Source organism: Ovis canadensis, chromosome 5 (assembly GCF_042477335.2).
Source record: "Ovis canadensis isolate MfBH-ARS-UI-01 breed Bighorn chromosome 5, ARS-UI_OviCan_v2, whole genome shotgun sequence".
Classification (NCBI taxonomy): domain Eukaryota; kingdom Metazoa; phylum Chordata; class Mammalia; order Artiodactyla; family Bovidae; genus Ovis; species Ovis canadensis.
The window spans coordinates 75,471,619-75,615,797 of record NC_091249.1 but is presented as its reverse complement, the minus strand read 5'-3'; the positions used below and the strand labels follow the sequence as shown (position 1 = coordinate 75,615,797).

Sequence of the window (144,179 nt, the reverse complement as noted above, 5' to 3'; positions counted from 1 at the left end):
CTGGTGGGCTGCAGTCCATGGGGTTGCTCAGAGTCGGACACAACTGAGCGACTTCCCTTTCACTTTTCACTTTCATGCATTGGAGAAGGAAATGGCAACCCACTCCAGTGTTCTTGCCTGGAGAATCCCAGGGACGGGGGATCCTGGTGGGCTGCCGTCTCTGGGGTCACACAGAGTCGGACATGACTGAAGCGACTTAGCAGCAGCAGCAGCAGGAATAAAACTACCATTTGACCCAGCAATCCCATTACTGGGCATATATCCTGAGGAAACCATAATTCAAAAAGACACATGTACTCCAGCATTCATCACATCACTGTTTACAATTGCTAGGACATGGAAGCAACCTAGATGTCCATCAACAGATGAATAGATAAAGAAATTGTGGTACATATGCACAATGGAATATTACTCAGCCATAAAAAAGAATGCATTTGAATCCGTTCTAATGAGATGGATGAACCTAGATTCTATTATGCAGAGTGAAGTAAGTCAGAAAGAGAAAGACAAATACCATATATTAACACAAATATATATATGGAATCTAGAAAGATGGTACTCATGATCCTGTTTGTGGGGCAGCAAAGGAGATGCAGACATAAAGGACAGATTTATGATCACAGTGGAGGAGAGGGTGTGATGATATGAGAGAGCAGTATCGAAATATATACATTACTATATGTAACATAGGACTTCCCTGGTGGCTCAGACAGTAAAGTGTCTGTCTACATTGTGGGAGACCTGGGTTCGATCCCTGGGTCGGGAAGATCCTCTGGAGAAGGAAATGGCAATCCACACCGTACTATTACCTGGAAAATCCCATGAACAGAGGAGCCTGGTAGGCTACAGTCCACGGGGTCACAAAGAGTCGGACACGACTGAGCAACTTCACTTCACTTCACATATGTAACATAGACAGCCAGTGGGAATTTGCTCTATGATGCAGGGAACCCAGTCAGTGTTCGGTGACAACCTAGTGGGGTAGGATGGGGAGAGAGGTAGGAGGGAGGTTTAAGAGGGAGGAGACATATGTATACCTATGGTGGAGTCACGTTGATGTATGGCAGAAGCCATCACAATATTGTAAAGTAATTATCTCTCCATTAAAAATTAAAATAAATTAATAAAAAGACTTTGTGCTTCTACTACAGGGGGCATGGATTGATCCCTGACCAGGGAATAAGATCCTGCAGGCCACAGGATGCTTAAAAAAAAAAAAAAAAAAAAGATGGTGTGTGTGTGTGTGTGTGTGTGTGTGTGTATTTGTGGAGGAAGAGAATGGTAAAGAAAATGAGGCAAGATATAAACCAAAAGTGAATCTGGATAAAGGTTTTCTGGAATGTTCCTGTATTATTCTTTCAACTTTCATCAAGTAAGTTTAAAATTATAACAAGATATAAAATTATAGAGGATAATGGTATCTGAGACCTGCCTGAATTCGCATATTTCCACTCTGAGGCCAGGGGACAACGTGATCTTGGGCAGCTTCCTGTCCCTCTTCGGTCCTAGGGCTCTACTTTGTAGGGGTGAAACTGGACACCAGATGTCTTTGTGAGACAGATCAGCTCTGACTTTCTGGTAACTTAAGGCTCTGGGTTTGCAGAATCACAGGATTACTCAGGAGACCCACTGGGTGACTGATGGGTGTTGGGTCCCTCTATTTTAACCTTCTTAAAGTGCCTGGGGCATGGAGTTTGCTTTCTGCTGAGGAGGCAGAGAGGAGAGGTGGCAGTTTTGCAATGGTTGCCGTTCTCCAAAATTTAAAGGAACAGAAAACTTTTAAATATGGAAAACAGGAAATGAAAAGCAAGTGGCCAGGCCTCTACAATCTCATTCACCTAATGTTGGAACCTATTTGACAGAGATAGGCTGTCTGAACAGAAGGGAATCCCCACTTTCTGTACTACTGGGGAAATTGAGACTCAGAGGTGGGGCATGACTTACTCAACATTTCATAGATGCCCCTGAGTGGCAGGGTCAGGATTAGAAACTATGTGTTGTGAATTTCAGACTAACCCAATGTTGGTGTTTATTTTTATTTATTTGTTTTTGGCCTTAGTTCCCCAACTAGTGATTGAACCTGCGCCCTTAGCAGTGAAAGCGCAGCATCCTAACCACTGAATCACCAGGGAATTACCCCAATATTGGTGTTTAATATATGTTGTTTTTTTCTAATTATGGAAGAAATATAAAACACTTGACAATATGGAAATGACTGAGGAGCCATAGCTAATGGATTTGCTTGCTGGCTTTCCTACTTTAAGAATCTCCAGATTTCAGTTGGGGCATTCCTCTCTGCTTTTGGGCCCCACACCTGGACCTTCCTTCATCCAGAAGCCTGGGCAGGGCAGGGCTGGACTCCATTCCTCTGCAGGGTGTTAGTGGCTTCCAGCTGACAGTCAGTAAAACACCCAGGCCCTGAACCTTCCCTTATGGTTCCTTCTCATCTTCCCATGCAATGCTGGGCTGGAGCTAGCCCACTGACTGGGTGCTATATATGCCACTCACAGAGCCAGGCTTTGGGGGGTTCAGGAAGATAAACCATCTGTGCAATGTTCTACCTGAAACTTCACAATACATGCTTCATTGCTTTAACTTCAGCTTTGGCCAAATTGCTTGGGTAGCCAGGTCTGCCTCCAGAGTTCATCAGAAGAAGGGGGTCATTCTGTTCATGGGGAAAGGAGGTACCCTGCTTTTCTTTTTCCTCACTCCCAGAACCCTGTTTATGCACATCTCCAGTGGACCTCTAAGTTCTGTTCTGGAGTCATCCCCGGATGAGGCTCACTGTGCCCTTGACAGTCAAGGTGAGAATGCCTGAGGGCAGATCCTTTTGTTTTACAAAACAAAACAAAGATAGTGATGAACCTAATGTTTATCAAGCTGTTTTGTTGCGCTAGGCACAGTAGGTGCTTGAAAGGCACCACTTCTTAATGCTCACCAAGGTGCTTCTTTTAATGCTCACCAAGGCAAGAATACACGGAAGAACTGTACAAAAAAGATCTTCACGACCCAGATAATCATGATGATGTGATCACTAATCTAGAGCCAGACATCTTGGAATGTGAAGTCAAGTGAGCCTTAGAAAGCATCACTACGAACAAAGCTAGTGGAGGTGATGGAATTCCAGTTGAGCTATTTCAAATCCTGAAAGATGATGCTGTGAAAGTGCTGCACTCAATATGCCAGCAAGTTTGGAAAACTCAGCAGTGGCCACAGGACTGGAAAAAGTCAGTTTTCATTCCAATCCCAAAGAAAGGCAATGCAAAAGAATGCTCAAACTACCACACATTTGCACTCATCTCACACTCTAGTCAAGTAATGCTCAAAATTCTCCAAGCCAGGCTTCAACAATACGTGAACCATGAACTCCCTGATGTTCAAGCTGGTTTTAGAAAAGGCAGAGGAACCAGAGATCAAATTGCCAACATCCGCTGGATCATGGAAAAAGCAAGAGAATTCCAGAAAAACATCTATTTCCGCTTTATTGACTATGCCAAAGCCTTTGACTGTGTGGATCACAATAAACTGTGGAAAATTCTGAAAGAGATGGGAATATCAGACCACCTAACCTGCCTCTTGAGAAACCTGTATGCAGGTCAGGAAGCAACAGTTAGAACTGGACATGGAACAATAGACTGGTTCCAAATAGGAAAAGGAGTACGTCAAGGCTGTATACTGTCACCCTGCTTATTTAACTTATATGCAGAGTACATCATGAGAAACACTGGACTGGAAGAAACACAAGCTGGAATTCAAGATTGCCAGGAGAAATATCAATAACCTCAGATATGCAGATGACACGACCCTTATGGCAGAAAGTGAAGAGGAGCTAAAAAGCCTCTTGATGAAAGTGAAAGAGGAGAGTGAAAAAATTGGCTTAAAGCTCAGCATTCAGAAAACGAAGATCATGGCATCTGGTCCCATCACTTCATGGGAAACAGTGGAAACAGTGTCAGACTTTGTTTTTTTGGGCTCCAAAATCACTGCAGATGGCGATTGCAGCCATGAAATTAAAAGACGCTTACTCCTTGGAAGAAAAGTTATGACCAACCTAGATAGCATATTCAAAAGTAGAGACATTACTTTGCCAACTAGGTCCCTCTAGTCAAGGCTATGGTTTTTCCTGTGGTCATGTATGGATGTGAGAGTTGGACTGTGAAGAAGGCTGAGCGCTGAAGAATTGATGCGTTTGAACTGTGGTGTTGGAGAAGACTCTTGAGGGTCCCTTGGACTGCAAAGATATCCAACCAGTCCATTCTGAAGGAGATCAACCCTGGGATTTCTTTGGAAGGAATGATGCTAAAGCTGAAGCTCCAGTACTTTGGCCACCTCATGCGAAGAGTTGACTCGTTGGAAAAGACTCTGATGCTGGGAGAGATTGAGGGCAGGAGGAGAAGGGGACGACCCAGGATGAGATGGCTGGATGGCATCACGGACTCGATGGATGTGAGTCTGAGTGAACTCCGGGAGATGGTGATGGTCAGGGAGGCCTGGCGTGCTGCGATTCATGGGGTCGCAAAGAGTCGGACATGACTGAGCGACTGAACTGAACTTAAGGTGCTGTGACGGAGAAGGCAATGGCGCCCCACTCCAGTACTCTTGCCTGGAAAATCCCATGGGCGGAGGAGTCTGGTGGGCTGCAGTCCATGGGATCACTAGGAGTCGGACACAACTGAGCGACTTCACTTTCACTTTTCATTTTCATGCATTGGAGAAGGAAATGGCAACCTACTCCAGTGTTCTTGCCTGGAGAATCCCAGGGACGGAGGAGCCTGGTGGGCTGCCGTCTATGGGGTCGCACAGAGTCGGACACGACCAAAGCGACTTAGCAGCAGCAGCGGCAGCAAGGTGCTGAGTATACAGTTTCTTTTCTCAGGTTTATTCTTGTGAAAAAACTGGCTAGAGATTTTCGATTACACACAACTGAAAAGAGTAGTAGAGATGAGCTCAGAGATCCAAATTCCAGGTCTGGCTATGTTCCTTTTGGGCCTGGCTATCTTTCAGTCCCCAGACTGTCTCTGTCACCATGCCTGGCACTGGGCAAAGGCTCCGCCCCTCCTCCATTCCCAGTGCCCCGCACTCACGCTGCTGGCAGTGCTGTGAGGCCACCTGAGGGAGCTGAGATGAGAGGCAGGGCCACTGGGTTGCACAACTCCAGGGGCATTTCATTATCTTCCCTGTGAACGCTATTTCCTGGAGTTGTGCAATGCAGGGCCTGTAAGAAAGCAGTAGGGACCAGCCCAAGGCACATCGACTAGGAGAACCAGCACTTGAACCCAGAGCCAGGGCCTTTCCCGGCAGTCAGGGTGGCACTGTGTGTGCGTTCTGGGGAGCAGGGAGGGTTAAGTCTTGTCTGGACGTCTGCCCTAGAGGCAGGCCTCGGAGGCTTGGTGTCCACTCCAGCCATTCCTTGGGGGTGGTGGGGGCTTCCCTGCAGGAAGCCTCCTCTCCCTGGCCCCAGAGCACAGCTGGGAGGCAGAGGTGCCCCTGTGCAACCTGACTGGGAACCTGTCTCACTTCGTCCTGGGCAGCTCTTCCAGAAGACCCGCAGACAGCAGGAAGTAGTCAGGCCTCCTCCAGAGCCCGGCCCTGGCCTGGTACCCATCCTTTCACTTACTGCAGTGAACACAGGGCAGAGCACATCTCTTCTCTCTCACGAAACCTTCCAGGGTCTCCCATCGCTTGCAGGACGGAGGGGTTTAGACACTTCTGCCTGCTATAACTGGTTTCTACTTATCCAGCTGCATCTTAGGCCACGATTTCCTGTGTGCTCCATCAACCCCATGCCACTTACAGCCATCGCCAGCACGCTGAACTCTCCTGTCTCCTGCCTTATCTGTTTGTTCTCTGCTCCCTAAATGACTTTCTCCTCTCTGATCTCTTATTCTTACCCTGCTGAAATCTTACCCATCCTTAGAGACTCAGGCCAAATGTTTCTTCTTTAAGAAGTGTTATCTTCGAATCAGAATTAACATCTTCATACATCTTAGTGTTTATTACTACATGTGCCCCTTCGCCACAGAGAGAAAAGTGACCCAGACACGGGGGCAGCCACCCTCAGAGGCTTAATCCAGTCTCGAGGTGTAGGGGTATGCTGAAGCTTCTCTCTCCAAACCTCCTTTGAGCTCCAAGTTTTCAAATGGCTGGGGAACTCTGCTGAGCTCCCTGGTCATCAGAAATCCTCATTTTTATGGCAGCAAGCAGGGGGAAGATCTGGTGGTTAGAAGCCCTACCTGGATCGCCCAAATTGACCACAGTGATGGATACGTCTGTGGGCACAGTCCTGCGCCAGCTTATTCCCTGGGGGAGGTATTTGCACAAGAAGACAGGGAAGGGCCCCGTCCCATCCAATTCCTCACCCTGCAGCCATCCGATGGCCCATTCCATTCTCAGAGCCCTTGTAATTTGCTCTCATTAACCAAGCTTTGTTCTAGGGGGCAGTGGTAAAGAACCCCAGGCGTCCACTGCAGGCCCGGTCATGTCCCCACCACCCTCCCCTTCCTGCCCTGGGAGGGGAAGTCTGGAGTGAAGGCCATGCTTGGCTCCTTCCCACGCCACCCTCTCTACAGGGAGTCAGGGACTCAGGAGAGCCGGCACCATGGCAGGCGGAAGTGGGAGAGTCTGTTATCAGAAGAGGGGTCTGGGAAGACCAAAATCTCTGCGCTAGGGGCAGGGATTGAGATAGGCTCTACCTTGCTGGGTGACCTTGGGTAAGGCCTTTTCTGTCTCTGAGCCTTGCTGTTCCCTTCTGGGATATGAGGCACGCTCAGGCTCTGCACCTGAGTCAGTGTCAGGTCCAAGCATCAAGAAGTCAGGAGCCTTTCCCTTTGGTTCAACCATGCCCAGCCCCAGAGACGTTGTACTTCTAGCACCCGAATCCCAGCTGCTTGATGCCCCAACCCGCTGCCATCTCCTCCAAGCCTCCATCCATCACCTCCCCTTTACATTCCACTCTCCAGACCTTGCAAGACAGTGACACACCACCATGGCGCTGAGCCACTCCCTGGTTGTGGGACCTCAGCTGAGCCTCTCAAGGCACTCAGATTCCCTGGGTGTGAGTGCAAATAACATCATTATGTGCTGCCTAGGGTGACTGTGAGTGTTCAAAGAGGTGATTCAGACAAAGTGCTCTGCATGGTGCCAGGCACATGCTAAATTCTCAATAACTAGAAATCATTCTTGTGATTATCACTATTAGTATTTTAGAAGCTAAGCTGAGCCAGGGCTCTGGTTAGACAACACCCTCTCTTAGCTTGACTTTCTGTTTTAACGTATTACCATTCTCTTTTCCTCTCTCCTTTTTCCCTCACATCTGATTATCTAGAAAAACTGTCCAAGTTGTCCTTTTCTTTTTTGTCAATGAAAAGACACAGTTCTGCTTCTTCTTTCCTTTAACAAACATCCAAATATTTGTATCCCAGGTGCTGCAGTCATCAAAGCAAAAAAGACCAAGAAGGTCCCTGACCTAGTGAATAATCAAATACGTTCATATGTAACCATAACCTGGATGTGCTCTCTGGATGGCAGGCAGAGGCAGGAGAGAGCTCAGATATCTCATACCGAGGTCCTGTGTAGATGTGGTCTGGCCCACGAGGTAGGGTGCATTTCACAGCAGGACAAAAGCAGATACTGCAGCATCCCCACTCCAAGCACGCTCACGTGCCTGTAAGTGTCGAGTGTGGGGGTGGAGGAGGGCGGTGCTCTGTAGACTGCCGCAGTGAACCTGATCTGCTAAGAGACTGTGATGAGTCACCAGGCCTCTCCGATTTGTTTCGCTTGTGTATGCAAGAAAACCGAATTCCTTTGGTCCCAGGAAGACCATGTGCCTTCACTTGTTTGGCAAAGATTCCTTGAGTGCCTACTCCATGCTCTGTATGGGAGGAAGATGAATCCACAGGTTCTACTCTCAACAGGCTCATCATAACAAGTTAGGATTTATTGAGCTGCTACTATGTTTCAGGCATTTTAGCCATTTTAAGCCATTTTATTGTCATAAGACTCTGATGACAAAAGTTATTACTGTCCCCTATTTTATAAGCATGGAAATTGAGGCACAGAAAGGTTGATTGACTTGTCCAATGCTCCCAAGAGTTGGCGGCAACCACTCCACCATTTTCATGGAGTGGCCTAAGGAGCCCTGAGGGCTCCAGAGACCTTTGTACATAGTCCAAAAGGTCAAAATAACTTTTTTCTTTTTATTACTAAGAACTTGCCTGCCTTTCTAACTCTCATTTTCTCTTGAGAGCACAGTGGAATTTTCCAGAAGTTACATTACTTACGGTATCACAGCAAGCAGCAGGAAGAACCCCAGTATCTTCCGCAGAGATTTGCAAAAGTGTAGAATGATGCCACTCTCCTCCTTACTTTTTTATTTAGAAAGTATTTTTCATAAGGATACTTTCTATGAATATGCAATGAGTTCATTGTTATTTTTAAAATAGTGAGTGGGAGTGAAAGTCGCTCAGATGTGTTCGACTCTTTGCGAACCCATGAACTATACAGTCCATGGAATTCTCCAGGCCAGAATACTGGAGTGGGTAGCCTTTCCCTGCTCCAGGGGATCTTCCCAACCCAGGGATTGAACCCAGGTCTCCCGCATTGCAGGTGGATTCTTTACCAGCTAAGTTACCCCGTAAAGTTTTAGAATATTCTTCTCAGTTTGAATTTCTAATAAACTGAGAGGGTAAAGGGGTACAGAGACCAAAAAAAGCTTGAGAGCTGCTGTGCAACACGAAGCAGAAATGCTCCCCAATCGCTATAACTCAGGAATAACACCCCAAGAGAGGCCTACTGGTGGTGTGGTCCTGGTGTTGTTGCCAATGTCATTAGTGTTATTAAGAGAAAGATCCCTGGATCATGCTCCATGGAGTGGCCTATGTGGGAACCAGCTCCATCACAAATCAATGCTGTGATTCAGAGTGTCTGCCCTTGTGGCTTGCAATACGGGAGTCAGATTTAAATCCCTTCATGTGTTTCTCTTCCTATAGCTTTCTCAGGACTTTGGCTTGCCTCTTGTTTTTTGGCTGCACTGGGCCTTCATTGCTGTGCGTAGGCTTTCTCTAGTGGCAGTGTGCGGGCTTCTCATTGCAGCGGCTTCTCTTGTGGAGCGTGGGCTCTAGGGCACGCTGGCTTCAGTAGTTACAATGCGTGGGCTCCGAAGAGAGGACTCAGTAGTTGTGGCACACAGGCTCAGCTGTCCTGCAGCATGTGGGATCTTCCCGGACCAGGGATTGAACCAGTGTCCCCTGCACTGGCAGGCAGATTCTTAATCACTGGACCACCAGGGAAGTCCTGGCTTGTTTCTCTTGAACAGCCATCCCTCCAGGGTCTAAGTGACCTCCCTACTCTTTGTGATGCCCCCCACCTGAACCCTGCAAAATAAATTTTGTTTCTTACACAGCCTATATATTCTATACAAGATGCTCACCAATATTCCCACTGAATTTGGTGACCTTCCACCTAGTTACTTTCACTTGATATGATGACAAATGAAAACTGAATAATAAAAATGCAGATAACAATAATATCAGGAATTCAGTAGATATTAAGGGCATGGAAACAAATGCGAAACCATGGCAGATCTGAAGAAAATTCTGTGAAAACTTTCATGAAATCTGTGCCAGTGTTCCCGGTAGGGGAATTTGGTCTTCTAGAGGACAATCTTGATATTATCTTTTAGACTATTCTCGTCATCTGGAACTCTGTAGGAAGCTTCTTGGAAGAACTCCAAAGGACATATATTTGAGAATTTCATCCCAGGAATAATAAGTTATGATCTGACACAAACATGATTCTAACTTGCAGTGTTTCTATAAAGGTTTATTCAAAGATGAGAGCTAAGTTTTTCAGCCACACTGGTTAAATGACTACACTGGAACAGGGTGTGTTAAGTCTCTCTATAGACACACAACAGAGCTTTCTATATCATGCCTGGCAACTCAGCTTCATTCAGTTCTGCTCTGAACTTTGTGACCCATTCAGAGGCTTGCCTGAGAGCCGATCTTGTTTTGGAAGCTCATGGTGGCATGGCGTCAAAAGGAATGTGCTTCAGATCTGACCTGAAAAAACAGCTCAGACTGCAGGTTTTGGCTCCTGAATCAGGATAGTCCTGTGTGATCCTGGCTGAACTGTTAAGACATTCTAGAGCTTCAGCTCTTCAGCTGTTGAATGGAAAAAAAGAAATCTATCCTTCTTAGCCTGACATCTTTATTCTGAGATCAAATGAGGTAAAACATTTTAAAAAACAGAAAGCACTTGTCTCTCTCCTGAAGGCTTTGCACGTGCTGTTCTTACCTAGAACCAGCTCCAACCCTGTCCGGTGGCTGGTCTGAAGCTATGGCTCTCTCTGCTCCAGCTGCACTGATCTGCCCTGTCCTGCCCGTCTGTCTCAGGACCTTCGTGCCTGCCATGCCGTTTGCATGGAACACTCTTTCCTCAGGTACTGCACAGCTGCCTCCCTGACTTCAGCTGCCTCCCTCTCTGCCCAAATGTCACCTTATCAGAAAGACCCTTTCTGGACACAATATACAAAGTAACCTCCGAATCCCAGGAGCCCTCCATGTTCTTCAGAGCATGTGTGCAGTTCACCTGTTGATTATCTGAGCCTTGGTGGCTCAGTAGCAAAGAATCTGCCTGGCCAACGTAGGTTTCCCTAGGTCAGGAAGATCCCCTGGAGGAGGAAATGGCAACCAGCTCCAGTATTCTTGCTGGGACAGTTTCACAGACTGAGGAGACTGGCGGGCTACAAAATGTCAGTTCCATGAGAACAGGAGTTTTGCTTTGTTCTGCTATAATCCTAAAGATTAGAATATAGCATCCATGCCCTCCTCCATCAAGAAGAAGAAGAAGAAAGTCAGGAGACAGCCATATCAGGAGAGGAGACAGGGTGGGCTGGGCAGAAGAGATTTCAGCTGGGCAGACCTACAGAACAAAGAGGAGGCCCCATGTTCCCTCCTGCTCTGACTCCCACCCCTTGGCTTAGATGTATTAGAGCAAATCCTTAGTGTAATTATGGGCATTTGAATTGTTTACTCCTTGTTAACCACCCTCTTTGCTCACTTAATTGGTTCAAAGCCTGTGGCATGAGTAACTAACTGTGCAGCAATTTGGCATGTGGTGAGAAGGCAGCGGCAGTGTGACTGCACAGCGAGGGCTCACTTGCAGTAACCAGGCTCTAGGTGCAATCCTCACACAGAAACAGAGCTCAGATGGGGCCACAGCACTTCTGATGTCCTGGCAAACACACCGGGTGGGACTTGCTCAACCTCTGCATCCTCATGCCAGGCTTCTCCACGGGGGCCTGATTGGTCGCATAGATTCCATGCTCTCTGAGCACCCTACCCATGTGGGCAGAGTAATTCACACCCCTGCTTCAGGAGGAGTAAAATCCAGGCTGGTCTGGCTTCGGCTTGCCTGGCCACCTCACAAGTCTCTCCTCTTCACCTAACTTCTACTTGCTCTCCTGCAGTGGTCCTGCCTCAGGCCCTTTGCACTGGCTGTTTTCCCATATCCTCACATGGCTGCCTCTTCTTTTCTGTGGATCAGCTTATACGGATGACTGGATGGACTGCATGACATCAGGTAAGTCCTAGTCTTGGTCTGAATCTCCACTTCCTCATCTGATAAATGGGTAGATGGATTCAAGATCTACGTTCCTCTCTAAAACACATGTCTGAGCACTATGGTAGTCATCTAATGAGGCCATAAAAATTTTTGGAGGCATTATAGGGCACTGGATCCTAGGGGCTAGGTAGATAGTGGTAAAAAAAAAGAAGATAGAAATCCTGCCCTAAAGGGCTGTACATGCTAGTGGAAGGAGATTGACAGGCAATCCCTGTGGTTCAGCTGGTAAAGAATCAGCCTCCAATGTGGGAGACCTGGCTTCAATCCCTGGTATCCACTCCAGTATTCTGGCCTTGAGAATTCCGTGTCCATGGGGTTGCAAAGAGTTGGACACGACCAAACAATAAACATAGAAACAGATAAATAAGCTAATCTCATTTACTATATAATTTCACTTACTAAGAAGTTCAGCAAGTGCTGTGACGATAAAAATAAATGAATCAAATAGAGAATAAGTGACAGCAGGCAGGTTTTGGTTAAAGGAGTCAAGGAGGGCCTCTTTGAGATAGTGACTTGTGAGTTGAGACCTAGACAATAGTGAGGTGGGGCAATCATTCCAAGAAGAAGCAGTAATTGTGGGGACCCAAAGAAAGGAAAGAGGGGTCATTTTCTAGAAACAGAAAGAGAGGGAAGATGACCAGTGGGCAAAAGACAGAGAATGAAGGTTTTGTCTAGGGGCCATGGTACCTTTGCACATTTCATGTTAGGGGCCATGGGATGTCCAGGGAGGGTTTTAGGAGAACAGTGATTTACATCTTAGAGCAAATCATTCTGGCTGTTCCTCTGAGAACAGACTACAGCGAGACAAGAGTGGAGGCAGGGGAGTAGCTATCCTGGGAATAAAAGGCAACACCAGTATCTGGGTCAAAGGCAGAGAAGCTGGTCAAATTCGGGGCATGTTTTGGAGGTAGAGCTGGGAGCACTCACTGATGGATTGGACGTGCTCATGAGAGAGGGAGAGGCATGTGGGAAACCACTGATGCACGCCTGATCAATAATGAACATGGCTCTGTGTTCCCTCCAGGAGGCTAGTTTGCCAAAGAGCTCAGCATCGGGGCTGAGGCACATCTGCAATGATGACAGAGTGATCTTTGTATTTCCCATCTGTCATTGTCCCAGTGGGCAGCAACCATGCGGGTTTTGTTGCTTTACCCCTGATGCCTAGGACAATGCCAGGCACAGAATGGCACTTATAATAGTTACAAATAGTCCCTGGAGCTTGTACCTCCCCAGGGACTTCACAGGGAGACCGAGCCAAGAAGGCCTTTCTGGGCTCACCAGCCACACACAACCTCATGGTCCTACTGGTCCCTTGATGAACAAATCTCGGCAGGTGAGGCAACCTTGCTATGTCCTCACTGCCAAACCCAGATCACCCAGATCCTGCTTCCGGTCCCACGCTCCCAATTCTGATGCAGTCTGCCTACTCTCCCAGCTCAAAAGCATGCCCATCGCTTAAAATTTACCAGTAGTCTCGACCCCCAACTCCTTCTTCACCTGTGGGTCACACACACACTCATAGAGGCCTTTGAGAGACTCAAGAGTCTGCTTCATACCAAGGGTGGAATTTCAACTATATGGGGGAAATGTTAGAGGCTGGGGTTCTTTGGAGATGGGGTGGCCTGTATTAATCCATGCTTCTTTTGCCTGAGGAGCACCCCACTTTGTCTACCACTGGGGCTGGTACAGGAAAAAGAGATGCCTTTTTCTGAGGGTCCCCCCAAGCTACCTGCATACTGGGAGAGGGCTGCCCCAGAAGCTTCCCAGGAAAGAAACTCCAACCCTACCTTTCTTGGCTCAGCCTGACTCTGCAGGCTTCGCCCTGTTCCAGGGCTAATAAGAAAGACTGCCCCAAGGCACTGGGGCTTTGTATTAAATTTTTAATAGCCACAGTGGGTTTGATCCTACACTCCTGGGAGAATTAGTCACTGCAAGTTCAAGTGAGGAATTTATGGACAGGCCTTAACAATCTGTTTCTAATTTGGGGATGGAAATTCTTTGATTCAAGAATCCCAGGAGGCGATATGGTATAGTCGAGGAGGCCTAGGTTCCAACTGTTCAACAAATTTTTAAAAATCTTTGTGCCTGGCTCTATGCTACTCTAAACTCCTGCTGTGACTCTGAAGCTGTGTGACCTTGGGCAAGTTCCTCCTCAACTCTGGGCCTTAGCCTCCTGACTTGCACATGATAGAGTGGGACTCTTTCCAACTCTGACGCCCTGCATCTGGATCTGTGAAGGACAAATGACATCTCCAGCCGCAGCTGCTCCCTGGGAGGCCTCCCTTATGGAAAGTTGGCTTTGGAGGCAGAGCAACTGCTGGATGCCCAAGCATGCCCTGCCCTGAACCCCTGCTTGCCCTCCTGCTGTTTGGGAAGGCACTGAAAGGGTTAAAGTTGGCTCAGTCAGGCAGGGAGAGACTCACTCAATCCCCTCCCTCTTCAGGTCCACTCCCCTTTTTGTTCTCAGGGATTTTCTCAGCTTGCTGGGGTTAGGTAAGCCTGCTTGCTGGGCCCGGAGCCATGCCCCTCTGCCTCTCTGCTGTGAGAGTTCTGAACTGCTGAACTGTAGCAACTTGCCCTTGCTCTTCCCCCAGGCAAGAAATCTGAAGCTGCGGCAAGGGGTGGAGAAATCTTGGAACCTGAGACAGTGATTCTAGCTGCAGCCAGAAGTGGCTCTGAAGATTATGGAGTCCAACTAACTCCTTTTAAGATGGGGAAACTGAGACCCAGAGAGGGGACTTTTCTAGGTCCAGAGAGTCAGTCAGTTCAGTTCAGTCGCTCAGTCGTGTCCAACTCTTTTCGACCCCAAGGACTGCAGCATGCCAGGTCTCCCTGTCTATCACCAATTCCCAGAGCTTACTCAAATTCATGTCCAATGAGTCAATGATGCCATCCAACCATCTCAACCTCTGTCATCCCCTTCTCCTCCTGCCTCAATCTTTCCTAGCATCGGGGTCTTTTCAAATGAGTCAGTTCTTCACATCAGGTGGCCAGAGTACTGGAGTTTCAGCTTCTGCATCAGTCCTTTCAATGAATATTCAGGACTGATCTCCTTCAGGATGGACTGGTTTGATCTCCTTGCAGTCCAAGGGACTCTCAAGAGTCTTCTCCAACACCACAGTTCAAAAGCCTCAATTCCTCTGCGCACAGCTTTCTTTATTGTCCAACTCTCACATCCATACATGACTACTGGAAAAGCCATAGCGTTGACTAGATGGACCTTTGTTGGCAAGATAATCTCTCTGCTTTCGAATATGCTGTCTAGGTTGGTTGTAACTTTTCTCCCAAGAAACATAGACTCAAATGCAGCATTCCGGATTCCCAAGCCGAAACTTTCCTCCTGAGCTGATTTCTGGAGTTTGGTGACAGTCTTTGGGCTTGAAGCTGTCACGGATAGGTCATGCTGGGGGGGGGGGACATGCAGAAGGAAGACAGGAAGCACGGTCTCAGATGTCCTGCAAGCAAGAAGAAGGGCCTCTGTTAACGCTTCTTCAAACTGCCTTCTTCTTTTTCCTCTTCCTTTTAAAAATTCATTTGGCTGTGCCGGGTCTTAGTAGTGGCATATGGGACCTTTAGTTGTACCCTGTGGGCTTTTAGGGCATGAGGGATCTAGTTCATTGACTAGGGATTGAACCCGGGCCTCCTGCATTGGGAGTGAGAAGACTTAACCACTGGGCCACCAGGGCAGTCCTGGAGCTGCCTTCTTGACATTAATCCCTGCACTTACCAAGGACTCCAAATATCTACCCCTCCAATCCTCAGATTGCAGTAGGCAGGTCTGTTTTTACTGGGAAGCCAGTTTGGATAGAGGTTCCTTTGTTTATGGCCCAGTTTTGTAAATAGACCCCTACCTCAAGCCCCAGCTTCTCTTTTTATTAGTTGTGGGATCCTGGGCATGTTGTTTCACTCTTCTGACCCTGAGTTACCTGTCTGGAAAATGGTGGTGCTAATAGTCCTTTCTTCACTGTGCTGATGAGAGATGAACAAGATGATGCAGGGTGGGGCATAAAGTAAGTGCTGGAGAAATCACAGTGGTTACCATCACTCCTCAGCTCCCTCTTCTTCCTCTTCAGTAGAATGGACCTATTTCTTCTGGTCCTGCCCTCCCCACAGGAATGTGAAACTCTAATAAGACAATGGAGATAAAGGAGCTTTATAAGAACGATAGGAGGAGAGTCTTTCCTGGTGGTCCAGTGGCTAAGACTCTTGTTCCCAATGCAGGGGGCCCAGGTTCAACCCCTGGTCAGGGAATTACATCCCACATGCCACAACTAAAAGGTTTTTCATGCTGCAATGAAGACCCAGCACAACCAAATACATAAATATATTTTTTTTAAAAAAGAATGATATGGAACCAGTGGTCTTTCTTGCTGATCCCACTGGCATGTTTGTTCCATGACTCTGTGGCTCTGGACAATCCCTGGTTGACTAGTTTTTCGTCTGCTCAGGATGTGGTGTAGGGGAAATACCAGGAATTCAGATGCACTGGGATGCATTCTAACCACCCATGAGCTAAATGGCTCTCCTAGATGGTTACAACTCACTGTAAAATGAGACCAGAATCCCTGCTGTTCCAAATTCATAGGTCTATGGTAAAACTGCAAAGCGCTATGCCTGCTTTGTATCCATCCCCCGCTTCCTCTGGTTCCATATCTCATTTTCATGACGGGGTCCAGTCCACCTAATCTTCAGTTTTAATCAGAGCTTTGTGGGGGCGGCTGACTGAACCTAACACTCTAGAGTTGGGGCTGAGAATTTGGCCTTGCCAATCAGCCCTGAATTCCCTGTGGTCACCACGACTGGTTCGAGGATGGGTCTGTGACCCAGTCATAGCCAACCAATTTTCATCCTGGAACTTTGACTTGTAGTAACAGGGAGAAATGACTCATTCTCTTTTCTGCCAGACAAGAGTGGGGAGAAATAAGAGCTTGGAGCTCTCAGACACTATCAGGTGAAGAGAACTCAGCTGATTATTAAGCAAACGCAAAGGAAAACAGACAGTGGAGAAAAAAGTGGAGAAGGGCAGTCTTTTGGCAATGCTGTTTGTGAATTTGGCCCAGGCTTACCACTCACCTAGAGCCAGACATCCTGGAATGTGAAGTCAAGTGGGCCTTAGGAAGTATCACTAAGAACAAAGAACAAAGCTAGTGGTGGTGATGCAATTCCAGCTGAGCTATATCAAATCCTGAAAGATGATGCTGTGAAAGTGCTGCACTCAATATGCCAGCAAATTTGGAAAACTCAGCAGTGGCCACAAGATTGGAAGAGGTCAGTTTTCATTCCAATCCCAAAGAAAGGCAATGCCAAACAATGCTCAAACTACCACACAATTGCACTCATCTCACACGCTAGTAGAGTGATGCTTAAAATTCTCCAAGCCAGCCTTCAGCAATACATGAACCATGAAATTCCAGATGTTCAAGCTGGATTTAGAAAAGACAGAGGAACCAGAGATCAAATTGCCAACATCCGCTGGATCATCGAAAAAGCAAGAGAGTTCCAGAAAAACGTCTATTTCTGCTTTATTGACTATGCCAAAGCCTTTGACTGTGTGGATCACAATAAACTGTGGAAAATTCTGAAAGAGATGGGAATGCCAGACCACCTGATCTGCCTCTTGAGAAACTTATATGCAGGTCAGGAAGCAACAGTTAGAACTGGACATGGAACAATAGACTGGTTCCAAATAGGAAAAGGAGTACGTCAAGGCTGTACATTGTCACCCTGCTTATTTAACTTATATGCAGAGTACATCGTGAGAAACGCTGGGCTGGAGGAAGCACAGGCTGGAATCAAGATTGCCAGGAGAAATATCAATAACCTCAGATATGCAGATGACACCACCCTTATGGCAGAAAGTGAAGAGGAGCTAAAGAGCCTTTTGATGAAAGTGAAAGAGGAGAGTGAAAAAGTTGGCTTAAAGCTCAACATTCAGAAAACGAAGATCATAGCATTTGGTCCCATCACTTCATGGGAAATAGATGAGGAAACAGTGGAAACAGTGTTAGACTTTATTTTTGGGGGCTCCAAAATCACTGCAGATGGTGATTACAGCCATGAAATTAAAAGACGCTTACTCCTTGGAAGGAAAGTTATGACCAACCTAGATAGCATATTCAAAAGCAGAGACATTACTTTGTTAACAAAGGTCCATCTAGTCAAGGCTATGGTTTTTCCAGTGGTCATGTTTGGATGTGCGAGTTGAACTTAAAAGAAACCTGAGCATCGAAGAATTGATGCTTTTGAACTGTGGTGTTGGAGAAGACTCTTGAGAGTCCTTTGGACTACAAGGAGATCCAACCAGTCCACCCTAAAGGAGATCAGTCCTGGGTGTTCACTGGAAGGACTGATGTTGAAGCTGAAATTCCAATACTTTGGCCACCTGATGCGAAGAGCTGACTCATTTGAAGAGACCCTGATGCTGGGAAAGATTGAGGGCAGGAGGAGAGGGGGATGACAGAGGATGAGGTGGCTGAATGGCATCACCGACTCAATGGACATGGGTTTGTGTGGACTCCAGGGGTTGGTGGTGGACAGGGAGGCCTGGCGTGCTGTGGTTCATGGGGTCGCAATGAGTCGGACATGACTAAGCAACTGAGCTGAACTGAACTGAACTACCTAAAGTCAAGCTATTCCTGGACTTCTCAGGAATATGAGTCAATTAATTTCTTTTATTAGTTTCCTTCTTTCTTCCCATTAATTTTTCTATCCATTTATTTATTTCTCCTTAAGTCAATCTAATTTTAGTTTCTCCCATTTGTAATCAAAGTTTCCTAATTGAGACTAAATAAAGAATGATGATAGTTATTAGGATAAACAGTGTTAGCTGCTGACCTGATATCTATTTTTCCCTCTTTATCACTAACAGAACCCTGAATGGAGGATGGAAATAGGAGAGATGGCATAGTAAGTCCCAAGAGAGATGTGACATTTCATCTAAGCTAATCATGCCACCCATGTTTCATATTTTTCAGAATCGTTTGTACTGACAACAGTCATGTAACCCAGTTCTAGACCATGAAACAAGGAGAAATCTGAGAAAGCAAACACATGGGAAAACAGACATAGCCAGCATCATTCTGTCTCTTTCTTTCTGCCTTGAAAGAGGACGTAATGACTGGAATTGCAGCATCCACATTGTGGCCGTGAAGCAGAGACCAAAAAAAAGCTGCAGTGACACCAGTCCTAACATCACTGAGTCACTAAGGGCAACAGCTGTCTTCCTGTCTTTCTCTTGTAATAAAGACAAACACCCATTTGTTTAGGATAACATTAATTGAATTTTCTGTTATTTGCAGCTCAAAGCATTCTTTAGGGATGAATCATCTTAGTCATGAAGAACTCGAGTAGCTACCCAGCAATATTACTGGCCCTTAATTCAGACAGGAATCCTAGAATAAAACAAGGACTTCCCTGGTGGCACAGTGGATAAGAATCTGCCTCCAGTGCAGGGGACATGGGTTCAATCCTTGGCCGGGGAAGATCCCACATGCTGCAGAGCAACTAAGCCCATACATCACAACTACTGAGCCTGAGTGCCACAACTACTGAAGCTCGGGTGACCTAGAGCCCACACGCTGCAACAAGAGAAGCCCCTGCTCCCTGCAACTAGAGGAAGCCTTCACAAAAGCAATGAAGACCAAAAATAAATAAATGTTTTAAAAAAGAGTAAAACAAATAACACTTGTTGAGAAGCAGCTATTGCGAAGAAGTGTGTAAAGTGCCTTCATTGCATACAACTTTATGTCTAGTTGCCATAACCTCACAAAGCAGATACTATTACTCATCCCATTTTATAGATCAGAGTGATCAAAAGATCTTTTTAGGCTCCCATGGCTAATAAGTGCTGGAAAAAAGGCTTCTGAGTAGTCATGGTAGTATGAATTCTACCATGTATTTTATTCATGGGAGAGACCCTTGCTTAGTAAATATATGTACTCATTGTCTACACAATGTAGATATGCAGTTATCTAACAGATTCACTATTATAAATAGAGCAAAAATAAGTGATAGTTGACACTCTGCCAGTGAACAAAGAAAAAATACGGGAAAAAAAAGCCCAGCTCTTGCAGTGCAGGGGCCAATAGCCTAACATACCTTCACAGCCCTTAAGGACATTCCTGCGTTAACACTCAATTCAATCATTAATGTTTTATAATGGCCCTGAGTCATCAAACAAAGATGAAGTCACGCTTAGCCTCTTGTTTAGGAAGGCAGGGAAGCAGTAATACATCTAGGGAAGGTTCCCACCTGAAACGCTTAACAGAAGGTTTTAGAACATTAATCAGCAATACCTTTCCCCTCACCCTTCCCCAGCTCTCTCTGGAAAAATCAACTCACAGAATGCTTCCACCCCCAGGGGCCCAGAGGCCAAGGTAGTAGAGGACTGCATTTTTCATCACCGTTTTCCCAAGATGTTCCCTTCCCAAGCCTATAAATGTCAACCAGCAGGTTTCTAGCATGGGGGATCTTAATTATCATCCCTGGGAAATACCAGTGGGCACTCAGAGCCGAGAACATAGCAACAGCGTGAAGACTTGAAGAGCAGGACTTGGCTGGGACCTCTGTTCACAGCCTGAGTTGAGATCAGGGGAAGTTGGACAAGTGGGAGAAGGATCCGAGAGAGGCAATTAAATTGATTCAATGTCAGGATGGACAGGAGTCACTGAGCAAAGGGCTTGAAGGCAAAAATGACACAATGATGGACTTCCCTGGTGGTCTAATGGTCAAGACTCTCTGCATCCACTGCTGCACAGCCACACACACTCACACACGTGCGCACACACACACACACGTACACACACACGCACACACACACGCACCCCAAAAGAATCAAGCAAAAAAACCACTGCACCATGCTGAGACTACATGTGGCCTCTGATGTCTGTACATCCAACATGCTCTTTTAACAGATAGGAAAACTGAGGCTCAGAAAGGCAAAGGGATTTACTCACGGTCACACAGCAAGGTAACAACAGAGCTCAGAGCTTTGTTTCCTGACTTTTGACCAGGGCAGAAGGGGGCACTGAACAAAAGTTCGAGGGTGGGAGAGGTTAGCTGGCACTTGTGTCCTGTGCTATGAAATATACCTGGCTGAAGTTTCTCTCACATCCTGGGCCCCCTCTTTGGGACTTCTGGAGCTTCTCAGACAGTGGGACCAGGTGGGGGGCCCCTCTGAGATATGAATTCAACAAATATATATTAAGTATGTATTATATTCTCACAACAATGATGAAAGTAGGAAGCAGTGTCAGTACTCAAGAGGCTGTCAAACAGTGGTTGAGACTACAGGTTCAGGAATCGTAAGGCAGGAGCAGAGCTGGGGCTCTCTTGTTTGCTGCCCCAAGACAGGTTACAGAGGGAAAGACAGACAGGTAGACCCACACAACAGAGCCTCACAGGCATAGGCAACGTGACTTATGTGTTCAAACACAGACGTAGACACTGAACACACAGACACACAACCACACAGATGGATGCACAGACAGGTGTGCCCACAGACACACGCACAGCTGTCACGTGTAGACACATGCACACGTGTGTACACACACACACACACACACACAGAGCCTTCTCATTTCCCCCATGAGCAAATGGCAGCATCGGCAACTCTGCGAATTGCAACTACGTATTTTCCTGGAAAAACAGACTTCTTTAATGCTGCCTGACCCCACCCCGCCACCCCCGCCACTCCCCTTGCTGCCAGGGGTTTCTGAGTAGAGGCCAGAAACCAGGATGTGAGAGCACTTCCTGCCTGATTCACTCCTCTTGGCCCCAGAACTTCCTCTTCCCTGCTCAGAGCAGCTTCCCAGGACTCTCAGCTCCTCGACCTCTGCCCTTGACTCATCCTGCGTTAGCACAGTTCACAGGCCTGTGATTCACACAAGTCAAGGCACAACCGAGGTGGAGATGGGGTGATTTGGGTGGGAAGTGGGGGTCATTATTAGGTAAGGGCCCAGGAGGAGGTAGGGGTGTGGGCTGTGTGTCTTGAAGGGAGTATAAGGAATATGTACCAATATCTCCCGGTGGAGAGAGCTGGCTAGTGAGGGTAGAGGGGGGACCTAGTGGTAGCCCCGGGATTATCTTCAGTTAGGATAATCCTCATGCTGGAGCTACGGGGCCCCACCCTGACCCATCCTGCCCATCCCCCAGCAGCATTCTCCCTTGAGGCCAAGTCTATGGAGTCAAGGAGACAGCTCACCCCAAGCCTGTGACCTCCCCCATCACTTCGCTCTGCATCAGACCTCTGCCAATTGGCTTTCTCCAAGGGCTGGCAGTGCATCCTGAGGGCTGTCGAAGAGGGAGCAAATGGTGCTGTTTGCTGGGCAGGCGTTAGGGTGGTGTGGGTGGAGTTTTGGCTGAGAGGTGTCAGTACCTTCCTTGTGGAAAAGGAACAGGTGTGAAGGGAAGGCAGGTGGGCTATAGTCACGGGGCCTGGCATTTGGACCCTTCCTTGTCACCCCACGCTATTAAGGGTAAACCTGAAATTGGTCACTCCTGGTTCAAGGAGGTCTCCCAGAAGGGGTACACCAGGTTGAATTTCTATTCTAAAGCAAGAAGCATGAAGCTGAATGTCAGAGAACCTGGGTTCTGGCCAAGTTCTGCCTAAGAGTTCTGCTAAATAGGATTGTAGTCTCTGGGGTCAGAAACTCTGGGAGTTTCTAGCTGGGTGACCCCCAGTCAAGATCCCCTCTGTGAACCTCAGTTTCCTCCTTTGTTACATGAAACCATTAATTGTCTCTATCTCATGATGATTATGGAGAGGGAAATAGCAGCCCACTCCAGCATCCTTGCCTGGAGAATCCCCACGGACAGATGGGCTATAGTCCATGGGGTCGCAGAGACTCGGACACAATTGAGCGACTCACACACACACACACACACACACACACACACACGATGATTAATTAGCATGATCATCTGTGACCCTCGTAAGTCCCCTGCTTTCTCTCAGTTCTCTTTCAGGAAAGGGGGAGGGCTTGGTGATGCTAAATTCAATGATCTTTTTCAAAATTATTTTTTATTTTTAAAATCTTTTGGCCATGCCACACAGTATGTGGGATTTTAGTGCCCTGACTAGGGTTCGAATCTGCACCCCCTGCACTAAGAGTCTTAACCACTGGACCACCAGGGAAGTCCCTCAGTGATCTTTAAAGTTCCTTCACATGCTCTTAGTTAAGAATTAGGTCCCAGGGATTTGCCTCTCAGTGACCTGAATGCCCCACCAACAGAGCACAGCAAGCACACAGGACATTCTCCAGCACGAGCTCTCTGCTCTAACTGGTGGTTTGAACCTGCAGATCCTTGTCAAAGGGCTTGGGGAGGAAAGTGGTTCTCAGCAAAGCATACTTCCCACCCCAGGGCCTTTGCATATGCTTGTCCCTTGCTGGGAACACTCATCACCTTTCATCTCTTACCAGTTAACTTCCACTAAAGTTTCAAGTCTTATATCAAATATCACATTGTCAGAAAAGTTCAGACCCTCCTTTACAGGCCCTTCTTGTTCCTTGTATCTATTCCTACCTATAGTCATACATCTTTGTAGATGACGTTGGAAGTCACCTCCTCCAAGAGACCTTCCTTTCAATCCCATCAAGGTTCAGTGCCCTCCTGCTGTACTCCCAAAGCACCCAGCACCTTGCATTTCACCTTTCATCTTGGAATTCTTTGTATTTCCTCTGTGAGGGGTGGATAAAATGATGGAGGCACCAGATCAAGACAGGCTCCCCTGCTGCCTGTGCCCGTGGTGCTTCTTACTATCCTTTCACAAAATGCACTGCACCTGTCCAGCTTGTCATGACTTATTCGATGTCTGTCTTCTCTCTCCAGAGCAGGAACTTCCTGAGGCAGGAACCCACTTGCCTTCTGCACAGCTGTACCCCTAGCATATAGGACAGTGCTTAGCACATTGAAAGAATTATGAGCCTACATGTCAACCTTTTCCACTCTGTGCGCACACACACACACACACACTTTTATTCTCCATGTCTATGATAGTGCAGAGGTAAAATTCTCAATGGGCACTTGTTGAATGAATGAATACATGACTGATCTTTATAGGAGTTGAAGCTCTGGGAGGCCAGGGATCTCACCTTCAGTGATGTTGTTTTCCGTCTCCTTGTGAAAATGGGATCAAGCAAGATCCCCGGAGAAATGCCCCTGTTGTAGGACCAGATCTCCTGGCTTCCACTTCACACAGGCACAGCAAGGCCACCATGTCCTCACTTCTCAACTGTTTATGATCTGCCCCTTTCTCCCGTCCAGCCCCAACCTTTCTTTCCAGTCTTAATTTCCACAATCTCCCCTCAACCTTAGGTCTCAGTCATGGCTTCCCAAGTGGTGCTAATGGTAAAGAATCCACCTGCCAATGCAGGAGACATAAGATCCCTTGGAGAAGGAAAAGGCCACCACTCCAATATTCTTGTCTGGAGTATCCCATGGACAGAGGAGCCTGCTGTTACAGTTCAGAGGGTCGCAAATAGTCAGACACAACTGAAACAACTTAGCATGCATGCATGTGACTTACTATGCAAAGCACAGGGCCGTTCCCATAGTTTCCTGAAGCCCCCTGGTGTTCTCCATTGTCCCATAGCTACTGTGGAGAGGCTCACAGAAGAAGAGATGCACAAGCTCACTGGCAGAGAGGAAACTTCATCTAGAAAGTGATATTTGACCCTGGCCTTGAAGGGTAACCCTCTAGCCAGGCTGAGACTGTGAGGGGGTGGAGTAGAAAAGAGCAAAGGGAGAAAAGGCATTTCAGGCAGAGAGAATGGTCAGCAAAAGCTCAAGGCAGAACCGACTGAAATTCTTGGCAATGTGGCCACCCTGCTAAGAACACTGGGGTTTAGCATTATGGGGGTAGCAGAAGGATTGGCAGAGGCTGGAAGAAAACTTGAATCTGGTATCATTTTAGAGAAAATGAGTAGTCATATCACGAGCAGCAGAGATACTAAGATGTGATCTTTCCTTTTAAAGAGACCGTTGTGTGACTGAGCGTGGAACCATGCCTTTCTTGGTCCTCAGTTTCCTGATCTTCCAGATGAATGTTTTGGATGAGAAGAACCTTCCATCTCTTTCCAGCTCTGAAGTCCTATGACTGAAACTGAAGTCTTTTCTTGGCTTCTCATTCCTGTTCTGGGCCAGGACTGGGGACCAGATATGAGATCAGTCTTGCAGATTTCAAGACAAATGAGGGCTCTGTCTGTGCAGCTGGTATACACTTTCCGTGCCTGGGGCTTTGCTCTTATGCTGTGTGTGGCCGGCTGTCACCACGTCCATGGTGCCACCAGCTCCTCCTGGCCTTTACTCCTCTGAGCTCCTGGAGTGTTCTCGGAGTCTGGCCAGGGGGAAGGTAGCACAGCGGGTCAGGAAGGCTAGGTGGGCGAGAGGGATCCTACCGAGGGCTGGCAGGGCACTGCGGACCCCCTGACGGTCCCTGGCTCAGTAGTCAGGCTTCCTATACCCACTTTCTTTTTTTTTTTTTTCAGCTAATGGATTTTGGAATGAGTCAGACCTGGCTTTGAATTCTCTCCTTGCCACTTACTAGCTGTAGGCATTTGACCTAGTTTAGTTATATGTTTACTAGTTATTTCATTTGACCGTTAGCTCAATTTTCTTGTTGATGCATTCATGTATGCATTCTTCAATAAATGCTTTTTATTTAAAAATTTTTACTGGAGTATAATTGCTCTGTAATGTTGTGTTACATTATACATTAATGTTCTGCTGAGCAATGAACTGACTCAGGATTATGTATATGTATATGTATATGTATACGTATATGTATGTATCCCCTCCCTCTTGAGCCTCCCTCCCATTACCACCCCCATCCCACCCATCTAGGTCATCACAGAGCACCAAGCTGAGCTCCCACTAGCTGTCTATTTGACACATGGTAGTATATATATGTCAAACCTAATCTCCCAGTTCATCCCACCTCCCCATCCCCACTGTGCCCACATGTCTGTTTTCTGCATCTGTGTCTTTGTTACTGCCCTGGAACTGGGTTAATCTGTACTATTTTTCTAGGTTCCACAGATATGCATTAATATACAATATTTGTTTTTCTGACTTACTTTACTCTCTATGACAAACTCTAGTCCATCCGCATCTCTACAAATGACCCAGTTGTACTGAATGCCTACTATGACACACTCAGTGCAAGGGGTGCGGTGGTCAACAAGCTGGCTCTTACTGCCCTCATGACAGAGTGTGGCAGGAGTGTTCCCCCGCATGTCCAACACAATGGCCACTAACCATTCATGGCTATAGAGCACTGGAAACTTGGTTAGACTAGGAAACTGAAGACTGAGGAAATGAACCTTTTTTATTTTATTTACTTTTTATTGATTTAAATTTAAAAGCACATATTTGGTTCACTTTTAAGTATGCTTGATATAACTCAGAAATGTGAAGCTATTTTTTCAAATGTAAACCTTATGAAATCTAAACACAGGTCAAATCTTGCTTATGAAAATTTAGCATTTGAATCAAGATGTTCTGGACATGTACAAGAACACATTGGCTTTTAAAGTGTTAGTAAGAAAAAAAAAGAATAGAAAAATATCTCACTAGTAAAATTGATTTCAAGTTGGATAGAATACCATTTTTGAAATATTGAGTTATCTAAAAATGTTACCAAAATGAATTTCACCTGCTTCTTTTAACTTTTTTTAATGTGACTCCTGGAAGCTTTACATCACATATGTGGATACATGGTATTTCTATTGGACAGTGCTCTGTCAGCCAATTAAGCAATGCAACATAAACTCAAAAGATTGTTCAGTTCAATTCAGTTGCTCACTTGTGTCTGACTGTTTGCAACCCCATGGACTTCAGACTGTGAGCATTAAATGAGGATTTATCTAAAGTGCTGAGTTCAGGATAAGTATTCAGTCAATATTAGCTAATTCTGAATGTCAGACATTGGGCTGTCCCCCATGTCACCCCTTTCCGTCATCTTGACATTGGTGCCTTCTTGGGGCCAAGACCTCGTTCCCCTGGTTGAGGGTGACTTTTTTCCCCAGGAGTCTCTTGGGCCTTTCCCGCAAATAGGGTCTTCCCTATCCCACCTCTCAGTCTTTCAGACACTCCAAGGGGTAGCTGCTATAGCAAGGCTCCACTTGATGCCATCTCTGCCTTCTCCTCCCCAGGAGGGCACACTCTCTGCCCTACCTGAAAATCTGACCCATTCTCCAGAAATTTCTAAGTCACTTTTGGATTTCACAGGTTGATAATATTTCCCAGAATTTTGTGGGCCCAATACAGGATTGCTTTTCTTCTCTCTTCCTCTCTCTCTCTTTGGCTAAATAAAGTCTTTAAAAATTACTGTCTTCTATCACCTTATTTCACAAAAGAAAGAACACGTCTATAAAAATGGGACTCCTTGGGGAGGGAGGTGGGAGGGGGGGTTCATGTTTGGGAACGCATGTACACCCATGATGGATTCATGTCAATGTATCGCAAAACCAATACAGTATTGTAAAGTAAAATAAAGTAAAAATAAAAATTAAAAAAAATTTTTTTAAATAAATAAAAATAAAAATGGGACTCTTTTGGGTAGAATTTGGGAAATCCCATGGATAGAGGAGCCTGGTGGGCTAAAATCCGTGGGGCCGCTAAGAGTCTGACGTGACTGAGCGTGCACACACGTGCACATGACAGGCTAATTTCAGAATGTATATGCAAATACCAGGAACACAGAAAAGCCAAAGCGATCTTGAAAAAGACGAGCAGAGTTGAAGAACTCATGCTTCTCCATTTCAACACTTAACTTCGAAGTCATAGTAATCAAGACAGTGTGGTACTGGCATAAGGATAGACATATAGGTCAATGGAAAAAAAAATCAAAAGCTCAGAGATAAACCCTTACATTTATGGGCAATTGATCTTGATAAGGGCACCGAAACAACTCAACATGGACATAATAGCCTTTTCAACAAACAGTTCTGGGATAACTAGATACACAAATGCAAAATAATTAATTTGGACCCCTATATAGTATCATATACAAAACAGCTCAATATAGACTGTAGACATAAAGGGCTGCAAAATCAGAAAATATCAGTGAGAATCTCTGCAACTCTGGATTAGGCAATAATTTTCTAGAGATAATACCTGAAGCATAAGCAATACAAGAAAAAAATTTATCAGCTGGAGATCAAAATTTAAAAACTTGTGTGTTTTAAATGATGCCATCAAACAAGTGAAAGGACAACCCATATAATTGGAAAAAATGCTTATACATTGTATTTATTATAAGGGATTTTATCCAGCATATATAAAGAACTCTTACAACTCAACAACATAAAGACAAATAATCTAATTCTAAACTGGGTAAAGGATTTGAATACACAAAGAGATACACAAATTGTCAATAAGCACATGAAAAGATGCTCAACATTAGTCATTAGGGAAATTAATCCCTTAGTCATTAGGGAAATGCAAATCAAAACTCCAGCACAATACAATTTCATACCTACTGGGATAGCTGTAATCAAGAAGGCAAATAATAACAAGTGTTGGCAAGGATGTAGAGAAATTGGAAACCTTATACATTGGTGGCGGGAATGCACAAAATGGCCACTCTGGGAAACAGTTTGGCAGTTTTTCAAAATGCTAAGGATAGAGTTACCATATGACACAGCCTTTCCACCCAGGAGAAATGAAAACATATGTCAAAAAACCCCCAAAAACCAAAAACCCACCTCAAACATATATGTTCCTAGCAGCGTTATTCCTAACAGCTAAAAAAGTAGAAAAGTCCAGGTGTCCGTCAACTGATAGAGGGATAAACAAAGTGGGGGATACCTGCATGTGGAATCTGATTTAGCCACAGAAGGGAGTGAAGTACATGCTACCACAGGAATGAACCTCAAAACCATTATGCTCAGTGAAAAGAAGCCAGGAACAGAACACATCTAGTATGATTTTATTTATTTGAAATGTCTGGATTAGGCAAATCTACAGAGGCCGAAAGTAGATTAGAGGTTAACAGGGGCTGAAGGGGAGGGACGGGGATTGGGGAGTGACCACTAATGAGTATGAAATTTGGGGGCAGGGGTGATAAAAAAAGTTCTAAAATTCTCCTAGGGCGAACATTGCCTAACTATGTAATAAATCAAAAGCCATTTACCTGTACACTTTAAATAGGTGAATGTTATGGCATGTAAATGGTATCTTATTAAGGCCAGAAACTATAAAAGTGGGCCCCAGGACAGACTGCATGCGGGTAAAGAGAGCAGCGCTCTGTGTCCTGAAGGCCTCTGCGTGTCTCAGCTCTGCTGCTTTTTGGTTGTGGGATGGGACCGCAAACAAAATAGTCAGCTGTGCTAAGTCTCGGCTGTCTCAGCTCTATGGGGGGTGCAGGGAGGTGGGGTGGGAACGGTGCGGGGGTCGGGGTTGTGAGGATTAAACAAGAACAGCTGTGTTAAGTGTCCAGAACATAGCCAGGGCTCAACAAACACCAGGCAGTTTTGTTCTTACGTTTCCATCTCATTCAAGTACCGTCCTTTAAAGGAAGTAAAGGGAATTTTGTGAAAATCAGTGAGATTGTTCCAGTAAGCCTGTCTGTCCTTCTTTTTCTCACTTTGTAAAAACCAAACTAATGACAGCCTCCTTACCAGCCAGCATCACCCCTGCCAACCCTCACAGCAGCAGGGTACTGCCCACCCACACTGCATGCCTCTCTCTGAGAAGGAGACTGCCTAGACTGGAAGATCTCTAGGGATCACTCACTCCAGTCCTTTCCAAACATATTTTACAAGTGGGATCAGTCTTCACATGAAACTAAAATAATAATAACCATGATAGCAGCTAACAATTATTGAACCTTTACCATAAGCCACTCCCATCTAAAGCATCTCATGTGCATTATCTCCTTCAATGACCCCTGAGGTCCTCAAGGCCTGTTAGTAAGCAGCAGAGCCTTCAGCTCAAGCCTGTTAGTTTAATAGAAGACACCTGTGCTCTGAATCCTGGGGCAGCTAAAAAGGGCCTGATCACAAGCGTCTGCATCTTAGATCCTAGACAGGTTACTTAACAGCTCAGAGCCTCAGTTTCCTTATCTCTAAGAAACATATGTGCTCATGATAAAATACTAAGCAGGGTAATTACACTAAGCGCTTTGCACACATTAGCACATGTAATCCACCCAGCATCGTGGGAGGGCTCAGTGTTCGTTTCCATTATTACTACACACCACCTCCTCATGAAGAAGCCCAGAGGGTGAAGTGGATTCAAGAAGGGCTATTCTGGTTAAAAAGAACAGGGACACCACTTCTTTCGGTCTTATCTTCGGTTGCCCCTTCCCCCAAGGCAACCTTAAGAACCCCTCTTTAGGACTCTAGGGCTCCTTGAAGTATAGTTTGAAACTATGCTTCTCAGCATATCCTCACTCACTGCACAGATGAGAAAACTGAGGCTCAGAGAGGGTAGGATACTGATTCAAGGTCACATAGTCACTTAGGGGCAGAAATGGGACTATAACCCTGGATTCCTGGCTCCCAACCGGGTTGTTGCTGAGGCAACTGGGGTCCCCAGGTCTCCCTGCTGCCTTAGAGGAGGTTGTGTGGCTGCCAGAACTCCCAGGTTGGGCTCCCTGCCCTCCTTCAGTCTCAAAGATAATCCTTTAAAGAATTAAGTGCAGTAATTATGTGGCTGAGACAGAGGTTTTGTTACTTTTTGGTAACCAGTCTTGCAGAGTCTCATTTACTGCCAGTTGAGTGCTCAGAGAGAAACCCCCTTGCTTTCCCCATCTCCATCAGAATTTCCTCCCCACCGCTTTCCCTTCAATTCACAGCAACACCCTGGATGGGCAACCCTCCACAGCACCTCCTCTCATGGCGCTTCCAGTTAGCACAGCAGACGGGCACCGAACAAGCAAAAAGCAGAGCAAAACCCTGAAGGGAAATAGTCTCTAGTTACCTTCCAGTGTGCGGTTCTCTTGCTCAGAGTGGAGCAAGGAGTTGAGTCTGGGAGGAAGCACAGCCTGGCTGTTGCTCTTCCTTCTGCCTGGAACGTTCCTCTCTGATCTTGTGGCTGGCTTCTTCTCACTCTGGGTCCCGTCCCGGGTCATGTGTTCAGAGTGGCCTTCCCTGGCCACCCCACCAGAGCGGGGCCAAGCTACTCTGACCCTTCTGCTTTCTTTAGAACACACAGCTCACTCCAATCATCCAACTGATTGATTTACTAATGCTTTTATTCTCTGCCTCCTCCCCTCCAGTGCAAAGTCCAGCAGGCAGGAAGCGTGTCTGTCTCGCTCACTTACTGCAGGCCCAGCACATGGAGCAGTGACTGGCATGTGGTAGGGGCTCCATCTGAGTGTGTGTGTTTTCTTAGTCATGCCATTCTTTGTGACCCCATGGACTGTAGCCCACCAGATTCCTGCGTCCATAGAATTTTTCAGGCAAGAATTCTGGAGTAGGTTGCCATTTCCTACTCCAGGGGCTCCATACTATTTGTTAAATGAATAAGAGGAGGAAGGAATTGGAGAGCAAAGTGCAAAGAAGAGAGAGTTAAGAAAGAATTCCAGTTCCATGTCTGTCACTAACTTGCATGGGACCTTGGGCAAGTTTCTTAGCCTCTTTGGCTCACTATGTTGTCTTCAGTTGCAAAATTACAGAACTGGAGTTAGCACGGGCTGCATGCTCACATCTCCCTATAACGCTTTTCACACTGAAGTGTAATTTTCTTTTGAGACAGCCATCTTAGCCACTAAGCGCTATGTTCTTAGGGACAGAAACCAAGTTTTAGTCTCCAATCAAACCTTGCACAGGGCGCTGAACATACAAGGGCGCTAATAGTGTTGGATGAGTGAATGGATAGATGGATGGATGGATGGGTGGGTGGATGGATGGATGGAAGGCTCTCAGAAGTCCCTTCCAGGAGTAGAGACTTAGGGTTCTAGGGTTCTTGTAAGCAGGGGCAATTAAAAGAGGAAGTAGGTATCCCGGTCTCTGCCTCCTTTGGTGTTTCAGCTTGGATATGCTCCTTTGTCTTTCCAAATCCATTTGGAGGGGTTCAGGCTGTTCCTGCTTCCCCAACCCCTAAGGCAGAGAACCATCTGCTCCATCAGAGGTAAGACCATGGAAGAAGTGGGACTTCTTGGTGGTCCAATGACTCAGACTCCAAGATCCCAATGCAGGGGCCCCAGGTTCAATCCCCGGTCAGGGAACTAGATCCTACATGCTGCAACTAAAGATCCTGTGTGTCACAACTAAGACGCAGAGCAGCCAAAGAAAAGACCATGGAAAGGGTGGTATAAAGGTGGCATATGACACAATCCTTAATGAAGGAGTTCAAGACAGCAAATTATCCAAACAGCACAGTGTGTAAAGTTGATCGGGCAACAATCCAGTGGACTGAGGGCAGCTAGAGCACAGTCTGGTGTGCTTTTTCTGCAAAGAGCTGGATGGTAAATATTTTAGGCTTTATGAGCCATACTCTCTCTGTTTTAGCTCCTCAACTCTGCAGCCACAGATGATTCCTAAATGAGTGAGCATGGCTGTATTCCAAGAAATCCAGGTATGGACACTGAAATTTGAATTTCATCTAATTATCATGTAACACAATGTATTATGCTTGATTTAATTTTTTCTAGCTATTTGAAAATCTCACAGCCATCCTTAGCTTGCAAGCAGTACAAAAACAGGTGATGGGTTGGACTGGCCCCTGACCTAGAAAGGACAGGACAGTGTTAGGGAGCTTCTCTGGGAGGCTTTCTACAGGAGTGACAGAGCGGCCAGGGAAGGATTTGGATAGGAGAGCAGCAGAGGTTCGGGTCTGAGGTGAGTAGGCAGGGCACCAGCTCAAATGCCAGCAGAGGTCAGGAAGACGCAGGGCATGAGTGAGGCCAGCCAGGAGGGGCTGGGGGAACTCACACACCCATGTCCTATCTGTCAAGACCTGCAGCATCTAAGCTCCAGTCCTTTATTGCCAACATGCCCATTTTTCAGATATCCAAAGTTTCAAGAGAAGTCTGGATTATCCTGAAAGGAAATATGGAAAAACAAACAAATAAACAACATAGAGTAGGTCAAACAGAACCTGAGAAGGGGCGATTGTGGCTTATGGACCATTAGCTTGCTATTCTGGGCTTTGGATGATCATTCAAAATGGAGTGAGAGGAAAACTTCTGAACTTGGGAGCATGCTCCAAGGATAGATGGACACTGGGAAGAGGGGACTGATACCCACTGGATAAACAAGGCCTATGTTCCCAAATAGCCCATTTCCCTAAAATATTTTGGAGGAAATCATTGTTAAAGTCTAAGCATATTTGGTTAGATTGCAGAACTTAAATCTTTTCCTTTTTTTTAATTAAAATTTTTTCTTAAATTGGCATTACATATAACAAAGTTCACTGATCTTATTAAGTACAGTTCAAAGGGTTAATTTTGTTGGTTCCTAAGCTTCATGTACGTGAAGTCATACAGAAAATGCTACTTGGGGTCTGGCTTGCTTCCCTTGACCTTGTCTGAGATCATTCATGTCACTATGGGTAGCAGTGGTCTGCTATTTTCTGTGCTCACATACTATTGCTCCATTTACTGATTTTACAGTTAATGGGCATTTTGTTTGTTTCCAGTTTATGGATTCTATGAATGGCATCACTATCACCATTTCTGTATGTGTCTTTTTGTGGACATAAGCACTCAATTCCCTGGGCTGTGGACTTGCTGGCAGTCTGGAAGGATGTGCTTGCTGTGAGTGGTTTCAGATTCTGCCTCCAGGTCCTCAGGGGCCCAAGCCCTCTCTCCTTGGCAGTTAGATGCCCCCACTGGAACATTTGAGAACACTGGTATGAGGTGGGGGGGAGGCAAGAACATGGTATGAAGAACCAGAAGTCAGCGGTCAACACATGGTACAGCATCAGTACCATGATACGGATCAGTGATCACACAGTATCAGTATCACTTTGTACCTTCACTCAGAAAAACAAGCTGAGTTGTCTGAGGTCAAGTAGATTTTAAGGGGAGACCCTGGGTTTAAATCCAGATTCATCCAGCTCCAGAGTCATGCCACTAATTGCTCTGCCCTAAAACCTGGGAGTGGGCACATACATTTCCACTCACCCAGCATCCATTCCTTTCTTTTTGCTAACAGCATCCCGGTTGTGTTTTGGAGAGGCATCCAGGGGCTATCTGATGCAGTCTTAGCGGGCTGTCACTCTGGCGATCCTCAGCCCTGGGCCAAGGTGTAGAATGAGGGGATTCGGGTAACAAAGGGCCCCAGGGTGAAAATTTTAAGGATGCACTCACTGTCTATTGTTGTGTTAGCTGCTCAGTCATATCTGACTCTTGGTGACCCCATGGACTGTAGCCCTCCAGGCTCCTCTGTCCATGGAATTCTCCAGGCAAGGATACTGGTGTGGGTTGCCATTTCCATCTCCAGGAGATTCTCCTGGCCCAGGGATAGAACCAGGGTCTCCTGCATTGCAGGCATATTCTTTACTGTCTAAGCCCTCACTCTCAAGGCATACAAGTGTGGGGTCAGCCTCTCCCTCATCTCAGTTCTACAGGGGACCCAAGCTTAGCCAGCCCAGCCCCCGGAAGCAATCTGGATCTTGAGATTGCTCACAGAGATAAGGGGCACCCTTCCAGTGGTGATGGTCGGAGTTGATCACCCATCCACTCCTGGCTCTTGTCTTTTAGGAGCTCTAGCTGTGAACTCTATACTCTCATTCTGTGTCACTCATAACTGTGCATTAATTTCCCCTTCTGTGTAAGTTATGCAAAGTTGGTTTCTGTGGCTTTTAAGGAAGACACTGTGTGCTCTGGAGCATATTGCCTGATGCTTCAAAGTTTCATTTACTCCATCTGGAAAATGGGGATTCAATGCTTAGCACTCCAGCTGGAAAACATGGCAAGTCCCTGGATAAGGGATACCTCTAGGCATTGCTTCCCAGCCTTGGCTCCATGTTGGCACCACGCACAGAGACTTAACAGCCTGATGCCTAGGCTTGCAGACATTCACAGTCTCTGGGGTGGGCTCACATAACAATATTTTGTAAAGTTCCACAGGTGATTCCAGGGAGTTATGAGGGCGAGAACAATTGCTCTAAACAATGTGGGATTTCTGTGGGTAATTAGCAGCTCCACTGCTCTTGCATCGCCCCCGTGGCTCCACACCTGGGACTTCAGCGTTGCATCAGCATGGCCCTCATCTGGGCAGCAGGCAGATGGGAGGAGAAGCTAGAATCTCTTATCTCTACTAGGCCTCTCTTATCCCTAGGTTTTCAAGGATCCCAGCAGCAGCCTGGTGAAAGCCAGAGGGCTTAGTTTAAAATCCTCAGGCAATTGGAGAGGCTTGTGTCTCAGAGTTGCTGAGGAGTCTGCAGTCTTAGAGCTTAAGGCCGTGGAGAGGTCACGGTGGCCATTTCCTTGCAGGAGGCACTGGCAGGGCCCCTGGAATAGGCAGCAGGAGACCTGGGTTCAGGTCTCAATTCTGCCAATGGGACATCAACCAGTGAGCTGGGGCAAACATCAACAGCTGCAAAATGAACAGATATTTATTGAAGAATCACTGTATGCAAGGTATCATGCTGGTGTCCTCAACCGGGGCATGTTAAAGGACTCTGAATTAGAAGACAAAACTGGGACCCCAGAATCTGTACTTGTCAGTGGGCACCCAAGTGATTCTGGTATTGTGGGCCCTTGGATACTGACCCTGAGGCTGAGTGATAGTTGAGCCTCATAGCAGAAGGTGCCGTGTCAGGGAGGAGTAGAATGTTTTGGATGATGAGACAAAGTGAGTAAAGTGAGACACCGGCCTCAAGCCGTCTCCTAACATCAGGCCTTCAGTAACTCAACAGCTACTTGATGGAGTAGACCTACTGCTGTGTATAATATACATCCCAGCTCCTATGTCTTTTCCTCCACCAGCCAGTCTTGCATTGTCCTCTTTGCATATCTAGGACCAAGAACTCCTTTAGATTTGCTTATTTCCACAATCTTCTGACACTTACCTGTAGCTTTATGCAGTTTCCCCTCTCATCTACTATTTAAGGCAGTTCTTATAATTTCCTGGTTAACACGGCAGACTGGACTGATCATCTGTTTCTCAGTACAAAACTCTCATGGATATATGGTCAGTAAGAGTAAGTAAGTAAAAGGGCCCAAATCCAAACTTAGGCATCAGACCTATATCCAATGACCCTAGACTAAGATTATGTCTGTCTCTCTGCTTACTCACCCATTTGTCCCTCATGCATCCATCCAGCCAGCCATATGTCCATCCAACCACACATTGCTAACTTATTCTCGTCTGCTTATTTCTGCCATCTATTTAATATGCTTATCTATCTCTGTTTGGGCTTTCCTGGTGGCTCAGTGGTAAAGAATCCACCTGCCAATGCAGGAGACATGGGTTTGATCCTGCCCTGGGGCAGGAAGATCCTCTAAGGAAGGAAATGGCAGCCCACTCCAATATTCTTGCTTGGGAAATCCCATGGACAGAGGAGTCTGGCAGGCTACAGTCAATGGGGTTGCAAAGAGTCAAACACAGCTTCTTACCTACTGAACAACAATTTCTGTTTATCCATTTAACACAATTGATGTCTATAACAAGTTGCTTATTGCAAATATCTATCGAGCCTGCTATATATCTCACTCCCCCTACTTGCATCTCCGGCTTCCACTCTCCACATACCTCATCTTCCCTCTGAATGCTTTCTCCACTCACCTTTTTGCAGGACCCTTAGTTTGTGTGACCACAGTCTCCACTTGCCTGTCTCCTAAGCCACACTCTCCCCTGATCGCTTGTGACCTGACCCCTTGTCCTTCCATGACTGCCCTGACCTGGTTCCATCCCTCCCCAGGCTAGACTCCAGGGAAATATTGACTGACTCACTGACTAGACCCCCAGCTGGGCTGTTTGCAACTCCAGGGCAAGGACCACGTCTCTTCCAGGGTTCCACCCTTCTCAGTTTCCAGTCTAGGGCTAGGCACACGCTGCGCATTTTGTTCATACTGGCTGGCTGGAATTTGCAATCCTTGGGAGTTGGAAGGGTCTTTTCAACTATTTTTCATTTGACAAATCTTGCATGATTTGTCTTGCTAGATGCTCTTGCTAGGCCTAGAGATTAATGAGTACAACCTTCTGTGCAGATAGGGAGAGGGAAGCCCTGGGAATGACCAGGCCTCTGTCAAGGTCCCACAGCTGAGGCAGAACCTTGAGCACAGTGAAGAGAACGTCACTACTCTGGACCGTGATGGCTCCTGGGCTCCCCCCAGAGCCAGATGGCGTGTGCTTGAAGGTGTCCACAGAGGAGGTATTGGGAAACCTGGGCTGCTTCACCAAGTCACACCAATCAGTCCCCAACGAGAGCCACAGGGAGATGCCTTCCGTGTGGCAGGAGAGCCTGAGTCAGCTTCACCTGCACAGATGACATCAGGGTGACCGGGGGCTGGCAAGGGAGAGGAGTGGCCCTGAGGGCTCTAAGGGAAGGAAAGCAGGAGACCCTGGCTGGCTCTCAGGGTATCACACCCCTGAGACAGGATATCTGAGCAATGGAGTCCACGGCCAAGTACCGAGGACCCTCTAATTAGGCTGGACTTTTCCTCACTGTTGGAAATATCTGCTCTCCCTGCCCCTGCCCTATGCTAAAATCAGACTCATAAGATATGACGTTAGAGTTTATCTGGCTCTGAGGTTCTCAAACTTGAGAGAGCCCCAGAATGAGCTCCAAGCCCGGGTAGCTCCATGAAAAGACCCCAAGACACACCAGAGTGGAAAAGTTGCAGCAGGACACACAATATACTGCTTTAACAACCCACCCCACCCCCTGAATCTTCCCTGGTGGCTCAGACGTTAAAGCATCTGCCTCCAATGCCAGAGACCCAGGTTCGATCCCTGGGTCAGGAAGATCCCCTGGAGAAGAAAATGGTAACCCACTCCAGTACTCTTGCCTGGAGAATCCCATGGACAGAGAAGCCTGGTAGGCTACAGTCCACGAGGTCGCAAAGAGTTGGACACGACCGTGCGGCTTCACTTTCTCACTTCACTTACCCCCTGAAAGCAAGCAAAAACCCCCAATGCTATATATCTCCTCCTGGTATATTTATGTGTGAATGTAAGAAGGGTTACACACCTAAATAATTACATTGTTTGCCTTTGAAGAAGGTATTGCTGGTGGTGGCAAAGAAGCCTTTAGCCTTAAATGTAGTTCTTTATTATTTGAGAAGGAAAATATACCATGTAAATGCAACACTTAAAAAAATTTCTCCAATTTTTTTTTCACCCATTTTATCTGGTTGGAAGCCTGAGAATCTGCGTTTTTGCAAAGTTTCTGTGCTTCTGTGCAGGTGATCCATGAACTGCACTTTGAGAAAAGCTGGCCTAGTCCCATCATTGTACAGATAAGTTGAGAGTCAGAGGGTCAGGACACTACCTAAGAGCACACAGCCTGATAGTGACTGGGTTGGGACTTGAGCCCAGGAGCTTTTACTCCACGGTGCTCTCTTGTGCACGATGATGTGAGAAGGAAACTCAGGAGAAGAGTGGAGACTGGGGCTAGGGCATGGGTGTCCACAGGCAGAGTGTGAGCAACCGGGGCTCAGTGTACACTGGGGACTGGGTCCACTGGCGGCCTCTGTGCTGGAGAGGGACACAGGGATGGTGGGGAGGGGAGGAGGAGGCAAGAGGGGGAACTATTACTCATCTTTATCATTTCTTCTCGAGCCAGCCTGGTCTCAGGTCCCTCTTCCTCTCTGGATTTCCCTGCCTTGTGCAGCTCACTGCTGAGGCCCTGCTGTTTCCAGCAGGTGCAGTGGCTCCCGTTTTGGACAGCCTTGTGACTAGGTAACCTTGGGCACTTGGTTCCCTTTCTTGACTGCATCACCTTCATCTTTCATTTATACAGTGGACTGGGCTTCCCTGGTGGCTCAGTGCTAAAGAACCCACCTGCAATGCAGGAGACGCAGGTTCAACCCCTGGGGTCAGGAAGATGCCCTGAAGAAGGAAATGACAACCCACCTCAGTATTCTTGCCTGGAAAGTTCCATGGCCAAAGGAGCCTGGCAGGGTACAGTCCATGGGGTCACAAAGAGTTGGACATAACTGAGTGACTAAGCAACAACAAACATACAGAGGCTCCCAAACCTGATTTGGCACCCTCTTAGAGATTCACTTAAAAATCCGGAAAGCTGGGCTTCCCTGGTGGCTCAGTGGTGGAGAGTCCGCCTGCCAGCGCAGGAGACATAGGTTCCATCCCTGATCCAGGAGGATCCCACACGATGCAGAGCAACTGAGCTATGGGCAACAACTATTGAGCCTGTGCTCTAGAGCCCAGGAACTGCAGCCACTGAAGCCCACATGGCCTAGAGCCATGCTCAACAACAAGAGAAGCCACTGAGCTGAAATGAGAGGCCTACACACCCCTACTAGAGAGCAGCCCCCATTTGCCAGAACTAGACAAAACCTTCTAGCACTGAAGACCCAGCACAGCCAAAAATAAATGAATAAATTAATTGTAAAAAAATACAGACTGCTGGGCCCCTCTGTAACGGGGAGGGGGCTGAAACGTGTTTGTCTTTTTTCTTTTAAAACTTTTTATTTTATATTGGGGTATAACTGATTAATAATGCTATGTTAGTTTCAGGTGTGCAGAAGAGCATCTCCATACATATGCATGTATCCATTCTCCCCCAAACTCCCCTCCCATCCAGGCTGTCACAGAACATTGAGCAGAGTTCCCTGTGCTATACAGTAGGTCCTTGTTTGTTATCCATTTTATATATGACAGTGTATACTTATCGATCTCAATGGAACTTGCATGTTTTAACAACCTCATCCCTCTGTCCCTCCAGGATCCCTACAAAGTCTTCAGTTAGAAAACCGCTGTGGTACTAGTCATTTACCCTGAGCAACACCTCCAGCCCTGGGTCTCAGGTGGTCTGAGGTCTGGCCTGTGAGGAGGGCTGTGGGCACTGAGGAATCCAGAGCAGCAGGCAGGCCTGCTCCCCAGGAGACCTCTCCTCTAGCCACCCCTTGTCTAGTGGTCTGGATTTCCTCCCTCAGGGCCGGCCTCTTCCTCTCCTGGGCAGAATGTCTGGAATGTGGGGCTGGTTGGGCTGCCGGAGCTGCCTCTGGAATCCAGGCATTGGAAAGCAGACTCTTGCCTCTGAAGGCCTCTGCCCTGCCAGCCTGGAGGTGACTCTGCAGGACCCAAGCATCTGAGAAAGCGAGGAAGGGGCGGGCATTAGGGCCCTGAGCACATCCGGAGATCTCCCTGGGCCTCAGTTCTTCTGTCTGTGTGCTAGATGAAGATGTATAACACAGTTAATGTGTGTTCAGTCACTTCAGTTGTGTCCAATTCCTTGTGACCTCCATGGACTATAGCTCACCAGCCTCCTCTGTCCATGGAATTCTCCAGGCAAGAATACTGGAGTACGGTGCCATTTCCTCCTCCAGGGGATCTTCCTGAGCCAGAGACTGAACCCACATCTCCTGTGTCTCCTGCATTGCAGGCAGATTCCTTACTGCAGAACCACCAGGGAAGCTCCTTTATTTGTAACCATGTCCTACCTCTACACGTATGGCGTCTTGGCACTTGCCATCTATCTGCTGTAGGAAGGAAGAGGTCCCCCGTCAGGGCTCCAAGAGTGGGCTCTTGTCTAACAGTCGGAAATGAATTGTCTGAGGAGACACGTGCTGACAAAGCAAGAGATTTTATTGGGAAAGGGCACCCGGGTGGAGAGCAGTAGGGTAAAGGAACCCAGGAGAACTGCTCTGCCGCATGGCTCACAGTCTCAGGTTTTATGGTAATGGGATTAGTTTCCGGGTGCTCTTTGGCCAGTCATTCTAATTCAGAGTCTTTCCTGGTGGCGCACGCATGGCTCAGCCAAGATGGATGCTAGCGAGAGGGATTCTGGGAGGTGGACGGACACGCGGTGTCTCCTTTTGACCTTTCCCTAACTCTTCCGGTTGGTGGTGGCTTATTAGTTCCGTATGCCTTACCAGGATCTCCTGTCATAAAACAGCTCATGCAAATGGTTACTAAAGGGCCTGGCCAGGGTGGGCGGTTTCAATCAGTGTGCTTCCCCTGACATATCCATTCTCTGCACCTATCACATTTCATTAGCACCATATGAAGAGCTATTGGAACTTCATAGATGAATTAGACACCACTGATCCGGAAAACCACCACTTTTTGCCCCAGGCACACTGCTTAGAGCATTTTTTTTTTTTTTGATGTGGACAATTTTTAAAAAGTCTATATTGAATTTTTACACTATTGCTTCTGTTTTAAGTTTTGTTTTTTTGGCCTCAAGGCATGTGGGATCTTAGTTCCCCAACGAGGGATCAAATTGGCAACGCCAAGGCTGGAAGGCAAAGTCCTAACCACTGGACCACCAGGGAAGTCCCTGCTTGGAGGTTTGCTGATTCACTATCTTATTTAATCCTGACAACCCCTGCAAGATAAGAACCCCATTCAGCCACTTCTATTTTCACCACCATTTGGCAGATGAAGAAACTACTTCCCAGAGAGATTAAGTAACTTCTCCAATGCCATACAGCTGCAAGATGGCAGAGCTGGGTTTGAATCCAAATGTCTAACCTTAAGTCCAAACCTCCCCTTGTGCCCCAACTCCTTGGTAAATGCAGCAAGGGGGAGAGGGACCACACAGTGCTATCCTGCCCAGATCTCACTGTCAGACCAGCACAGAGCAATCTGCACTCGGCAAGGGCACAGAAGCCCTGGCAGTTCATGGGGAGGTGCAGAGGGAGAGGCCAAGAGACCTTCCTGAGCGGGCAACCGGGTGATGGACCTGGTAGGTGTGGGCAGGACGGCAGTCTCCAGCAGCAACCAGTGGAGGGTGATGGGCTGGAGCTGGCTGATCTGCAGGCCATCTGCACCTCATCTATGAGGCCCAGTGTAAAAGGATAATGTGGGGGGCCTTATTTAAAAGTTACTTGGATGTGTAAGACAGAGAGAGCAGAGCATTGGATCGAGAGTGGGGCCTTGCTAGATGCAGGTGGCATGGCCATGGATCCAAATCCTGTGATGAGACTGGAGCATAACCAAGGGCCGAGGCTAACAGCACAGGTTTTAGATCTAGATAAACTCGGTTCAAATCCTATCTCTGCCATTTAAGAGTATGATGACCTTGAACAAGTCACTTAAAAGTAAATCCCAGTTCCTTCATCTGCAAAATGAAAATGGTAATAGTAGTACCTTATCAGGAGGATCTCTTTCAGGATCAAACGAGATGATGCTTAGCCTAATACTTCGTAAATTGGAACAAATATCAGTTATTTATAGATTCATCATAATTGTTGTTGTTACTATACAAAAGGCAGAAAAGTGGTTCTTGGTTGTGGAGAAGGGGACATGGGAGGGATACTGATCCTCGGGGGTGGGGGCAGGTAAGGGTGGGTATGACATCAGAGGTTCTGTTTCATGTCCATTTTAGAGCGACTCACCACCTCCCAGCTTCCTGTTGGGGTGACCTAACCAAAGCCTTGGACCAGCCAGCCGGGCTCTGGGAACTCTGTGCCAGCCCCACCCCCCAGCACCAGCCTGGGGCAGGCTGACGCAGGGCTGGATTGGGCAGGTGAGCTCATTCTCTCCAGCCTGACCAACCAAGCCGGACACTGCTCCTGGCAGGAGCTGTCAGAACTGCCAGCTGGGGGTCAGGATGAGCTGGAGGGCCTGGTGGTGCCCAGATGCCCATGGCCAGCATGTCTGCTGAGTGTTTGATTACATTCCCGGGCACCCCAGGCAATGCCAGGGCTAGTGGTTCCCACTCCTGCTGGGTCCCGTCTGTCAGCCGCGGAGCTGACATCCCCCACCACGGCCCCCACAGCCCACCTGCCTTCCACCTTCTGCTTCTTCCCCTGGGCTGCAGCCCTCATGGAGCCAGGTGGCCTCATCCCCCGATGACTTCATCCTCCTTAAAGGCACCATGTCCCTTCCTTTGACAGTCAAGCCTCTGGAGCCCTTTCTGTCCACAGGTCCACAAACTGGACTCCAGGGTCCCCGCTCTGTACCCACTCCCATGCGGCTCTTTGTGACCCTCCCCAGGAAGAGCACAATACGACAGAAGAGAGGCCAGCCCCAGAGACGACAGCTTGCATCGCATGTTCACTGACCGTGTTGTCTCAGTGTAACCAGTCCATCAGCCAACTGTCTCCATGAGCTGAATCTTTTCTCCAGACCAGTCCTCCACGGTGGACTACACTCATCCCATACACTCTGGGTATGCAGCTCACATGCAGCAGTAATGCAGCAGTTCCTCCATTAGGGTGACAGACCAGTTCCATTTCCCTGAAAGCCCTGCATCCCTGGAAGCCCCTCAGTCCCATGCCAAGCAGATGCTTGTCAGCCAATCCTGCACTTGCATCTGTGATGTCCTGGCTCTCACGACTTGTGCCTCTGATTTCCCCTGAATTAACCTAAGATTTCAGCCTGCCCCAGGAGGAATTAGAGGGGTTCAGCCTGTTATGAAAATACAATTATCTGTGCTTCTAGACTCTATGGACACCCTGAAATCTGCCATGTGGTTAGAATTTTCATCACTGCTCAAGGCCCTCATTTATACTCCCTACCCCATGGGGAATGTGAACAGATTGCTCTAGAAAGGAAAACCTAGGAAGGAGAGGGGAAGCACTCACCCAGACCACAGTGGGGAGTCCAGCTTTCTCCAGGCAAACAGAAGAGTGGGCAGGGATGGTGTGCTAGGTCTTTCTTTAGAAGCTTACAGCATCCTATGTCAAGAATATTAGAGCTTTAGAATCTCAGAGCTGGATCTTAAAGATCAGAGTTCAACACCTGCTTCAGTGAAACAGGGAAACTGAGGTCCAGGCAGGGGATTCAGAATCAGATGTAATTCTTTTAATGCCTATGACATGGCTGACATTGCTGGGAAACACTGATGCCAGGGCCTGTTCCCAGGGAGTCAGAGCAACAATTCAGTGGGTGGGCAGTGGTTGGACACTAGTATTTGTAGCTCCCCAAGTGATGCCAGTGTGCAGCAGCCCCAGTTGAGAACTCCTGGGTTAGACACAGACCCCTGGGGTTTCCCAGGTGGTTCCATGGGTACCCAGTTAGGACCTGGGACCAGCAGGGAGGAAGATCAGGGCCTGGGGCAAGAGTGGAGGGGGAACTGGAGAGGAGGGGACAGATGTCAGTAGCGATCTGCGGTTCTCAGTTCATCCCATTCCTCATCTCCTCTTACCCCCAGGCTGCAGACATCCCTTTGCTGGACAGGCTGGAGGCCAGTCTTGGCCAGGATGGGGAGCCCAAAGGCAGATAGTCGCACATGACTAGTCAAAGGATTCGTGGGGCTGCCCAGCCACCTTCCTCGGGTTAATGCCTAATCGGCCCAGACTCGGAGACTTGGGTGGCAATCAGCCAAGTGGATAATTGCCCAGGTTAGCCTTTCCATTGGTGTTGATCACAGGAGTCCTCTCGTGCTGTAAACCCCTAAGGCTTTCAGGCAGCCTGTAGGAGGGACGCCTGGGAGACTCCTCCCTAGACGTCTCAGGCAACACGTGGCAGCCACTTGCTTGACACCTGTGGTCATCCCCAGTGCTGGTGACAGATTCCTGAGGGCATGGTCCACAGGGACTGCAGTCATTCCATGAATGGATATCTCCCGAGAGCTGGGATACAGCCAAGAGTCTCTTTACTCCTCCATAAACAAGATCAGAACCTGGGGACTTCCCTGCTGGCCCAGTGGTTAAGAATCCACCTGCCAATTCGGGGGACACAGATTCGATCCCTGGTCAGGGAACTAGATCCCACATGCCCGTATACAACAAAGCCTGTGCAACACAGCTGCTGAAGCCTGTGCACCCTAGAGCTCATGCTCCTCAGCGAGAGAAGACCCTGCTGGCCGCAACTAGAGAACGCCCACCGACAGCAATGAAGATCCAGTGCAGCCAAAAATAAATAAATAAATATATTTTAAAAAGACCAGAATCTTCATGGTTCCACTTAAACTCAGGGTCCCCTAAACCAGAGCCTGAACATCTAGAAAACCTAGTCCTAGCCAGAGAACCAGGTGTTAGCATTTGTCACTTGGCAGAAGAAATATATCTTTTCTGAGTGGCCTCAGCAGTTTTGAGTCCATTTAACAGATGAGGAAACAGAGGAAATTGATGTCATCTGCCTTAGGCCACATGGTTTTGATAAGCGTAAGAATAAGGATAAATAGAATGCTTATTTATTAACCAGGTTCAAGGGCTACTGCTCAGCTAGACATCAGGTAGAACTGCTAAGAATCAGAACTGACTGCTGGGAAAGGTGGTGAGTTCCCCATAATTAGAGGTATGCAAGCAAAGACTTATTTATTTGTCAGGGAAGCTGCAGAAGGGTTGCAAGTCCAGGGAGAGAGGATGGTAGGGGTACTGAACAGGATGATCTCGGAGCCATTTTCAGCTCTACGGGGCAAATCACTATATCCCCAGTGCCTGGTACAGTGCCTGGAAAAGAGATCCAGGCACTGTGCTGTGCATTTTACACACATCTCTGTCCCATGATTCTGCACAACCTTACAAAGCAGGGATTTCTGTTACCCCCATTTCACGGCTGGGGAAGCCAGAGATCAGACAGGTTAAGTCACTCTGGGAGAAAATCCCAGCTAATAACCATAAGAAGAATTTCCTTTTTGGGGGGACTTAGTCTGCTAAGTGCCTTCCCTCAACCTTTATATCATTTAATTCTCATAACAATCTTGTAAGGTAGGAGTTATTGTCCACCCAAAAGGAAACTGAGGCTCAGAGTAGTAACCCCCCTAAGGTTACTGAGCTAGTAGGTGGCAGTGCCAGGGTTCTGAACCAGACCTCAGGTTGAGGGGTGCTTGTGCTTGTTCACCTCAGATCTGCAGAGTGGGGAGGAGAAAGGAGAGAATTCTGGCCGGAGAGCTTAGCAACTTGGGCCCTTTCTCAAGGCCTCGAGGTCTCTGTGCGTCCTCAGACAAGTACGACCTGACCGGGGCCTCAGTTTATCCCTCTGTAAAACAGAGAAGGCAGGTGGAGATGGGCCGCACTTCTCAGCAACTCTCCAGTCATCATTTTCCATGACTTGATTCCCCACCGTGAGTTCTGGGCCACAACCCAGTTGGCTCCCTCCCTCCCTCCCTCCTGCTCCGTGAGACAGAGCTGGCAGGAGGGGGATGATCCGCCTCAATTCTCCCACCTCCTTTTCCCTCCTCCTCCTCCTGGGCTGGGACACACCTACTCCAACTTTCTCAGCAGCCTCTTTGAGTGTGCGCCTTCCTGCTCTGAGACTCCGCGCCTCCCTCCGGAGCTTGTCAGCCCGGTGCTCTTGAAAGGGACTCCTGCCCAGCGGCCCACTCTGGGGCACCCTCCCCCACCCAAAGGGCCCAGGTAAGAACTGCTGGAGGGTGGGAAGTCAGGGGGCTGGGGTTGCGAAGCTTATCCATTCTGGTCCCCAGTAGGGGCTCCTGAAAGGTGCAACAGAACCTGGGAGATGGCTGGAGCAGGCACAGCAGGGGTAAGACACCTGGGCCCTGCCTGAGGCCAGGTACACCTAGGTACACTGAATGAAGCCAGCCCAAGCCTAGCGCTGGGGATGGGGCCGGAATGGACAAGGTTAGGGCTTTGATCTCCTGGAGGAGCAAGGTCATATTTGTATGTGTGGAAAGTTGGACTCCTTTTCTTGGAAGAATGAAATTCCCTGCTCAGGCTTTCTGGGGATGCACCTTCAAGGGGATGGGGAGATAAGCTTCTCTTTGATTTGAGGAGGAAGAGCTGGGGCCAGGGAACCAAGAGATGCTAAGTCCTCATGTGTGTCCAAGGCGGGGGGCACAGGATCCCTACACAGACAGAGTCACCTGGTGAGGGGGCGGGAGGCAAGCCTAAGGGAGAGTTAGACATCTGGCTGGCCCTGACTCATGTGGGACTCTTTAGAGGCACCCAGATTAGAACCTCAACTCTCCTGGCTGGGGGAGGGCTGTGAAAGGCAGCGAGCCTCAGAGGCCAAGGGCAGCACTGGGGTGGGTGGGGGGAGCGGGAGCAGCTCTTAGGGGAAGCAGGATTCTGATGTGTATCTGTGGAGGACGGATGAAGTGGGACGCTGAACAGGGCCGGAGTTCAGCCCTCCTCTTGGGAGGGAGCGGGAGTAGCCCTCGCTTGGCGGGGAAGCAGCAGCCATGCAGAGGTATGCTGAGGGCTCAGAGAGCCCAGGCTGTCTCTGTCCCCAGGCGCACAGCACTCAGGAGCAAGGCCGGGGTTTAGGGCACCAGGAAGGTAGAGGAGCAGGCTCAGGTTGCAGTATTTTCAATCCTTCAGCTTCTTCTATGGATGGGTGGGTGGGGGGCGCTGAGCCTGGGCAGGTGGGCAGTGCCCTCCATGCAGAAATGAGCATCAGTGACTACCACAGCTGACACCTTCTGGATGCTTCCTGTGTTCAGGGATGGGGCTGACTACATACGGTCATTTAAAAATGTCACGTTTTCAAAGCAGTCAGGGGAAAGGAGAATTTCATTTGTGTGCTTGTAAGTCACGGGCAGTGTGACTTGAAACTGTTCCATACAGTTCTGGGCCTATTTCCCTACGCAGTAGGGTTATTGTTAAGATCCATTCCTTTTTAATTAGCTTTAAAACATTAGAGTATAGTTGCTTTACAATGCGGTGTTAATTTCTGCCGTACAGCACAGTAAATCAGCCATACATATACATATATCCATTCTCTTCTAGACTCCATTCCCACATAGGTCATTACAGAGCATCCCGTGTAAGATACACTCTTAATCTCACTCCCACAAGGCTGCTGGGTAGGCAGAGCAAGAATGATTGCATTTTGCAGGTGAGGAAGCTTTGGAACTCAGCATCCCCCAGGGCAGGAAGAGGCAAGCTCGGGTTTCCCCCAGGGCTCTCCACGGAGCACAGATTATACCCCTGGCAGGCAAGGACTGAGCCCATGAGCTGGCTAGGGCGGTGGAAAAAACAGCGAGGCAGTGTCTGCTACAAGCTCCCTGGGCCTCAGTTTCCTCATCTGTAAAATGGGGAGGACCTGGAGGGAATCAAGTTCTCCCTAGAACTTGTTTCCATGCTCGGTGGCCTCTTAAGGATGCAGGGAACCAGACCTAGAAGAGCATTGGCACACTCCAGATCACACGTGTCAGCTGCCCCTGTGTTTTCCACTGGGAGGGGTGGCCAGGGTCCCCTGCACCAGGCCTCTGTGAGCTGGGCCACCTTGGTGCACTGCTCGAACACTCTTCCCCAGGTGCCACTGAACTCACCTCAGCCTGATAGTTTTCCTGCCCCAGGACAGGCCGAGGCACTGGCACTGCTGCTGGGGCCGGGTAGGAGAAGAAAGAACGTAGGGCAGCCTTAGAGGAAACCAGCATGTGTCGGGGGTAATGGGGTTGGCATAGTCAGGGATGTTCCTGTGCCCGCTGGGTGGACCCTGCCTTTTTGGTTCCTTTCAGTAACATGTGGGCCAAGTTTCTGAACTTTCTTGTGCTTCCTGGGCCCCAGAACAGGCTGAGCTAACTCAGAAACTCCATGCTACTGTTTCTATGACTAACGGTACTGATGCTTACATTCACAATAGGGGTTTTCAGACAGGTCTATAAAAAAGGGTATGGGTCCAAGACTTATAGGATGAACTTATGGTTGCCAGGAGGGAAGGATGGGTGGAAGGAATACTTAGGGAGTTTGAGATGGACATGTACACATGGCTATTTAAAATAGATAACAAGCAAGGACCTACTGTATTGGTCAAGGAACTCTGCTTAGTGTTATGTGGCAGCCTGGATGGGAGGGAAGTTTGGTGGAAAATGAATACACGTATATGTATAGCTGAATCCCTTTGCTGTCAACCTGAAATTATCACATTGTTAATTGACTATATCAGCCATACATATACAAATAAAAAGTTTAAATTTAAAAAAAAGGAAGATGAGTGTTGGTCCAAATCCTAGATATTATTGGTTGTATGACCTGGGCCTCAACTTCTTCAAACCTCAGTTTCCTCATCTGAAAAAATGGGGCAAATAACAATCCTTTTCTCAGAGACTGATGTGAACATTAAATGAGATAATGCATGTTGTGCCCAGGGCATGATCATTAATTAATTAACTGGCTCCTCTCCACTTCCTCTGGGGTAGAGATCATCTCAGGGCACCCTGAAATATTCCTCCCTAAGACAGATCTCAATTGTAATTATTAGTTATTTGTGTATATTTTATATGATACAGTCTCTCCTACTAAGTGTTGCTCACAGCTCCAGAATCCGTGTCTAGCACAGCACCTGGTGCATAAAAGCTCAGTGCATGTCTATTAAGAGAATGAATGAATCTTCACAGATAAGGACTGACACTCAGAGGGACTAAGCATTAGTCCAACCCACCATAGAGAAGAGTGAAAGGGTCCCTAGGGATCACTGAATCAGACACGGAGGCCTCCCTAGAGAAGACTGATAACTTGGCTTGGGGTCACACAGCAAGTGAGTGGGGAAGGCAGGGCCATGCCCCAGATCGTCTCACCTTCTTCTGCCTCTCTCTGCCTAGCCCAGATCAGGAGAGAGTCCTGCTTGCTATGTGAGTGGTCAGCCTCAGAGGCCAAGGAATTGCCCCCATACCCCTGGAAGCAATTTGGGATGAAGAACAAGGTGGATCCCTAAACTGTAAGATGCCTTTCAGGGGACAAGGGACATACACATCATCAATCAGACCCCTCCTCCAACCCCCACCAACACATACACACACACGTACACACCTGCACACCATCCCCTCACTATTGCCAGAGAGTCAGTAAGAATCTGCACCTGTACAAGTGGAGGGCTCAGGAGTTCCCTCAAGTCTCCTTTAAGAATTATTGGGTCCATTTTAAGGAAATCCCCAAAAGAGGGGATAAATGCATACATATAGCTGATTTACTTTGCTGTATAGTGGAAACTAACACAACATTGTAAATGAACTATACTCCAATAAAAATTTCAAAACAGAATTATTGGTTCCATTTTACAATGGAAATTTGTAAATTGGTTCCATTTCACTTGCCTAAAGTCAGTAGCCAGCTTTCGATGGGTCCTGGGCCTAAGCGCAGCCCTGAACGTTGAATGCTGAAGAGAGAACTCTCAATGTACTGAGCCCCTTGAACCACCAGGTTAGACCATGTCACCTGTATCTTCTCTTCTAGTCTGCATGACCTCCCTGCAGGCCTGTGACTGTGATCCTGAACCACTTCTTCTTGCTGTTGCTATTAGTTTCCAGCGTGGACATGAATAGAGACTCAGAAAAGCTAAGCCACTTCCTTTCAGTAGCACAGCTTCTGTTTTCTCAACAGATCCTTAGTTCAACAGACACTTAGTGCTTATGATGTATCAGGCCTCCAGAGACTCACAGCTGGCGGAGGCAGGTCTGTAAGTGGATGGTTTAATACCTTGAGGTAGGTGGTAAAATAGAGGCAAATTCAAGCAGGCAGAGGGGCCCGAGGAGCCATACACAGTTAGCCTAGTACGGAGTTAGTGGAGGAAGGCTTCTAGGAGTAGCTGGGACTGAATATCAGTTTTGAAGACTAAATAAGGCTTAAATAAAGAAAAAAAGTGGGAAAGGCAATTCAGAAAGAGAAAGTAGCACTCGCAAAAGCATAGCAGTTAAAGAAAACAGCATGAGTGTGCAGGCAACTGTCAGCTGGGTAGGGAATATTTGGGGATGTGCTCCGAAAGGCAAGACGGGGCCACATCACTTAAGGCCACGTATGTCAGGCCAAGGAGTGTGTCTTTACATATATATATAAATATGATGATGGTCCACCATTACCCACTGGCTGACAAACTACCTCCTGAAAGAGGCGATGCCTCAAGCAGTTTCCAGTTTGGGGCCTGCAGAAGAGAGAAATGTCTCCTCTGCCTGCCCCACCCCACTCCTGAGTCCTTCTCCATTCCTGAGACTGGTGGGGGCCCCTGCAAGTTGACCTGGGATGGCAGGTAAACGACAACTGCCCATTCCCTGGCCGGGGGGCAGGGAACAGCTACGGAGAATTCTCCTGTTCCCAGTTCCCGTTCAGTTCCAGCACCCACAGCACTTGGCCTCGGTGCCAGTTGAGCAGGATTGCACATGCCAGTTGTGGGGTAACGTCAGCATGTATGTGCGTGTTGGCCCGTGTGTGCTCACATGTCCCAGGTGAGAGCTGCTGTTTGTGCCTGAAGCACCCCCTTCTCTCTGGGTCCTCCCAGCAAATGCAAGGCTAGATGGCACAAAACACATCACTGGGATACTTAAACACTCAGCCTTGGGAAGTAGCAGAGCTTGATGCCAGTATGGCGCCATGGTTGGCACACCAGCTCTGGAGCCAGGGCACTCGAGTTCTGGTCCTGGCTTTGCTGCTTTCCAGCTCTGTGACCTTGAACCCATCATTTCATGTTTCTGAGGGGTTTAGGGTGGATAAAGCTATCCACCTCACAGAGTTGCTGTGAGTTGATCCATACAAAGCTCTTAAGATCTTAGCATAGCAGTCAGCGCATACTAAGAGCTCACTAAACGTTAGCTACTATTACAGATTTGGGGGCTCCTGCTGTCTTGGAACTGACTTAGAGAATCAGAGCACTGTGGAACATTCAAATTCTAGAATCTCAAACTCTGAGAAGCATATAATTAGAAGAACTCTATTGGATTTTTTATGCAAATCTCTACTCTATGTAAAGATTGCTTCTACAGTGTCTCTGATGGATGGTCAGCCTGATTTTTTTTTTTTCCTTTTCGCAAACATTCTAAAAGAAGATACATCAATTGTAAGTTATAGCTTAATGAATTTTTACCAAGTGAATGCAAACAGTGGCTAACCAGGATCCAGAGCAAAAAGCAGACACCACCCTGTCCCCACTAGAGCCCTCCAGATACTCCTTGTCAGTCACTGCCCCCCACCCTAAGCATAGCTATCATCCAGTCAGACAGGCTGTTCTCAAAAATATTCTTGAGGGCTTGTGTACCATTGTTAGGAGGACTCTAATTATTAGAGAGATTCCATGAGCTATTTGGAAGTTACTAAATGAAGTTTTACACTTAAATTATTTTGTTTTTACTGTCATATTTCAGTGGAAGCATTGTTTAGAGCTGAACATCCCAAACGGCTAGGGCTGTCTTTTAAAAATATGGATTTCTCAGCTGCATCCTGAGTCCACATCATCCGAATGTGTGGTCTGGGGGTGAAGCCAGGGGATCTGTATTTTTACAAGCTCCAAGGGAACTCCAGCTGGGTTTGGGAACCATTGGACTAGCAGTTCAGAGTTTGGTCTCAACTCAGACCGTTTCTTCCAATCCATGCCCCATACTTAATGGACACTGATCTTGGATAAGGCACTTGGACTTTCTGATCTTTGAGCTTTTTCATTTGTAAAATATGCACGAAGTGATAGTACTACTTCCTTGGGTTATTGAAGGACTCTGAGGGACAGTGCTCACTAACTGATTGCTCACGGATACTGACAGATGCTTAGCATTGCTATTACTTGGAAGAATCCATCTGTGGTGTAGCCAAGGGAGTGTTGGATTTTTCATCTGAAGCCTCGTGTTTAAGTCCTGGCCGGGCAGCTTGCTAGCTCTTGCTAGCTTTGGACAAGTCTTTTGATCCCTATCTTAGGGCCTCAACTTCCCCATCTATAAAATGGAAATATTTCTTGCTCTATATGTAGGGTCTTTGAGAGGATACAAGAAGAACATGGTCCAGAAACCTGCTCTGAGGACAGAAAAATGCTGCATGAAGCAAGCCCTAATGAACTGTGAACTCAGCTGAACCTGGGAACCCAGTACAAAATGGGCTGTCATTGTCCTTGCGGTTCTAGGGAGGGCGGGCCATGCGGAGGTGGGGATAGGGAAATGCTGAGGCATTGGTTTTCCACAGCCCTCGTATGCTCTGGCATGGTGCCCAAGCTCTCAGGTTCTGAGAACTGTCTCCTTCCTCGTTCCTGGGAAAGGAAGAGTCCACGATCCCACAGTCATGAAATCCCATGTAATCTGCCATAGTCAGAAGTCACCTGGAGTTCCCTTTTATTAGTTAAATGACTCTTCTTTTATTAAAAGTCTTCTTTGAGCTCCTTTACTAGTACTTTTGGAAAACCTTTAAATTAAGTATAATAAGAAAACAGAAAAAGGCATGGATCACAAGTGTGCAGCTCAGTGAACTTTCCAGAAACTAACCAGCTTCCAGATAAAGAAAGAGAACATTACTACCAATTCCAGAAACCTTCTTTGCACCCAGTCCAGTTGCTAACTAGCCCCCTTCTCCCGCCCATGGTAACTTTATATTAATGTAATCCATAGACGAGTTTTGGCTATTTGAAAGCTTTATACAGGTGGACTAGTGCAATATGTACTCTTTTGTATATGGCTGTTTTCACCCCACATTACGTGAGGGGGATTCATCCGTGTTGTTACCTAGAACAATACTTTCATTTTCTCTGCTGTATAGTATTCTGCTGTATGACCAAGCCGCAACTTACCTATCCATCTGCTCTTGGTGGTCGTTCAGGCTGTTTCCAGCAGAGGGTTATTATAAATAATGCTGCTCTGAACATTCTCGTGTGAACATACATACACGATACTGCTGTGCAAATGCCGAAGGTGGAAATTGTTGGGCCATGTGTATGCCTGTGTGGATGGAATCCACTGATTGTTAAGTTCAGTTTTATTCAACGCAAGGAGAACATGGTTCATGGGGCTGTGTCTCTATCAGGGAGATAGACCTGTTTGCAAGAATTAAAAACAGTTGTCTCTGGGGTTTGAGATGCTAATGAGTGCAGAGATTTGCACTCAGAGACTTTTAGGTGAAAGGCACAGGAAACAGATCTGTTGTTTCCCCCTCCTGTTTGCTCTTGTTCACTCTTCTATTTGACCTTAGAGATAATCTTGCTCCTGCTTTGCCTGGGAGCCAGTGGTCCCCACTAATGGGGGAGAAGCCCTCTGAGTTCCACAGCCCAACGAAATCAGACTTCTTAAGGATGAGGCTGTGATTTTTATTACGCTGACATTTGAGAAGCACTTGTCTAGCCTAAAAGTCACCAAGACTTTGGTCTTTTCCTAACTTCCCTACCCACCTCTTCACTGGGGCTAGAAGAGGCCCACAGATGGGATACTAACAACACGGGATCTTAAAGAACGCGATTATCATGGTCAATGGATCCCAAACACCAGTCACACAAAAAACCACCCCAGGAACTTGTTAAACATCTATTCCCGAGCCCCATCCGTAAGAATTTTGATTCAGTAGATCTGGGGTGGGGCTTGAAATATGTATTTGTAACCCCTACACCCATCCCCTTAGGGAATTCCCAAAATATAATCCCTGGTTTAATTCAATGGCCAGCCCTGTCTGGTGAGAACACAACTGACCCAGTGGTCCTGTTGAGTTTCGGGTCCACAGATTGCTGGGTAGAGAACACTTACCAGGGAGTCGGGGTGGACAGAGCCCCGGGGCTTGAGCTGGAGTCCCTGGCAGAGGCTCATTTGCATCTCATTAGTAAGCACCTTGATGCTACCACATCATCTCTAGCTCCTCTGTTGCCCCTAGCTCTACAGTCAGGTTCAGCCAGCTCCATGCAGGACCGCAAAGAGCAGAGGGAGCTGCCTGCCTTGCTCTACTGCTAGAGCACCGCTCCTCACCTGCCGAGGCCTGCCTACACTCTGCTCTGTCCTGAGCTGCTCTGCTCAGAGGGGATTGGACTTGGACAGACAAACAGCTGGGCTGGGCACAGCCAGAAGGAAAGTGATTGAACTGGAGATGAAGCTTTTGCTGAGAATCTGTGTGCTGGTGGGAGAGGTCCCATGGTTACAAGATCCTTGATGTGGGGGAGGGATCATATAACTCTCCCTCTCAATCACTCTTTCCAGCCCACAGGCCCTGGGAGGCAGGCCAGGGAACTGTTAGACGCACTAGAGATCTGAGTTTTAATCCTCCTTGGCTAGCTGTGTGAACTTGGAGCTTAGGTAACCTCTCTGAGTCTCATTTATCCCTTCTGCAAAATGAGCATAATTATAGGGTTGCTATAAACCAGCTTAAAAGTGATAATGCATGCCAAGGGCCTGGCCTATAGTAAACAGTCAGTAAATGTCAGCTGTGATCAGGGCCTGTGTATTTCCTATTCCCTAAACCTCACCTTCTTTAGAGCATCATTTGCCAACAGCTCAGGGGAGAGTTCCCTCATAGCTTAGTTGGTAAAGAATCCGCCCGCAATGCAGGAGACCTTGGTTCGACTCCTGGGTCGGTAAGATCCCCTGGTGAAAGGATAGGCTACCCACTCCAGTATTCTTGGGCTTCCCTTGTGGTTCAGTTGGTAAAGAATCTGCCCGCAATGCAGGAGACCTGGATTCAATCCCTGGGTTGGGAAGATCCCCTAGAGAAGGGAAAGGCTACCCACTCCAGTATTCTGGCTTGGAGAATTTCATATAGCCCATAGGGTCGTAAAGAGTCAGACACGACTGAGCAACTTTCACTTTCACAGGGGAGGGTTACCCAGGAAGGCAGGAGAACAGGCACTAGTCCCAGTTCCCAGATGGATAAGCGGAGACCCCATGAAATGAGGCGGTTTGCTCAGAGGGTCTCTGGTTTGGTCCCCTCCCAGGCCCTCTGATACATTACCAAGGTCCCTCAGCACCAAAGGAGTGGAGCTCCCATCCCTAAATAATTTCATCACTGCCCTACTGCCTGAGGGCTCCTCTGCAAGGCACTGGGACCGTAGTGTGAGGCACTTCATCTTAACTGCAATGTCACTGCAGCGGGATTATCTTCTCCAGTTTATGTATGAAGGGACAGAGGCTCGGTCAGGGTTAAAGATTTGCTCAAGGTCATACAGCTAGCAATGGGTTGAGCACGACTCAAACAGCAGGTTGCCTGACGGGAGCCTCTCCCCTGCCAAGAAGACCAGGCAGGCAGTGGCCATGGGCGGCAGATGGCCTTTGGTACAAGGAACAAAGAAGCTTAGGGACCTCCCTGGTGGTCCTGTGGTTAAGAATCAGCCTGCCAGTGCAGGTGATATGGGTTTGATCCCTGGTCCAGGAAGACCCCACCTGTCTCAGGGCAACGAAGCTCTCAAGCTACAACTACTAAAGCCTGTGCATTCTAGAGCCCAGGCTCTGCAACAAGAGAAGCCACTGCAACAAGAAGCCAGAAACTACAGAGTAGCCCCAATCTGCCGCAACTTGAGAAAGCCTGCTCGCAGCAACGAAGACCCAGTGCAGCCAAAATAAAGTAAACAAATAAAATGAAAAAAAAAAAGAGAGAGAGAAAGGGAAGCTTCAGTCTCAGCAGCTTCAAAGAGCCAGGATGAGGAACAGAATTCACTTCACCGGGGGCCACAAGGCCTGCTAACTCTGGAGAAGGCAGTTTGTTGTATTTGGATAGACAGGGGAACCATACTGAATGGTTTCGTTTGACAAATCACATGAGATGGGGCCCAGAGAGTCACCCCAACACACCAGAGAGATCAGGTAGGTTGTGACGTGTCCACAACACTCTCTGCCTTGTGTTCCTACAGCCTATCTTCTTCTGCCCACCTCATACCCTGTCTTCTACCCCCTCACACTCTAAATAAGATCACATCTCTGACCTCTCTGTACCCACTGTGGGGAAAAGGGTGACAAGAACAGAAATTATTTTTATTATTCAAATGCTGCTCAAGCTGTTGTGTGAGCTTTCCTACAAATTGTTGCAAGGAAACGGGAGATGTCACAGAGACTCACAGTGTGTGTATATGTATGTGTGTGTATCTGTTTGTGTTTAACAGTACTCCCGGAAGGGGCTCCTGGAACATGGACAGGTATCTGTATACATACAGAGAATATTCCACACATACTTTTGAACACCAAAGGTAACAGTAATAACATTACTATAACTATTCCAATAACTATAGTAATAATAATGAATAATAGTAATAGATAACATTATTTACTACGTGCTAAATGCTTTGCATGCATAAACTAACTAAATTCTCCATGGAGGTAACTGTTGCTAGCCCCATTTCACAAATGGGGAAACTGAGGCTTGGATAGAGGAAGTCAGGCCTCCAGACAAGCAGAGGCAGGAGAGGCTTCCTTGTTGGTCCGGTGGTTAAGACTCTGCACTTCCATTGCATGGGGCAAGGGTTCAATCCCTGGTTAGGGAACTAAGATCTTGCGTACCCTGCAGTGCAGCTAAATTTTTTTAGTTAAGGAAGAAAAAAGAAATAGAAAGCAGAGGCAATACAGGAGGCAGGTGTGTCCCCAGTGGCTGGCTCCTTTCTCTGCACTCTCCTGATTGGAACGAATACTTTGTGGGTTCCTGAGGAGCCCCAGGTTGGGAAAGGAGTTGGGGTGTGGGGAGCAACTTGGCCAGCGTGCAAAGTGCTCAAGATGAGGAGATTGGGTTCTGGTTCCAGGTGTGCCGCCAAAGTCCAATGCAACTGAGTACAGCGCACTGTGGACTTCCCTTCTCCAGGCAGAGCTCTCCCATCTCTACAAAACGGAGATTAGACTCCTAGCAGTTCCCACACTGCGCCCTAGCGGGGCTTGGGAACCTCACAGAGACGCCTGAGAAGGTGAATGTGGGAGCCAGTGGGGGTGGGCTCAGGGCAGCAGGCGGGTCTCAGTCCACTTTCCATAACGATAATGACAGTTTTAAAAAATAGCAGCTAATATTTATTCAGCGGTTGTTAGGTGTAACATTGTGTTAACTGTTTAATATGAAATCACCTAGTCAAGCCTTGAGAACAAATATCTGAGGTGCATTCAGTTAGAATGTCTCTTTTAAAGATGAGAGCAGAGGCTCAAAGGTTCAGTGTGTGATCCAAGGTCCCTGCTGTTGGAACTTGATGCCTATATGTTTGAAAATGCATCCATAGCTTCTGGAAAGACAAAGGGTTTCACTAGACCCAAGAGTTGCAAGACGCACAGAGGCGTAAAGACCCCCCTACCCCAGGTGAGGCCCATGTGGTGGGGACACTCTGGCCTCTACAATCTGTTCTACCCTCTGGAGGGAGCTTTGCAGTCCTCCAGGGATGTCTGTCTCCTGACTTCAGGACACAACCTTCCAGCCTCACAGAGAGCCACCCCAAACCCTAACCTTCAGGACAGCCTCTTTCTCTCCACACGGGGGCCTCCTGGTCTCTGCCTGGCAGGAGGCTGCCCCACCAAGAGAAGAGACTCCACAGGCCTTCCCACGGAGCTGAGTTTGTGCCTGAGGGATCCCAAGGCATAAACACAGAACTTAGAGGAGGTGCTCTGTTGCTCCTCTTTGTCTCCAGAACGACTGATAAACAGGTTCAACGTCATTCTGAGGTAGAACTGGTTTTGGTAACTTATGAATCCTTCTGGACAGAGAATCCAGAAAAAGTGGGATAGGATTTGTCTTCCTCTCAAGCCCTCTGATCCCTGGATGCCCTCTGGTTTAGGGAGTTTTCAGCTCCAAATGCAAAGCTCATGCACCCATACAGGCAGTCCCAAAAGAAAGAGATTCCTTGTTTTCTTTGGAGCTCAGGGAGTTTTGGGGGCTCTGAACTCTCCAGCCAAGGTAGGGGGAGCCTCACCGGTCAAGCAGGCCCAGTGCGTGGACAGGAGGCCATCCCGGAGTCTATTTTCCTTACAGTTTGGAAAGAGACCTGGGTTCAGGTATGTGTCTCTTCTGATAGAAAACTACCTTGAAGATAAACGGTAGCTGATGCAGCCTCCGAATCTGGGAGAGCTTGGGGAAGGGGTCTGGAGAACACAGGCCCCATCTACAGGTGGCAGCCACCACTCAGCTCCAGCCAGCCATTCTATGGACCAACACAGACAGTGTCCTCCACTTTGTTAAATGGAAGCTGGAGTCTAGATTTTGGGGTGAAGCTTTCCAATGTTTATATGTTAACAACTAATTAGGTAAAAAGCCATCAAACAACAAAACAATATACTATGGCCCAACAAAACTAACCGAAGTGGGACAGCCTGTATACTACCCACTGGCCACATGGGATGGCCTTGAAGGGCTCTAAGACTATGTCCAGCAGCACCTCCCTGTCTCCTTCAGCTCCTTGTAGACCATCGTGTCAATCTCATGACGGGGTCCCGCTCACTACAGGCCTTTCCTTTGGCCTGAATTGCCCTGGGCTACCTCCCTGGCCTGCAGGAACCCCTCTCTCCTTTCCCCCTCTAGTCTGTCTGCAATCTCCTTGTTCCTGCCCCAGGGCCTTTGCACTGCCTACTTCTTCTGCCTGGAACTCTTTCTCAAGATGACTTTGTGGCCTTCCCTCTGCTCACATGTCACCTTGCTATGTAGGCTTTCCCTGACCACTCTTTCAAAAATAGTACCTCCTCCATCACTCTCTAATCTTGCTTTCTACGAATTTATCAGTTTTCATCATCTGATGATATATATATATATTTTTGGATATCACCAGCTTGTGGGATCTTAGTTCCCCAATCAGGGATCAAACCTATGCCTCCTGCACTGGAAGCATAGAGGCCTAACCACTGGGCTGCCATGGAGGTCCCTTATAAAGTACTTTTATCCATTTAGGCCACATTGTGATCTTAGTTCCCCAATCAGGGATCAAACCCACGCCTCTTGCACTGGAAGTACAGTCTTAACCACCGGACTTTCTCTTAACCTCTCTCTCTGCCACTAGACTCCAACCCCCACAAGAGCAAGGTCTGTATCCACCCTGTTCTCTGCTCTAGAATGCCTTCATGGGGTAGGCCCTCAATAAATAAGTATTGAATGAATGCATAAATGAATGGCTTTGGCAGAAGAGGAACAATAGTAAAACTTTCCCTTTATCCCCCAGTTTGTCCCTTTTCTTCCTTAAAATCCAGTTTGTTTCTTTCAAATGGCCAACTCTCCAGGGTCACATTATGCCTTTTGAGGGCCCTAGTCACTGTAGCCTTGGTGTGCCCCTTCCTCCATGAAAAAAATATCAGAAAGTATATTTAAGGACAACACTGACATACAGATGAATATATGGGCTAGTGGCTCCCATGGTGGACAGCTCAGACGTAGAACACTTCCATCACTGTAGAAAATTCTTTTGGAGAATGTTGCTCCAGAGAGTCAGCTGCAGCCCCCTCTGAGTCTCTCTTTTTGGAATATGGGTTCCTATTCTGGGCCAGTACTTGAATCCACCACCTGCTAGATGGGTGAACCAGGCAGAGCTCTCCAATTATCTGAGCCTCCCTTTCTCATTTACAGAATGAGAATGATAGTCACAACAAGGATGAGGTTGGTAGAGTAACTAACTCACACTGAGTGTATCCTGTGCTAGGAATTGCCACGTATTGACTCATGCAGCCTTCTCAATAGCTCATGAGACAGGTGCTACTCTCATTTCCCTTTTTCCAGGAACAGAGAGGTTAAATAACTGCCCAAGGTCACACAGCTGGTGAATGATAAGAGCTGGGATTTGAAAGCAGGTTGATCTGACTTCAGAGACCACTTTCTTGCTATCAGTTCTACCCAATACCATACCCTTTCTCCAAAGACCAAGTGAGAAAATGCATGCAGATGTGTTTTGAAAATGTATAGATTGCCATCCAGATATCAGACAGTATAATTTTTGTCATCAATAATGATAATCAGAATACTAATAAAGAAGGGGACCTCAAGTCTCAGCTCTATTTCACCTATGCCCTAGATGAGAACTGCCTTTTCAGCCATTTCTCTTCCCCTTAATTCCAGGCTTGAGTTTCTCAGTCTGCTGGTGGGTCCTGCTGCCATTTAGCAAGCCATTTTGGTCCTAGTAAGGTGTTACTCTGCGTCTTTCCTCCCTGTGCTTTTACCTGTCATATTATCTGTCTTTCCTCCAGCCCTGGGAAGTAGGTAGGAGAAGCTATTATTATTATCATTTTACAGACAGGTAAATTGAGGCTCAGAAGAAATCCTGTGGCCTTGCTAAGGTCACATGGCCCATCCAGGGCTCAAGTCCCTGGTCCTTTTCCTGTTTGTATCCAATTCTTTGACTTGTTTTTGTTACATAACGACCCAGCAGTGGCTGCCTATAAACTAGCACATGACTCAAGTGTTTGAGTTTCTTAGAAATGAATCAAGCCTCCCTACCAATTCCTGAATTTCAGTTGACCTAAACCAACAGGTCAATAGCTGGTGTGCAAGATCAGTCCACACTAGAGTCGGAATCTTTTTTTAAAAAAAAACTTTTTATTTTCTATTGTGGCATAGCTGATTAACAATGTTGTGATAGTTTTAGGTGGACAGCAAAGGGACTCAGCCATACATATACATATATCCATTCTCCCCAAAGCTCCTCTCCCACCCAGGCTGCCACATAACACTGAGCAGAGTTCCCTGTGCTATACAGTAGGACATTGTTGGTTATCCATTTTAAATACAGCAATGTATACATGTTGGTCACAAACTCCCAAACTATCCTTTCCCGCTACCCTTCCTTCCCACCCTGGGCAGCCATAAGTTCCTTCTCTGTAAGTCTCTTCTTAATCTGTAAGTAAGTTCATTTGTATCATTTCCTTTTAGATTCTACCTATAAGGGATGAGCTACGATGTTTTTTCTTCTCTGACTTACTTCACAGAGCGGGAATCTTGAGTAGGAAAATTCCCCTTTTGATTTGATGTTAGATTACTCTTCCTAGCACATAGTTCTGCTCTGGTCCTGCCTCTTCTCTAAAACCTTCAGTGGCTCCATACAACTAAGTAGAAAAATTATTTCAGTAGCTAAAGACTTCCTGACAAGCAGGTACCTGGAATGTCAACATTCTTTCACTTACGGTTTTAATCTAGCTCAAAGGCAAGAGGCCTCCTAATTCTCACTCCATGGCTCCACCCTCCCCCACTCCCCAGCCTTTGTCATAAATAGAATATATTCAGGATTCTTTCTTGAGAGCCACAGAGCCAGCCTCACACTGGATGCCAGAGGCAGTGGATAGGGGTGGGCCGTCAAAAATTAAATCCTGAGAGCACCCAGATCCATGGTAAATTCATATTCAGACTTTTTGGGGGAGAGTGTGGACATCATCCAGTGAAGAGGAATGAATCCAGTGACTCTTTCTCTCATGAAAGACTCTCCAAACTCTACAAAATATCTTCGCTCATTGCTTCTCCCCCGAGCCTAGGCAATCCAGAATGCCCAGCTTCAGGAAATTCGGCTTTCTGATATCAGTTCAGTCTCCCCCTTCTGGGTACCCTTGGGGTGCCAGGCAAATCTCAGTTTACCTCACCAAGAAACAGGAGTAAAAGGGCAGATGCATTTCCTAAAAGTACTCTTGGGCTATTTAGTTAATGTCCAAGAAAAGGGAAGGTGCTGGGCCATGAGGCAGAATGTCATTTTCTGATTTGTGCCTGGGTGATGGGGAGGAATTTCATCATCAGAAACAAGCCTGGCATTTTGAACAAATGTGGTAGGACTGTCTTTAGTGGAAGCTTGATTTGGCTTTGAATTCTTCTAAGTGCATCTGCTTCCCCATGGAAGAGACAGAATTACAGAGTCACAAACTCCCAGAACTAGATGCCTGAGTCCTCACATATGGACCATTATGGATACAGGTCACAGAGCATCAGATTCACAGCACATCCCACCAGGCAGTTCAGAACAACAGGCAGGACACAGAATGTTAGGATGGCAGAGCCCCCACTTGTCAGATCTGGAGGGGCTCCCAGTCTGGTTTTTCAAACCTGTGCTTCCCAAGAGAATGAGGGGCAAGCCTGGAGGCAGAGTCCGAGGCCTGGAGCCCTGCTTTGATAGTGCAGTTCTGCTTTTATCTGTTTATAGGCTGTGTTTCCAAGTACAACTTGATTAGGGAAAAAAGAAAGCAACAGAGGGGTCTGAAATCGCGGATCCATTCCTGCCCCTTCCCCCAAGACACACACATCATTTAGAGGTGAAGATGGAGGTCCAGATGGCATAGGTGACTGATTTGACCAACACTCCCAGGGAATAAGTGACTTTAGATCTAGGTCTTCCAAGAGCCAGGTCAGCTAACTACACTGACCACTGAATAGGCATCAGTGAATGTGCAACCCTGATCCACAGCCAGAGGAAGTCCCAAATTCCACACACCAAAGAATCTGCCCATGTAAGTTGGAAAGGACTTTAGAGCTCTCTTTGTAGTCCCCATGGGCAACCATTCCCCTGGAGTAGCACATCCTTTCCCAGGTGGCCACCCAGAATCTGCTTGGATTCCCCCAGAGATGGGGAGCTCTCTATATTGTGAGACGACTCATTCCAGAATTGCACTTGAGATCGCTAACCAAGAAAACAGGGCTACATCTCAGAACACTGTTCCTGCCAGTTGTATTCAGACTTTTATCACTGACTTGGATAAAGACACAGATGTTACAATCACCAAGTTGCTAAACATTTGAATGAAGATTCTGAGAAGCTGGAGCAGTGAGTGAAACACATGGAGAAATGAATCCTAGTCTCATTAAAGCCCTATGTCATTTAGTTGCAGAAGATCAGCCTGCATAGAAACAGATTGGGGGTGGTGTGAAAAGACATCTAGGAGTTTTCATTACCTACAAACTCAACAATCAATAATCTGAGCCGGTTGCTAAAAAGCAATAGTACGTGGTAATATTTGTTGAAAATTGTGTCATATACCATAGTAATTATGTACTTTAATTCATTTCATTCTCAAAATGATATTATGAAGTCAGGAAACTAAGGATCAGAGAATGTAAGTCACTTGCCCAAAGTCACACGGCCAGAAGCTGTGTGCTGTGAGCCATTTTCTGCACGAAATGGGATCGGGAGTTACACAGAGTTTGACTCACACATATATCCTAAAAGAGCCCGTTCGTGAAGCCCCACACCTGCACTTGCTCACACCTGTGCACACACACAAGCCCCATGGCTACCAGTTTATTTACTCCCATTCCATTCATTCTGTCAAGCAGGCACACACAAAGAGTGTACCCACATAATTATTCAAAATTGCCTCCTAAGTGTGTGTGTATGTGATTTCTTGCAAATGTGCACATTCAGCCACATGCAGATTTCTCTCTGAGTCTGGGGAGCCAAAAGCTTGAGGCCCCACCCCGGACAAGCGCCTGCTCGCAGCTTCCCAGCACAGCCTATGGCTCGGCTAGCAAGCTTAGACTCGACCAGGGACCAGCGGCTTCCTGCTCCACTGGGAAGCAGACTGGGCCTTCTCTAGGGGGTTCAGTGGACCCTACCCGCACCCCAATCTCAGTCTTTGATTCTGCCTTGGCTTTGAAACAACAGTAACTAATATTTATTGAGTGCTTTTCTATGGGCCAGGTGCCATACTAAGCACAGTAACGTACACAATCCTGCTTCATCTTCATAAAACCTCTGGAAAGCAGTGTTCTTAATAACCCCATCTTACAGATGAGGAAACTGAGGTTCTAAGAGGTAAACTTCCCCAAGGTTATCTGGTCAGCAAGTGGTAGAGTTGGACTTGACCCCAAACAGTTGGATTTACAAGTGAGCACAGTTTCTCTTTATCGCAATGTGACTAGGAGGAAAGAACCTGGCTCTGGTTCTCACCCTGTGACCTTGGGCAAGCCCCTTTCTTTTGGAGGGACTTTATTTTCCAGCTTCAAAAAGGAAGGGATGCTCACTAAAGGTTCTCTCAGTTTTCCCTCTGTCTTTGTTTTTCCTAAGTCCAGATCCTTCCATTTTTTTCAACTAGTATTTATTGAGCTTGCTTATTTACCAGGCACTGATCAAAGCACTGGGAGTTCATGCATGAATAAGATACCCAAAGCTCCTGTCTTCATGGAGCCCAGGAGACAGTAAACAAATAAATAAGAACAATATTGGGAGGTGACAAGTGCCGTGGAGAAAATGAGGGTGAAGTGATAAAAAAGGGTGTTAGATAGCAGGCTACATCAACCTGGGGGTTAGAAGGTGTGCTGAGAAGCTGTGTTCAGTCGCTCAGCTATGTCTGACTCTTTGTGACCCCATGGACTGTAAGCTGCCAGGCTCCTCTGTCCATGGGATCCCCCAGGCAAGAATACTGGAGTGGGTTGCCATTTCCTTCTCTAGAAGGTGACATTAGAGCTGAGAAATGGATAACAAGAAGGAGCTAGCCATGGGTGAATCTTAAACAGAGGAAAACAGCAAGTGCAAATTTGGTGTTTGCAGAAGAGAAAGAAGACCCTGTTGCTGCAGCTTGGTGAACAATAAGAGGGGTGCTGGGAGGTATCATCTGAGATACAGGCAGGGCCCAGATGGTGGGGAGCCTTCCAGGCTATGATACAAGTTCAGATTTCATTTAAATGCTACAGGAAGCTGCTGGAAAATTTTAAGCGTGGAAGTGATAAGAATTCATTTATGCTTTCACAAGATGTTTCAAAATAGTGGTCCTAGGTGCTGTGGGTGGGGAGGGTAGCCCAGGGAGCTGAACATGTCCCTGCCCCCTGCAAGCCTGTTCACTTGCCTGGGCACAGCGCCAGAAACAAGTCTCAGACACAGGCCCTTCCCCCAGCAAACCACTTACCAGGTCTGTGAGTCCTACAGCTTGAACACAGCCATGGGCACCAAACCCCCACCCAAGGGTTCATTCCCTTTGACATCATCCCCTTTGACCACCACCACCACCACCACCATCACTACACCCTGCCCTGACGAGACCCCATCCCTGCTCCCCTCTCTGCAGCTCACTTTAAGGACTCTAGCTCTGCAAGGCACCCCTGCAGCTGCTGAGCGGAGTGTCTTGTTGGGACCTGCCCTCCACGGGAGCTGACCTGGTGAACAGGAAGTGTTCCCCACAGCAGGGCGGGCGGAGCTGGGAGGCTGCCTGCATCCTGGACTTGCTGGGCCACCGAATTGAGTGTGGACCTGGGACCAGGTAAGCACTCATTTCCCCCCTCCAGCTTCAACTTCAAAAGCAATGCGGTCCTGGGGGAAGGGGTGGGGTCTGAATGATTGAGGGGAGGCAGTCCCCTTCCTGCTTGCAAGGAACCGTGTCAGGGATGGGCAAGTGTGGCTTTTCCCTGTGGCCAGGACCCTTGTGGGCTGCAGTGGCAAGCAAGGAGTGACAGCAAGGAGTGGGAACGGTGGGGAATAGACAACATCTTGTTGTGTCACAGGCTTTAGGACCCCAGGTGTACAGTCTGCCTCCATCCTGGCCCCTCTCTTCTGAGGTGCTGGGCTTAGGGCGCCACCAACAGGATGTCAAGTGAGGAATGGTGGGAGGGAGCCTGGAAGGAGGAGGCATAATCAAATTCTTTACTATCACAGGCTTTCAGAGCCCAAGTTAGGCTGACTTTCCCATTTCTGCCTTCACTCTCCTTCCCATGTTGGGATGCAACCCACAGGGTCTTAAAGAACCTGCCTTTGGTTGTCTCGACTCTAAAGAGACAAGGATCTAAGCCTCTCTTTTTCCCCCTTGCCCTGGACGTTTAACTCTTCCTTGCCTTTGAAGACCAAGGCAACTGGAAAAACAAGTCTTGCTTGTTTCCTCCAGGAATGCTTGGCACATCTGGCTGATAGCCATGAACTCCCCAGAGTCAAGACTCCCATGGTCAAGCCAGGCACCAGCCTGGTGCACACAGCCTTCCAGGTGCTTCTAGAAGACTCGGTTTGGCAACCAAACTCAGCCTACCTCATGACCCTCCCCATCCTTGGCCCTGATGAGTCTCATATTTTGACCCAGGATGGAGTCCAGGGATGAGCCACTGAGGAAGCTGTAAGGGAGAGGTTGGGGAACAGTGGGTCTTAGAGGTGAAGCGCTCACTCGTGGTTACTTCAACAATTGCCAGGGGCTGCTTCTTACCTGGCTGCCCACTATGTGACTCGGGGCAAGATCCCTCCCCCACCTGGGTTCTCTTTTTCCATCTCTGCATGAGAAGCGGGTCCGAGCTCCATTCTCTCTCAGGACCACTTCAGTTCTGCCATTTCAGAGGAGGAAGGCAAGGTGTTTCTCTCTTCAGAATTACAAGACAAGTCAGAATCAGGCCCCATCCAAAGGGACTTTTTGGTGGAGGAGATGTAGCTAAGCCAGGGACTTTTCCCCATGAAATATTTATTTACTTATTTGGCATATCAGGTCTTAGCTGCGTCATGCAGGATATTTGGTTATAATACTTGGGCTCTCTAGCTGTGATGTGTGGGGTCAGTAGTTGTGGCACTCGGGCCTAGTTGCCCTGCAACATGTGGGATCTTATTCCCTGAGCAGGAATTTGAACCCATGTCCCCCCCTGCATTGCAAGGCAGATTCTTAACCACTGGACTACAAGGGATGTCTCACCAGGATTAATTTGTGCTTTGTTTCTATTTAGCTGTCAGGCCATGGGCAGGCCCCTTCCATTTATGAAACTTAGATTCCTATGACTAATAATAGTTAATATTATGTTAAAACTTACAGTCTTCCCTGGTGGCTCAGATGGTAAAGAATCTGCCTGAAATGCAGGAGACAGGGGTTCGATCCCTGGGTTGGGAAGATTCCCTGGAGAAGGAAATGGCAACCCACTCTAGTATTCTTCTCTGGGAAATCCCATGGACAGAGGATCCTGGCGGGCTACAGTCCATGGGGTTAGACACGATTGAGTGACTTTCACTTCACTTCACTTATGTTAAAATTTACTATGTGCCAGGCACTCTGTTAGCTCATTTACCTTTGTTATTTCACTTAATTTTCAAACAATCAAATGAGGTAGATATTATCCTTATTCCTACTCTACAGAAGAGGGGATTGAGGCTCATAGAGGTGAAACAACCTGCCCAGAAAGTCACCCAGCTAGTAAATAGTGGAGCCAGGCCTGATGGCCCAGGAGCCTGATGCCAGGCCTTCGATCCTGGTCCCTTTGCTTTTTCGCAGCCCCTACATGTGCAGATACAGCTCAGTTCAACTAGAGTTCAGCCCTGATGGAAGTGTCTTATGGGAAGTATTTAGTGCCAGACTGCTAAGCTTGGGTGCCTCTTCAGAATGATTTTAGCATCACTGAGGAAGATTTTCCAGTGGTAAAGAACCCACTTGCCAATGCAGGAGACATAAGAGATGCAGATTTGATCCCTGGGTCGGGAAGATCCCCTGGAGGAGGAAATGGCAACTCACTCCAGTATTCTTGCCTGGAGAATCCCATGGACAGAGGAAACTGGTGGGCTACAGTCCATGGGGTCCCAAAGAGTTGGACACGGCTGAAGCAACTTAGCACGCATGCACAGGGAACCACTGAAGGTTTGGAAAAGGGAGGGAAGCAGTTAAGGACTGTGCTGTATCTGCTGGATGCCCTTGAGGAAGCACTTAAACTAGTCTGTTACTCTTCAAACACAAGGTTTTGCAATCTCAGCACTACTGACTTGCTGTGGGTGTCTGTCCCGTGCACCATAGGCTGTTTGGCAACATCCCCATTCTCTTTCTACTAAATGCCAACAGCATCTTCTGCACAAGCTGGAATAGCCAAAAATATCTTTGTGCATGCTACATTGCTTTGGTTGTGTCTGACTCTTTGCGACCCTAGGGACTGTAGCCCACCAGGCTCCTCAGTCCATGGGATTCTCCAGGCAAGAATAGGAGTGGGTTGCCTTGCCCTTCTCCAGGGCATCTTCCCTACCCAGGGATCAAACCTGCATCTCTTAAGTTTCTTGAATTGGCAGGTGGGTTCTTTACCATGAGTGCCACCTGGGAAGGAAAAAATACCTTCAGACATTGCCAAATGTCCTCTGAGGGGCAAAACCACCCCAGTTAAGAGCCACAGCAGTAGGAACCATTTCTTTCCTAACTCATGCCTTTTCTTTTTCTGCCCAGGGTTTCAGGAGGTTTTCCATCATGATTATTGCCTCGTTGGGGTTTGCCATTCTCTTGCTCCACTGTACAACTTGTGAGAACCCCCTCATCTCCTCAGCCTGGCACTTCACACATCCCCTATATAATGCGACCATCTATGAAAACTCTGCTCCCAAGACCTATGTGGAAAGCTCTGAGAAAATGGGCATCTACCTCACAGACCCCCAGTGGGCAGTGAGGTACCGGATTATCTCTGGAGATGTGGCCAATGTGTTTAAAACAGAGGAGTACGTGGTGGGCAACTTCTGCTTTCTGAGAATAAGGACAAAGAGCAGCAACACGGCCCTTCTGAACAGGGAGGTGCGAGACAGCTACACCCTCATCATCCAAGCCACGGAGAAGACCCTGGAGTTAGAAGCGCTGGCCCGCGTGGTGGTCCGCATCCTGGACCAGAATGACCTGAAGCCCCTCTTCTCCCCGCCTTCATACCGAGTCACCATCTCTGAGGACATGCCCCTCAAGAGCCCCATCTGCAAGGTGAGCGCCACCGATGCAGACCTGGGCCAGAACGCCGAGTTCTATTATGCGTTTAACACAAGGTCGGAGATGTTCGCCATCCACCCCGCCAGCGGGGTGGTCACCTTGGCTGGGAAGCTCAACGTCACCTGGCGAGGGAAGCACGAGCTCCAGGTACTGGCTGTGGACCGCATGCGGAAGATCTCGGAGGGCAATGGATTCGGCAACGTGGCTGCGCTCGTCATTCACGTGGAGCCTGCCCTCAGGAAGCCCCCAGCCATTTCCTCGGTGGTCTTGGCTGCACCGGACCACCAGGAGGACGCCGCCTACGCCACTGTCATGGTAGATGCAAACAGCTCAGGGGCGGACGTGGACTCTCTGGAAATCGTTGGTGGTGACCCTGGAAAGAACTTCAAAGCCATCAAGTCTTACGCCCGGAGCAGTGAGTTCAGCGTGGTTTCTGTCAAAGACATCAAATGGATGGACCACCCTCATGGATTCAACCTCAGCCTGCAGGCCAGGGCTGGGAGCAGACCTTCCGTTTACTCCCAGATCCGGGGCTTTCACTTACCTCCTTCCAAACTGACTTCCCTCAAGTTTGAGAAGGCCACGTACAGAGTGCAGCTTAGTGAGTTTTCCCCCACTGGCAGCCGCGTGGTGATGGTGAAAGTAACCCCAGCCTTCCCCAACCTGAAGTATGTTCTAAAGCCATCCTCAGAGAGTGCAGCATTTAAACTGAATGCCCGCACGGGGCTGATCACCACCACAAAGCTCATGGACTTCCATGACCAAGCCCAGTACCAGCTACACATCAGAACCTCACTGGGCCTGGCCTCCACCACTGTGGTCATTGACATTATGGACTGTAATAATCATGCCCCAGTGTTCAACAGGTCCTCCTACGATGGCACTTTTGATGAGAACATCCCTCCAGGCACCAGTGTTCTGACTGTTAGTGCCACAGACCAGGATCATGGAGAGAATGGATATATCACCTACTCCATCGCTCGTCCAAATGCTGTCCCCTTTTCTATTGACCCTTACCTGGGGATCATCTCCACCTCCAAACCCATGGACTATGAGCTCATGAATAGAATTTACACTTTCCGGGTACGGGCATCAGACTGGGGATCCCCATTTCGCCAGGAAAAAGAAGTGTCTGTTTCTCTTAGGCTCAAGAATCTGAATGACAACAAGCCTATGTTTGAGGAAGTTAATTGCACTGGGTCTATCCACGAAGACTGGCCAGTAGGAAAATCAGTAATGACTGTGTCAGCTATAGATGTGGATGAGCTTCTGAACCTAAAATACGAGTTTGTATCGGGCAACGAACTAGAGTATTTTGATCTAAATCATTTCTCTGGTGTGATATCCCTCAAACGCTCTTTTAGGAACCGTACTACTGGTCAACCCATCAGCTATTCCCTGAAAATTACTGCTTCAGATGGGAAAAATTATGCCTCACCCATGACTTTGAATGTTACTGTAGTGAAGGACCCTCATTTTGAGGTCCCTGTAAAGTGTGAGAAGACAGGGGTACTGACACATTTCACAAAGACCATCTTGCACTCTATTGGGCTTCAGAATCAGGAGTCCAATGATGAGGATTTCACTTCCTTAAGTGCATATCAGATCAATCATCATACCCCTCAGTTTGAGGACCACTTTCCACAGTCCATTGACATCCTTGAGAGTGCTCCTCTCAACACACCTCTAGCCCATCTGGCAGCCACTGACCCTGATGCTGGCTTTAATGGAAAATTGGTCTATGTGATTGCAGATGGCAATGAAGAGGGTTGCTTTGACATTGAGCTGGAAACAGGGCTGCTCACTGCAGCTGCCCCCTTAGACTATGAAGCCACCAGTTTCTACGTCCTCAATGTAACAGTGTATGACCTGGGCACTCCCCAGAAGTCCTCCTGGAAGCTGCTGACAGTGAATGTGGAAGACTGGAATGACAACGCGCCCAGATTTCCTCCCGGTGGGTACCAGGTAACAATCTCAGAAGACACAGAAGTTGGAACCACTGTTGTAGAGCTGAAAGCAAAAGATGTTGACTCAGAGGATAACGGGAGGGTTCGATATGCGCTGTTAAGCCCCACAGAGAAGTTCTCCCTCCATCCTCTCACCGGAGAAATAGTTGTCACAGGACACTTGGATCGGGAATCAGAACCTCAGTATATACTCAAGGTGGAGGCCAGGGACCAGCCCAGGAAGGGCCACCAGCTTTTCTCTGTCACTGACCTGATAATCACATTGGAAGATGTCAATGACAACTCCCCTCAGTGCATCACAGAACACCGCAGGCTTAAGGTCCCAGAGGATCTACCCCCAGCGACTATTCTAACATTTCTGGATGCCTCTGATCCTGACCTGGGCCCTGCGGGAGAAGTACAGTATGTCCTGTTGGATGATGTTCACGGGACCTTCCATGTGAACCCGATGACAGGGGCACTCAGTCTGGAGAAAGAGCTGGACTTTGAGAGGAGGGCTGGATATAACCTGAGCCTATGGGCCAGCGACAGTGGGAAGCCCCTGGCCCGCAGGACCCTCTGCCACGTGGAGGTGATCGTCCTGGATGTGAATGAGAATCTCCACCCTCCCTACTTCGCTTCCTTTGTGCACCAGGGCCAGGTGCAGGAGAACAGCCCCTCAGGAACCTCAGTGATGGTAGTGGCCGCCCACGATGATGACACTGGCTTGGACGGGGAGCTCCAGTACTTCCTGCGCGCTGGCACCAGTCTTGCTGCCTTTAGCATCAACCAAGACACAGGTACTGGGCGTTGGGAGGGACAGGAGGGCCAGGTGCTGGGAGAGGATGGGGCTACGGAAAATCAGGGGCTCTTTTGAGAGAAGTCAGGCTGTAAGCTAAAAGGAGCAATAAATAGGGCCACTCCTTCCTGTCCCTCTTATTTTCATTTTTTATTTTTTAAATTATTTTGGCCACGCCACATGACTTTTTGGATCTTAGTCCCCTGACTAGGGATTGGCAGTGAAACTACAGAGCCCTGACCACGGGACCACCTGGGAATTTCCTCACTCTTTTTTAATGCCTGCATTTGTTCATATGCTTTTACTCGTATGCATGAGTCTCTATAGGAAAACCTCTTTAAAATGCAGTTCTTGGGTCAAAGGACAACACACATTTTCAATGTTAATATATCTTTCCAAGTTGTCCTCCAAAAAGGTGGCAGCAATGTATTTATTCCTTTGAAGCTCCATAGAAAACAAGTGCAATTCAGCAAACACTGGGCACCTTCTACTTGTGAGGCCCTGAGGTAGGTAACTTAGAGAAGATCCCAGGTGAATAAAAGTAGGTTATTCAGCTTGTGAAGTTTACAACCTGATGGATGATTTCTCTCCAGGGTAAAGGGGAGGGTGATGAAAGAGTCAATTGAGAGTCAATTCTAGACTCAGCTCTTCTGCTTACTTGCTGCATGATCTTGGTCAAGTCATGCTCTTTCTATGGGCCTCAGTTTCCCCATCTGTCAAAGGAGGAAGGTTGCTTCAACTCTGAGATGCTGCCCTCTCACCTAGGTCTTCAGAGTTCAGTATGCCCCATGAGAGCTTAGAGCACCAGGCTCTTTTGCTCACTCTTGGACCCTTGACCTCTAGAAAAATGTTGGCCCACAATAAGTAATTTGTAGAATGAGTGAACTAATGAGTGAAGCTAAGTCTCTAAAATCGTGAAGACGATGGAGAGGGGAATAGCAATTTATTCATCAAATCCCTCGCCCTTGAATTAGTATCTATAAGGAAGGAACCACTGTAACGAACAAAGTATGGAAATCCCACCTAGAGAATGTGAAATAAATAAATTGGACTTGGGTTGAAGTAGTCAGGAGAAAGCAGATCAAACACTATGGCCTTCTGGAAATCCTGCGTGTGCCCATATGCCCCAGGTATGGATCTGTCTTAGCAGAGAAAGGCTCTGAGAGGTTCTTCAATAAGGATACAAGCTCCCCTGTGTTTAACTCAGCAGCTCCCACGCCGTATAGGCCACAGTTCCCTTTTCTCCTGAAACACTTGTTAATATCCTTTCCATGGTATGGTTTCAGGACTGTTAGGTAAAGTGATCTCTAGAGCTCCTTTGAGCTCTGAAATACTTTGGGTTTGGTGATCACCTCTCCCCAGGAATGATTCAGACTCTGGCACCCCTGGACCGAGAATTTGCATCCTGTTACTGGCTGACGGTACTGGCAGTAGACAGGGGTTCCACCCCCCTCTCGTCTGTAACTGAAGTCTACATTGAGGTTTTGGATGTCAATGACAACCCACCCCAAATGTCCAGACCTGTGTTCTACCCCTCCGTCCGGGAGGATGCGCCATTGCACACCTCTGTGCTTCAGCTGGATGCCTGGGACCCTGACTCCAGCTCCAAAGGGAAACTGACCTTCAATATCACCAGCGGGAACCATATGGGATTCTTTGTCCTTCATCCTCTCACAGGTAAGGACCTCAGAAACCTGGGTGAATAGGATTCTCTACAGCAGTGCTTCTCAAAGTTGTGATCTGAAGATTGGCATCGTGAGTGTCACATATGAACCTGCTAGTAGGTCAAGTTCTCAGGCTCCACCTTAGACCTACTGAATCAGAAATCTGTATTTTAATAAGACATGCAGAGGATTTTGATGTGTGCTGTGTTTGAGAACTGCACTTCATCAAAGTCCATCTCTATGGAAGAATAAGAATATGTCCATTTTCTTTCCTTGGGACCTAGGGAAGCCAAGCAGGTTTTCCATGTTGTCAAGTTGGGACTATTTCAACCCTGCCAGTGTTCCCAACATGACCATTCCCCAGAATCACAAGCCACAGGCTGAGTCTCTTAACTCTAGTTTCAAACTGATCTCAAGCCTGTCCATGGCGTGGTGGTGACAGAGATCCACTTCAGAGGAGTCAACAATCTCACAAAGATCTCTCCTCAACCCAGCCCATCTAGGATGGTTCAGAGGAATCTAGAGGTCAACAACTTGCAGCAGTGAACCAGATACAGTCCACAGCAGTGTTCTGTTTGGCCTGCACAAGCTTTAAACAATAATTTTCAAGTTGTTGCCAACATTTAAAAATGAGCAAAGCTCACAAAATGTTCCAGGCTTCTGTAGCTAGAAGATCTAGCTATGCCAACTGCACATCCCGCAGCGCCACAACCACCTGAGCCAACAGCAGCTCCCTGTGTAGGGCAGGCGTGTCCTCTCTCTTCTCTCCTCCCCTCACTCCCGCCTGCTTCCTGCATTTATGCTGCCTGCCTGGCTCCCAGAAGAATGAGAGCCAGTTCCCATGGCTGCAGGCACAGCTCCAAGGCCTTGTGTCCCTCTGGACCATGAACAACAATGCTATTGCAGAGAATGCTGACATTCTTGCCTTCCAACCCAACTTCCTATTCTCCAGCTCCAACCACTGACTCTTGTCCTTGAAGGACAGAAGTCTGGCAAGATTGGAAAAAGGCAGGTGGCGAGGTAGGGGCATGGGGGAGAGCTAGCAGCAGCTTCCTTCATGATCCTTAAGGAAAAAGGGAGTCAGGAAAAGCAAGGACCTGGGGGTCCTGAGGCAGACAGCGGGTGGGAGACATAAGTGCCCTGTGACATCTGTTTGGCACCTTTGACCTCGGGGCATGGATTAGTCTTCCTGGAAGGAGAATGCTTTTCCCAAGCTGGCTCTCTGCCTGGGCCCACTCGGCCCCTCCCTTTTTGGAAGCAAGACATCTCTCACCTAAGGTAATAGGTTCTCTACCTCTCCCAAATCCCTGCTGTGTTTACTGTTAACAGTTCCCTGACACCAGGTCTGGCAAAATGCCCCAGAGGGCAGAGATGCTTAGTCTTCCTTCAGTCAGAAATTCTTCCTTCCTTCAGAAATTCTTATCAGCATGAACATTTAAAAATAAAATAAATCCAGCAATGACCCCTCCCCCCACCCCCGCCTACCTTTCTTATCCCTTAGATTGTCCTAATTCCATACCTGGATCCCTTGGCTGGTTTCCCTATGCCCTTAAGATAAAGCCAAGCCCTGTCACGTCCCATGAGCTTGCCTCTCTCACTCCATCGCTCTCTGATTCCAACCATGTGGCCTGCCTCAGTCCACGCACGCCCTCTCCTGGCACAAGGCCTTTGCACAAGCTTTTCCTTCTGCCAGGGGTCTCCTCTCCTTTTTCAAGGTAACTCCTGCTTTTCTTTCAGATCTTAGCTCAGCTGTTCTTTTCTTAAAGAAGTTTTTTTTTTTTTAACACTATAATACACCTCCCAGCAGCATCTACTTTTAAAAAACACGCTATCACATAGAACATTATAGTCATCTGTGTGATTATTCCATCAATTATCCACATACTTCACTAGACTTCAACAAGCTTTCCAGAAAAGGAACTTTGACTGTTTTTTGAAAACTATAATATCAAGGCCTGGCACAGAATAGAACCTCAACAAATAATGAGGAAATGAATGAATGAATCTCTGCCAGCATCCACAATCATTGGTTACGCCTGAGATTCATTTATTCTGCAAATGTTTGAAGGTGTCTGTCTTTATAAGGCATTTAAGTTAAGTGCTATGGAGAGGGGAAGAAGAAAAAGACACAGTTTCAGGCCTTGAGGAACCCAATCCATGAGCAGTATAAAGATTTGGATACAAAAAGAGCTGTAGAACCGGTGTAAAGAGTACAACATTGTAAAAGATGAGTAGATGCGAGGCTGTGACTTTCGAGGAGAGAGGAAGCTGCTCAGTATAGTGGACCAGCAATGGCTTCATGGGACAGCAGGCAGGGAAGATTCTGACAGGCAGCAGGCTGGGCGGGCACTTGGGTAAAAATGGTTATGGAAGCAGCAGCCAGGAGGAGAAGACCCAAGACTTGCTGAAGACAGAGCAAGTAGGTCCATTTTCTCTTTATTTTTTAAAAAACTTTTTTCTTCTTCTTTAATGGTGAAATAATCATAGACTTACAGGAGAGCTGCAAAGAGAGTTCTCATACACTCAGCTTCCCCTAATATTAACACAGTGTATGTGTCAACACTAAGAATTAATACTGGTGCAAGGGAATTCAGGAAATTACAGATTTCATTCAGATTTCCCCAGTTTTCTCTGCTAACGGCCTTACTCCCATCTAAGACTTCATACCAACCTCAGAGAGGGGGATGTGGAGGAGCACAGGGCAATGGTCCAGGGCAGCAATTCCAGAGACACTGGCCCTGAGAAGGTGGGGGAGAAGGCAGCAGGGGAGGCGGTGGTGAGAGAAAGCAAAGAGAGAAAAGAAAAGCTAGAGATAGAAGAACAGTGACTGAGTTTCCCAGACACACAGAGAGGGGAGGGAGAGAGGAATCCCTGGGAAGGCAAGACAGGTGGGGGTCGGACAGGAATCCACAGAGAGAGGGGAGAGGGGCTGAAGCAGGAGCAGGAGGAGGGCAGGACTGAGCTGGAAGGAAGGCTCTCCACCAAGCCCTCTCATCCCGCACTCTTCCTGGGGGTCCCCCGGATGCCAGGCCTTCCCCGGCAGGTTCCTCGGCTTGGGGACAAGCTGGGTGGGGCGACCTGAAACAATATTCACTCTGTCCCAGAGGAACGTCTTCCTTCCTGGTTGTGGGGCTTTCCAACAACCTCCTAGGACCTCTCCCATGGCTGCCTTCAGTGAGGAAAGAAAGAGCCAGAACGACACAAAGGCAAAGACACGCCCCCAACAGAAGTCACTCCTCACATCTGCATTGGAGACCCCACCCCAACACCAGATCCCCCTTCCCCTCAGGAGGCCCCCAACCCCCCCCCCCCACTTCATTCCATTACTCTATTATTTAATTGCCTAAACAAGATCAAGAAACTTACAGAAAGCTTTTAGAACACCCACAACCCCCTACCAATAGCTCTGCCTTCATTGAAAAGGGTCCCACCTACCCAGCTAGGACCTCTCAAGTCTATGGGCTCGGGTGCCCCTCTGGTCTCCCAACAATCTTGAGCTTGACTTGTCTGATGCAGGCAGAGAACTGGCTCCTTTTCACCATTATGGCCTCAATTGATAGCCACAGTGCCTAGAGAATGGAAACCAGAATTACAGATCACTAAGTTCACCTTTGGGAATTTACAGAAGTGCTGGGAGGAGCCCAGGGCAGCCCTCCTCTGGTTCATCTGTGCCAGCTGGGCATGGGAAGAGCCCATTCTAGGTGCCAGGTGAGCGAGAGAATTAGAATAAAGGAGTAAAACATCACCCCTTTGTGATTTCTCGGGAGCTAGAGGCAGTGACTGTGACCCCCGTTATAACTCCTGATGAGCTGCCTTTTCACTCCACAGTATCCTGGGCTCAGCACCCTCCTCGTGGCGGAAGCAGGAAGTAGGTGGGGCCTCTGCTGTCCTCTTCCTCCCTCTCCTCCCCTCCTCTCTCTCCAGGTTTCCATTTCCTCTTTATGTTCGTGCTCTCCCAAGACCAAAAGGATTCTGATCTAGGCTTTGAATGTAGGCGTTGAATTTATCCCAGTAAAATGGCCCTGGCAGACCTTTGCTCCAGTCTCCCCCCAACCATCTCTCCTCCAGGTCTCCTAGCCACTGCCCGGCAGCTGGACCGAGAAAACAAGGATGAACACATCCTGGAGGTGAGTGATGCTGCTGAACCCCTTCACTACATTTGAAAACCTCCTGCAGGAGGCCAGGCTGGAGCCAAGCCAGGCCTTGGGGCCACATGCACCTCTCCAGGCAGTAGCTGAGGAGGGTTCTGACTCAGGGAGAAGTTGCTACTTAAGCTGAGCAGGAAGCACTGATCAATTAGTAGTGCCTGCAGGGAGTGCAGGAAAACGGAGCAGTACACATGGATTATGTCTTTGTCCAGTATGCTTTCTGGCCCATCCCCATGCTCGAGAGTCACCCAAGGTCAAACACTAGGTCAGTAGCAGAGCCAGGATGAAAACCCAGACCTTTGTCCTCTAGGCCCATGCTTTTTCTGTGCATGTGTGCTCAGACACTCAACTGGGTCTCTTCGTGACCTCACGGACTTTAGCCCACCAGGCTCCTCTGTCCCTAGGATTCTCCAGGCAAGAATACCAGAGTGGGTTGCCACTCTCCTCTTCAGGGGATCTTCCCCACCAAGAAGCAAACATGCATCTCCTGCACTGCAGTCGTATTCTCTACCACTCAGCCCCCTCAGTCGTGCTCTTTCTAGGATGTCTCTAAAATAAGCATCCCTGGTGACCATTCCAACGAGAGGCATCAGTCTTGACCCAGAGGGGCTTAAATCAGAAGTACTCTAGTCAACCCTGTCCTGTGTTATCCACAACTGATGAACAGGCATCTCCGCTAGTCTTAAAGGCATCAGCGAGGAGGGACATATATTCCTCAGCAGAACTGAAATCAGTGTTGCCTTCTATGATCCCAGGCTCTGGACATTCCCTTTGCATAAAATAGGCATCACTAGTAAACAGCAGCTCAGTGGCCTTCTGGAGAAGGCAATGGCACCCCACTCTAGTCCTCTTGCCTGGAAAATCCCATGGGCGGAGGAGCCTGGTAGGCTGTAGTCCATGGGGTCGCTAAGAGTCGGACACGACTGAGCGACTTCACTTTCACTTTTCACTTTCATGCACTGGAGAAGGAAATGGCAACCCACTCCAGTGTTCTTGCCTGGAGAATCCCAGGGACGGGGGAGCCTGGTGGGCTGCCGTCTCTGGGGTCGCATAGAGTCAGACACGACTGAGGTGACTTAGCAGTAGCAGTAGCAATGGCCTTCTAGGAGCTGAGGCATTCTCCATAGTTCAGTAGAGGCATTTGTCCTTAAATAGCAAAATCTTTTTAAAATTGAGAAGCATTCTGAGTGGAAATGTCCTGTCTATACTGATGGATGTGATAATTTGCTGGCACATGGACTAGTGCCTGGTCCTGAAATTGTTTTCGTGCCTTTATTCTGTCTCCAGATCTCATCTCATACACTGGGCCACATGCCTGACTCCAAAGGTACTGCCCACGCCTCCATAAACGCCTCCTCGTTTGTTTTTCTCTAATCTCCCGTAGCTTAAGGAAAGCGAGAACAAAGCTCATGAGAATTATGAGCAAACAGAATGTCAAAAGTCTCGGAGAAATGGCCCATGGGCCTCCCGAGTAAAGAGCCCCAGCTTTTGTTACAGCCTCTGTGGCTTTGTCTTCTTCCAGTTCTTTCCGGTTTCTTTCTCTGTTCTTGCTGGCTTTTCTGTGGGCGAGGTTGCCAGAGAGCTGGGTTCCAAGAAGATGAGGTTACGATAATTAAAATCATGAGCATACACCAAAGAACTGGATTGGTGTTTCCAGGCTTTTGAAAGCAGGGGCAGAGGACGAGCTGCGGTGGGCAGCAATACATTGTCATGGCCTTGTGCCTGTCAACTCACGCTGGATCCTCTCCCCAGGTGACTGTGCTGGACAACGGGGAGCCCTCCCTCTGGTCCACCTCCAGGGTGGTGGTACGCATCGTGGACGTCAATGACAACCCCCCTATCTTCTCCCACAAGCTCTTCAATGTCCGCCTTCCAGAGAGGCTGATCCCAGGGACCTCTGGGCCTGTGTACAGGCTGGTGGCTTCAGACCTGGATGAGGGTCTCAATGGCAGGGTCACCTACAGTATCGAGGAGAGTGATGAGCCAGGCTTCAGTATCGACCCGGTCACAGGCGTGGTGTCAGCAAGCAGCACCTTCACAGCTGGAGAGTATAACATTCTCACGGTGAGGGGCAGGTGGGGGTGGGGACGGGGTGCACAGCTGCTCAGGGATGGATCTTCTCTGAGGATACAAGACCGGGGAGACAGCCTTCAGGCGTGATGGGGGAAGTCCTCCCCTCCGTGGCTTTCTCCCAAAAAGAAGCCAAAAGATCCAAATTCTGGGCCTTTCTCTTTGAAGGCAATAAGGTCCTTGCCTGGGAAATGCACTCTCTTCTTAAAGACTTTTGTTGAGAGGGGCAGAGGCATTGAAATCAAGATAAACCTGGGTTCCAGTCTTAGCACTGACATTTTATACCTGTGTGGCCATGGACAAGTCATTACACCTGGGAGCCTTTGTTCCATCATCTGTAAAATGGGGATGAGAACATTTTCCTTGTAGGAAGCTAACATAGTTAAGTGGCTTGGGCCTGGGCTGTCATGTTGGTAGCCTAAATCCCAGCCTCACTGCTGGCCAGGCAGACAACCCTGGCAGAAGAATTCACAATGCAGAGCCTCGGGTTCCTCCTGCAAAAAACAGCTGATGATGGTTCCTCTCTAGGCAGTCATGAGGACTGAATTAGATGTTGCACATACTGCTCTTAGAGCAGGGCCTAATGATAGGGAGAGCTCAATAAATTCTAGTTTATTATGTGGATTGTTGTTGGGAAGGGTAAAGAGCCCATGCATGGAAAGTCTTAGGAATGAGCACACCAAGCCTTCAGTTAATGGTGGCTTTGATTCATCTTTCACTACCCATAAGGTTCTGGAGCATAGTTCTATGTTCTGTTCACCACTGTGCTCGCTGCAGCTGACTTGGTGCCTATTTACTGTAAGCTCCTAACTGTGCCGAATGGATGATCTAGTGGAAGAAAGACCAGCTCAGTCCATCACAGGGCACTCTGTCTCTGGGCCTGGCCACCTGGGTCTTCTTGTTTCTTGGCTCCAACCCTACAGACAAAGCCTCAACTTGAATTCTGGCCTCTTTTCAGGTCAAGGCAACAGACGGTGGGCAGCCACCGCTCTCGGCCAGCGTCCGGCTACACATCGAGTGGATCCCCAAGCCCCGGCCCTCCTCCATCCCACTGGCCTTTGACGAATCCCACTACAGCTTTGCGGTCATGGAGACAGACCCCGTGAATCACATGGTGGGGGTCATCAGTGTTGAGGGCCGACCTGGTCTCTTCTGGTTCAGTATCTCAGGTAAGGGCCCCAGGAGGGCATCCTGAGCCCTAGTCCTCAGGGCACAATCCTTCTCAGCCCTCTCAAGGTCATGCCCTGGCATCCTCTGTCTTGGCTGTGAGTGGTGATTGCCTCTTCCCTGTTTCTCTGGGGCAGTGGGTTATCAGGACACTGCTTCTTCCAAGCTTTCCTTCATACCATCTATGATCTCAGGAACTCACTGGTAACCCCAGCCAGAAATGGATGGGGCCTGTTATCCCAAGTTCCTGGGAGACCTAAGACCCAGGTCCAGAGAGTGGCCAGAGAGACCCAGCGGAGAAAACACAAGTTTTATGCTTCCTCTTCTGCCTCACTATGAACATCATTGCAGAGCTGACTTCACTGACCACGAACTCGAGGCCAGCTGTACCCTGGGGCTCTGCTTAACATTCTGGTCCCAGGTTCCATCCTCAAGATCAGAGAAAGGGTGCATTCTCGTGGTAGGAGACACTTGGGTCCAAACTCTCACAGCCTCCTCTGAAATTTCTTTCTGTTTCTAAATCAACGTTTTGTCAGAAAATATCGGGGTTGGGAGTGGTTCACAGATCCCTTTGGGAATCTGATGAATGTTTAGGCTCTCTTTTTAGAAGAATACTTGTGACCTGTGTGCATGTGCTTGCACACATGCACACACAAATTTGTGAACAAATTTAGGGCAGGGGGTAGTTATAGATTCTCTGAAACCCAGCCAGGGACTCCAGGTCAAGAATCTCTAATCTAAGAGCTTCAGTACCACCTGAAGTCCTATCACAGAGACTCCCACCTGCTTCAGAGGTTGGATAACAAACCTATCTCAAGCTTTTTAATCTCCTAGGTTTACTTCCATTGCTGATTCACTGTTCTTTGTAAGCATTTGACATTTTTTCTTTTGTACAGAATTAACACATGCACTCTGTAGAACATTTGGAAAATACAAATAAGTACAGAGAGGAGAATAAAAATCACCTAATCAGTGGGAGGATAAACTCCCACTAAATAGAAGTTAAGCCACTGTTTTCATTTTGATGTTTCCCTCTAGTCATTCTTCTTTACACACCCACACACTTAGGGTTACAGGAAAATATTGTTTTATAACTTTTTAAAATATATCCTGAACATATTTCTGTGTCACTAAACAGATTTCTACTAGTAGACATTTAAACACCTGCATGCTACTTCTATATTTTGGATTCTCATAGTTTATTAATAAATAATTACCTCTTGCCAAACAGTTATTTCCATTTTTTCCCATGTCTAGGCTTCTCTAGACCACGCAAACTGCCTGTAAGCCATGACACAGAGCTCCATCACTCCTGCATGTTTTAAGTCTAGTAACAGAATACATGGTAGGGCAAATTTTGGTCTTCCTCTGGGACTCCCCAGTCCTTATAAGTTTACCTTTTCCTGAATCATCACTTGGATCTTGATATTAATTTGACAATAACCCGATAGGATCGGCTACCAGCTCCTCCAGATCTGCCAAATCCCACAGTGTTAATACTTGTGCTATTACTGCCTATATCACTGAGGCTGTGCATGCTTTCCCCCACCCCCCTCCCAGGTGGGGACAAGGACATGGACTTTGACATTGAGAAGACGACGGGCAGCATCGTCATTGCCAGGCCTCTTGATACAAGGAGGAGGTCGAGCTATAACTTGACTGTGGAGGTGACCGACGGCTCCCAAACCATTGCCACCCAGGTGAGAAGCCTCACTGGGAGCCCTGAGTTGAGAAGAGATAGGAGGTTTCCTTGGTTGGAAGTAGCTGTGCTCACCACTAGGTCACCAACGCACACTGGGGCCTCCTTGGTAGGGATGAGGACGCAGAAGGCTCTCTGTGCATGTGTGCACCTCAAAGAAGACTGAATCTGGAATCAGGGTTCTGCATTCCAGTCTTATCTGATCACTCTTTCTACGTCTGTGATCTTGGGAGGATTCTTGTTCCCACTGTGGATCTCTGTATAATGAAGAGTTTTATCTAAATGAGCAGTTTTCAATTAAAGATAGAGCACCTAAGGGCTTTCATAGGTATAAGGAATGATGGGAAGTGGGGCTCTGGATTTCTATTCTGGTTTCAGCCCATTTTATTTGCTTCATATACTGGAATTTCACCCCAAAAATTTCATCTGAAGAAAAGGCCCTTAAAGAAGAATTTTGATTTTGAAAACCGCCATCTTAAAGTCTTGTGATTCTGAAATATGGTCATTCATTCGACAAAATTTCATCCAGGGACTGCTGTATGCCAGGCCTAGTTGTTACGGTGGAGAAGCAGACAGACAAGGTCCCTGGCCCCCTGGAGCTTACAGCCTGCCTTCTCTCTCTCCCGCCTCCCTAGGTCTACATTGCCATGATTGCCAATGTTAACCACCATCGGCCCCAGTTTTTGGAGGCTCATTATGAGGTCCGAGTTCCTCAGGACACAATGCCTGGCGTGGAGCTCCTCCGAGTCCAGGCCACAGACCAAGACAAGGGCAAGGGCCTCATCTACACCATACACGGCAGCCAAGACCCAGGAAGCGCCAGTCTCTTCCAGCTGGACCCCAGTAGTGGTGTCCTGGTAACTGTGGGGAAATTGGGCCTGGGCTCGGGGCCTTCCCAGCACACACTGACAGTCATGGTGAGTTAACCAAAGACTCGGGTAAGGATGTGCTTGTATGCGGATGTGTGGGGGTGTACATGCTTGGAGGCATGCTGAGGGTTCCCTTTCCCCTACTGAGCCAGGTGTACTGATGTTTATAGTGATAATCCATGAGATGAGTTGTGACATTTCACTGCCTGCCAGAGGCATCTTCCATAACGGATGCCTGAGAGTGAGGAAAGAGATGGGATGGCTGCCAAAGAAGTTCCTGCAGCTTTGGCTATTCCTGGGCTCACTCCAAATACCCCCAACAATTCCCTCCTTGCTCCATGACTGCGTGATCACATGAACTCATATAGCATCAGACCTGGGAGGGGCCCAGAGACCATCCTACCCAGAGCAAACAGATATGTAAGGGCCTAAAAGAAGGAGGGCTTCCTCCGAGGGTCATGTGCCTACACTTTCATAACCCTGAGAGTGAGAGCCTCCTGAATTTATGCCCTCCATCCCTCATGTGTCTCACTCGAGTCCCAGTCCTGGTCCTACCTATTTCTCTTATCTTACACCTGAGGCTCACAGAGGAAGAGACTTGCTCACCATCATACAGTTTTTTAGATGGAACCAGAATCACAGTCCAGCCTTTCCCACTCAAGGCTCAAGGTTCTTACATGCTACTTTATCATCCTCTGGACACTTAAATATATATTAAAGGCTCTGAGAAGTCCTGCAGCAAAGAAAACATCAACTTGGCTTAGTTCAGTGCTCCCTAAATTTACCTGACTATAGAATTTTTTTTTCCTGAATAATACACTAACATCTTGAAGAACTAATATTCTCCAAGAACAAATTTGGAAAATACTGCTCCTCTGCTTATTTCTGCCTTTCTCCTAAAGTGGAATTATCCATGAAAATAGCTCAGTCTAATAATCATGAATCGATACATTTATTTAAAAAGAGAAAAGAATGTCACAGAGCAAAGCTTAAAGGAATACAGAGAGTTACAATTGGGTGTATTTTTCACTGGCATTCTATTTCATTGACCTTTATCTAATGCTGCCTCCCCCATTCCGCTTGCTGCTCATCCCATCACACCCTTGGGCCCATAGGTTCGCGACCAGGAGATGCCCATCAAGAGGAACTTTGTGTGGGTGTCCATTCACGTGGAGGACAGAAACCTCCACCGTCCCCGCTTCACCCAGCTCCACTATGAGACACGTGTTTCTGACACCACAGTCCCCGGAGCAGAGCTGCTCCAGGTCCGAGCCATGGATGGTGACCGGGGAGCCAATGCTGAGGTCCGCTACTCCTTCCTCAAAGGTGAGAGGTCTGACCCTGAATGCAGGGTATGAGGAGAGGGGCTTTGGCAATAAGGAAAAGCACCAGGAGCATGGATTTGCAAGTTATTCAAGTGTCAATTACTTGCTAAACTTTGGCAAATTATCATTCTAGAGCATTCCCTGGAACTATAATGACCTAAATTAATGTGCTTTCAAAGATGGTGAGAATGGTAACAAAGGATTACTCAAGTTATGGGAGAATTTACATTGAGGATATATATATATATATATATATATATATATATATATATATATATATATATCCACCAATGACCATACATGTACAGGATGCTTATGAAGTCCTGGCAATATGTATATATATTGGCCACACCATGTGGCATGCAGGATCTTAGTTCCCCAGCCAAGGATTGAGCCAATGCCCACTAAACTGTGAGCACAGAGTCTTAACCACTGGACTGTCAGGGAAGTCCCCCAAGCAACATTTTAAAAGATAGTATCTTTGTGCATGTACAATAAAAGGGACCTATAAATACTTGATAAAATACATGGCATAGTTTCAGGAGTATTTTCTTCTAAGGCCACATCATGATTTCATACCTATTACTTTTTTAATCTGAAAAATGGGAATATTATCTGTGCCAGAAACTCTTTGTGAAGACTAACAGAGAAAATGTATATTAACACCTTGTAAATTGTAAAATATTATACAAGTGCCAGGGGTTATTACTAAGTGTTAATTATAAGTAGTAGTTAATATGACAAAAGTGATAATATCCAGTACCCAACTAATTATTAATCATAATTTGTAATGTTTGATAATTCATAATTGATCATAATTATTGTATCTTTAATATGAATTAGTATCTATAGAGTAAGATGCTATGGATGATCAAAGGTGAGCATGACTAGCTCTTTGCCTTCATGGAGCATAATGATGTTCATTTACTGCTTGTCAGTGTCTTATATACTTTCAAGAACTCAAAATGTTTCACATTCTCCTTTTTTGTAGAGACAGTTGTTATACCTTGTCATACAGCAGAAGTCTGTCATCCCTGAAGAATAATAATGCAAATAATAACCCATTAATGGCTTATTTTTGTGATTTATGAAGTATAATCATCTCTTTTTTCTCACTGACAGTCCCACTGATGTTGTACTAATTTTTTTTAATAAATCTAATACATTTTAAAAATCTATGCCTCACAACATATGGGATCTTACCCAGGGATCAAACCCAGGTGCCCTATAGAGGAAGTTTGGAGTCTTAACCACTGGAGCACCAAGGTATTCCCCCTGCTACTAATTTTATTTTACACATTGAGTTAGTTTTAAAATAATCTTCTGATTGAAGAAGTAACACATGGTTATTCTTTAAAACCTGAAAAAAACAAGAATCTATGAAGAAGAAAATAACACTCAGAGGACTTCCCTAGTGGTCCAGTGATTAAGACTCTGCACTGATTTCCATTGCAAGGGGCACAGGTTCAAATTTAAGATCCTGCATGGAGAAGGCAATGGCACCCCACTCCAGTACTCTTGCCTGGAAAATCCCATGGATGGAGGAGCCTGGCAGGCTGCAGTCTATGGGGTCGCTAAGAGTCAGACATGATTGAGTGACTTCACTTTCTCTTTTCACCTTCATGCATTGGAGAAGGAAAAGGCAACCCACTCCAGTGTTCTTGTCTGGAGAATCCCAGGGACGGGGGAGCCTGGTGGGAGGCCACCTATGGGGTCGCACAGAGTCAGACAGGACTGAAGCGACTTAGCAGCAGCAGCAGCAGCAGCATGCAGCAGTATGGTCAAAAAAATAATAAAAATAACACTCGGCCATGGCTTTCATAACCCAGAGAAAATAATTTCATGTATTTCTCTCTTATCTTTTTCTATGCATCTTTCTGTAGTTCTAAGATCAAAATGAATATACAATTTTATTCCCTATATTTTTTTCTCTCAGCAGTAAAATAAGAAATTATGATTATGCTTACTTGGCTACTTTTAAGGGAACTACTTTTAAATTTCTGGTTACTCATTAAAACCACATTCTTTGATCAACCTCGGGATTTGTATAACAAAGGCAAGTTGGGAAATCACTTCAATAGACAGCTGCAGAGTGACTTCGCTTAGTGGGAGAATCAGATGGAAGGTTTTGTGGTGAAGCCTGGCTATTTACTTTGCCATTGAAATAATAAATGATTCTTACGCATGTAAGAATTAAAGATATTAAAATTTAAAAAATAAAAAAATTAAAAATTAAAAATTAAAAAAAAAGAAATAATAAATGAAATAAGCATAATAATAAGTAGTACTCCCCTGAGTGAAGGACTTGTACTCCTGGGTGGTGAGCAGAACTGTTCAGGTGTTAGTCATGGTATTAAATAGGTAATGGTCTCATCACAGGGAAAAAAAAAAACGTATTTGAAAAACTGTATCAGGTGATGGATGTTAACTAAACATTGTGGTAGTAATTTTGCAATATATACTCAAACATAGATCAAATTATGTTATATACCTTTAATGCCATGTCATATGTCAATTATATCTTAATAAAACTGAAAAGAAGCACCAGTTATGCAAGCTGAATAAGTTCTGGTGATCTCTGTACAGCGTTGTGCTTATAGTTAACAACACTGCACTATAACCTCTAAAAATTCAAGAATGTAGACCTCATGTTATCTGTTTATTACCATAGTATAAAAAAAGTAAGGGAAAAAAAAAAAAAGAATAGTTGCAGCCCAAGTAAGTTCAGACTCTAAAAACTGATAACTTTGAGAATTTTTTAGGAAAACATGATTAGTTTTCAACATTACCTTTTGTGAACTATGTAATGTTGCATAATCACAACTTCCCTCAACTTAAATTTGAAATGGTATTATGTATTTATCCAAATAAATATCAAATTTTAAAAGGACGATAAAAATAATAATCAGACATGGAGAAAGGAGTCCATTTTTTATTCTCATTTGGGCTTCCTGATTAGCCAAGGAAGATTCCTTTGGGTACTAGGATCTCTTTAATTTTCTAATTCTTGCTGCAGAAAGACTGTAGGTCTTGGGCCAGACCCTCTTAGCAAGCAATAGATTTTATCCAGAATTTTAAGAAAATATTTTTCATTAACTGGTTTTTATGGTAACCTCTGTTTTACAACAAGCAATACTGTGCTGCTTTTTAAAGAACCAATATATGAAGTTGCCTGTTAAAAATACTTTAAATTTAAAAAAGAAATCAATTTAAAGGAAAGTATCCATTAAATAATGGTATAAGTTGTATACTATACTGTTGTATAGGTAGTGGCTGAATATTAAAAAAAAAAAAAAAACCTGCAAAGGTGGTTTGAGAATGCCTAACCTTTAGGAAATCCAGGTGTGGTGGAAAGGGCATTTGGCCAAGAACCTCAAGTGCTACCCAGTCCCTCCCCACTCAACCCCCACTACTCACTCCCAACCCTGACAAAGTAGACTATATGGGAACAGACAAGGCAGTTTTCCCAGTCTGTGTCAGTTTAGGCAGTTTATGATTCCCTATTGACAATTTTCAACTACTGAGTGTGTAACCAAAGCTATTCAAAGTTATATAAATTGATTTGGGAGAATGGCATTCTAACATGTATACTATCATGTAAGAATCGAATCGCCAGTCTATGCCTGACGCAGGATACAGCATGCTTGGGGCTGGTGCATAGGGATGACCCACAGAGATGTTATGGGGAGGGAGGTAGGAGGGGGGTTCATATTTGGGAACGCATGTAAGAATTAAAGATTTTAAAATTAAAAAAATAAAAAACTAAAAAAAAATAAAAAATAAAAATAATAAAAGGTCAACTTTCAAAAAAAAAAACAAAGTTATATAAAGAATGGTTTAAAATTCTATATAATGTAACTGAAGCTTGTCCTATAAAAGTCACCACTGAAATACAGAGAGGAGTATGCTTTTCCTATAAAGTATAAATCTCCTTTCTTTCCTCCAAAACCCTACTATGGCTTTGGTTTGTAGCTTTAAGTTATGACCCCAAAACCTTCCATTTATGGAGCATGTACTAGGTGCACCAATTAAGAGAGTTCATAAAGACAGACCTACCCTACATCTTGTAGCATAACTAAATCCATGGTGGCACAGGATGTGGGTTTTGCCCTGCCCAGCTTTTGCGTGATTGTCTTATACTGATCTAGAAAGCCTAGTTGGTACCTCTTGAGGATGTGGTAAACTTCAATTTCTCTTGTCTTTTGTTTTAGGGAACAGCGAAGGTTTCTTCAACATCAACACCCTGCTAGGCATCATCACTCTAGCGCAGAAACTTGATCAGGCAAATCATGCCCGGTATACTCTAACAGTGAAGGCAGAAGATCAAGGCTCCCCACAAAGGCATGACCTGGCTACAGTGATCATTCACGTCCACCCCTCCGACAGCAGTGCCCCCGTCTTTTCAAACTCTGAGTACTTTGTAGAGATCCCTGAATCAATCCCTGTGGGTTCCCCAATCCTCCTCATCTCAGCTACAAGCTTCTCAGAAGTTACCTATGAGTTAAGAGAGGGAAACAAGAACGGCGTATTCTCCATGAACTCATATTCTGGACTCATTTCTACTCAGAAGAAACTGGATCATGAGAAAATCTCATCTTACCAGCTGAAAATCCGAGGCAGCAATATGGCGGGTGCATTTACTGATATCATGGTTCTTGTTTACATCATTGACGAAAATGACAATGCTCCCGTGTTCTCAAAATTGACTTTTGTGGGCCAAATTAGTGAAGCAGCTCCACTGAATAGCATGATCATGGATGAAAACAACAACCCCCTCGTGATCCGAGCCTCTGACAGTGACAAAGAAGCAAATTCCTTGTTGGTCTATAAAATTTTGGAACCAGAGACTCTGAAGTTTTTAAAAATCGATCCCAGCATGGGAACTCTAACCACCGTATTAGAAATGGATTACGAAAGCATGCCCTCTTTCCGATTCAACATCTACGTCCATGACCAAGGAAGCCCCATCTTATTTGCACCCAGGGCTGCCCAGGTCATAATCAACGTCAGGAATGTTAATGACTGTCCTCCCAGGTTCTTGGACCAGATATATGAAGTAGCAATAATGAAGCCAGTCCACCGGGGTATGGCGCTCCTTACGGTGCAGGCCAGTGACGATGACTCAGAAGTCAGTTATAGCATCAAAACTGGCAATGCTGACGAAGCTATTGCCATGCATCCCATTACTGGTCGCATATCTGTGTTGGATCCTACTCTCCTGGGACTCTCTCGGGAGCTTATTGTCAGAGCTTCTGATGGCCTGTATCAAGATACTGCACTAGTAAAGATTTCTTGGACACAAGCTCCTAACACAACCTTACAGTTTGACCGGGATGTCTACAGGGCAGCAGTGAAGGAGAATTTACTGGAGAGAAAGGCACTGGTGATTCTTGGTGCCCAAGGCAATCATTTGAACGACACCTTGTCCTACTTCCTTTTGAATGGCACAGATATGTTTCACATGATCCAATCAGCAGGTGTGTTGCAGACGAGAGGTGTGGGGTTTGACAGAGAACAGCAGGACACTCATGAGGTGGCAGTGGAACTGAGGGACAATCGGACACCTCAGAGGGTGGCTCAGGCTCTGGTCCGAGTCTCTGTTGAGGATGTCAATGACAATAGCCCCGAATTTAAACATCTGCCCTACCACACAATCATCCAAGACGGCACAGAACCAGGAGATGTCCTCTTTCAGGTGTCTGCCACTGACCTGGACTTGGGGGTGAATGGTGCTGTCACCTATGCATTTGCAGAAGATTACACATATTTTCGAATTGACCCCTATCTTGGGGACATATCATTAAGGAAACCCTTTGATTATCAGGCTCTGAATAAGTATCGCCTCAAAGTCATTGCTCAAGATGGAGGAACTCCATCCCTCCAGGCTGAGGAAGAGGTACTTGTCATTGTGAGAAATAAATCCAACCCACTGTTTCAGACGCCTTACTACAAAGTCAGAGTGCCTGAAAATATCACACTCTATACCCCTATTCTCCACACCCAGGCCCGGAGTCCAGAGGGACTCCGGCTCATCTACAACATTGTAGAGGAAGAGCCCTTGATGCTGTTCACCACTGACTTTAAGACTGGTGTCCTAACCGTGACGGGCCCTTTGGACTATGAGTCTAAGACCAAACACGTGTTCACAGTCAGAGCCACAGACACTGCTCTGGGGTCATTTTCTGAGGCCACCGTGGAAGTCCTGGTGGAGGACGTGAATGATAATCCTCCCACCTTCTCTCAGTTGGTCTACACCACTTCAATCTCAGAAGGTTTGCCTGCTCAGACTCCCGTGATCCAACTATTGGCTTCTGACCGGGATTCAGGGCAGAACCGTGATGTCTCTTACCAGATTGTAGAGGATGGCTCAGATGTTTCCAAATTCTTCCAGATCAATGGGAGCACAGGGGAAATGTCCACAGTTCAAGAGCTGGACTACGAAGCCCAACAACATTTTCATGTGAAAGTCAGGGCCATGGATAGAGGAGATCCCCCACTCACTGGTGAAACCCTTGTGGTTGTCAATGTGTCTGACATCAATGACAACCCCCCAGAGTTCAGGCAACCTCAGTACGAAGCCAATGTCAGTGAGCTGGCAACCTGCGGACACCTGGTTCTCAAAGTGCAAGCTCTTGACCCTGACAGTAGGGACACCTCCCGCCTGGAGTACCTGATTCTTTCCGGCAATCAGGACAGGCACTTCTCCATTAACAGCTCATCGGGAATAATTTCTATGTACAACCTTTGCAAAAAGCACTTGGACTCTTCTTACAATTTGAGGGTAGGTGCTTCTGATGGGGTCTTCCGAGCAACTGTACCTGTGTATATCAACACTACAAATGCCAACAAGTACAGCCCAGAGTTCCAGCAGCATATTTATGAGGCAGAATTGGCTGAGAATGCAAAAGTGGGGACCAAGGTGATTGAGTTGTTAGCCATAGACAAAGACAGTGGTCCCTATGGCACTGTAGATTACACCATCATCAATAAACTAGCAGGTGAGAAGTTCTCCATAAACCCAAGTGGCCAGATCACCACACTGCAGAAACTAGACCGGGAAAATTCCACAGAAAGGGTCATTGCCATTAAGGTCATGGCTCAGGACGGAGGAGGACGCGTGGCCTTCTGCACTGTGAAGATCATCCTCACGGATGAAAATGATAACCCTCCACAGTTCAAAGCATCTGAGTACACTGTATCCATTCAGTCCAATGTCAGTAAGGACTCCCCAGTCATCCAGGTGCTGGCCTATGATGCAGACGAAGGCCGGAATGCAGACGTCACCTACTCAGTGGACTCAGTGGAGGACTTGGAAGAAGAGGTCATTGAAGTCAACCCAATTACTGGTGTTGTCAAGGTGAAAGAGAGCCTGGTGGGATTGGAAAATCGGGCCTTTGACTTAAAAATTAAAGCTCAGGATGGGGGCCCTCCTCACTGGAACTCTCTCATGCTGTTACGACTTCAGGTGGTTCCTAATGAAGTATCTTTGCCCCAATTTTCTGAACCTCTATATACCTTTTCTGCATCAGAAGACCTTCCAGAGGGGTCTGAAATTGGCTCTGTTAAAGCAGTGGCAGCTCAGGATCCAGTCATCTATAGTCTGGTGCAGGGCACCACGCCAGAGAGCAACAAGGATGGCATCTTCTCCTTGGACCAAAACACAGGGGTTCTAAAGGTGAGGAAGGCCATGGATTATGAGTCCACCAAATGGTACCAGATTGACTTGATGGCTCATTGCCCCCATAATGACACTTACTTGGGTTCCCTGGTCTCTGTCAACATCCAAGTGAAGGATGTCAATGACAATAGGCCTATATTCGAGGCTGATCCATATAAGGCTGTTCTCACTGAGAATATGCCAGTGGGGACCTCAGTCATTCAAGTGACTGCCAATGATCAGGACACTGGGGATGATGGCCAGGTGAGCTACAGATTGCCAGTGGACCCTGGTAGCAATATCCATGAACTTTTTGCCATTGACAGTGAAACTGGCTGGATCACCACACTCCAGGAACTTGACTGTGAGACCAACCAGATCTACCACTTTTATGTAGTGGCCTATGACCATGGCCGGACCATCCAGCTATCTTCTCAGGTCCTGGTTGAAGTCTCCATTACAGATGAAAATGACAATGCCCCCCGATTTGCTTCCGAAGACTATAGAGGATCTGTGGTTGAGAACGGTGAGCCTGGTGAACCTGTGGCCACTCTTAAAACCTTGGATGCTGATATCTCTGAGCAGAACAGACAGGTCACCTGCTATATCACAGGTAAGGATACCTATCTCAGAGTGGGATGCATTGAAAAAAATTCCAGTAAGACGTTTCTTAAGACATGGGTTTAAGTCCTTGCTCTGCCACTTAACAGTGTGATCTTGAGCGAATCACTTAACTTTCCAGGACCTCAACTGCTCCAGTTATAGACTTGGCATGGCTGTTTTAATTCATCTCAAGGGATGCTGACAGGATCTAACTTGAAAAAGCTTTGATAGCTCCCTATAAATTAGAAAGTGCTTTGTAACGAGGATCTCTTATTACCTTAGCTGGAGTAGATAGAATAGAAGGGAGATACTGTAACTGTTCTCAGTTAGCTTCTGGAAGATGGAGAGGGGATCAACAGTTGTGTGGTCTATAGAGATTCTGTGAGGTGATTATCCTTGCAGAGTAGTACTCTGCCAAGGGCAAGTTGTGGATAGTAGAAAATGCTTCCTAGTCAATCATAGGACCTGAGTGTTAAGTGGGTTGGCTATGATTCCAACCCAATCCTCTTCTTTCACACACACATGGGGGAACCAAAGCCCAGATAGGAGGATAAACTCAATCAAGGTCACACTCCAAGCTTGCATCAGGACTGGGATTAAAACCAGACCCTACAAACTGCTTTCCCCAGTAGATAACCACTGCAAACCTAAACGACTCCAATCTCTGTCCAGGGGTGAAACCAGCCATCTGGTGGCCAGAGAGTTTCTTTACTTCTCAGTGTCCCTTTCCCTGTGTTTCAGCTGCCTTGTCATCCCATTCCCATAGTCATAGTTTGTTCTGCTCTCACAGCTGTCTGGCGGAGAGTTAACAAGCATGGCATTCCAACCAAGAATTACAGACTCCTGGAGACAGAGCCTGGATAAAAGTTGTTTGAAACATGGAGTCTTAGTGAAATAATCTTATCATCTTATAATATCAGACTTTTAAAAACACAAAAATCTTAAACTCTCTGAATAATAACATAATAAATGCCACTGTATCATCAACTCTGGGAATAGCTGAATCTTGGAGCTCCAGAATCTTAGAATCTCGAAAATCCATCTCCCCTCTCAATGATGGATGTCAAGAAAAGATGACTCAGAAGCAAACCTAATGAGCCATCTGAACCTCCGGTTAGCCTGTGTACTCAGTTGTAAAATAAAACCTCAGAGAGTTAAATGTTATTGATCACCTTCCAGCCCTCCACTATTGAACAGATACTGGATACTAGAAGGTTCTTGTCTAGAATTGCTATCTGCTTCCCTTTAACTTCTCCCAATGTCTTCCAATGCACACAAAAGAAGTGTGCCCCTTAGCCACATACTTTGGAGCAGTGTTTCTTGCAGTGATAATTCCATTTAACAGGAGACCTTTGAAGTAGGAAGAGGTTTCATAACACCAAATAACTGACTCATTGAAGAAATGTAGGTCCCTAGTTAAAGGAGGAAATTTTTGCCTTTCCCTGCAACCCTAAAAAAAAAGTGTCAGGTGGGCAGTCACCTATAGTACAAAGCCTGGTTTGTTCCTATGGCTTGGCTTCAGGAAACTCTGTCCCATATTTCTAGAGGGAGACCCCCTGGGCCAGTTTGGCATCAGCCAAGTTGGAGATGAGTGGAGAATTTTCTCGAGGAAGACCCTGGACCGTGAGCACACAGCCAAGTACTTGCTCCGAATCACAGCTTCTGATGGCAAGTTCCAGGCTTCAGTCCCCGTGGAGATCTTTGTCCTGGACATCAATGATAACAGCCCACAGTGCTCACAGGTGAGAGCCAGCTGAGGGTAGGGGAGGAGTGGAGATAAGGAAGCTGGAGCAAAGGGTAAGAGGAAGGAGAAGGACTCAGAGTACCATCTCTGAGGCGAGCCATCACTGACCAAACCTGCCCTTGCTTCTCCCCGGCCGGCCTCAGACTAGTGCCTGGGGCAGGGACCATTCCAGGTAATTCCTTGCCCTTCCCAAAAGGATGTCACCAAGCTCTTTAGGATTCATGGTCCATAGCTCTCCCCATTCCCTTCCCCACACTCTCTAAAAAGATCCTTTTTTCCTGCAAAACATATCCAGAAGTAACTTCATTCTCCAAACAGTCTGTACGTTCAATGGAAAAGTCACTCTATCACTCAATTTGTTAGCATGGCTCATTGTTATCAAATATATCCAAAGAGACTTTCCCCCAGAGACACCCTGCACCACTCACCATGTCTTTATGTGCATATCCCTACATCTGCATGCATTATACAGACCATCAGAAACCCTCCTCCAGGATACATGTATACACAAACATACAGACAGGGCAGCTACATTTTTGATAAGGGAGACTTTCCTAAGGACCTCATATAATTAAACACTAAATTTCCCAAGGAAAATATTGAGTGGTGTGTGTGTGTGTGTGTGTGTGTGTGTGTGCGCACACACATACATCAGGAGAGAAATTGCATTCTTAGAGGACGTAAATCAACAACCATTGTCATGTAGCTTTGCTTTTAAACATATTTTTTAAAACACAATAAATAATTTTTAATTTGGGGGGGTTGCATTACTTCAAGGTTTCCAAATAAACTATTAATATTAAATTTTTATGACATCAAGTTAGCATAATTCAAGTGTATTAAAAATCCAGTTCTTCAGTATATATACATATAAGTGTACACTTATATGCAGGTACTCACACACATACATGTAGTTGAAAGATTATAACTCTATAAATATGCAAATACATATATACATACACACAAAGATACACATAAGCATGCATGCATGCATGAAGTTGCTCAGTCGTGTCCAGCTCTTTGCAACCCCATGGACTGTAGCCTACCAGGCTCCTCCGTCCATGGAATTTTCGAGGCAAGAGAATTGGAGTGGGTTGCCATTTCCTTCTCCAGGGGATCTTCCTGACCCAGGTATTGAACCTGGGTCTACCTGCATTATAGGCAGACACTTTACCATCTGAGCCACCAAATAACATTTATCCATAACATACCCATTCATACAGGTAAATGTACATCTCTAACCCACTCCAGTGTTCTTGCCTGGAGAGTCCCTGGGACAGGGGAGCCTGGTGGGCTGCTGTCTATGGGGTCACACAGAGTCGGACACGACTGAAGTGACTCAGCAGCAGCAGCAGCAACTCACACAAACATATAAGCATGTGCATATGTGTATACTTCAGCTCTTCATACTTTATTTGTATACATATATATGGACACATACCTTGGGATACACAAAAATCATATATCCTATCACCTTTCCTTGCTCTGTGTTCTATGCTCCAATCTCATAGAAGCATAGTAGAAGAAGAGAACCTGGATTATCAGTGGAATGCGTGGAAAATGTCTCTCTGCAGGATCCAAGATGAACACCTTTTGGATGGTCTCAGAAGGGCAACCTTTTGGGGAGAACAGTGGCCATACCTTCTTTCTCTTTTGCCTCAGCATCCTTCTAACCAGCCTGTATCCTCCTCATGCTGAGGGAGTCTGGGGCCAAGCTCACCTTAGCCTTCTCAGAGGTGATCAAGAGCACACCAGAGCCAGGGGAAAGAGTCTGGGGTGGGGGGGGAGGGGGGGTGGTATCTCCACACAGCCTGCCAAGCACAAAACCTCCACCCAGAGCATATATGGGGGTCCGTGCTAATGCACAGTTGGCAATGGGGGAACAGGTTTGCTTGGAAACTGTGTCCAGCACCAGCAGCTGGGAAAACGCTGGCCTCCAGCCTCCCCCCTGGGCCACACTCTTCGAAATGTGGCCCTTATGGAGGAAGAGGTTGTGGCAGGTCCTGGTGGCTCAGATGGTCAAGAACATGTCTGCAAGGCGGGAGACCTGGGTTCAATTCCTGGGTTGCAAAGATCCACTGGAGAAGATCCCCTGGAGATCCTCCAGTATTCTTGCCTGGAGAATCCCATGGACAGAGGAGCCTGGTGGGCTACAGTCCATGGGGTCGCAAAGAGTCAGACACGACTGAGCGACTTTTCACTTTCACTTCTAGCCCTGAGTGTGAGCTTTCAGATGGTGGAAATTCTCTCTCATGCCCTGCTTTTCTGACTAGGTCTCCCATCATCTTTCTCCTTGTTTTTCATCTCCATGTTCCCTGTATTTTCTATCTTACTCTATTCTCCTCCCTCCCTCTCTCTGCTTCTCTCCCCTCCCCTACTTCCATCTCTGCTCTCTCATCTCTCTCTCTCTCTCTGCTTCTATCCTGTCCTGTAACTCTGTCTCTCTCTGGATCTTAGCATATCTCCCACAATCTCCCTCTTCTTTGTCTTTCGATTTCAGCTTCTCTACACTGGCGAAGTCAGTGAAGACGTACCTCCAGGACACTTCATTTTGAAAGTTTCTGCAACAGACCTGGACTCCGACACCAATGCTCAGATCACATACTCTCTGCATGGCCCTGGGGCGGATGAATTTAAGCTGGATCCTCACACAGGTAGGTTTCCTGAGCTGCAGGATCAAGCCAAGAACTGATACACTGAATAGCCAGTGCCCAGTACCCAGGCTCCTTAGAGAAGAAACAAGAATTCACTTATCCATCCATCCATCCATCCATCCACTCAGCAAACATATATTGGCACTATGTGCCAAGCATTCACTAGATGCTGGGGACAAAAATTGATAAGACAATATCGAGTTCTTCAGTCTAGTGGGAAAGGTACTGAGTCAGTGGTTTGACGTGTGCTGAGGTAAGAAAAATTCAGGATGTTAGGTGAGTTTTTGACAGGAGAACTTAAGTTTGGAAGTTGGGGGGTAAGTAAAATTTCTTTGAGGAAATAGCCAGGGAGTAAGGGAGTGGTAAGGTTGGACATTCAAGGCAGAAAGAGATTTCATACGAGGACTTTGTTTTGGGAAAGAACATGCACAAGTAAGGACCTAGAAGACAGAAACTGGTGCACAGAAGGGGAGGAGAGAAAGAGGGCAAAGGATGAGGCCCCTTGGGGCACAGGAGCCAAGTCCTTACCTACAGAGCCATTAAAGGGTTCAAGTGGATAAAAAGTCATGATCAAAGACATGATTTCAAGATTGTATGCTGCAGATTGAGATAAAACCCCAGGGCGCTATTGTAAGGATCCCAATAAAGTACATAGAAATCTAAGCCCAAGTCTGGCACATAACGATAATTCAGTAGATACGGTTTCCATTGTCATTAACAGTGAGGGGACAAAGCAGAGAGTGGGAAGCAGAGTCCAGCAGAGTAGACCGGAATACTTGGGAAAGGTTTGGCTGTGAGCGTCTGGTGGAGAAGGCAGGGCAGAGCCTGGTTCCTTCAGAGAAGGGGAAGTCCTTGTCCTGCTGCTGTAATGGAGGGTGTGGGGACATGCAATGTAGAGGGCTCTTGAGCCCTCTCTGTGACTTGCACAGAAAGCCAGCTGCTGACACTTGGAACCAGTAGCTCAAAGGATACTATGGAGGTTGCTGAGCAGGGAGGTGGCAGATGAGAGTGAGTATCTCAAGAAGCTGCACTGCCCTTTCTGACCCTAGCACAGGCATGCTGAGTCACCCAAGGAGATGACCTAACCTCTCTCTACTGTTCTTTGTCCAGATGAAGGATGATTAGCAGGGTCTTAAAAAAAATTCAATGGTTTATCTGAGTAAGGAAATAATACGTGCTCATTATTCAAAATGGGGTTCCCTTGTGGCTCAGTTGGTAAAGAATCTGCCTGCAACGTGGGAGACCTGGGTCCAATCCCTAGGTTGGGAAGATCCCTTGAAGAAGGGAAAGGCTACCCACTCCAGTATTCTGGCCTGGAGAATTCCATGGACTGTATAGTCCATGGGGTCGCAAAGAGTCAGACACAACTGAGCAACTTTCACTTACTCATTGTTCAAAAATACAAACCATGTAGGTGTGTATTAGGCAGACACTGGAAAATCTTCATGATAACCAGCCTCTAATGAAAGATAAGCACTCTTGGCATATATTCTATCAGACTGGTTTTCCATGCATGCTGCAATCTCTATATAGCATACTATTTTGTGACTTCCTTTGTCTTAGAGCAGTATCGTGGAGCTATCAACAAGGCAGTACACAAAGTTTTGCCATAATCACTTTTCCCATTGCAGAATATTTTACTCTATGGCTAAATGATAACGTATTTAACCAGTAGTTTTTTGAAAGACACAGGATATTTTCAGTATGTTGCTATTTATAAAGAATGCTGCAGAGAATATCTCTACATGTTGATTTGGTTGATTATTCTATCAGATACAGTCCTAGAAGTGAGACTGCAGGCCAAAGCATAAACACATTTTATGTGGTGTCAGAAACTAACTGGCATTTTAAAACGTTGTGCCTCTTTGTAGCTTGTTGGTGTGAATTTTAAATTGGGGATGTGGTGGTAGAATGTGACTAGGAAAGCAAGCAGGTGTGGAAAGATACAGACTGAGCCTCTTTCCTAACCATCTGTACACAGGACCCCTATTCTCTGTGACAGCACACTGAGGGGGGTGGGCGGTGCTGAGGTTATCTCATATAGACATCAGGAATGTACATGCTAGGATCATGGCCTTCAGAGAAAGATCACTTTCTGTCCTTTCTCTTGCCAGGGGAGCTGACCACACTCACAGCCTTAGATCGAGAGAAGAAGGATGCGTACAGCCTTGTTGCCAAGGCAACAGATGGAGGCGGCCAATCGTGCCAGGCAGATGTGATTCTCCATGTGGAGGATGTGAATGACAATGCCCCCCGGTTCTTCCCCAGCCACTCTGCTGTGGCAGTCTTCGACAACACCACGGTGAAGACCCCAGTGGCAGTAGTACTGGCCCGGGACCCTGACCAAGGTGAGAAAGACAAGGATTAGAGGCCATTTGCTCACAGGGTCACCCTAGGCGAGGGTTTGGCGCTCTCTCTCTTGTTCTGGAACTGCAAGGACTGTCACTCCTGAGCCCACATGCCGGGGTCCAGCCCCGGTGGATCCAGGGTGATTCAAAGGTGGGAACGGAGTCGGCGTCTTTGGAAAAATACATATTTAATCACAGATATAGAGAGATTAGAAATGGACAGTGTAGTAGGAAGATTAGTGGAAAAAAAGAGGCTGAATAACTGGATTACGTGGAATAGCATCCATGCTCCAGATGGGAATTCAGCCAGAAAAATGGAAGCAAGAAAGAAGCGACATGGGGGAATCAGTCTTTCCGGAAACTGATCTGATTTCTTTATTTTTAGGTTTGCTTATATACCTTTTGTTACACATAGGGATGAATACAGAGTCACGGGGTGGGGGGGGAGCGGGGGGGGGGAGCGGGGGGGGGGGGGTCAGCAGTCCTGACCTTTATCAAAATCAGGTGCTTCACATATAAAGGTCTTAGGAATTTTATGATCCTTTCTTTCTGATAACCAAAAAACTTATTTTTTCCAAGGGTGTTTTTTCTTAAACCAGGCACCACCCTCCAAATAAAGTTACATTCCTATAGGGTGAGGGTGTAGTGAGTTACAATCAAGAAAGGAATTTATTTAACCCAAGGTTAACATGATTAGTCTTAAAGGTTAATACTTATTTCTCCTATATGTTAGTTATATTCATTATAAGGGTAGGGAACATGGAGATTTAGCAGCAAACATCAGCCCAACAAATGAAAATCCTTTCACCAATTGTTCCCCTTAAGATCTATTTGGTCTTAAGATATGATAAAGTTACATTTTTACATAACAAGGACACAATGATTAATAACAAAGCACAGTGATCTATTACAAAAGAGAAAATCCATTAACTCAAAAAGTCTAGTATTGCTAACATCAAAAACTACTGTATTTCCTTTTCTATAGTCCAAATACATTGATTAATATATTCCCAGGTGCCTAAGGATATGGAGGCCTGGCGGCAATCATTGACTCAACAAGAAGAAAAAGCCCTATGCTAATTAAGACTCTCAAAATACTCCAAAACTCTCTGTGCTGTTTATGGTTAAGAGGTAGTAAACAATCATGTGCCTAGTGGCAGGAGTATGGATAATCCTGTCACACAAGCTAGTCTGTCAGCAGAGAGGTTTGACCTAAGACATCCTTGTCCCACCCAGAGCAGGGAATTAGCAGCAATTATTGACACAACAAATGAAGAACCCTTCACCAATATAATTCCTAACCAACCCACTATACTAATAATTTCTAATTCCCCCAAAGAATTTGCCTTTAGTAAGTCTAAAACATCTCATGCCTCTCAGGTTGGGAGGCTGTAAACAATCACATGTGGCTGGACGAACCTATACAGGCAGGCTAGATAACCTTCAGAGGAGTCCGTAAGCTGAAACACTCTTGTCACGCCCAAGAATTTTTATTGCCTTGGAGCTTCACGTTTACTCCTTCTCCAAGAGAAACGGTTATGGGGGAGAGCCCCAGTAAAGTCAGAGGTGTAGGTGAGAGCATAAAACAGACTCTGGCTTTGGGGTTAGATGCTCGGGAACAGGGGGTTTCCTGAGGCTTGATCACGCCTTTGCGTATGCCAAGCCTCCTTCCTCATGACCCTTGCCATGGGCGGAGTTCCTCATGCTGGCTCCTGGCACCTACAGGCAGTTACAAGTAGAAAATGTCCATAAACTGCGTATCTAAGTGCTAGGCGACCAAAGATTTTGGCCGTTTCAAGACTGATGTGGGGCATTTCAGCCTCATTGCTTCTCCCTGCCTCTTAGACCTGGAGCACTTTCAATCCTATCATTTAAGTTCCAGGATATTTTGAATACAATACACCAATCAGAATTATTCGGCTCTGATTAATTGGCCACAAGAAAGAAACCTAGGGCGCAAACTCCATTTAGTCTACTAAATTGTTGGATCAGTTTTCTAGGCAATGAAGTGGAATAGTTTACATTTTATTTTTACGTTTTAATATTTTACATTTTAATTTTAATGACTTGGTTTTCATTAGGATTCTTTTCCTTTTACTATTTACAAGGCAAGTTGGATTCATCCAGGAGTATTCATTTCATACTCTACCATTTAAAGTTTCTGACATCATGAAGTTTTTCACTGTGGCGATCTCTATCTATGTCTATACATGTATGTGTATATATACACGTTTATATATATATATATGTACATATACAATTATAAAATTTAATTCAAGAAAGTTGGACAATTTTGCTATAGGTAAAAAATACCCTCAGGATCAAAGTAGCCAGAGGAACAATGATGAAGATGATGGTAGTGATAAGACAGATCAAAATACCCTGCTTCATGAGACACCAACAGAGTAAATTTACAACTTCTTAGAGGAAGGGAGTTTTAGCTTGGCATTGAGGGAGGTGAGAGATTTTGGAGGAACGCAGGGGTTCCAGGGAGGGCAAATAGTCAGTGCAAAGGCATCTAATATCTAAGGCCCTACAATGCTCACTAGCCAGGGCTTGCGCACCTCCAGGAACAGAAGCTCCCAACTTCCCAGGCAGCCCCTTCCCTCTTCAGATAATTATTCAGTGTTAGCATTTTGGAGCAGATACCTGTCAATCATGGTCCTGCCATCTGCAGTCACACAGGTGTCCTAGACCTTCCAAGACTGGGACGTGCTGTCAGCTCCGGCCTCAAGGCTCCTTTTCTGGATAAAGAGCCCTAGCTTCTTCACTCTTGAGTTTCCAACCCTACCTCCCTTCTAGGATTCATCCTCTGGCCTTGTACCAGTTAACAATTAACCCTTCAAAACTGCTATTATTATTCTAACCCAATATTCCACCTCAATATTTCAAATGCAGCCTGACCAGTACTTCTCTCTCGAGAAAAAATACACATATGGAAGAGTGTGCATGATATGCACATTTAGTTCATGTAAATTCAACAAAAGCATTGTGTGTCCCCATGTGCGTGTGAGATTCAGTCTCTATAGGCTCAAGGCCTGTGCTCCTCCCATTGGGTGAGGCTCTCATGGGTTAGCACTAAATATTGGCCTTCTTCAGACCCTATGGGCCCTGCCTGAGCCAACTGCTTCATCTGGTCCACAACCAAAGGAAATAACAGCCTCTGAGACAAAGTTGGAAAAACACCATGTGCTTTGATTTACTAAGAACTTTCCATGGGTGTATATTTTATTTTCTGTTTTTTGTTTTCTTTTTATTTTGACATAATTATAGACACACAGAAAGTTGCAAAAATAGTACTGAGAGGCCCATGCATCCTTCACCCAGCTTCTCCCAGAGGCAGCAATCTGTAGTATAACATTAAAACCAGGAAACTGGTCATGGGACATTACCAATAGAAAAAAAAAAAAAGAAAGTGAAGTTGCTCTGTCGTGTCCGACTCTCTGCAACTCTGTGTAGCCTGCCAGGCTCCTCCGTCCATGGGATTTTCCAGGCAAGAATACTGGAGTAGGTTGCCATTGCCTTCTCCAGGGGATCTTCCTGACCCAGGGGTCAAACCTGGGTCTCCCACACTGCAAGCAGACTCTTTACAATCTGAGCCACCAGGGACATTACTGATAATTAGACTCCAACCTTATTCAAATTTCACAGTTTCCATACGCACTTATTTGAATATGTACATGTGTGCACTTCTATTCAATATTATCCCATGTATAGACTCATGCAACCACCACCACAATCAAGAATTGTTCTATCACAACCAAAGAACTCTCTATGGGTGGTTTCAATCTTGTAAAATTTTCATTTTATGAACTGACATTGGACCCTAACCTCTACATAACAGCTTCAGATATCCTTAAGGGTTTGCAGAATAACCCTCCCCTTCACAAGAACCTTCTATGAGGTCTTGGACCCCACCCTCGTCAAGAACCCCCACATGACAGGGTCTCACTGCTAACAGCCTAAGCATTTTAGCTTAGGTAGGGACCCTGCCTTCCAGACCCTCCTCTGTCTGAAAGCTTTGCAGCAGGCAGGGTCCAGGGGAGGTCCCTCTGGATGAATAATGCACTCTGTCTCCCTCCCCAGGCACCAATGCCCAGGTGGTTTATTCTCTCACGGACTCTGCTGAAGGCCACTTTTCCATTGAGGCTACCACGGGTGTGATCCGGCTGGAGAAGCCGCTGCGGGTCAGGCCACAGGCAGCTCTGGAGCTCACCGTCCGCGCCTCTGACCTGGGCACCCCGATACCGCTCTCCACGCTGGGTACCGTCACGGTCTCTGTGGTGGGGCTGGAGGACTACCTGCCCGTGTTTCTGAGCACCGAGCACAGCGTGCAGGTGCCAGAGGATGCCCAGCGAGGCACAGAGGTGCTGCGGCTCGCCACCCTCACTCGCCCGGGTGCTGAGAAGACTAGCTACCGCGTAGTCAGTGGGAATGAGCAGGGGAGGTTCCGCCTGGATGCCCGCACAGGTGAGACAGCGCCGGGAGGCAGCTCCACCCCAACCCTAAACACGTGCGCGCGCACACACACACACTGACTCACAGTCTTGGGGAACACTGGATTCTTCACATACAACAGCCCCTCCCTGGCATCCTTCAGCCCCTTTTTCACTCTGGATCTCTCTAGATACCAAGTCCCTTCTTGCACCCTGGGCCCAGCTTATATGGAAACACCCCTCCTTCCATTATGTCCCCACCAAGGACTCTGTGTTGAGGAACCCCTCCTCCCACTTTGCAGCTTCACAGTCCCAGCTCACATCCAGCCCCAGGATGCTAAGGCCACCCTCCATCCTTGGCTGCCAAGGCATAAAGCACCTGCTAGAATTTGGGGCTTGAGCAGCCCAAGGCAAGGCTGCCTGCTTCCCTCCTAAAGCCATCCACAAACATCCCAGCTCCCTTGAATTTTCCCTTAGTCTCATAAAGATAGACATCTAGGACAACTGCTCTCTTCTATCCTCGTATCCATGAAAGAATCTAAGTCAGACTCATAGCATCCCTTGGAAGGGCCTCAGAAGCTGCTCAGGTCAGACCAGGCCCCACGTGGATCCCTCCCCACAGTACCTCTGCAATGGTGTGCTCTACCTCCTAAAGCATCTGCCTGTTGAGCATTCCTTTTTTTTTTTTTTTTCAATTTTTGTTATGGAGACTTTAAACATATTTTTTAAAAATAGAGGAAACAGTATATGGACCCCATGTTCCCATCACCCAGCTTCATTAATTATCAACATTCGTCTTGTCTAGTTTCATCCTTAACCCTCACATCCACCCATTGCTGAGTTATTTTAAAGCAAATCCCAGGGACTTCCCTGGTGGTCCAGTGGCTAATGCTCTGCACTCCCAATGCAGGGGCCTGGGGTTCAATCCCTGGTCAGGGAACTAGACCCCACCTGCTGCAACTACGAGCCTGCACATCTCAATAAAGACGGAAGATCCCGTGTACCACAACTAAGACCCAGTGCAGCCAAATAAATAAGTAACAGGATCAAGATTCAGTTAAAAAAAAAAGCAACCCCCAGACATGATATCATGTGGTTTGTAAATACTTCAGTGTGTATCTCTAAATGATACAGATTTCTTGTATAGGCACAGCCATAATATCATTAGCACACCCAAAAGATAATAATTCCTTAATATAGTTTCCAGACAACTTTTCAGACTATATCTCAAATGACTTTTTGGAGTTGGTTTGTCAACAGCCTCAAAAGTCCACATATTGCATTTCATTGGTAGGAGCTATATAACATCCCTTTGAATCTCTAACATTTTGCTCTCCCTCTTTATTTCCCACTTATTTATTTATTTAATAAAATAAGATAAATATTTTATTTATTTTAATGAAAAATTTGGGTCATGAGTGAGCCGAGATTTTCTAATATTTTGGATTGGCTAGTTGTACCTTTATGATGTCATATGATATATCCCCCTAGCCCCCAAGCTTATTATAAATGATATTTGGATCAAAGACCTTGATCACGTTCAAGCTCAATATTTTGCCAACAGTGCTTCATAGATGATGCTGGGCTCTCCTTTGCACCACATTAGGAGGCATGTAATGGTTTATTGGTTCTTTTTCCTGAGGTTAAGACTGATGGTGGGCTCAGAGGCTGTCAGTATGATCTATCTATTACAGAGTTCCTCATTAGCTATTCTTTCAACAGAGGTTTTAACAGCCTTTAATGATTATTTCCTAGGTATATTATTTCTTTAGGGGCTGCAAAAATGGTGGCTTTTTCTAGTCCTGTCATTCTTCATTCATTTACTAACTGGAATCATTTTATGAAGAAGAGTTTTCTACCATTAACTGTTCAGTTATAGAGGAATAGCAGGATAAATCCTTATTCTTTTATTTTCCAGTTTTCAGAATAATAACTCTCTGCCCTAACAATTTGTTGAACAATGCTGGGTAGTATAAAACTCTATAAGTTCTGTCATTTACTAGGTGACTGAGCTTGGGCAGGTCACTTAGCTTTTGGGCACATCAGCTGACTTACCTAGAAAATGGAAATCACACCTTGTTCTTGTTCTAAGGGTTATTATAGCTCCATATGACACAGAGTTAACATTATAGATTTAAACGAAATCTCAATGAAATAGTACATAAATAATGAGGGAAAAGCTGCCGCTGAGATGGTAATGAGGAAAATGAGAGGAGATGGAGGAGGAGAAGGGAGACTACGGGGGAGGGAAAATAGATGATGGAGGAGATGGCAGAGATGATGCAGGAGATGACAGAGAAGATGAGGCAGGAGATCAATCTCTCCCAACACAGTTGAGTTGCCTCTCCTGGGATTTGGCTCAAGACCCCCTCAGCACTCTGCCTTTGTGGTCCCAACTGCCTCAATGCTCCCATCACCTCTTGTTTCTTCAGGGATCCTGTACGTCAACAAGAGCCTGGACTTTGAGACCAGCCCCAAGCACTTCCTGTCCATCGAGTGCAGCCGGAAGGGCTCTTCCTCCCTCAGTGACATGACCACTATCGTGGTCAATATCACCGATGTCAATGAACATCAGCCCAGATTCCCCCAGCATCTGTACAGCACAAGGGTCTTAGAGAATGCCATCGTGGGGGATGTTGTGCTGACAGTAAGAATCTGTGATTTTGCCCTGTGTGTGTGTGTGGGCGGCGGGGGGATGGACTCTGGGGTGGGTTCTTGTCTCCCCTTCCTTTAGTCATCTATGAGCATAGGTTATTTTATCAATTAATACACTATAGGCTTGACTGACGTATAGCCACTCAACCAAGCTCTCTCATGACAAAATGTCTCAGAGCCATGTTTGATAAGATCTAGATCACGTAATGAAATAATGGGCATGGGAGAGGCCCTAGAGGACACAAGGGGCACAGAGGGTCAGTCTGGGAAGGGAGGAATGGGGGGACACCAAACAACACCTCTTTGCATTTAAATATGTAATTGCTCCCCATTTCATGCAGTGAAAGTGAACTCTGCATGCCCGTATTTGAGGTTTTCATCTCCTTTCACATGCACCCTACACTCCAACCACACAGGAGGAGATGTTTCCCCAAACATCCTCTGTACTTTCATATCCCTGGGCTCATATCGTTTCCTCTGCCTGGAATGCTGACTCCACTCCCAGAAGCCTTCCTTATCCATCAGGCCTTTGCAAAGCCTTGTCTAACTTCCCCAGGTGAAATTTATAGCCATAAAACTGATCATTCTTTGCTCCAAATTAGACTTGACCATAAAATTACACATTAAGCTTCCTGAGGGCTTACTCACTTTGGCATATTCCTCAACCCCTAGCACAGGACCTTAGTACCCTGTCGGTTATGAATGAATGAGTAAATGAAGGAATGAATGAATGGATAGATAAATGAATGAACCAAGACATGCTGACATCCTTACCAGGATGTAAATGAAGATATCCTCTTGGAAAGGATGACTGTGGTCTAGGGACTGCCAGCCCAAGGACAACCTGTGGGGCCAGGAACATGTTTGTGCCCCCTACACTCCTAGGGGCCAAGATTTCCTTTATGGTCTCTCTTGCCCCTCCATTCACAACCATCACCTGCCTCCACTGCAGGTGTCAGCAACTGATGAAGATGGACCTGTAAATAGTGCCATCACTTACAGCCTCATAGGAGGGAACCAGCTTGGGCACTTTGCCATCCATCCCAAGAAAGGAGAGCTACAGGTGGCTAAGGCTCTGGACTGGGAACAGGTGAGTCACATGGGAGGGACCCATTCTGAGATCATCAGAGCGGAATATAGCCTTGCTGAAGGTCCAGAGGGTGAACTGTGGTCAACACCCCAGCCTGATGCTTCTCCAGACCTGCCCTCAGTGTCCCCCATTCCTTTCCTCTGTGGAGACTCTGGGGCATGTAAAGCCAGAGGCAGGAGAGGGGCTGAGTAACTTTTAACTCGCCCAACTTCTCACTATTAACCAAGGATTATTAGATCATTATAACAAGTTATCATTTACTGAGCACCTGCTCTGTGCCAGGGACTTTGCTATGTGATGTACATACATTATGCCATTTGGCCCTTAAAGTGATCCTAGGATGTGGCTCCTGATATCACCCGCACACAAGTCAGTCACTCTGCCAAGGTCTCAGCTAGTAAATAGTTAAACTGGAAGTCAAATTTACTTCTGGCTGACACCAGAACCTGAGCCCTAAAATGCTATGGGAGAGCAATGGGGGCAGGCAAAAGGGAGTGTCTCCATCTTATTTTTCCAAAAATATTAGTCATGAATCAGGGGGGCAGAACTGAGGGCCCTGTTGCTAATTCTCCCCTGGGTCTCTTGCCGTAGACTTCTAGCTATTCCCTGAAGCTCCGAGCCACAGACAGTGGGCAGCCCGCACTCTATGAGGACACAGACATCGCTATCCAAGTGGTTGATATCAATGACAACCCACCAAGATTCTTCCAGCTCAACTATAGCACCTCTGTCCAGGTATGTTCAGCCTTCTAAGATCATCCCAAAGTCATCATCTTCCCTGCATTTTCTTCCTAGTGGAGGGTGCTCACCACTGGTATCGGTCCACCCAAACAGTGACTGTGACCTTGCACTGATACCCAAATGGCAACACAGCCTGCTGAAGGGGATTACGGATTACACAATTAAAAATTATCTAGCATTCTGCTAGGTTCTTCTGCATCCATTATCTCACAGGGGCTCACACAGCCGTATGGAATAGATAGTACTCATTTTACAGATTTTTTAAAATGGAGCTACAGAAACATGCCATAGTCAAAATGTGGCAAATTTGGGATTTGAACTCAAAGATTTTCCAGATCCCAAGCTATTTCCACTATACTAATGGTTTATAAACGGGATTTGGAGAAGGCCTTGGGATTCTGTAGGGAATTGTGATCACATAGAGAGAGGTAAGGAAGTGGGTAGAAGCACAAAATTCTGAGTCCCATATCCATCAACCAGGGTCACCTGTTTTGGAAATTATGAGTTAGGATGCTCTGGTTGCTAATAATAGATCACTTGACTAAAAGTTCATTAAACAATAAGGCCTTATTAATCCTATAGCAATAGGTCTGAGAGTGGGAAAACCAATTCCAGAATTGGTTATTTCAGCAAAAAAAAAAAAAAAAAGATATCACAATTTTGGATTACTTTCTTCAAAATTCACTCATCTTCTTCCTTATGGTTATAAAATGGCTGCTGCAGCTCCAGCATCACATCCTTGCCTAACCCTTCTTCAAAGGTGAACAGGAGGAGATTTCTTTTGCCAAATCTGTTTCTATCAAAAGAAGAACCCTCACCTGTCAGACTTCTCCAATGGTCAGAACTGGATTATACGATCACCCTTAAATAAAAAGAAAACTGGCATAGGAAATCAGATTATTACAACTGACTTAAACCAATCATAGTCTGTCTCCTCTTAGGAGGACATATCTTAGCTGAAGGTATTGCCCTACCTGAATAAAAGTAGGATTTTATAAGAAAGGGCAGACTACTTGTTGAATCTGAAACTATGACTTTCTGCTCATAAGATTGTGTTTTTAGATAAGGTTTTTGATGCTAAAAAGACAGTTAACAATCACTGTAAATATTATAGCACGCTGAATTCCTGTGTTACAGAACAAAGACTGGAACAGGGACTTCCCTGGTGGTCCAGTGGCTCAGACTCTGTGCTTATACTGCAGGGAGCCCAGGTTTGAGCCCTTGTCTGGGAACTAGATGCTGCATGCTGCAACTAAAGATCCTGGGTGCTGCAATGAAGACTGAAGATCCCACATGCCGCCAAGACCTGGCGCAGCCAAATAAATATTAAAAACAAAAAAACACAAAACTGGAACAATACCCAGGGGATCCATTCTTCTCAGTTGAATTACTAATTGTCTTTGAATTTTTCTCATTGGATGTGTGTTCCATTGATCATCTAATCATGAAACCATCTCTAGGTTTTCAACTGATCCTATGAATCACAAAATTCCCACGTGGATCTCAGGCACTAATTTATATACATGAATTATCAGTTATGTGACTTGGACAAGTCACCTCTCTGTAGGATAAAGGGCCTCTAAAGACTCTTCCAGCCCCAATGGCCTTTGTTTCTAAAACCTAGGACTGCCCTCAGGAAGCTCTGGTCTAGACTAACAAAGTCAACCACTAATTCACAGACAGGCAGAATGAATGAATGACAGTTCAAGATGTAGGCATGACCTGGGAGCAGCCAGAGTGCCGAGGACTCATCCTAGAGAAGGGAATCCAGAAAGATGTGAGAGGAAGGACTGGGACTCACTCTGCTCTTTGATTTTGTCACTCTTGTTCTCAGGAAAATGCCCCCATTGGCAGCAAAGTCTTGCAACTGATTCTGAGTGACCCAGACTCCCCAGAGAATGGTCCCCCCTTCTCATTCCGAATCACCAAGGGGAATGATGGCTTTGCCTTCCGAGTGACCCCAGATGGATGGTTGGTGACTACTGCAGGCCTGAGCAAGAGAGTCCAGGAATGGTATCAGCTTCAGATCGAGGTGAGAGCTGTGGGGGCCCCTGGTGGTGACCGTGGGACGAAACATGTGCTGGCAGTGCTAATAGATAGCTAGCAGGAAGCTGTTGTATAGCGCAGGGAGCTCAGCTTGGTGCTCTGCGATGAGGTAGACTGGTAGGATGCGGGTGGAGGTGGGATGGGAGGTTTAAGAGAGAACCACATACCCCTGGCCAATTCATGTTGATATATGGCAGAAACCAGCACAATAATGTAAAGCAATTGTCCTCCAACTAAAAATTAATAAGCTCAAATTAAAATAAAGAGGGAGGGGGTATGTGTATATATATAGCCATTTATATATGTTAATATATATACACACACATATATATATATATACACATGGCTGGTTCACTTTGCTATACAGCAGAAACTAACACAACATTGTAAAGCAATTATACTTCAATAAAAAAATAATAAATGAATAAAAGCACCATCAGTGCTTCTCTTATTAGGAAAAAAGTGTACAGAGCCCTTACTACGTGCCAGGCACTGGGCTAAGTGCTTCACGTGCGTCATTGCACTAAACCTCCACACCATGCTTTAGGGTGAGTGCAGTTATCACTCCCACTTTCCTGATGTGGTAACTGAGGCACACAGAGATTAAGTGACTGGCTTAAAGTGATACTGTTAATAAGTGGTAGAGCTGGCCTGCTCCAAATCCCAGCACTCTGACTCCAAGCTCTTCACCCCTGCCCTGCTCTCAGAACAGAAACTCCCTCTCCCTGGATCTAATTCCTCAAGTCTGGCCAGAATAGTTCTTTGGACCTCAAGTCTTGTTAAAGACCTACCTCTGAGCATTGGTGTTCAGTGTATCCAGCGTCACAGCAAGCCAAAATGCTGAGATGATGAAGTCTGCGGTGAAGAGAGGGTTTATTAGCAAGGCCGCCAGGCAAGGTGATAGGATAACAAGTCTCAGAACCACCTCCTTGAAGGCAAGGGGCTCTGGGTGTTTATGGATAAAGAACAAAGGGCCAGGGCAATCTGAGACCTGGGGAGCGAGGGGAGCACGGTGAAAGCTGATTGGAAAAAGGTGCGGTAATCATTGTTCTGCCGCAGGTGTTCCTAAGCTACAGGCCTCTGCATGTCCAGAAATGGAGGCACTTTGCACTACCTGAGGGTGGAGTTTTCTGCCCTCTGACATCAAGGTCACCAAGCAGAACTTGGGCATGCTCTGTTGAAGGGCTGGTGGTCCTACCCAGTCTGAACCAGTTCTATTCCCACTAGGCACAATTGACTCCCCAAATCCTGGAAAATAACTCAGGCAACTATCTTATTGTTTAGGTTATATGCAGATGCAAGTCTTAAAGCGACCTTGACTAGTGAAGGCAGGTGAAGTGGATTTGATTAATGATTATCCATGGTTTCAGTGCCGGGGTCCAATAAGAGAACATATATACATGTGCAGGGGATTACAGTGATATTATGATGGGTTGTAGGAAAACTGCCCAAGAAAAAGCGGCCAAAATGCTGATGAAACATGCCCATGCTCATTGCATTCCCCCAAATCTCTTTTCTAAACCTTAAGTCTAGTGGATACTACTATCCTGTGAACTTCTCTGGGCTCAGGGTGATGTAGCCATCCATTCAGACAGCCAGCCAGCCAGGCATTCATTCATTCAGCATCCTTTGAGTACCTATCATACGCTGGGTCCCATGCTAGCAGTGAAAAGAAGAGGGTGATCCCTGTCCCCATGGGCTTTTGATTCTAATTATGGAGACAAACAATAAACAGATGAAGAAAGAAAGGGGTGGGAAGCTCAAAAGGCACTGCAGAGACATATTCAGAGGGTGGCTGCCCTTGAGACCTGAAGAGTTGGCCACATGAAAAGGGGGCTGGAGAGTGTCCCAGGCAAGAATAAGACAAGACCAATCCCACTTTGGGAAAGAGCTTGAAGTGACCCGAGGCATGGCCATTTGCTCATCACATGGTGAGCGAGGAGGGGAATGAAGCTGAAGGGATGGGTTGGATGGCTCATGGGTGCCTCATAGCTTGGATGACCATGTTATTTGAGGTCCAAACTGTGATGTTCCTGAGAGTGACAGAGGCACTAAAAACAGTTAATTGATTATAACTGTTGATTTTCATAACAAATGAAAATCAAGACTGTCCTGGGCTAACCAGGAAGTACAGTCACCCATGATAAGCCTTGGTAATACTTGTTGATTCTAATCAGGGTGCAGTGAGAAGTGATGGAAGGGTTTCCAACAGGGAAGTGACCCTTCTTGTGTCTCAGGAAGCTCATTTTTTAAGTTCCAGAGACAGTCAGTTGAAGGGGGCAAGAGTGGTTGAGGGAGACCAATGAGAAGTCATCTAAGCTGGAGGCAGGTGGTATTGAGACCTTGAGTGATGGTGCGGATGAACAAGTGGACAGATTTGCAACAGGTAGTGGGAGTTGGTGGTGGATTGGATATGGGGAGAGAAGGAAAAGAGAAGAATCAGGACCACTCCCAGGTTCCTGACTCCAGTGAAGTCTGGTTGGTAGGGCCATTTATGAGTCTGGAGAGACTTGGATGGAGAACAGGTTTATGGGATAAAATGAGGGCTCTGTTTAGCATGTATTATCTTTCAGGAGTCCATGATATATCTAAGTGAAGGTGTCCAATAAGTAGCTGGAAATGGGAGGCTTTGACTCAGAGAACAGATGTGGGCTAATGTAGAGGGTCTTCAAAGCCAAAAGCATAGGTCAAGAGATCAGCTTCCTGATCTCTGTAGCCTGGCTCAGAGTATCACTTAGTAACTCAATCACTTTCTTAAAAAAAAAAAAAAAAAAATCACTTTCTTGCATTCGTCCTGTATTTCCACTTTTGTTCACTGGGAGGCACTATGCTGCTGCTGCTGCTAAGTCACTTCGTCCTGTCCAACTCTGTATAGGCCAGCAGATTCTGCTCTGGCTTTACCTACTGTATGACCTTGAGCATGTTAATTGACCTCTTTGAGACTCAGTTATATCTTTTGTAAAGTAGGACACTTCAGGATACCTGCCTCATCAGACAGATAAACTATGATCACACATTTAAAGCATGTAAAAGTGACAGGCACACAGTTTGTACTCAGATAATGTCAGTTACATGTTATAATGCAGTGCTTAGTCACTCAGTTATGTCTGATTCTTTGTGACCCTATGAACTGTAGCCCACCAGGCTCCTCTGTCCATGTGATTCTCCAGGCAAGAATACTGGAGTGGGTTACCATGCCCTCCTCCAGGGGATCTTCCCAACCCAGGGATCGAACCCAGGTCTCCCACACTGAAGGAGGATTCTTTACCATCTGAGCCCAAGGAAAGCCTATATATTATAATACTTAGCAGTAATATTAATTATTACCATAATTCCCAGAAGCAGGTGTATTATTATACCTTTCTTGTCCACTCAAAGCAAATCCATATGAACAAGATATTACTGTAGGGAAAACCATGAAGATCCTTACTGACAGCTGAGAAAGTGGTAATGCTACTGAGGAGGGGAAGGAAAGCTTCACCCTTGTCTGCCTAAGTCTGGGCAGAAAGTTGTAGAGATGCTTGGTGAAATGTGCAAGGGAAAGGCATTTCTAATTTATTCTAATAATCACCTTGCTTAAAACCTTTGGTGGCTTTTCATGTCTCTGACTTAAATCCAATCTCCTGTTCCTCAGCACATCAGTAACCGCCTGGGTTACCTCTCTGCTCACCTCTGGCCCTCAGCCCTGGCCACTCTGGTCCCTTCCTGCTTTTTCAGCATTCCTTCCCACCTGAGGGCCTGACACTTGCTGTTCCCTGTCTGTCACCTCTCGTCCTCATCTCTCTTTTCTCCTGATCACGGTAGAGGGCCTGGCCTGTACAAGCACTCAATACATATTTGTTGACCGAACTGAAGAGGACATGCCCATCCCCAGCCTGACCCCAGTCACATAGTAAAGAGAAGTAAGAGAACCTGTTGGGCTGACAGTGGCCACAAAGGATGTGCTCTGAAATCGCTAGGAGACATGTGATGACCCTCCTAAAGAAAGAGACAGAATGAGAGAAGTTCAAGAGGAGGGAACCGTGTGGCTTGCGAGGCTTAGGAGGGACTCTGAGAGGTGTCAGATGAGAAGGTGGCAGAGTTACGTTTTACTGCCTGGTGTGGGCTGTAAGTCCCTCCACAAAGCCTTCGGTGCTTCTGGAGTGACGATTTTCCTTTTCAAGTGCGACAGCACACTGAGCTCACGCTGGAGCAGCAGGGAGGCCCCTCAGGGACCACAGTCACTGTCCTGACGCGTAGCCTGCTTCTCCCACAGGTGTCAGACAGCGGCACCCCGCCCCTCTCATCTTCCACGTCGGTCAAGGTGCACGTCAGGGAGCAGAGCCACTACCCGCCCTCCGCCCTCCCCCTGGAGATCTTCATCACCACTGGGGAGGAGGAGTTCCAGGGCGGCATGGTGGGCAAAATCCACGCCACAGACCGAGACCCGCAGGACACGCTGACCTACAGCCTGGCAGGAGAGGAGGGCGTGGGCCGGCGCTTCTCAGTGGGGGCGACCGATGGCAAGATCATTGCCTCCCACGCGCTGCCTCGGGGCCGATACACGTTCAACGTCACAGTCAGCGATGGAACCTTCTCCACCGTGGCTGGCGTCCATGTCCACGTGTGGCACATGGGGCCAGAGGCTCTGCAGCGGACCATGTGGATGGGCTTCCACCAGCTCACCCCGGAGGAGCTGGTGAGTGACCACTGGAGGAACCTGCAGAGGTTCCTTAGCAACTGGCTGGACATCAAACGAGCCAACATCCACCTGGCCAGCCTTCAGCCAGCAGAGGCCACGGCTGGCGTGGATGTGCTGCTGGTCTTCGAGGGGCACTCGGAAGCCTTCTCCAAGCTCCAGGAGCTGGCATCCACCATCGCTCGCTCAGCCAAGGAGATGGAGCACTCGGTGGGAATTCAGATGAGGTCAGCCATGCCCGTGGTGCCCTGCCAGGGGCCAAGCTGCCAGGGACAAATCTGCCAAGAGACCGTGCGCCTGGACCCCAGGGTTGGGCCCACGTACAGCACAGCCCGGCTCAGCATCCTAACCCCAAGGCACCGCCTGGAGAAGAACTGCTCCTGTAAAGGTGAGAAATGGGCCTTCCCCAGGACACCCAGTGCTGCTGGGCCTGGCCAGCCCAACTCCAGGGCTGGAGATCCCAACACAGGGCTCTCAGTTTAGTTAGAGGGATGTTTTCACAGGATTAAGGGCCATGGACCACCATGAGACAGGTATGGCCTCACAAAATCTCATCATGGAATAGCACCCTAGTTCTAGTCACTTTTTTTAATTTTGAAAATAATGGTAAGAATACAAGAGACAATTCAGATCACAGCTAAAAGCATAGACTCTAGCATCAAGTTGCCTGGGTTCCAATCCTAGCTATGCCACTTGTGAGCCACGTGACCCAAGGAAAATTAATTAACCACTCTGTGCCTTTGTGCTATTGTAGGGATTAAGTAAGAATTAAATATTAAGTGCTTGCTAAGAAAAGTGCCTGACATATAGAAGGTGGTCAATTAACCTGAGTCAGTAACACTACTACTATTATTACTACAGTCTGATGGGTTTAACCTTAGCATTCAGAGTAGGCAGCTCAGGTTCAAATCTGAGTTTTTATCATTTACTAGCTGTGTACCCTTGAGTGGGTTATTAAAACTCTCTTTCTCCTTCTTTTGACCTGAGTTCCCTCTCTTCAACGCTTCTCTTCCCCTCCTCCCAATCCCCCTCCCCCCAAATCAATCCTCTTCCCTAGGAATCTGGAGCCCTGACAACTGATAATCTTATTCACACTGAGGTTTTAAGGATTTAATAAGTGGACTCACTTCTGGGGAGGGTGGATTTAAAAAACAAAATCTGGGGAGGGCATTGCTTAATATAACACAGCATTTCTCAAAGGGGTTTCCACAGAATGCTATGTCCAAGGGCTAACGGTAGGTGGTCCACATTAAAGGGTCGCATGGTCAAATGAGCTTGAAAAACTCAAGTTTAGGTGAAGTTTCAGACCCCTCACTATGCAACAGTGTGTTAGCAATTGCTATGGGGGATGGGGCATGCAGGACCTTATGGAAGTTTCAGCTACATTATTTGTCACTATTTGCTTTCTTCTTGACTTCTTAACAGCATATCATGTGGGATGTGCTTATTCAAATGATTACACTCCTAATGATGAAGGAGATATCTTGAGGCAAAAAGCCTTTGTAGTGTTCCTGAAATCACACATATATGCAAGATCCTCTCCAACTTGGCCTCCTTCTTCCCCAAGTGATGTCAGACTCAACATGGAAACTATGGAGGATTTTGATATCAACCAATTCTGGCTCCATTTGCGTTTCCTTCATGGTTTGAGCTCATAGTTTCTGACCCAGGCTGGGACCCAAGGCAAGGGTGCCTGGGGCCAAAGAAAGGTGTGCAGGGTGATGGCCCCTGTCTAACAGTGTGACCCTGGACAAGTTACCCCACACCCTCGTTTCTTCACCTGTAAAATGTGAGCAATGACGCTGCTTGCCACTCAAGAGTTGAGTGAGACAAAGTTGGTTCCAGTGCTCCATTGGTGACCGCTTGGTGTGGAGGTGACACCTTTGGTTGCTTTCACAGGTACTGCCGTGAGGTTCAGCGGTCAGAGTTTCGGGCGGTACCGTCTCCCGGAATTTCAGAATGGGCACATACACTTCCGCCTGAAAACACTCCAGTCACAGGCAATTCTCCTGTTCAGCAATAAGACAGTATGTCTCTCCCTGAAGGTAAGGAACCGCCACCCTGAGAGATTTCCTGGGGGCGTGCCAGGCTGGGGAGGTGGGATGGCATGGGCGTGGCCAAGAAGGCAAACTTCCGCAAAGAAATCCTTGCGTGGTTTACCGTGATCCTGGGTGTGACTCTCGAAGGTCAGAACATTAGACTTTCTAGTTACAATGGCTAAAACCACCCCACTTGGGGATACATCATGTCCTAGTACAACGTTGGGCTGTTCTGTGGGATGACAGAGAGCCTCTGAAGATAGAAAGAGAGATGCATGAGGCCACCTAGACCTGGCTGATGCTTTTATCACTTTTGCTGAGTAACAGACCAATGTCCCCCCAAGATGGGTTGGACCTAGGGGGCGCTCAAGATGACAAACTCAGCATTAAGTACATCGAATCATATGGAGGAAAATGAATTTCCTTTCTAAGGGTCTTTCAGTCCTTCTGATTATATCTGTAGAAAGTCTCAGAGTGCCTGCCTGATTTTAACACCTCCATCACACATATCCATCTCCCAAAGAGAAAGGAGATTTTGGCAGCTAGTTCGTGCTAAGTTGCTTCAGTTGTGTCTGACTCTTTGCAGCCCTATAGACTGTAGCCCAGCAGGCTCTGCTGTCCATGGGACTCTCCAGGCAAGAATACTAGAGTGGGGTGCCATGACCTCTTCCAGGGAATCTTCCCTACCCAGGGATCGAACCCACGTCTCTTATGTCTCATGCATTGGCAGGCAGGTTCTTTATCTCTAGCACCACCTGGGAAGCCCCATTTAGAATTTTTAAAATATTTGTTTATTTTCACTGCCCTGGGTCATCATTGATGCGCACAGGCTTTCTCTAGTTGTGGCGAGTGGAGGCTACTATCTGGTTGTGGTGCGGGGGCTTCTCATTGTGGTGGCTTCTTGTGTTGCAGAGCATGGGCTCTAAGAACAAGGGCTCAGTAGTTGTGTTGCTCTGCGGTGTGTGGGATGTCCCACAGCAGGGATCTGTGTCCCTTGTGTTGCAAGGCGGATTCTTCACCACTGGACCACCAGGGAAGCCCTAGTTAGAACTGAATTCATTTAGCAAATATTTATCAAGCATTACTATGCAACAGGCACTCTCCCAGGTGCTTGGGTCTTATCAGTGAAAAAGATTAAAAAAAAAAAAACCCTCTTAGAGTTTTCATCCTATGGTGAGAGACTGACAGTAAACCTAGTAAATCAGAAAATTACAGAATTTGTCTAAATGCGATAAGTGTTTGGGGTTAAAAAAGAAGAAAAAAGGTTAAGGGGGATCAGGAATGTGGGAAGTTACAATTTTAAATAAGGTGGTTAGAGAAGGTTTCATTGAGGGTCTAGTTATGTAGACCTCTGGGGGAACAGCATTCTAGGTAGAGGGAACAGTCGTTGGTAGGAGATCGCTTGGCATGTTTAAAAACAGCTCCGATGTCAATATGGCTTGAGTGAAGTGAGCAGGGGAGCAGTAGTAGCACAAGCTGAGGTCTGATACATAATAAGATGAGATGAGATCATATCTATAAAAAGTTCTCAGGCTGGTTAAGAACATTGGTTTTATTCTGAGTAATATAGGGGATGTTAAAGGTTTTGAGCAAAGAATTAAGATGTTTTGACATATGTGAAAAGGGTCCTCATGGCTACTGTGCTGAGAATAGACTTTAGAGGAACAAGGATGGAAGTGGAAAGACCCAGCCCAAAGGGAGTAATTCTGGTGAGAGATGATGGCAGTTTAGATCAGGGGAATGACTGTGGAACTGGGAAAAAAAGAGTTGAGATGCTGGAGATATTTTGAAGGCAAAGACAGCAGGACCCTGGAGAAGCTGAATGAGGGCTAGGAGAGAAAACAAGGAGTAAGATGTTGACCTGCAGCAACCAGAAGGAATGGAGTTGCTGCCAACAGACCTAGCCAAGGATATGGATAGAGTAGATTGGGGAAGCGGGGGTGACCAGGAGTTCCATCTTGGACACATGAGCTTGAGATAACTATTAGACCTACTAGTGGAGCTGGACAAACAGAATCTAGTGAGAAAGTTCTGGGCTGGAGGTGAAGATCTGAGATTCTTCAACATACATATAGTATTCACAACCATGAGACTGGGAAGATCACCAAGGAGTGCAGGTTAAAATGAGGGTACATCAAGGATCTATCCTTGAGATACTCCATCACTGAGAAGTCAGGAGAAGAGGAGAATCCAATAAAGGAGAATGAAAAGATGCAACCAGTGATGCTGAAGGACAACGAACAGAGTATTGTATCTGGGAAGCCAGATGAAGGCTTTGTATTAAGAAGGAAGCAGTGGGGCTTCCCTGGTGGCTCAGTGGTACAGAGTCCATGCAGAAGACATGGGTTCAATCCCTGGTCTGGAGAAATCCCACATGCCTCAGAGCAACGAAGCCCATGCACCACAACTACTGAGCCAGTGTAGAGCCTGGGAGCCTCAACTGCTGAACCCATGTGCCACAACTACTGAAGCCCGCACGCCCTAGAGCCCAGTGCTACGCAACCAGAGAAGTCGCTGAGTGAGAAGCCCGACTGCTGAACCCATGTGTCACAACTGCTGAAGCCTGCACGCCCTAGAGCCCAGTGCTACGCAACCAGAGAAGTCACTGCAGTGAGAAGCCCGACTGCTGAACCCATGTGTCACAACTGCTGAAGCCTGCACGCCCTAGAGCCCAGTGCTACGCAACCAGAGAAGTCGCTGCAGTGAGAAGCCCGACTGCTGAACCCATGTGTCACAGCTGCTGAAGCCCGCACGCCCTAGAGCCCAGTGCTACGCAATCAGAGAAGTCGCTGCAATGAGAAGCCCATGCACTACAACTTGAGAGTAGCCCTCACGCTCTGCAACTAGAGAACAACTGTGTACAGCAACGAAGACTCAGCACAGCCATAAATAAATAAATAAATAAATAAAATTACATATAAAAAGAGAAGGAAGCATTGAGTGATCAGCTCAGGCATATTCTGCTAAGAGGTCAAATAAGATACAAAGTGACATCAATCATTGGATCTGGCAACAAAGAGGACGCTGCATACTCTGACATCAGTGGTTTCTGTGTCATGATGTCACAGTGGGTAGGAGTGGAATTTTACTACAAAGAGAAAGCAAATAAAGAAAGTGCAATCTGGCAAGAGATGTGGGTTCAATAAAACTTTTTTTTTTTTTTTTTAAGATTAGAGCAGTAGGGACTTCCGTGGTGGTGCAGTGGCAAAGACTCTATGCTCCCAAAACAGGGGACCCATGTTTGACCACTGGTCAGGGAACCAGATCCCATATGCCAGAGCTAAGATGTTCTTATGCCTCCACTAAAGATCCCACATGCTACAACAAAGGTCAAAGACCCTGCATGTCACAACTAAAATAAATAAATACATAAATATATATATTGTTAAAAGATTAGAGCAATAGCAGCATGTCTATATGATGCCTGGAATGATCCAGTAGAGAATGAACAAAGATATAGGGAGGAGAAGAGATAGTCAGTGGTCTCTTGTCCAATCTATAGGAGGTTAAGAAGGGTAGGGTGGGATCTAGTGCACGAATAGAGAGATTGGCTTTGGACAACATGGACAGATGTGATGGTGACCGTGCCTATAACTTCCCATCTGGTCGCTAAGAGTGAGGATGGGGAGAGAGGCATTAAGGGTCTAAGGAGAGAGAAGTTGTGAAAATAGTCATCTGGGAGAGCAAGGGGACTAAACAAGACAGTGAAAGTGTTAGTCGCTCTGTCTTGTCCGACTTTGCAAAACCATGGACTGTGGCTCATCTGGCTCCTCTGTCCATGGAATTCTCCAGGGAAGAATACTGGAGTGGGTGGCCATTCTCTTCTCCGGGAGATCTTCCCCACCCAGGGATCGAACCTGGGTCTCCCGCATTGCAGGCAGATTCTTTACTGTCTGAGCCAACAGGGAAGCCCAACCAAGACAGTACAATTGTACAATTGTTGGGTAGTACGAAGGACACATTTGAGACTCATGGCCATGAAATTAAAGGGAGACCGATAAGCAAAGGCTGTGTGTTACTCCGTAGCCACGTTCAGCTCCATGATACCTATACAGAGTAGAGGGAAAGTTGAGTTTTACCTGATTTGTGTATTTGCCAAGTGAGATCTACCAAGTTAGAAAGGGAAAAGAATTTGTCTATGGACTTTTAAGCTTGATAAGGTGAGGAGTGAGGACATGACAGAAGGGAGAAACAGTGAAAAAATGGAGGGAATCAATGGAGTTGTGGTCTTTGGTAAGTGAAAGCAGTGATTTAATAACAATGTTTTGTATAAGATGTACTTATAAAAAAAATTTTTTTTAATTGAACAATAATGGCTTTACAGAATTTTGCGATTTCCTGTCATACATCAGCAAGAACCACCCATAGGTACACCCATGTCCCCTCCCTCCCGGGCCTCCCTCCCATCTCCCTCCCCATCCCACTATTCAGTCTGTCACAGTGCCCATATTGAAGTTCCCTGAGTCACACAGCAAATTCTCACTGGCTATCTACTTTAGATACAGTATTGTAATTTTCTATGTTACTCTCTCCATACATAAGATGTACTTATTTTTCACATTCTCTTTCCACAATGGCAAGTTACATTGGTTTTCTATTTGCTGGAATAATAAACGTTCTTTTTAATAAAGGTATGTGTAGTATTCAACCAGGGCAAAAATTGGCAAGAATGTGTACAAATGGCCAACCTCTAGAAAACACCGGGTTAGACCTTCATATTTCACCCAGAGGAAGCTCTGCTTAATCCAGCTCTACTTCATAGTTTCACTTGTTGTTGTTGTTGCTCAGTTGCTAAGTTGTGTCCAACTCTTGGTGACCCCACGAACTGCAGCACACCACCCTTCCCTGTCCTTCACTATCTCCCAGAGTTTGCTCAGACTCATGTCCATTGAGTTGATGATGCCATCCAACCATCTCATCCTCTGCCATCCCCTTCTCCTCCTGCCTTCAATCTTCCCCAGCATCAGCATCTTTTCCAGTGAGTTGGCTCTTCGCATCACGTGGCCAAAGAATTGGCGCTTCAACTTCAGCATCGTCCTTCCAGTGAATATTCAGGGTTGATTTCCTTTAGGATTGTCTGGTTTGACCTCCTTGCAGTCTAAGGGACTCTCAAGAGTCTTCTCTAGCACCACAGTCCGAAAGCATCAATCCTTCAGTGCTTAGCATTCTTTATGGTCCAGCTCTCACAGCCATACATGACTACTGGAAAAACTATAGCTTTGACTATATGCACCTTTGTCAGCTTGTGGATCCCCTGAAATCATCTTTAAGATCCACTTCAAGAACTGCTGAACTGTTGAATAAGGGAGTGAGGGTGAAAGGGAGGTTTTTGGTTTCCCTGAAGGCTTAGGAGAGTAGGACACTAGAGAGGCCTGTGAAGAAGACTCCAAAAGATAGGGTCCAGCGAGATGTCTCTGGGCCTCAGTTTCCTCATCTGTGAAATGGAGATGCTACCCCTGCCCAGGACATTCCATGGAGAACAGCGAGGGCCAAATGAGACCACAAATGGAAGTGCACCTTGAGGGGTTTTATGCTCTACAAATACAATATCTAAAAAAAATACAGCCTTGAAAAATCACTACCCCTCTTACCTGTAAGAATACACTAACATTCTTTGCACTAGCAGCTTCTGAGCAAGGGTTTTTCTAAGCACTTCTTGGTTTTGCTGATGGTCATCTGGGTTTTCTTTACAGCTGGTCAACGGAGTGCTCCAGCTGGAATACCACTGCCCAGGTGGCTTCTATGGAAATCTTTCCTCCCGGTTGCACGTGAATGACCACGAGTGGCACTCTGTTCTAGTGGAGGAGATGGACACTTCCGTCCGCCTGTTGGTTGACAGCGCAAGAAGCACCTCCCTTGAGCTCCCAGAGAACTGCCAGGGTCTGAAGCCTGAAAGGGACCTCTTTCTGGGTGGCCTCGTCCACTCGCATTCTTCCCCAAATGTCTCCCAGGGCTTTGAAGGCTGCCTGGATGCTGTTGTGATCAACAGAGAGGTGCTGGAGCTGCTGGTCCATGGCAAGAAGGTGGCCGGTTTGCTGGAGAGGCGGGCCCTCACTGAGTGCTGCTTCCCCAGTGACCAGTGCAGCCGGAACCCATGTCTCAATGGTGGGAAGTGCTCACCGACTGGCGGGGCAGGTAAGGCTGTGGCTGACCCCGAGGCTTACCGCAGGAGCCTCTGCAGAGGACCCTGACATGCTGAACTAGCAATCATGGATCACTGTAGAGTTGACCGAGTATATTTCTCCAACGCAGCCCCTTGAGGGAGAAAGGGGAGAGGGAAGTAAAGCTCTGTTTTACTGCTCAAGAAACCACTGTACTACAGAAGGGATACCTGGAAAGGTAAGGGAATTCAGCCAAGGTCACAGGGCTGAAGTTTGAGACAGGTTCAGGGTGCAGATCTCAGGGGAAATAATTCCTCCTTTTCCTTTACTGTCTGGTGAGTTGGGCTTGGCTAGGTTTATACTAGAGAAGGCAATGGCAACCCACTCCAGTACTCTTGCCTGGAAAATCCCATGGGTGGAGGAGCCTGGTGGGCTGCAGTCCATGGGGTTGCTAAGAGTTGGACATGACTGAGCGACTTCAGTTTCACTTTTCACTTTCATGCACTGGAGAAGGAAATGGCAACCCACTCCAGTGTTCTTGCCTGGAGAATCCCAGGGACAGGGCAGCCTGGTGGGCTGCCATCTATGGGGTCGCACAGAGTTGGACACGACTGAAGCGACTTAGCAGCAGCAGCAGCAGCAGCAACATGTTTACACCAGGGGAGGCCAAGAGTCTTCTTCTCCTTCAACAAGAACTATCTTTCTACTTTTTTTTTCTGGATGGGGGAAGGGGGTGAATGGGGACCTCCATATAGAAGGCTGAGGTCAACACATCCGTGTCATCATTGGTCCATGCTAAGTTTCTCTTTCTTACTGCCCTTTATACTCCACTGCCTTTTCCCTTCCCCAAACTCATAGGTAAACATTTAAAGTGTGTGTGTGTGTGTGTGTGTGTGTGTGTGTGTGTGTATGTGTGTGTGTTCTGGCCATACTGCACAGTATATGGGATCTTGGTTTCCTGACCAGGGATCAAACCCTCACCCCTCAGTGGAAGCATGGAATCTTAATCACTGGACCACCAGGAGGTCCCTAAAGTTTTTCAAAGTGTCCTTTCAACATGCATGAACTATATTTCACATGCTTGAATTTTTACACTCTTCCATCCACACTGCCACAAGTAATTCTTTTCTCTAATTTCTTTCTTTTAATTGGAGGATAATTTCTTTACAATGTTGCATTGGTTTCTGCCATACATCAACATGAATCAGCCATAGGCATATATATATATATGTCTCCTCCCTCTTGAACCTCCCTCCTACTACGTTTAGTTTGGGCTCAATTTGCCAAGGTGTGCATGTGCTTACTTTTCCCCTCTCCCCTTTCCTAGCAATGGACATCCCACTTCTGTCAACAGGGCTGCACTGAGCATCCTTCCATGTCATCCTGTGAACCTACCTGAGAACTTTCACACACACACACACGTGAAATTCACAAACCCAGAGAATACCAATACTTTGACTAAGTCAGGTCAGATTGCTGTCCAGCATGGCTGCAGCAGTCTGTGCTTCCACAGCAAGGCATGGGGTTCCTAAGCACCTATATCCCTGTCAACACCTGGCACTCTCCCATTTTCTAATGTTTGCCTGACTGATAATACTGTTATTTCTACCTGAGATATCCAAGGAGTCCATCAGTTCTGTGTCCCCACTGCCATGAGTCTGAGCCCAGCCCTCACCACCTCTCATCTTCTCTTTTGCACCAGCCACCTCCTTGCTCTCCTGCTTCTGTCCCTCCACTAGCATCTTCCAGCAGGACACCAGAGCCATCCTTACACAGTGCAGATCTGAGCACATCACTGTCCTGCTCAGACCCTAGTGGCAGCTTCCCCTTGCTGTTCAGCTGCTGCTGCTGCTGCTAAGTCACTTCAGTCATGTCCGACTCTGTGCGACCCCATAGATGGCAGCCCACCAGGCTCCCCTGTCCCTGGGATTCTCCAGGCAAGAACACTGGAGTGGGTTGCCATTTCCTTCTCCAATGCATGAAAGTGAAAAGTGAAAGGGAAGTCACTCAGTCGTGTCCGACTCTTAGTGACCCCATGGACTGCAGCCCACCAGGCTCCTCCATCCATGGGATTCTCCAGGCAAAAGTACTGGAGTGGGGTGCCATTTCCTTCTCCAGTGCATGAAAGTGAAAAGTGAAAGGGGAGTCGCTCAGTCGTGTTAGACTCTTAGCAACCCCATGGACTGCAGCCTACCAGGCTCTGCCATCCATGGGATTTTTCCAGGCAAGAGTACTGGAGTGGGGTGCCATTGATGGAGTCCCAATTTCTTACTCCTGCCTATGGCTCCTATGCACTGGACCCTTCACCTGCCGGCCCTCCTGCTCCCACTCTCCCCTCTGCTGCCCAGGCTCACCCCCGCCCCGGCCCCTGGTGATACGTCATGCCCTCTCTGCATCTTTGCACACGTTCTCCTTTGCTTAAAGCATCTCCTTCTTTGCCGCTCTATCTTTTTGCCCAGCTAATTTTTACTCATCCTTCAGGTCTGAACTAAAATACCACCTCCTCCAGGAAACCTCCCCTGGTCCCTAGTTTAGGCTAGTTTCCTCCCCTAACACTTCCTTTCAATAAAATGAGTTTTTATAATAATTACTAATATACTGATATGATATATAACTGTCTCAGTTTGATCCCCCCCACAGTTGCCATTTGCTTGTGGTATAACTCTGAGCCAATGTCATACATTCCCAGGCCTCGCTTCCTGGCCAGCCATCAACTTTCACCTGTCCCCAGGTGCAAGGACAATAATAATAACTAATGATGAGGACCATAACAGCAACCAATCTCAGAGCCAATGGATGGGTCAGATGAGCTAATACTTGAAGACACTTAGAACAGTGACTACACTGAATAGCACTGTCTAGGATGACAATGATGATACCCATTAGTATCTGTTAGATGACTGTTCCCTGTAGGCTGTAAGTTGTTTAAGGGCAGGAATCAAGTTTTCTTGCCCAGCTGAGCACCACTGCCCAACACGGAGCATGTGGCAGAGGGGAGCACTCACTAGCTAAGTGTGGACCCCGGGATCTGCAAACACTCAAGGTCCCCCTCCATCCTGGAGGCTCTGTCCACCCGCAGTCACCAGACCACGAGGCCAGTGTGTCCTCTCACCTCCTTGCCCTTTCCTCCCAGGATATGTCTGCGTGTGCCGCCCACAATTTTCCGGGAGGCACTGCGAACAAAGAAAGGAGAACTGCACCTCAACTCCCTGCCTGGAAGGTGGAACTTGCATCTCCTCCCCCGAGGGAGCCCCCTGTGTCTGCCCTCACCCCTACACAGGAGACAGGTAAGCACAGGAGAGGCCCCCAGCTGTGGGCTCCTCTCCCTGAGGTTGGCAGCACCGCTGCCCTCTGAGCCCTAAAGAGGCCAGTGGGCAGCCAGGGGCCGAGTAATCCAGCGACCTGGCCTTGAGGCCTTTTCCAGGGGTCAGGCCTTCTTCCTCCCACCACCTGCATCAGGAACACCTCACGAGGGGAGGCACTTGCTATTTAGACAGACCGCCCAAGCCCTCTGCTGAACCCAGTGGACTGGACTCGCCAGGCTGGGGTCCAGGAATCTACTTCATACCAGCTCCTCAGGCATTTCTGGTCTTTGCTGAAGTCTGAAAATGCTCAAGTTCTTATTCTCTTGCTCTGGCCCCTGACTTTCAGAAAGTGGCCTGGGGGCAATGATTCCCCTTGGGACAGGCTCCACTGTGGACTCATGCCCCACCACTAGCTACCTGTGCCTTGTGTAATGCTGCCCTGGGGTTGCCAGGGAAGGAGAGTCACCCACGATAAGCCTAGACACAAAGAGGCTTCTGGCAATTCACTGGTTTTATGAATTCCCAACTTGGAAACCTTTAAAAATCATGAGGGAGACTTATGAAAAATAAAAATTTCCTGGAACAATTAAATTGGGATCTCCAAGGAAGGAGGCCTGGGATTCTATTTATAACACACTCCCAAGGGACCCCCCACCCTGCTGTCAGTGTGTGTGTAAGAGATCCAGTGGTGTGGTCCACCCACCCATTTTAGAGGTGGGGAAACTGAGACCCAGAGAAGGAAAGGGCTTCTCCAAGATTCCCCCATATTTCTATCTTAAAGTCCTTTCTCTCAGCACCCGGTCAGGGAGCTAAGATCCCACATGCCACAGGGCAACTAAACTCATGGGCTGCAACTACTAAGCCTGAGTGCTTCAGAGCCCGCCTGCTACAACTAGAGAATCTGTGAACCGCAAAGAAAGCTCCTGCATGCAGCAACTAAGACTCAAGAAAGCCGAATAAATAATAAATAAAGAGGGGACATGGAAAGGCCTGTATAGTGACTGCATCCTCTACTTCTCTGTCCCTGCAGGTGTGAAATGGAGGCCAGGGGCTGCTCAGAAGGACACTGCCTCGTCACCCCCGAGATCACAAGGGGGGACTGGGGACAGCAGGAGATTCTGATCATCATAGTGGCCCTGCTGGTCATCGTCGTCATCTCCACGGTGCTTCTCTTCTACTGCCGCCGTTGCAAGTCGCACAAGCCCGTGGCCATGGAGGACCCAGATCTCCTGGCCAGGAGTGTGGGTGTTGACACCCAAGCCACACCTGCTATTGAGCTCAACCCTCTGAGCACCAGCTCCTGCAACAACCTGGACCAAATGGAGCCAGGCAAGACCTCAGCTCCAAATGAACTTGTCACTTTCGGACCTAGCTCTAAGCAACGGCCCATGGTCTGCAGCGTTCCTCCCAGACTCCCGCCAGCTGCGGTCTCTTCCCACCCTGACAACGAGGCCATCATTAAGAGGAGATGGTCAGGCGAGGAGATGGGTCAGTATAGCCACAGGCTGTTAGCCTCTGGGATCTATGGGACAGGGCAGTAGATGGAAACACTCCATTATCTGAGACATGAGGGTTTTCAGCCACCATCCAGTCCACGAAGGGATGTGGTCAAGGTCAGGGTGCACTAGTGGTCTGGACCAGACTCCAGGCCTCTGGACTCAAGAGTCTATGCCTCGTTCCACTGAACTGTGATGTACTCGTCTAAATTCCAAGTCACTCCCCAGGACTGACGTCCATGGCAGAAACCCACAGACCCTGGATGGGGGTGGGGAGGACCCATGGGGTTAAAAGGGAGCTTCTGTATATATTTACTTGGGTTTCCCTGATGGCTCAGCTGGTAAAGAATCCACCTGCAATGCAGGAGACCTGGGTTTGATCCCTGGGTTGGGAAGATTACCTAGAGAAGGGAAAAGCTACCCACTCCAGTATTCTGGCCTGGAGAATTCCATGGACTGTATAGTTCATGGGGTTGCAAAGAGTCGGAGACAACTGAGTGACTTTAACTCACTTACATGTATATTTACACTTTTCTGGAAAGGGAGAGAGAGAGGCAGTTGTCTAGTTAGCTAGCCACCCAGTCTAGAGGTACAGCAGCCTTGGGCCAGACCTGGCTCACCCTGAGGAGGGATCTTCACCCTCCTCTCATCTTCAGCTCAACAGGAGGTGAATCTGTAAAGTACTTTATGTTTCCAGGCTTACTTACTAATAGTTCAACAGTTATTGGCATTAACTGTCTGCCATTAGGCTAACTGGGACCCATAAAGACACAGTGACTTGTTGTAACTCTCCCAACTCTTCAGGGATAGAGGTAGGACCAAGGATGCCTGATCACCAAGCTTCCAAGCCATGTCTCATGTAATCATTCCCTGTGATAGACACCATCACATCTCCTAGTCCAAAAGACATGTTTGTTTCCTTCAATTAAGGAGACAAAACTCACCAGTAGGATTTTGATGGAGCTGCTGTCTCCAGGAATGGGCGTTGGCTGCATGGAGCCATTCAGATTCTTCCCTTATTCACTGACCCTTGAAGCAGTGGCACAGATTTGCAAAATGGGCTGGCTTTGAGTTAAACCTCTGGCTTTCAACTTGGCCCCACTGGATTCTAGATATTAATTTAAGCTGCCAGAGACAACACACACAGATGGGCCGCATACCCACTGACTCCTTGGCTCTTCTCTGCCACATGCTAAGTCATGTACATTAGCTCTAAGGCCAGCTGGAACCTTCACCAGGGAAACTCAGAGCTCACCCTATCATGTGTTCCCTTTCAGTGTACCCAGGCGGAGCCACGGTCTGGCCCCCAACTTACTCCAGGAAGGAACGCTGGGAGTACCCCCACTCCGAAGTCACCCCTGGCCCTCTGTCACCGTCGCCTCACTGCCACCAGAACCCAGCCGTGATGCCAGACCCCAGTGGCCTCTACGGGGGCTTCCCCTTCCCACTGGAGCTGGAAAACAAGCGAGCACCTCTCCCACCCCGTTACAGCAACCAGAACCTGGAAGATCTGATCCCCCCACGGCCCCCCAGTCCCCGGGAGCACCTGCTGGCTCCCTGTCTCAATGAGTACACAGCCATCAGCTACTACCACTCGCAGTTCCAGCAGGGAGGGGGAGGGCCCTGCCTGGCAGAAGGGGGCTACAAGGGGGTGAGCATGCGCCTCAGCCGGGCCGGGCCCTCTTACGCCGACTGTGAGGTAGGGGGTGGGCACCCCCTGGGCCGGGGCCAGCCCCAGGCACCCCCCAACTATGAGGGCTCTGACATGGTGGAGAGTGATTATGGGAGCTGTGAGGAGGTCATGTTCTAGCTATCCTCAGAGGGAGGCAGGCAGGAGGCTGAGGACCCGACACCTCCCCTCCAACTGGTGGGGAGTGAATTGAGCATGGCTGGGAAAGAGGGAGGGAAGCCCCCATACCCAGTCCAAGCTGCCAAATCTTGAAATGTGCTCTTGCAGACCCCAGCTGGTCCCTGAGAATGGAGGGAAGCTGAGGGTAGAGCTCCAGACACAGCACCAGGGCCGCCAGCAGAAAGGGGGTGCCCAGAGCCATTACCCTAGAAACCCAGGAAAAACTGACTCCTGGGATAGGCAAGAGGCGGTGGGGCCCCCTGATGGTCCCCAGGGATTCAGAGCCTGAACTAGTAGGCTGACCCTGACGGGCACCCTCTTAGACTTGCCCACAGCTGTGCTCTGCAGGCCATGGCAGGCCTGGGCCTCACAGGCAAGTGCCACACCTGCTGTAGAGACAAGGCCCAAGGTCACAAGCCCTGCGGGGCAACAGGGGCTCTCCAAGGGGCTGAGAGGTGAGCAGCAGATGAGCAGCTACCACATGCCACCTGTGCTCCCTGCCTGCCAGGCACCGGAGGTAAACTGATGAGCCTCGGTGACGAAGGTTCCCCAGGGGCATCACTTGGCTTCAGTCTCCTGGTGATCCCACTCCTTTAATCTAACTCCAAGCACCTTGTCCCTCCTTTTCTAAGTCATGTGACTTTCTACCAGCCAGGGCCTGCCAGGATCTGTGCAGCCCTGAACCATCTTTGTTAAAGAATTCAGACCTCATGAAACTCTGGGCTCTTCAGCCCAAGTTTCGCAAGCACTTTGGGCCAAAGGCAAGAAGGGCACGATTCTTCATTTTCGAAATAATTCTTAGGCACTTTTCAACCTTGCTGTCTGGATGAGCTGCCCCATAGGGACTCAATGTCCTCCCTAGACACAAGGAAGTCAACTCTTGCGCAGGGAAGGGTGGCAGCAGGGAGTCAGACACCAGGAGGGTCCTCTCCTGCCCCTCTGTCTCAGAGACCTGCCAATCCAAGTATTACCTGCAGTGACTCAACCCTATGCATGGAGGGTCAGTGTGGGCGCATGTCTGCACACATGGGCGTCCGTGTATAGTACGTGCGCACACGTGCAGAATGTATGTAGCCAGCAGTGAGAGGGACCAGAGCTTCTGGTGGCCTGGCCACTCCTTCCCCTGCCACTCTGGTCCACTGCTTCTTCATGTGTGTTGTTTAGGGAGACAAAAGAGAAAAGGAAGAGAAATGGTGACTCTTACCCACAAGGCTGATGCTTACAGCTAGAGGGAGCTGTGTGGGTGAAAGTGTGTCTGTGTGTGTGGTTCACGGTTGTGCGGGCGACTGTGAGCGTGAATGATGGGGTGCCTGGTTTCATTCCCCATCTGTTGTTTTTTTAACAATAAAATATCTTTTTTACTGTTATTTTCTTTGTCACCTCGGCTATTTGGGATTGGGTCAGGGGAAGGTCACAGGGGTCTGTCTACTGGCCATTCCAAGCTAAGGTTCATGGAGTCTAGGGTTGGAAGGGACCCCACAGGTCACTAAGCACCATGATTCCCTTGCAAAACAGCTAACCTGCAGATCCCTGAGTTCCACCCATACATACAAAATCAGAACCTCTTAGGGGTGGGGCTTAGGACACTGTTTGGAAAACCACCTCTAGTTCTGACACAGCGGGGCACAGTGAGTGGACAGGTCTGCTAAGGAGCGAGTAAATGAAAGGCCCAGGACAAGAGTTTAGGACTGCTGACCTCTGGCCAGCACCCTTGGCACCACATCGCAGTGGCTAGGCTGAGGGGGCTTAACATCACAGGTCTTGGGAGGCCAGTCCCCTGATGCCCAGAGTCACCTGTGGCCACAGCTCCATAGCTCACCTTGAGGCCCAGCTGGATGTGAATGTCGCCAGGCAACCTGGTCCGTGCAGGCCTTGCCGGTCCATCACTGAGACTGGAGGGTCTGGTCCCTGCTGTCCAGCTCCCAATGCAGGTAGGCAGAGAAGGCATGCGCGTGGGTGGTACCACAGCTGACAGAGGCTCGGGGGTCCACTGGGCTCCGTTCCAAACCAGCTCTGCCACACCATAACGTGGCCTCAGACAGGTATGACCGGGCCTCTCACTGGTCAGTAAAATGAAGAGTAAATAATACCCCTATTCTGAGAGAGAAGTTCAAAGAGCTGATAGCAGCATAAACAATAAACGGTGACCTTTATGCTAGGGAACAATGCCAGGTATAGTATGCAGGTAGGATCAGCTTATCAGCTCGGTGCAGGAAACCACAAAGAATCTAGTCCAGCGGCGCCAAGTTCTGTTGCTTTTTGATTTTACTTTGATGATTTTGATCCTGATAAAATGACACCTGTTCTGTTGTTTACTTAATATTTTTCTTTTAGTGTATTTAGATTTTTAAAAATATTTTTATTCACCTTAGAAGGATAGGGCTTCCCTTGAGGTTCAGCTGGTAAAGAATCTGCCTGTAGTGTGGGAGACCTGGGTTCGATCCCTGGGTTGGGAAGATCCCCTGGAGAAGGGAAAGGCTACCCACTCCAATATTCTGGCCTGGAGAATTCCATGGACTGCATAAGCATTGGACATGACTGAGGGGCTTTCATTTTCACTTTCGGACTTCCCTTGTGACTCAGCCGGGAAGAAGTCTGCCTGCAATTCAGGCAACCTGGGTTCAATCCCTAGGGTAGGAAGATCCCCGTGGAGAAGGAAATGGCAATCCACTCCAGTATTCTTGCCTGGAAAATCCCATGGACAGAGGAGTCTGGCAGGCTACAGTTCATGGGGTCTCAAAGAGTGGGACACAACTGAGCGATTTCACTTCTCACTCTCTAAAAGGATAATATCCATAGACGAAAAGAAGTGAAAGTTACTAATTTTTCTAGTGCCACATGAAAACACATAAACATTCCGGTTTTCAAAATGACTGTCCAGGGTCCCCTAAATCACCTCTGTCTGGGAAACAGATCCAGTTCATCATCATTCCCAATGCTCCTCACCCTGAGGCCTGCAGAGGAGAAGGGGTGGATCTGAAGTCCCACAGGTAGCACTTCACAGTAGTGAGACCATTTTCAGGTCTGATCCCACACTGGGGGGTCTCCCTAGAAAATTCCTTGCTCTTCTCATACAGAGCCTTTCTCTACCCAGCCCTCCTCTACCCTACCTCTCTCCCCACCAGGTCCCTCCTTCCCTTTGTCTCCTGCACCTGCACATTCGCAGATCAGCCACTAGAGGGCTCTCTGGGATCAAGATACAGAGCTGTGGCAGCCCCAAACGTGTCTCGGGGAAATCCTCAAGCCACTGGGGTTCTGACTCAAAACGTCGTGAGTCTGACACAGCGTGACAGTGGCATAGAAAGGCAGAGACCCAGGCAAGACCCACCTGACTTGACCCAGGTGAAAACACAGTTCACCACAATCATCCTCACCATCACCTCTTACTGGCACTTGCTATATGACAGGTGTTGTACAAACGCTTGGCATGTCTTATCTCATTTAATCCTCATCAAGCTCATGGTGTGGTGAGCTTTATTTTATTGGGCTCCAAAATCACTGTGGATGGTGACTACAGCCATGAAATTAAAAGACGCTTGCTCCTTGGAAGAAAAGCTACTGACAAACCTAGACAGTGTATTAAAAAGCAGAATCACTTTGCTGACAAAGTTCTGTCCAGTTAAAGCTATAATTTTTCCTGTAGTCATGTACAGATGTGAAATGGGATCATAAAGAAGGCTGAGCGCTGAAGAATTGATGCTTTCAAACTGTGGTGCTGGAGAAGATTCTTGAGAGTCTCTTAGACTGCAAGATCAGATCAGTCAATCCTAAAGGAAATCAACCCTGAATACTCACTGGAAGGACTGATGCTGAAGCTGAAGCTTCAATACTCTGGCCACCTGATACGAAGAGCCAACTCATTGGTAAAGACCCTGAAGCTGGGAAAGATTGAAGACAGGAGGAGAAGGGGACGACAGAGGATGAGATGGTTGGATAGCATCATCAACTCAATGGACATGAGTTTGAGCAAACTCCGGGAGATGGTGAAGGACAGGGAAGCCTGGCGTGCTGCAGTCCATGGGGTCGCAGAGTTGGACTGAACAATAACAAAGCTTATGGTGTGAATACTGTCATGTCTGTTTTATAGATGGAGGAAAAGCAGCACACAGAAATTGAGTGGCTTGGGACTTCCCTGGTGGTCCAGTGGCTAAGACTTCACACCCCTCAATGCAGGGGACCGGGGTTCTATCCAGGGAACTAGTTCTCGAGGGCTGCAAGCAAGGCTTTGCATGCTGCAACTAAATATCCTGAGTGCTGAAACTAAGGCCTGGTGCAGCCAAATAAATAAATAAATATTTTTTTTAAAAGTAAAGACAAACGAGTACTTAACAATATTTATATTTAAAAAAATAACAAGAAGTTAAGTGGCTTGTAACTTATGGTAGTGACTTCAAGTGGAGTCTCCCCGTTCATGAGTGCTAGGGCCCGCATTCAATCCAGGGATGCCTGACTCCAGAACTATACCTTACATTTGAGTTTTTGAAACTAATCATAAATATGGGACATCAGAAGATTAAGGAACAGGAGCAACTGGGACTGAGAGGGCTTGGTCCAATGATCCAACTAAGTTCAGAGACCAAGAATGTCACTATAATTCTAGGTGGTATTAACAGCTGGAATGTCTGGGTTTGGGGAAGTAGAGTCTGCTCAATGCCCCAGGGTTCAACTTAGGCCACCCTGGTAATCTTGTATCCAACTCCGAGGCTGGGCCTTGAGAGTTACACAGCAATCTTGGGCACTGCTAGAGGAGGGCAGCCAGGAAGGGGCTGGGGAGGACTCAGAACCACATTCCAGGAGGAAGGGCAGCTGGAATCCACCAGGACCCATGGCAAGGGAATTGTGAGACTGCTCCTTGCATGGGCAGGCTGCACTGCCGCACCATCACATGGCATTTTTCAAGGCCTCACGGAGAAGCATCTTCCAGGAATAAGAGCAGTGCTTTGGAGGGACACACGTGACATCTTGGGGGAAGAGCAGCAAAAAGTGAGTGTCTGGGGGTAAAGATGGGCAGACAGAGCCAGACTACCCTTTTGTGGACTGAAGACTAGAGATTATTGGTGGGGGGATTGGTTTCAGTTTCACCTACCACTCACCAGTTCTTAACATGCCACAGACCCGTACGTACAACAGGGGCAGGGGATCCCTGTTTTAGAGAGCAGCAGCCATCACAACTGGGTATTAAAGTTGAGCTTCAGGTTCAGCACAGGGAGAAGGAGCGGCTGGGCTAAGAGAACAGCACAAAGGGAAGGCCGGAAGGTTTAAAGTATTTCGGCACTGAGGGGAGTTCTGATGGGTGGGGCGCAGGGTGGGGAGAACAGCCTGGGGTGGGAACGTGGGAGGAGTTAGGTGTGCAGACGGGGGTCTGGAGACATACCGTGTCCACCGAGGGATGCGAGGGGAGGAGTGACAGAATCAGGTGGCAAGGCAGTGGATCCAAGGGCCAAAGACATGAGGTCTAGAGTCAGACAGACCTGGCTTCATCATTTAGAAAACGTGAGATCTTAGGGACTTCCCCAGTGGTCCAGTGGTTAGGACTCCACGCTCTCGCTGCAGGGGCATGGGTTTGATCCCTGGTCGGGGAACTAAGATCCTCCATACCGTGTGGTGTGGCCAAAAATGATAATAATTCTGGATTTTTCAAATCTCCTGCAACTGTATTATCATACTTGCATAATTTAAAAAATTAAAATAATAATAGAAAATGTGTTATCTTGGGCGTCATTTAACCTGTTATGCTTTAGTTTGAAAAGCAGAGATATTAGCAGCACCTTACCTCTCTGGGTCTGAGGACAGAATATAGGTAAAGTGCTTAGCATGGTTGGCACAGTAAATGCTTAGAAGATGTCAGATATGTTATCATTGCTACTAAAAAGGCAGATCCTATTGTAGTATCCATGCTCACACATCTTTGTTTCACAGCCAAGACACAAGGACATCTCCCCAGTTAGGGGTAGGTAGTGACTAGTGAGGTCATTCAGTCGTGTCCGACTCTTTGCGACCCCATGGACTGTAGCCTACCAGGCTCCTCTGTCCATGGGATTTTCCAGGCAATAGTACTGGAGTGGATTGCCATTTCCTTCTCCAGAGGGGTAGGTAGAGGCTAAGTATATTAAAGCAGCAGTTCTTGAGAGGGTGGTGATTTCCAAACAACCCCTCACAATCAACACACACACACACAAACAACACACAGAGAAGTCTGACCATGTCTGGAGGCACTTTGGGTTGTTATGACTGGCAGGATGCAGGTGGCATCCAGTGAGTAGACCAGAGACATTGATAAAAATCCTACAGTGCACAAGACGGTCTCAACAGCAAAGAATAATCCAGCCCCAAATATACATGGTATCAAGGTTGAGAAGCTCTGTCTTAAGGAAATATATGCAGTCTTTAAGTAGCACATAGCAGCTGGGAACTGGCAAAAGCCCACTTATGCCAAAAATTGTAGTTACAGCACATGGTTTTGCTCCTTTATAAAAAGGCACCATTCTGGATTCTACATTTGTCAGAGTAAAAGTCAATATCAGGGTGAGTAAAAAGCAATCCAAATATATATACACACATGTATACATATGTGCGTATATGTATGCACACGTGTGTATACATATATGTATGTACACATGTATGTGTGTATACATATACATACCTGAAATAATATACCATATACCATGACCAAGTGGGATTTATTCCAGGTAAGCTAGGTTGGTTAACTATTCAAAGATGATCCATTTTAATATATCATATCAACAGGCAAAAAAGAAAAATGTTAATGTCATAGCAATTGATGCAGAAAAGGCATTCAACAAAATTAAGCCATTCATGATTTCAAGAAAACCTCTCAGTACAGGGATACAGGGGAACTTCTATAAAATCCTGTAGTTGGTATCATATGTAAAGGTGAAACACTGAAAGCTTTCCCTGTAAGATCAAGGTTAGAATGTTCACTGGGACCACTCTTTTCTAATATAGGGGCTTTTCAAGTGGCACTACTAGTAAAGAACCCTCCTGTCAATACAGGAGATGTGGGTTTGATCCCTGGGTTGGAAAGATCTCCTGGAAGAGGGCATGCCAACCTACTCCAGTGTTCTTGCCTGGAGGATTCCCATAGACAGAGGAGCCTGGCAGGCTACAGTCCATGGGGTCAGAAAGAGTCAGACACAACTGAAGTGACTTAGCACACATGCACTGAAAGTTCTGGCCAGTGCAGTAAGACAAAAATAAAATAAAATAAAATAAAAGTATACAGATCGGAAAAGAAGTATAACTAACTACTATTTGCAGACAACATGAACATCTGCATAGAAAATCTCAAGAATCCTACCAAAAACTCATAGAACTACAAAGTAAGTGCAGAAACATCACAAGACATCAATAATACTCATAAATTATTTTCATTTTTATATAATACAGATGTATATGTGGAAACTGAAATAAAAAAACACAGTACCACTTACCACTGCTTCAAAGAAAATTAAATACTTAGGTAAAATCTAACAAAACATTGACAAGATCTGATAAATGGCTAAAATAGAAAATAACACCACCACCAAATGCTGGCAAAGATGCAAAAAGAAAAACCCCAAAAAACTAGATCATTCATATACTGCTGATGGAAAGGTAACATGGTACAGTCACTCTATAAACTGGTTTGGAAGATTCTTTTAAAACTAAAAACAAGCTTTCCATATAATCCAGCAATGCACTCCTGACATACATCCCAGAGAAACAAAAACTTTCTTTCACAAAGAAACTTATACATAGATATTCACAGTAGCTTTATTTGTAGGAGCCAGACCTGGAAACTATGCAAATTTCAATAGGTAAATTGATAGACAAATCTGGTATGTCCATACCACGGAATACTACTCAACAATGAAGAGGGACGACCGATTCATACATGCATCAACTTGAATGATCCTCAAGGAAATTACATTGAGTGAAAGAAGTCAAACTCACAAGGATACATAGAATATAATTACATTTATAGAACATTCTTGAAATAACATAATGACAGAGATGACCAACAAATAGATTAGTCATTGCCAGGGGATAGCAGATGTTGGTAAGGTTCCAGATGTGGATGTGTCTATGAAGGTATCAGGAGAGTGTATGCTCCTCTGTTCTGTCTCATCACAACAAAGATTTGGAGTGACGGACATTAAAGCCCTCAGAACGTCACAGCTTTCGGGTCTTGGACAGTGTTATAGCTCTCAGACAAATCAGTGTTACAGCTCCGTAACATACAGCTCTATTTTACTTAGAAAATAGCAGGAGAATCCATCCTCGAGGCGTGAGGGCATGCGGACCCAAAGAAGCGAAGAGAAGAGAGCGGGGAAGCGCGCCAGTGTGCGGGAGAGAGAGAGAGCCCTCTGGCTCTCTTTTTACGTGTTCTCTCCTCCCCCGGGCCTGCCCTGTGTAAACTGGGCTAGCCAGGAGTGCTGCTGGTTCTAGCTGAGGTCCTCACTCTGGTCCTTGGACCCTCCTTGGACCTTCCTTTGTTCTATTTTCCCGGGCTTTTCCCTTCCTTGTCTTCTAGCCACCGCCGTTTTGGACTCCTGTTTCCTATTCTAACTACCTAACAGAAGGGCAGCATGAAGGGGTCTTGTGGTAAAGGTACCGTTAAGCACTGTGACCGTGGTGGAAAAAGCCACATGTAACTAAAATTGTTTAGCCACACACACGGACACATACACAAGCATGCACACACACACAAATGAATGTGTTACAAATGGAGACACAAGAATGAGCTCCATGGATTGTGTCAATGTCAACTTCCTGGTTGGGATAATGTACTATTGAGGGAGGAAACAGAACAGGCTCTATCTTGAAAGCAGGACTCCATATTGGGCCAGACTGTGGACTTTGAGGTATATGCCCAGTATCTATGGAAACAACATACCAACTGGAAAACCAGGCCCCTGGAAGGAAGAGCCCCAGGGCTCTCCATTGCCTAAAAGAATACCCTAATTATCTGTGTGACCGAATAGAATCATACATTCTATTATGCTTATTAGGGAATGACCACAAGCCTATTGATAATTGTCCACCGTTAACTACCTAAGTTTAAGGCATATGAGTCACGGGTTGACTTTGATTGTATCTTTCTTTTTCCTTTGTTCAGACTAGTTTCAGAGAATTTGGGGAGGTGGGTTTGGGCACGTATGCTTAGGGTATATAAAGTTTTCACAAAAACTGGTCAGGGTCCTTGGCTAAGAGGAGACTGCCTTCGGCCTGCCGGTGTAATTAACTGCACTCCACTATCTACACTGTCCTTCTGAGTGAGTTTGTTTCCCAGAATGCGTGGCTACAACACTATAGTTATGCAAGCTGTCAACATGGGAGAGATTGGGTGAAGGGTGCACTGGATTCCCCTATATATCTCTTTGTACCTTTCTGTGAACTTATAATCACTTCAAAATAAAGAGTTTAATCTTTAAATTTAAAGACCAAATTTCTAAAGATATTTTTTAAATTTACTTTTTTTTATTTGACTGTGCTGAGCCTTAGTTATGGCATGCAAATGCTTAGCTGCAGCATGTGGGATCTAGTTCCCTGACCAGGGATCAAATCTGGGCCCCCTGCATTGGGAGCTCGAAGTCTTAGCCACTGGACCACTAGAGAAGTCCCTAAAGACCAAATTTTAAAAGAAGAAAATTATTTGAATAAATACTCCATTGACTATGCCAAAGCCTTTGACTGTGTGGATCACAATAAACTGTGGAAAATTCTGAAAGAGATGGGAATACCAACCAGACCACCTGACCTGCCTCTTGAGAAATGTATATGCAGGTCAGGAAGCAACAGTTAGAACTGGACATGGAACAACAGACTGATTCCAAATAGGAAAAGGAGTACATCAAGGCTGTATATTGTCACCCTGCTAATTTAACTTCTATGCAGAGTACATCATGAGAAACGCTGGGCTGGAAGAAGCACAAGCTAGAATCAAGATTGCTGGGAGAAATATCAATCACCTCAGATATGCAGATGACACCACCCTTATGGCAGAAAGTGAAGAGGAGCTAAAAAGCCTCTTGATGAAAGTGAAAGGGGAGAGTGAAAAAATTGGCTTAAAGCTCAACATTCAGAAAACGAAGATCATGGCATCTGGTCTCATCACTTCATGGGAAATAGATGGGGAAACAGTGGAAACAGTGTCAGACTTTATTTCTAGGGGCTCCAAAATCACTGCAGATGGTGACTGCAGCCATGAAATTAAAAGACACTTACTCCTTGGAAGAAAAGTTATGAGCAACCTAGACAGCATATTGAAAAGCAGAGACGTTACTTTGCCAACAAAGGTCTGTCTAGTCAAGGCTATGGTTTTTCCAGTGGTCATGTATGGATGTGAGAGTTGGACTGTGAAGAAGGATGAGCGCTGAAGAATTGATGCTTTTGAACTGTGGTGTTGGAGAAGACTTTTGAGAGTCCCTTCACTGCAAGGAGATCAACCCTGGGATTTCTTTGGAGGGAATGATGCTGAAGCTGAAACTCCAGTACTTTGGCCACCTCATGCGAAGAGTTGACTCATTTGAAAAGACTCTGATGCTGGGAGGGATTGGGGGCAGGAGAAGAAGTGGACGACAGAGGATGAGATGGCTGGATGGCATCACTGACTCGATGGAGGTGAGTCTGTGTGAACTCCGGGAGAAGGTGATGGACAGGGAGGCCTGGCATGCTGTGATTCATGGGGTCGCAAAGAGTCGGACACGACTGAGCGACTGAACTGAACTGAACTGAAAGAAGATAGATCAGGGAACTAAGGAACCAGGGAACCAAGAAAAGAAGGAAAATGGTCAACTCGATGAAGAGGAAGGTGAAGGAGGAGAAGAGGAGATGATGAAGATGCTGGTTACGTCGAGTAATGAAACCAAGAAACAGAAAGCAGTTTTGTGACTGCTGCTAGGGAATGAACTACTAATGTACATTACAACATGGATGGATTTTGACAGCGTTATATAAAATGAAAGAAGCCAGAAAGGTCATGTATTGTTGTGGTTCCATTTATATAAAGTATCCAGAATAGGAAAGTCCCATAGAGACAGAAAGCAGATTAGTAGTTGCCAGGGGTAGGAGGAAAGAGTGTTTTAATCACATTTTCTATTCTGTGCACTTTATGATGATTTGACTTCTTGGGGTCTTTGTGGACCCAGAGAGGGATTGCCCCTCCCAGAGTCAGCTAATTTCTGGAGACAGCAAACAGCCTGCCTGAGGACATCCCTTTGATATGCAAATCAACCAATCCAGAGTGCAATTCCCAACCCAACTCATCTTATCAGTATGGATCACAGTCCCCACCTTAAATCACTCCAGGAGTTATGGACATCTAGAGACCACCTTTACAGCCCAGGCTGCTCCAAGTGTGTACCTATCTAACCTCAGATTTGCTCGGCTTGCTAACCCTAACCTGCCTTGCCTTTCCCACAAAAATCGCCCTAAAGGCTTCTACCCATGCTTCTGTTTCTCTTCTTCTGCCTCCTGATCACCCATGGCACTTTTCTGTGTGGCTCTGCCTCCTATTTCTATGGATCTGTGAGTATAAAAACTTCATCCTGAAACTTTCCTGGTGGCCCAGTGGTTAAGACTCTGCACTTCCAATGCAGGGGGCGCAGGTTTGATCCGTGGTCAGGGAACTAAAGTCCCACATGCCATGCAGCCCAAAAATAAACAAACAAAATTTAAAAACCATCTTTCATGACAGTTCTATCTGTTTCTGTGTACCTTACCATATCTAAGCAAAACAAATCCCATGTACATTTTAATTTTCTAAATTTATTTAGTTGGAGGCTAATCACTTTACAATATTGTGATGGTTTTTGCCATACATTGACATGAATCAGCCACGGGTGCACATGTCCCCCATCCTGAACGCACCTCCCGCCTCCCTCCCCATGCCATCCCTCAGGGAGTGCACTGGCCCTGAGTGCCCTGTCTCACGCATCGAACCTGGACTGGCGATCTGTTTCACACACGGTAATATACACGTTTCAATGCTGTTCTCTCAAATCATCCCACCCTCGCCTTCTCCCATAGAGTCCAAAAGTGTGTTATCTCTGGGTCTCTTTTGCTGTCTCACGTATAGGGTCATCGTTACTATCTTTCTAAATTCCACATATATGCATTAACATACTGTATTGGTGTTTTCCTGACTTACTTCACTCTGTATAATAGGCTCCAGTTTCATCCACTTCATTAGAACTGATTCAAATGCATTCTTTTTATTAGCTGAGTAATACTCCATTGTGTATATGTACCAAGCTTTATTATCCATTTGTCTGCTGATGGACATCTAGGTTGCTTCCATGTCCTGGCTATTGTAAACAGTGCTGCAATGAACATTGGGGTACATGTGTCTCTTTCAATTCTGGTTTCCTCAGTGTGTATGCCCAGCAGTGGGATTGGCGGGCGGTATTACAGTTCTATTTCCAGTTTTTTAAGGAATCTCCACACTGTTATCCATAGTGGCTGTGCTAATTTGCATTCCCACCAACAGTGTAAGAGGGTTCCCCTTTCTCTGCACCCTCTCCAGCATTTATTGTTTGTAGACTTTTTGATGGTAGCCATTCTGACCCATGTATGTTTTAAAACGGCATGCAGGGATGGGATAGAAGGTGTTTAAAGCGTATATGGTTGCCATTTGAGGTGATAAAAATATTCTGGAATTAGGTACTGGTAATAGCTGCACAACACTGTGAATGTGCTAATTGTCTCTAATGGTAAATTTTATTCTGTATTTCTGCATTTTGCATTTCCACACAGACAATCATGTTGTTTATGAATAAAAAGTTTTAATTAAAAAAAAAAAAAGACCAATAGCAAAAAGACCCAGAAAAAGATGCACAACATCAGTAGTGGTTAGGCAAATGCAAATTAAAATCACAATGAACTACCACTACAAGCCCATTAAGATGGGTAAAACTGAAAAAAACCGCAATATGAAGTATTGGGAGGAATGCGGAGCAAATGGAACTTCCAAAAATTGTTGGTAAGAATCCAAAATGGTATAGCCACTTTGGAAAACAAATTTCCAGTTTCTTATAAAGTTGGTATACACTGAATCATACAACCTCACAATTACACTCCAAGGTTTTTACCAAAGAGTAATAAATACAAATAGGAAAAGGAGTACGTTAGACTATATATTGTCACCCTGCTTATTTAACTTATATGCAAAATACATCATGAGAAACACTGGGCTGGAAGAAGCACAAGCTGGAATCAAGATTGCTGGGCGAAACGTCAATAACCTCAGATATGCAGATGACACCACCCTTATGGCAGAAAGTGAAGAGGAACTAAAGAGCCTCTTGAAAGTGAAAGAGGAGAGTGAAAAAGTTGGCTTAAAGCTCAACATTCAGAAAACGAAGATCATGGCATCCGGTCCTATCACTTCATTGCAAATAGATGGGGAAACAGTAGAAACAGTGGCTGACTTTATTTTGGGGGGCTCCAAAATCACTGCAGATGGTGACTGCAGCCATGAAATTAAAAGACGCTTACTCCTTGGAAGGAAAGTTATGACCAACCTAGACAGCATATTAAAAAGCAGAGACTCCTTGGAAGGAAAGTTATGACCAACGTAGATAGCATATTAAAAAGCAGAGACGTTACTTTGCCAACAAAGGTCTGTCTAGTCAAGGCTATGGTTTTTCCAGTAGTCATCTATGGATGTGAGAGTTGGACTATAAAGAAAGCTGAGCGCTGAAGAATTGATGCTTTTGAACTGTGGTGTTGGAGAAGACTCTTAAGAGCCCCTTGGACTGCAAGGAGATCCAACAAGTCCATCCTAAAGGAGGTCGGTCCTGGGTGTTGATTGCAAGGACTGATGTTGAAGCTGAAACTCCAATATTTTGGCCACCTGATGCAAAGAGCTGACTCATTTGAAAAGACCCTGATGCTGGGAAAGATTAAGGGCAGGAGAAGGGGATGACAGAGGATGAGATGGTTAGATGGCATCAGGGAGACCTGGCGTGCTTTGGTTCATGGGGTCGCAAAGAGTCGGACACAACTGTGTGACTGAACTGAATTAATAAATACATCTGTCCACACAAGGATCTGGGCATGAATATTCATAGCAGCTTTATTCAGAACATCCGAAACTGGAAGCAACCCAAATGTCCAACAACTGGAGAATGAATAAACAAACTATGGTTCAACCACACAACAGAGTACCATTTTGAAATAAAAACAAACTCCGGACACATGTCACAACGTTAAGTATAAAAAGCATTATGTAAAGTGAAAGAAGCCAGACAGAGGGGACAACACTTAACGTTCCATATACATGACATTCTAGAAAAAGCAAAACTAG

The 144,179-nt window shown here is 46.9% G+C and overlaps 1 protein-coding gene across 1 annotated transcript; it reads left to right on the top strand.

Moving 5' to 3' along the window:
- The first annotated feature begins 68,241 nt into the window (after positions 1–68,241).
- FAT2 (FAT atypical cadherin 2) lies at positions 68,242–131,238 on the top strand. Its single transcript, XM_069589975.1, has 23 exons — positions 68,242–71,488; positions 72,850–73,164; positions 77,220–77,278; positions 79,052–79,363; positions 80,328–80,538; positions 82,097–82,236; positions 82,871–83,152; positions 84,220–84,430; positions 88,641–92,699; positions 94,235–94,431; positions 96,934–97,087; positions 99,202–99,435; positions 103,522–103,905; positions 106,304–106,518; positions 107,479–107,616; positions 108,208–108,351; positions 110,192–110,389; positions 114,659–115,469; positions 116,981–117,126; positions 122,814–123,255; positions 126,355–126,508; positions 127,557–128,014; positions 129,300–131,238. The coding sequence occupies exons 1-23, from the start codon at positions 68,242–68,244 to the stop codon at positions 129,830–129,832; spliced, it is 13,044 nt and encodes a 4,347-aa protein (XP_069446076.1). The 3' UTR covers positions 129,833–131,238.
- Positions 131,239–144,179: the final 12,941 nt, after the last annotated feature.

Excerpts from the sequence above, each read along its gene's own strand:
- FAT2 (XM_069589975.1), top strand. The coding sequence starts at position 68,242 with ATGATTATTGCCTCGTTGGGGTTTGCCATTCTCTTGCTCCACTGTACA. Across the intron at positions 99,436-103,521 it reads GGCCCGGGACCCTGACCAAG|GCACCAATGCCCAGGTGGTT; the intron begins GTGAGAAAGACA and ends CTCCCTCCCCAG. Across the intron at positions 117,127-122,813 it reads CAGTATGTCTCTCCCTGAAG|CTGGTCAACGGAGTGCTCCA; the intron begins GTAAGGAACCGC and ends TTTTCTTTACAG.